The 133,994-nt window shown below is 36.6% G+C and overlaps 2 protein-coding genes and 1 long non-coding RNA gene across 6 annotated transcripts; all 3 read right to left on the reverse strand.

The window, feature by feature from the left end:
- Nucleotides 1-2,919: 2,919 nt before the first annotated feature.
- LOC148168974 (sodium-coupled monocarboxylate transporter 1) lies at nucleotides 2,920-21,430 on the reverse strand. 3 transcript variants are annotated; one of them, XM_088044973.1, is made up of 9 exons: nucleotides 21,363-21,430; nucleotides 12,458-12,708; nucleotides 11,190-11,512; nucleotides 8,450-8,604; nucleotides 7,698-7,838; nucleotides 7,424-7,642; nucleotides 4,531-4,804; nucleotides 3,670-3,902; nucleotides 2,920-3,618 (listed from the first exon to the last, which is right to left on the reverse strand). In XM_088044973.1, the coding sequence occupies exons 1-9, from the start codon at nucleotides 21,371-21,373 to the stop codon at nucleotides 3,279-3,281; spliced, it is 1,947 nt and encodes a 648-aa protein (XP_087901099.1). In that variant the 5' UTR covers nucleotides 21,374-21,430; the 3' UTR covers nucleotides 2,920-3,278. The 3 variants fall into 3 exon arrangements, with proteins under 3 accessions (XP_087901099.1, XP_087901100.1, XP_087901101.1); XM_088044974.1 differs by lacking the exon at nucleotides 21,363-21,430 and adding an exon at nucleotides 16,389-16,800; XM_088044975.1 differs by lacking the exon at nucleotides 21,363-21,430 and adding an exon at nucleotides 16,017-16,106.
- An 11,520-nt stretch (nucleotides 21,431-32,950) lies between these two features.
- Nucleotides 32,951-107,052, reverse strand: Octalpha2R (alpha2-adrenergic-like octopamine receptor). Of its 2 annotated transcripts, none has more exons than XM_088045371.1 (3): nucleotides 106,281-107,052; nucleotides 37,722-38,126; nucleotides 32,951-33,572 (listed from the first exon to the last, which is right to left on the reverse strand). In XM_088045371.1, the coding sequence occupies exons 1-3, from the start codon at nucleotides 106,881-106,883 to the stop codon at nucleotides 32,964-32,966; spliced, it is 1,617 nt and encodes a 538-aa protein (XP_087901497.1). In that variant the 5' UTR covers nucleotides 106,884-107,052; the 3' UTR covers nucleotides 32,951-32,963. The 2 variants fall into 2 exon arrangements, with proteins under 2 accessions (XP_087901497.1, XP_087901496.1); XM_088045370.1 differs by having other exon boundaries at nucleotides 37,659-38,126.
- Nucleotides 84,402-85,200, reverse strand: LOC148168976 (uncharacterized). The gene is made up of 3 exons (XR_015770729.1): nucleotides 85,135-85,200; nucleotides 84,536-84,837; nucleotides 84,402-84,489 (listed from the first exon to the last, which is right to left on the reverse strand). It is a non-coding gene; the product is annotated as an uncharacterized LOC148168976 (long non-coding RNA).
- Nucleotides 107,053-133,994: the final 26,942 nt, after the last annotated feature.

Raw genomic sequence — 133,994 nt, forward strand, 5'->3', positions numbered from 1 at the left:
TACCGCATTTCCCGCACTAGTGTGGCAAAACGGTGTATTAAAACACAAGTTTCATAAGACATGCAAAAGTTTGCCAAACTGTCTTATAAAACACCTGTTTTGTACCACATTAAGGGCCATTTTTCTAGAACGGTTAAGTTGGTATGAACTGTTAGCTCAGAAAACAGAAAAGCTCGGAAAGCACCAAAGAGAAAATAGTATCTTTCCAAACGAGTGTGGTAAGAAGTTCCTTACCGCACGCTTCTTCCCACACCACAAACGCAATTAACAAAAAAATGTCGAGCGCACATTAGAATTTGTAAAAAAATAGGTTAGGTTAGGCGTTTAGGACAAACTTTATCCCATTAATAAAGAAAATACCATCAAACAATGGAATAAACATAGAAAAATTACCTTAAAACCTCCTTCAATTATGTTTACAAGTTTACCTTGAATTTTCCTAGACTTCAGGCTCAACTCCAATTTTCCATCCTCGCTGAATACCATACAGGGTGTTCAAACAATTACCACTTCACTAGTCGTCACTGGATGAGTGTAAATCACTAAAAAACTCCAATTAAGATCATCACCATCACTACTTTTTCCGACGCACATCCATCTGTCATTACGTCAAGATTAACCAATGAGAGACCAGCGCTGTGGGGTGAAGTTGGCAATTTTTTTTAATACTAATAAAAAAATTGTGGGGTGTTAAAACTGACATGGCTTTTCACCAGAAGCTCTCAAGACGCTTGGTTGTGTTTCCCCGAAGCAAATTTTTTTTATTGATTGATTTTATCGATGACCAATTTAGTGCCTTTACTACAGTTACTAGAAAGTGTGGGTTGGCCACACTGTAGAGTGAGGTGTTGTGTTTATGTGACTAAAAAGTGATTATTTTGTGATTTTTTGTGAAAATGAGTGATTTGTGAATTTATGAATGTAAATCCGCTGCTCAAGGACGTCAGAAATGGGTAAGTCGGTATTATTTTTAATTCTGCGCCCCCCTTTATTTCGACCTTGACGATTTAAATTTTTTAAGGTTATGATCGATTTTTTGTGTCCACGCACATTGCGTTTTTTTCTGTTTCCGAGGCTCCAGTGCGCATTTTAAGTTTTTTTATCAGTTTTTTGTCTCCATACAATGAATTTTAAATAGTCACGACCCCTGAGAGCCCCCTTAAAAAATGCGGAATCGTCCGCTGCACCGCACCTGCTACTGCTTGCAACTTCCATCAATCAAAAGTAGGGACCGGAGATACGATTATCTGCTGAAAGAGAAACCATCAAAACCATAACAGTACAAAAAGCGATAGAAAGTAAATTGTGTAGATCTAGAGATAGCGTGTCGGAGACCCACCCCAAAAATCGTCCATATATAAATTAAATAAACTTCCCACAGGTTCCCTTCCGTGATGTAAAAAGATTTTGATTTTTTTTACCTCTCTGTCATTAATTTCGAACCGGAAATCGGGAATTATTGTTTTTTGAAGGCTATTGACTTGGGTGATAAGGGTCCAGTTGGGAAACGGTACAGTGATAACGGGCCAATTTCGAATGAACAGTTAAAGAGGATGATATAGTAAAGGTCTCTCACCCAGGAAAAGAGTATAATTATGGGTGATAACAATAATCACCTAAAAATGTTTTGTAAGGGTTATCTTATCATAACAAATAGTGTCCACGCAGCTTAATCTGCAGCTACTATTATAATTATTATTATTGTGGAAAATAATCTAAAAGTGGGTTCACACAGGTTGATGGAAATAATAATTTCTTGATACTATACGGGTGGTCATTGTATAATATCTCAATTAAGTTTCAGCCTGTAATGGAATTCCGAATATGCGTAGTTCCATATAGCTGGTATCTTATCAATCCGTATCTGTTGCCGTGTAATGAAATATTTCAGCCCTTTGTTCATACAGTAACAAGCAGTTCAGAATAGACCAACACGACTGGTGATAATTATTCAAGTACCTAACAAGTAAATGCTCTAATTGTATTTATAATATTAATATGTAATAGACATTGATAACGTGCTTAAGAGTAAATTCTTCAAATGCTCGTTAAAAGAAAAATTTATCATGTTAATTAGATAGATGTGGGATCTAAAGAATTTCTGCAATTGTTGTTTTTATAAAATTCCGGCTCTTGTTCTGTTGTTGCTTCACTTCTAAAACTACAATATTAATATTTTGTAACTAAGCACAAGTTTAAGACAACGCTTGTAATACAGAAAACTGGAGGTAGAACTGTGTCCTAGACACTACCTTATTTGACACTATTTATGGCCCATTCAGCTCAAGATAGCATTCCAGTATTTATAATTTTCACGATGTTTATTTACTACATCATCCAAAGGTCATTTTTCTGGATCATTTTCCTAGAAACAAAAACGTTTCCCATTTTCTTTCGTCAAGGAAAAACTTTACTATTGTTCAATAGCAAACAACAATATTCAAATGAGCAGCACAAAAAAGTTCTTCATTGTTTTGAGAAACGGAAAAAATATCCATAAAAAATTCAATAACAAAACTCTTAACCTCATAATTTTAAATTAGACTTGAATAAAATGACATTAGACGTCTAACCACCAATGGAATGCGTGTTTTGTAGGTCACGTGATAAAAATATTGATACTTATTGGCGATTTAATTGGCTGGGTGATACATGTCCGCGACCCTCGCAATGAAACGTCCGTGGCTAAAGTTGCGTAACGGGTAAAAAATCAGTTGTGCAATCGATACCGTGTGTTTGTTCTTATAAAAACACAAATAACAACGGAATTGGTTTGGGTATTCATTTTGCTCGACAGCTTTCTAATATGCAAGGTTTAGAATGTATGTGAAAAATGGTGGATGCGCCAGGCAAACCGCACAACTTTTTGCATTTCTCTAGAATTTTTTGTGTGTTGAGGTAAAAATTCAAAGACCAATGAACTCAATAAAAAATGTATTTCAAGTACGCATCTCATTCGTCCATTTTACTAAGTACATGGTTACCTAAACTAAACGAATCATCATCAGAGTAAATACTATTAGGATAATAATGATTGTACTATCTGTATCTAAAATAATAAATACTTGAAATTGGCGAATAACCGCAAAATACGAATCAAGAAAAAATAAATATACAACACTAATCAATGTATAAGAGTATATCGATTTCAACAAGTAGTAAAAAAAATATTTAAGTAGTCTTTACAGCGATGTTTCTTTAAGAAACAAGAACACACGCATCATAGGAGCTTATCATCTAGAAATCACAGATGCAAAAAGTGTCTTGTTCGAGAAAAATCATAACTTGGTTCTATACACTTCCATTTGTTCCATGGCTACATCTTGAGAAAACGCCGGATTTGTGCTTCCGCTTCTTCGCTCCAAACTCGCGACGCTCGCGGAAGGTATAATCGATCCGTTTCTAGGAATCTTATCTTCGTTTTTCTCATATCGTCGCTTCTTTCCCGGGAAAAAGTCGGCCATCTTGCGAGCAATAGGGTGAATCAACTCTTCGTCGTACAGATCCTTCTCGCTGCCGGTGAAATAGGAAACTGTCCAACCGACGAGTATCGATATGAAGCACCCTATCAGAGAGTAGTACATGTATGTAACGGAATACAGCTGCGTCAAAGGATCCCTGTAAAACAAAAACTGTAAAAGCGAGCTCAGCGAGTTCCATTGTACGTACGAGGGGGCGGCTCTAGTCGTGTTGAGGATATTAAAGGGGGCGGGCGTGGTGGTGGTCACCGTCCAGAACGGTGTTTGATGTTCTGGTTTTAAAATGTGATCGTTGAAGGACGTGTTTGTGCAACCTTCAGTTGATAAGGGTAGAACCGGGGTTGGGGGGCGGTCTATTGTTAATTTCCCAAAGGTTATCCATAAAGTGACTATATGTCCTATAATAACACCCGCTGATGCTCCCTAGAACAAAAGTTTTGTTTATTTTGATACCAAGTTTAATGTCGCTTTTAAAATGTTTATATCACTACAACCCGGGTGTGTTATAAAACCGATTTATGATTCCTGATTATGAAATACTGACCCATCGTAAAAGTTTTAGAGAGTTGCGTTAGAACTTGGAACTTACTTATGTACTCGGAATTTATGATGTAGATACTTTCATTTGCTGGTAGGGAATTCCCAAGTAATTTTATAATACATCATTTTGACGTTTTATTTTAATCTGAAAGTTTGGTGACTGAAAAAGTTTTATTAGATTGGGGGTTGTGGACAGCTAGCATTTGGTAAAAGAAAACTCGCGGATATAGGCATGAAGTGCGTCAGTTTCGTTGATTGATTGTTGCAGAATTGCCCTTTAGGCTCCTATGATGCTCCCACATCCTCGCAGTTATGACGTCACTACCCATTTCTATTATTTACAATTTTATAAATTATTCCGTGCTCGTAGCGACCGGAGGCGGCGACATAGACCGAATACACATTAGTGAATTTTCCCATTCCGACTATAACGAACTCTCTAATTGCAGCATAAGGAACGGTCGAAATTTATCATTCCAATTAGCGCTTCTGCTTTAAAAAAGCTTCTTACCTTCCAATTGGCGCACGGTATCAACAGGGCCATTATGAAAACTCCTAAAAGGGGTCCCGAAGTGGCGGAGGTGACCAGCATAGATGATTCGATAACGCCGTCTAAAAGTCCTACTCCGAAACTGATTCCCATGATAACGAATCCGAGGATAACACCGACTGCTTTGATGGTGTACAACTGCTGCTTGTCTGTGATTCCCTTTAAGAAAGGAAGAGGTTTGAGGAAATCTTCGAAAGTGACGGTGGCCAGAGAATTCAGATTAGACACGTTCAAACTGAAAAGAAAGTCGTTTTAAGGCGACATTCACGTAAATGGAATAGGGGCAAATGCACATTTCGGTGCACGAAATGGCCGATAACGTAATGCAGCCCCCACAAAGAAAACCATTCGCGGAGCGAAAGATAATTATGCAACACAACATAGTTGTGAGTGCTGTAATGGGTATTCGACTCGACATACAATATTCAAAGTCGTAAACGCCACAATTCAATGCAACCAGCAATACATGTTTAACCTTTTAACTGTTATAAACGTATACAGGTTGTCTCAGAACTCGTGACCCAGAGAAAAAAGGCTTATGGAGGCAACAATTCTGAACCAAAAACTAGAAAAAGCGTTCGGGATTGGATGTTAAATTTTTATTCTTTCTCAAATACTATTTAGCTTAACCTACATCTGCCTACTGTCCTATTAAAAGGACACACAGCAAAGCTTTCTTACTTAGCTTTTCTGAATAGAGCGCGTCAATCTTTTTCTGTCAAAGAGAGTATTTCAGCTCTTTTGGGCAGTTTATTTGATGCTGATTGCGGTAAATAAGATAAATTATTACATTAACTTAACGAATGGTTAATCAAGTAGACCTCAAACTTGTCAGGTAAGTTTTTTCGGATTTGTTGAGTAAAAATTTGGATGTGATAGACACATTTGCAACAAAATTTTTCAAATGTATCATGTCTAGAGTTAATTTGTTATATTTTCAACAAAATTTTACTTTAATTTGTTACTGCTTTTGCCTACTGTCAGTTTAAAAATACGCTCTAATTAACGCTCTAACTTAGTTCTCTAATCTTTGGTACAAGCGCAAATAACCAGTTAGAAAATATTAATTGTACTTTCATTTAACATCATTATGAGAAAATAAAGTCACAAAATAAATAAGGAATTTAACAATTTTTTTAGGCATGTCTGGGTTAATCAATTTTTGTTTTAAAATTTTTCATCTGTATTGCTCTCGGCACTCTCCCTTGCTCTATGGATCATGAGGTCTGGGACACCTGTTTTGACATTTTTCTCATAAACTAAAAAAGATGAGAATTTGAAATTTTGGAAAAAAAGCGAATAAGACAAATCGAATGACAATATTCACGTATTTGTGACACTTTCGGTTATGCCGGAAGTAGTAGTCAACTTTCTTATTTAAAATTGAACACCCCATATATTATTGCATTTTCAGATTCTACATCCAAATTAAGGGTGACTTTATGTATAATGTGCTATACTTAAATTGAACCATTTCAGAGATATCTTGATTTTTGTAAAGAAAACTGCACAACACAATTGAAATTTTCTTTCCGAAATAAGTACCCTATAATCTATTTCAAAATCGCCACGTTAATGGAAAATAAGCCCAATACAAACGTACAATAAAATTTTGCGTTAACTTTATGTATTATACACTTATTTTCTACTAAAAATACGGAAAAAGAAGTGTTTTTACTCTTTTGTTTTCAATTTTTTAAACATGCTTTAGAATGGTGACAAATCAATTTTATGTGGATTTTTTATAAACAAATTTGATGGTCTAATAGAAATAAAAAATTCTCAAAAATGTTTGTGGAAATATACACGGTGGTCCACGAGTGGTAATGAGCCTGACCAAATTCAAACTGCAACCCAACATACATTTTCATAGCTGTCGTAGATATTTAAAATGAACGTCAAAGTTGACAAATTTTTCAGAACAATCTACTCACGCTATTATGCTTTTAATTTATGAAGACTGCTAACTTTTAGCATTGTTTTTACCTGCTTAAGGCTTCAGAGATTCCACATGCGATTAGAAACTGTTTTGAGTGAATGAATTTGTCGAAACTCTCTAACAGCTGTCTTGTTGTAAATATAAATTTGGCAACGAATGCTATGAAAATGTATGTTGGGTTGCAGTTTGAGTTTGGTCAGGCTCATTACCACTCGTGGACCACGGTGTATTTTTTTGTGACACAAATTTAATTTTTTTTTTTGAAAAATTGAGATATTTCAGAAATGATGCAATTTAGGTATAGCACCGTATATATCATCTTCAATTTGCTTATAGAATTCAAATACATATAGGTGTTTCTTTTATGTTTTTTTTTATTTTTATAAATAAGCAAGTTGCATGCCACTTCCGCCATAACCGGAAGTGTCACGTAAGTGTGAATCTATTTATTCGATTCAACTTACCCGCTTACTTTTGTCCCCAAAATTTCAAATTCTTATGATTTGCATTTTCTGAGAAAAATGGCAAAACGTACATACAGTGTCCCAGAACGCTCGCACTTCCTGTAATGGAAAATTCTCCATCAACAATGTTTAGGCATTTATAGTACTCAAGTTGCAAGCATTTAAAGTTGACCATTCACCATTCATTGCAGGTAACCTAGCAACAAAATGCTATCTAGCGATTTATAAGCTGTGATTGGCCAACTTAAAGTGCTTGTAAATCAAAAACTGTAAGGACCTGAACGTGCGATACGACAATCAACTCAGATTTTGATAGAGAATTTCCCGTTAACAGGAAGTGCGAGCTTTCTGGAAGAGTCTGTATACGTTTACAACAGTTAAAGAGTTAATACGCAACCCAACATAGACTTATTATTCAATCTCCGTTCGCGTGTTAAAAAATCAGCCTTACCTCAGTGCTCCGTTAAAAAGCGAAGCCATAAATAAACCAAGTATGCCCGGTAAGTAGTTGAAACGATCTTCCACAAAGAATGGAAGAACCTCGTCGAATTTTTCTATATAACCAGAGCTATAAGGATCGCACGTGGCGTACGTGGCATAAACGACCATGCCCACGACCCAGGATAAGCTGAACAAGACCGTGATTACCGGAATATTGTACATGAGAGTCCTGAAAAGAAAAACTCGTTCGTTTCTTTCGAAGCTGTCATAAAAATGAGGCATACTTGGTCACTTTCTTCTGGGAATCCATGCTGCAGTAGCGTTGCACAAAGTTCTGTTGACAGCCGAAAATTGAGAGCGACATGAAGAGCTGGCCGATCAAGGCGGAGACGGTGGTCACCCGGATTGTGGGGTCCATATTAAAACTATAAAAAATTTGATAATGAAGCAATGTTGCAATAAAATGTTGTGCCGTTAATGAATTTCAGAACCTTCGTTATTAATAATCCGTCTTTTCCCCGTTCTCTCTCCCATTTTCTTTTTGCTCTTAATGATGAATAAATTATGGCAATGCCTCGTACTAAGGAATTTTCGATTCGAAGCAAATTGCTCTGTGAAACAAATGGCGCACTGCACATTTTAAACAGAAAATTATCGTCGAAACTTCGCGAGAGAACAACGTCGAATGTAAAACCCTCCAAGAACATAATAATTTTCCTTAATTTATCGTCGCAAACATCACCAACTGGGCGGTACAATATTATTTTAATCCGTTATTGAAATGCGTCTTCATTAAACTCGGCGTCAACTTTTCGCCAAACTTTATAATAAAGGCACGGACTTGTAACTCGGTCGTTCTTTAAAAACTCCACCAAGAGATAAATTAAAATAATTAAATTGGAGATGCTCGGATTTACTAGAAGAGGGTTCTTCGCTTCATTTGTCTAAGTTTTTTAAAACTAAAGCAGCGGAAGTAGTTTAATCGCCGAGAAAATAACGAAGCGGAGTTTGAAATTTTTCGACACTTTTTACTCACTTGAAGAATCCCAGTCTTCCGTCGTCCTTGTTTATTTGATACACGGTGCCGAAACCGCCCACCTCGATACACCCCTGGATGATTATTGCTAGGCTCACTGCGATCATTGTTAATCCTTGCATTACGTCGGCAAGAATTGCTGCTTTCAGACCTCCCTGAAAATGAAAACAGAATGAGAGACGAAAATGAGTTCCTGAAGGAGGGGGCCTTATCGTGACGTCAACGAGGAAGTTTTAGCGTTACCTTATTGTTACACATTTTTATTTAATGTGGCTCTATTCAAAAAGGGGCACGGATTCGAGCTAATTGCCTGGGACATCGTTAAAGTCGACGAAATTAACAGGATTTGCCGTTTTTGAGAAGAAATGGGAAGTTAGGGAAGTGCTAAGTTTGAGTGACGTCTAAGCAAGCTTTGAAATTTACAAGTCTGTTGGCAGCTCTGCCTTTTTGACGGTTCGGTTTCGTGATGATTGATAACAGTCCACGCCGAGTTGAATGGAAATAAAAAAAATATTTAGAATCTCGTCAAAGTGTTGAAGTGTGAAATTCACACACTTAACAGTATGCCGAAGTTATTTTAATCAAAAGTGCCACTTTCAGCCTCTTTGCTGCCAATAGGTTTGGATTTTATGAAAAGCCATAAGTACGAAAAGCAATTTGAACAAAAAATTAATTAAAACCGTACCTGAAAACATCGAAATCATATACGCACCACCCTGCGAATACTTGCGAGCTTGTTAAATGAATTATTTAGGTCGGGAGTGGTGCAAGCCGGCATATTTCATCCAATATGCAAATAGAGGTCTAAGTTGTGTAAGTGGTGATGAAACTTGGAATATTATGAGCATTCGAGTATTATATGGGGGAGAACTGACCACTTTGGAGTTTCAGCAAGGTCGTGGCTCTTTAGCCCCGAAGAAAGTTTCGTTAAAGCAGCTCCAACCACCGAAATGTGCATTATTCATGAAGGGGGCGTAATGAGTTTATGCATATTTTAATTATATCTATGCAGCTGAGAGATAGTTGAGGCGAGTGGAGGAACTCGTTAACTTTCTTAAGCGAAACCGCAAGTTTCCGCTTTTTGTGCGAAAAATGCACCTCTTTACACGCGGCTTCTTTACATTTTCATTATTAATGAGCGGGGAGGAAAGGAAAGTTTGCGCCGATGTTCAGGCAACCCACATTACGTCCCGACGCATAATACTCATTAGACTGCGTGGCTTCTAATTAAAAAATTCGAAAAGGGGATTCTGCAACGAGCGAATTCACCTTTTTGCTATGCTTTGTGGCTCGTGCGGGGTTTATTGTTATTCGCGACGCGCACATTTTTTAATATTGTGGAGCTTTGAAGAAAAAATCGAAAAGAAGATGACGTGCAGGAGGCTAATACGATGAGAACGCTCATCAGGAGCTCCGGTGAAATATTTTCCTTTTTCTCCCAGATGGCCGATTTTCTGCTTGATCAGGAAACGAAATTACTTGGATATCAAAGTCATGAGTAAATTTTAAGAGTTGATGGCATTTCACAAAGGATGCTGCCAAATCAGAATAGACAGAAAGAAATTGCTGCGCTTTTATATGTATTACCAACGGAAAATCAGGTGCATGCGAAAGGACACTTCAATTTACGTTAACAATCTAATTTTTCACCTTAATTAATAATAATTAATTATTTTCCGCCCAAATTGCCTCGGTACTTGAAGCTTTTGATAAAATCCGCAGCCATTGACTGGGGAGGACTGAAAGTGGCACTTTTTGATTAAAACAAGTAGAGGATTCCGTTGATTGTGTTAATTTCACACTTGAACACGTAAGTTTCGTCCTGTGGCGCCGGAAAAACAATCAAAATGGGATTAATTATAATTGAATGAGGTGCCTGCAACCAACAATACACGTTCGGTGAAATTAAGTTGCGAAGCTCAAAAATTAATGCAATCATTTTTTAAAGTCATTTTCCCCAATTTTCGTGCATTAGCTCCAAGATAAGACCTTCGCTAAAATTTTGTAATGAACTTCACCTTGGTTTTTGCTTTCTGGTAATCACCGGCCGCTGTCAAGGTAAGGAAGGACGTGCGGCGTCGCGATTTATGTTAAACTTCACTAATAACTAACAAATTTTATAATCATGCGGAAATTAGCAGGGGATTTATAAATAAACTGAAATTGCTTCCGGTAGTGGCATTTGTTCGTCGGATTAACAGAATCAGTTCTAACGAAACGTGAATAATTCAAATGTCTATGAATAGTATATTGTTTTTCGAGGACTGTTTCAATCTGTAACCCTTAATAAACGGATTATGGCACGGACGGGCATCAAAACGAGATAATGGAGATAATGAGATGGAATTAGATGCGGATTATGATGCATAGCCTGGTGGCGTGTGCGGGATTTTATCGGATCGCCGATAATAATGCGATTTGCTGTTTGACGTGACTCTACAGTTGCTCACTATTCTTTTTCCGGCGCGGAGCGAATTAAAATTCTCTTTTTTCCCGTTTCTTCCTTCAATGCACAATCAATTTAAGTGTTTCACACAGTTTGCGACTCTTTTATGTAAATTTGTATTACGAACAAACTTCGGACTTATAAATATGTCTGTATTTACATATCGTATTAAAAGTTTCCTTTTTTTGCATAAAACCGAACTTTGTTATTGTTTCGCTGGATTCGCGACTAAGTTTCCGATGAAGCGAAGGACGGTATTTCATTATGTTTTGCTGTATGTAAATTGGTACTTACCAGAATCGTGAAAATAATACTGACGAGGGTGATTCCAAAAATTGACGCCCAGTAAGGGATGCCAATCACAGTATTAAGGGCGACGCAGGGCGTGAAAACTGTGACACCCTGATTTAGGAGTTGTCTCACGATATACGTTCCTGACGCCAAACATCTGACTAGACGAGATTTGAAACGGAGGTCCAAATATTGGTAAACCGATGTTATCCCAAGACTGAAATATACAGGGACGAAAATATAACACACGATGGGATAAGCCAGGACCATCCCGTAAAGGGTTTCCCACATCACACTTCCCCGGTAGAAAAGCTCTGATGGCGAACCTGCAAAAAACGATCCGATAGAGTGTGATTTTTAATTAGTTTCATTCCGGTTAAAGTTTTTTAAATGGGTTATGCTCGAACGACAGTTTTGTTCATTCTGCAAAGTTTCATGAGTAGTTAAAGTTTTCTGAATTTGTCATAAGACTGCTGGGTCTGAACGGAACTGTCGTAAACCGGAGTTAAGTTAATGAAAAAAAAAAAAAGAGGAAAGGATTGCATTCGGGAGTGTTCACTCTTCCAGAGACTTGGATTAGGATGAATTTGGGTGTTGTAAAAGCAGCGAAATGAACAAGCTAATCGCTTGAAATTGATTAAAAAACGGACTCATGTCAATCATTTTCTCAACGAAAACCAAATTATTCAAATCAGAATATTATTACAGATATCTATCAATATTTGTGTAAACGTCATGATTAATACGTGATTACTTTCTGTGTGATATGGAATTGACATAAATCATTACACGGATGCATCATCAATATTTATTTAAATGAATATTGTCAGGTCCAAATTGTATGCAAATCATACTCTATCTCGAATTTCGATCAGGAGGCCTTAAATTTTTGTGATTGAGTTTGACACATGTCAACCATCAAAAATTCGCAGGCAAAGTAGCAATCGAAAGTTTGTTTATGAATGACCAAATCAAGATCAAGGATAACAGTTATGACAGTATTTGGACCACCTTATTAACATTTTATAATATGAATATGTAATTCACGAGTTTTTTTATAAGATGAAACTGAAACTTTTCGTCAACTTCTGGCAGCTCGCCGAGTAAACTCGTCGAAACCGGTCAGCGCCTCCTTTAAATTTGGCCTTTCTCGCACGTCTCGAACACGTGTAAACCCAAACATTTCGTATTCACGAATAAACTGTTTCATATCTAATTTTGTCCCAAAAGAGAAAGAAACGCGCTTTGATTTAGTTCATATAAATACTCACCAAGAAACGTTCGAACTCCGAGCGTTCCTCTAGCAATGCTCAACATCATCGCTGCCATGGAAACTTTGCCAGCAGCAAAAACGAAATCGGCCTTTGTCTTTTCTTTAGGACCAAAGCAACGGGAATAGACGGCGACAAAGGTGCTTGCGATTACAAAAATCACAAAGACTAGATAGTCCCATACCATACTTTTTGCGTCCTTCGACATTGTTGGACCGTCGCTCCAACTTGGATCTGTTGATTTATAAGTTCTGGAAAGAAAGAGGAGATTTTTATATCTTGGTGTAATTAAACTTCCGATGTCGTCCTCGATAGTTATAATACTTTGATCCGGTTCAAATTCAACCTGACGGTGGAAAACGTAAAATTTTAATCAACGATGGAAGAGATTTTCGTGGCGGTTTTATTGTTATAACTGCAATAAAACAAATTCGAAACGTGCAATTTTAGGTTTATTATTTTTAATAAAGTAAAGTACAAGGTTTTTGGCATTTAACGCGACTAGAAGTAATACCGTCCAGTTTTTTTTATAGAAACACGTCGGACTTGACGGAAAATAGATTCTCAAATAGGACTTGCAAACTACAGGAATCTCTCTTTGTTTTACTAACAACCAACACCTGAGATTCACTCAAATTGCATATTAGGACAGGAAACGAGCCCTTTGACGCAAATTGTTCTTGTGGTTTTATGCTGTTGTTAACAATAGCAGCTTTGCAGGAAGTAAGACAAGAGGAGTGAAATATCAGTAGCAGTTTGAAAGTTGCCTTTACATTTTCTTCGCTCTTACTGCTATTTTTCACAAAAATTCTCTATTCGGATGAGCGGTTTTGTTGAATTTGGTCTAACTTTTATAAACATACGAAAAATTATTTTGAAAAATTTTAAACAAATTTTCTATTTTTTTTTACAAAATTTTGGGGTTTTCGAAAATTCTTGGTTCGTCGTTAAAATGAAGATTTCTAAAATTTGTCTCTTTTGTTGTAAAAATTTGAAATTTCGCCTAACTAATAAGCAGATCCAGACCATTTACTTCCCCAATTTTCATTAATGTAGAGTCAAAATTACAAAAGTTACAAATTTTTTCAAGAAATTTTACAAATGCGTTCTAATAACAAAATTTTTTAATTTTTTTTTGTAAAATGTCTTTATTTAACACTATAAATAGACAAATCAAGACCACTAACCTCTTCAAATTTCATTTCTGTAAGGTCAAAATTACAAAAGTTACGATTTTTAGAAACATTTTAAAAATTTTTGGTTCGTCCTAATAATGAAAATTTCTTAAATTGTTTTTTTTTGTTGTAGAATTGTAAACATATTGGTCATTACCTTTCCCAAATTTTATTTCTGTAGAGTCAAAATTACAAAAGTTACCATTTTTTCAAGAAATTTCACAGTTCCAGATGCGTTCTCGCTTATTTATAGATCAATCCTAAATTATTGATGCTCATTTTACGCAGAATTTGACGCAGAATTCAAAACTGACCGATATATTCACGTGCGTCATCAAATAACCGAATCTGCGGATAATGAATTTTTTGCGGCAATTTTGGACCACCCGTATTTTGGAAAATTATAAAATTTAACGATAATTTCGGAACAATAATGTTAATACCTTTTGTATCTCTTTTTTATCATATAATTAAAAACGTTATTTGTATAAAAAATGCTGGCGGCTAACGCACAAAGTAAGAAAACATTTACCAACTAATAGTCTCATGTTTTATTTAACTTCGTAAATGTGGCTTGGACATAAATTCTCAGCAACTTCGTATGCAACCTACGTCACAAACTAGAAGATGTAAATTAAAGTTGAATGAGATTTTGTATTCAAATTCTCGGTTATATAACGAATTAAATTGGTAACGCTTCATCATAAAATCAAAATGGCAAAAAAGTCAATAAATGGAGCAAAAAACTTAATTTTTGATAATAGAAATTGAGGGCAAGTTCAAGTCCGCTAGACTCACTTCATTGCGTATTTCTAATTCTAATGCAGATTTTAATAAGAAAATTTAATGACAATCTACTGCATTTACGATAAGTCAACAATTACGCGGTTGTCCTTGCAAACTAGTGAATTAGAACTGAAATTGCAGAGTATTAAAATATTTAATTTAAAATGTGCTCCGACGTTCCAGTGATCCGACAGCTCTGGCAACAAACCTGTATTAATTCATGAATATCCAAATGAGATTAAAAAGGCCAAAAATAAACATGACAACAGAAAAAAGTCACGTGAGGCAACCAAAATCGTATTCTTGTCTGAATAAAAGATACCATTTGAATCCCAAACAAAGAGGAGATAATGCAAATGCCTGAAATGCACACCACCGATGTTTTCATGTCTAGATAATTAAACACCGAAAACACAACATTGATAGATATATCAGCACGTTGATATACAATCCATGAATTATTCAGAGCGTTCACTCCCCTTCTGTATTTTTTAACACAACAAAAGTGATATGCAAAGTGTAGATAAAGAGTACGAGATTACTCAAGACGCTTCCGTTATGCTGCAAATTCGTTAAAACTTTGCAGTTTAAGGGAAAAAAGCCCACTTTGATGAGAAATTTCCGAATCAAAGGACAAAGATTTGCCAAGTAACTAAATGGAAGCTCAAATTCCAAATTTTGTTTGTGCATAGAACATGCAAAGTAGAAATATGTGCGCTTAAAGAAAACGTATCTCAGGCGAAATTAATAATAAAACGAGCGCAGGAGAATGCATTATTCATTTTACGAGGGTTGGGACATTGTAATTAAGAGCAAAAAATTACACAATTGCATGGAGAAATTCGATTCAGACTAATAATAATAATGATCGGAACACGCAGTGCCGTGGGGCGTTTGTGATTAGTCCGATTTAAATTATAACAGGCGATAATTTTGACATAATCAGACGGGAAATATTCAGTACCCACGTAAATTCGATCCTTGGAAAGTCAAACTCAACATCCACGTGCCTTTTTTTTTGTCATTGACGGCCGTAAACACAAAATTTGGCTGCGATTCAAGAACGCGACCTCATCCAACAAAGACGAAAGAGCGCTAAATTGAACGAAATTTTGGAATAGCAGCGGTCACGGAAGACAATAAACGCTTGATTGTTTTTCCCGGGCTCATTTAAGTCACGTTTTTCGTTTTATACTCCCAGGCAGTTGATATCGTGGAAGTAGATAATGAATTTACGATGCAACATGTTAGTAAATACGACAGGGGGGTCCTCTATTTATAATACTGTTATTATTTTTTACGACTGTACGAACAATTGCCTGAAACTAATTATTATTGATCACTATAGTGGCTAATATCTGTGTTTAGTGTCGCTAATTTTATTATGCATATTTTTATGGCTACCAAGGAAGATAAGGGGCAAGCTAACCAAGGCGGTGTTCAGTTGAATTTGTTCCTCTATGACCCCAAACTTTGACAAATGTACGCCATCTTCTTCAATCTTTAAAATTTAACCACCGGTGTGTTACTTTTTTCTTTGTTTTGACAATAAAAAGGTTTACAATTGGCAAGACAGTCATTCAAAAAGCTAATAATACCTTGGAAGTGAACCTCATCATTTCCTGGTACAGTTCAGAATCCGACCAACAAGACAATGGTTTGCTTTGACGTGTCGCCTTTTAGCCTCTTTTCCGCGGACCGATCTTGACACTGATGGCTATCGAAGCCGCCACTTTTTTGGCTCCGAAATTGAGAACTCGGTTTTTATTTCAGCTTTCGCTTTCTGGGCAAAACCTTGGCCCCTGTCGGAAGCTGATGATATTTTTTTGTCTTCCGAAGTGAAAATTACGCAACGTTTCTTCGTCGACGAGTGTGATGTCACGTTCAACTCTTTGTAGAAAAATGTGTAGATATAGAAGGGGGTCATCACACTCGTCGCCTTTGAAATAGTGTAAAAAAATCGTACGCACTTCTAGAAAACGAAAATCCTGTTATATCAGTTGTGTCTTCAGGTCAAGCATCCAACAGTTGCACTCTTGCAGAATCGTCCCAGCCCGGTTATATACCGGCAGGCGCAAAACTATTGATTATCAAATGTCACTAAGAATCCGCGCTAATTAATCTCGACACTTCGAAGCGTACCAACCGATATTTAGAAAATAACCGCTCGAACCACGTCTTGGTCAAGTCGCGGCCAAACTATCTCCCACCAGAAACGTTGAAGAGCTTTAAAGCCAGTCGTCGAGTCTAAATAAAAAAAATACTTTTTCACCGCGCGACTGTTTGCGAAGAGATTTTTCGAAAAATAAGCGTCAGAGAGAGGTGGGATTCGTCGTACTGTATTGAGAAGAGGATCTAAACAACGAGATGGAACTTGTTTGGCTTAAACAGGAACAAAAAGTTGAACATGTGCCCGAGGCATGAAGGAAAACAGTGTAGAGTACTTTGGTGCATTTATAGCTGGACACGACTATAATTAGACGCATTTGTGATTGCTGAAAGGTTGCGAAGAGAAAAAGGGAAAAATTCTCCATGGATCTTCCGGTGACGAGATATGACCATTTTCAGACGCCGACATGGGTATTTTTAGATGCGATTGCGAGAAGATGGTACTCATCATGGTACGGTTGCTTCAAACTGGTCCTGCGTGCGAAATATGGAAAAGCAAATACTTGTGCAAATCCTTGTTTAAACTTTCAAATTTTGAATCTGTTCCAAGACGTGTTTTTCAATTTCTTTATCTTTTCGCACAATTATTATTTTTTCGGGGACGGTATAATTTCATTAGCCTTCCTAGAGGCAGTTTTTGTATGAAAAATACGCACACAATTTTTTATAATAAATATAATAATAACAGCGTAAATAAATATTTGGAGGTTTTACCGTCTCTAACACTCTCATTGGCTGTGTCAAATTACAGAATTTTAGAATAAGAAAGAAAAGTTTTAGAAATTTTTGTTTTAAGAACGAACCAAAAATTTCCAAATTTTTTATTAAAATTTGTAACTCGGGCTACAACATTAAAATTTGGGGGTTTTCTTGTTTATAACACTACAACAAAGTGTGCTAAATTACAGAATTTTAGAACACGAAAGGAAAGTTGTACAAATTTTTATTTTAAGGACGAACAAAAAATGTCCAAAATTTTGATTAAAACTCGTAACGCGGGTAGTTTTAATGCTACAACTTTCAAATTTGGAAGTTTTATTGTTTCTAACACTCTAACTTAGTGTGCTAAATTACAGAATTTTAGAACAAGAAACAGAGATTTTAGAAATTTTTATTTCATAGCGAAATGAAAAATACCCAAAATTTTCTATTAAAATTCGTAACTCGGGTAGTTTTAATGCTGAACATTAAATTTTGGAGATTTTACCGTCTATAACATTCTCATTGGCTGTCTCAAATTACAAAATTTTAGAACAAGAAAGAAATTTTAGAATTTTTTATTTTTTTTTTTGCATTTTTTGCATTTTTTTTTGCATGAACAAAATTTCCAATTTTGTTATTACAATTTGTAACTCGGTTAGTTTTAATGCTACAACTTTTCAATTTAGAGGTTTTACTGTTTCTAACGCTCTAATTAGGTGTGTTAAATTACAGAATTTTAGAACACGAAACAGAGATTTTAAAAATTTTTATTTCATAGCGAATCGAAAAATGCTCAAATTTTCTATAAAAATTCGCAACCCGGGTAGTTTTAATGCTGGAAAATTCAAATTTTGGGTCGGATTCAAGACGTGTTTTTAAATTTCTTTATCTTTTCGCACAAATTTCTCCGGGGCAGTTTAATTTCATTATCCTTCCTAGAGGCAGTTTTTGTATTAAAAAACGCACACAATTTTTTATAATATAATAATAACAGCGTAAATAAATATTTGTTGCGTAATAATGTTTTGCATATTATAACAAATATTGATTTCTGATCGCGTTTATTCTGTTTTTACAAATGATGTGTAGATAACACAGACTACAAACACGCATTCTCGATTAAATCAACATTTTTGTGATGTAATTTATATAAATGGAATTTGTTTTCGATTACAGTCCGTTCGGTCCAATTTCACTTTTTTACGGTAAAATTTTGCTTGGAAATGTAAATATTAGATCTAACTTGATTAAACATTTGATTAGTACTTATGAAACTGGTGTTTTCTAGTTGCAAATTTCTCGTTTAATCTCTAAATTTTTATCTGTCTTATCTAAGATTTCCTAGTGTACGAATCACCTCGATTTATCAGACTCGTCTGAAGTTAATCTTTTTCAAAAACGTGTTTATCACGTGCGGTTCCGAGTAACTTCTTGTTGTTGTTCTTCGTTGACGTCATAGACAATATTTCAAAACTGGTACCAACAGTTGGTATTTATTTAAAACCAATATCTGAGTGGCAAAAGTCGGTCTTTGTGGCTAAAATTGTATTGGAAAATTTCCTGCTGGCGAGGCCTGGCCGGTGGCCAGAAAGTCAATGACAAAAACAAAGAGGACGCAGATATAGCCGCATTGTCTCTTCCTTATCCGGTCGAAATTTTGATCAACTCAAGTCCCTCGTTATGATTACACTAATGTAGGCCAAGTTGAATTGACCCAAGAAAGAAAAATACGAAGCGCTTATAAATTAAGAATTTTATTCGAGTGTTTCGAAATTTCTTCTTGGCACGCACTCTCAGGTACAAAGTGTAAAGTTCTCTCTTACTCAGATTTAATTATATTCCGGTGTCATTTTGAAAAGTCGGCTCTCTTTTTCCTGTCCGAAAATCATCCGCGACTATCAACCGGTTTTAACCTTGAAAAGAATTTACACAAGGTCGCTCAACAACCTCTTGAGAAACAACGAATCTGTGTTTATTTCCCCAGAAAATTAACAATCTCTGTTTTTAACGGTGAATTCGCGGATTTAATCAAGTCGCGCTTATTATGCTCCTTATCATTAATCATCATATTTTTGCAGTTTCATGTACACTTTTGTTATGAAATTAATGATGGCGTAATATTTTCCCGGAAAAATTGTTGGTTAATGCAGTCTTCTTGTCTGAATATTGAAATTCATGTTGGCACGAAAAGTTTCAGCGTTAAAACATGTCTCTTTGCGAGTTTCCTCGGAACGATGATTTTATACACAATTAAGTGGCTGCAATGTGATCATTATTTATTTACGAGAAGTGGCCTACATTATGACGGAGAGAAATTCAAAGAAATTTGTTGTTTTTTTATTGTCTATCCCGGAGGTTTTCGGGCTACGTCGACTAATTACTAATCGCTGACTCTCATTCAAAATTATTTTTTTATTGCGTTTTTACGCTACTACATCTACAACTGCTAATTTGCAAAACGAGTTCTTATTCGATGAATCATTGTTTCAATTCTAGCGTTAGCTTCGAGCTATTACGTGACTGGTACTTTGTTAATGACTATTATTTGTCAATGGTTTGAGGGAAAAATGAAGAAATGGTGATGGTTTTTTCATTTTCTGGCGCAAAATCAACCGAATAAATGTAAAAAACTTCTTAAACAATTTTAAATTCTGATGGACCTGTCCGTCATCCATCACGTAGCTAATTTATTCAGTATTTTCAACATTGATAATCGGCGGTTTTATTTTCAATGGGAGAATGTGAATAATTAATGCGAAAAATGAAAGTCGGACGGAGAAAAAATGTCATTGTAACGATGTTTAACTGATGGGACTTCTAAAATTGGCTATTTTAACTGGATCTGTTCAAATAAATACGAAAAAATAATTGTAGCCAAAGGTTGGCAAATTTGTAATTTGTGTAGAAGACGAGACGCTAAATTTGGATTTTTTTGTTATTTCAATTTTTCCAAAATTTTTCCAAATTCTATTAGTTAATACATTTCAAAAAGTTGAAAAATTAGAGATTTTTTTGTTATTTTAATTTTTCTAAAATTTTTCGAAATTCTATTAGTTAATAGGAGTACATTATAAAAAGTTGAAGAATTACCTAGTTTTAGGCATGATTGTGAAGAAAATAATGTCAATTTGTAAGTTTTACTGTCTCCAACACTTCTATTAATTGTGTCAAATTACAGAATTGTAGAAAAGGACTTTTTTATTAATTTTAAAAATTTTTATTTTAAAGACGAAATTTTCAAAATTTTTGTTAAAATTTGTAACTCGGTTAGTTTACTGTTACTGTTTCTAACACTCTAACTAACTGTGTTTAATTACAAAATTTCAGAACAAGTAACAGAGATTTTAGAAATTTTTGTTTCATAGCGAAACGAAAAATGTACAAATTTTTTATGTATTAAAATTCTTAACTTGGTCAGTTTTAATGCTACAACTTGCAAATTTGATTTACTAACACTCTAAGAAAGTGTGCTACATTACAGAATTTTAGAACAAGAAGAAAAAGTTTCAGAAATTTTTATTTTAAGGACGAACCAAAAATGTACAAAATTTTAATTAAAATTGGTAACTCGCGTAGATTTAATGCTACAGCATTCAAAGTTGAAGGTTTTACTGTCTCTAGCACTTCCATTAAACGTACCAAGTTACAAAATTTTTATAAAGGAAGAAAAACTTTAGAAATAGTTATTTTAAGAACGAACCAAAAATGTTCAAAATTTTGTAACTCAGGTTACGCTTTGGTTTGTAGTAATTTTTTTTTCAAAATTCTTAAAAATGAGTCGTTATAAATTTAGGTCATGACCGAATAAAATAGAATTGGAAGTGGCAGCAAAAATTGCTCAATCCAATTTGGGTTAGGAAAATAAAAACTGCAGGTGCCATTGCTAAATTGTAATTAAATTCATGTACCTATCGCATTTTTTATTTCCTTTCGCTACATGAATATTTAGCAATTTGTATCAAAATTTAGTTCTTATGTAAGATTTAGATGTCCCAACTCCAAATTTAGTTCTGATTACAAGATTGAAACCTGCTTTTAACAACCGTTGTAGAAAAAAATAAATAAACTCTTACAAGTTTTCCATTTTGATCCCACAAGTTCGGTTGATAATAATCCAATCACAGTGACACTCGCGAGTAATCAGCGCATTTTACTCAACCGCGCCAACCATAACTGAATTTGCTGGTAGTGGGTTATATACGTATATAGAAAATTGGTTTGTTACCTTTCCGCCAAAGCGCTTTTTACCATCAAGTTGCGGGAGCATTATTATAAATTATCATTTTGCTAACTCAGTTTGGAAATAATGCTTACCGGAAATCCGCATTATTTTCTTTTAATAGAATTCATTAGTTACACTTTACAGGCAAACTAAATACCGCTCAAAATTTATAATTAATTAAAATATTTCGAGGAAGAGCATTGAGAAAACTTAAGATTTTGTCACGGCCTTTGTGGAATCGAATTTTATTATCATTCTATTTCTAGGTTATTAAATGTTATACAATCGCAAAGAAATAAACAAACCTATTAAGTTTTTGCAAGCTTTGCATTAACTAATTGCACAATAAACTCCTGTGGGTGGTTATAATAATTTCTTTGTTGTGCTTTTGTCCCATCACGTGTCAACGGTGGAAGTGACGTTATTTAATGGTACCTTTTATAAAATACATCCTCACCTCATGATCCTAATTGACATCCTTTTTTCACAATAATTTGCCTCATTGATGTTAAGTTGACTTTGAACTTAACACTTCAAAGCAAATTTGATGGTAATTAAATTACAACGTCAACTCAAAATTGGACAGAATAAAGTCCATTGATGATATCAACTTCCAAGAACTGCAAAGATGAAACAGGTTTGGAAAATCCATCAATTTTAGTTGGCAACGCTGCTTTTATTATTCTGGGTCCTGCCATTTGCATGTTTTTGAGATGGGAAGACGCCGGCAGGGGAAGAAAGTATTGTCTTATGGTTCCAGTGGTTCTTTATGGTGCTAATAGAGTCGAATTTCAACAATTTTCTCTTGTTTGATTATCATTTCGAACATTTTTGTTCAGTGTTAACTGTTTGTTAACGTCTTTTATTATTTTATTTGTTTCTGGTTAATTGACCCAAGTTTATACGAGTTCTTCCATATAATGATGTTTTTCTTTGCAATTACGTTCTTTAATGTCAGGAACTGTTTGTTTGCTTATGTTATTTATGTTCCAGTCTCTAAACGACTCGTGAGGTGGTTGTTATTAAAAATGACGAGGAACTAACAGTACCAGTGAAAAATAGTAAAAAAATCGTCATACATCTTTTTATTCCAATTTTTCGTCATATGAATTGTTTCGTCTATTTTTAAAATTAAGATTTAAAAATCAATAAATTAATAAAAATACGAATTTATATTCATTTTTGCGACTCACTGTGGGAAGATATTTTTCTAATTTTAACACTTCCGTGTAATATATAACGCTTTTCCTTTTTAGGAATAAGAGGACTATCATATTTACAAGGACGTACGCATGTATTTATTAAGAAATAACTAGTTCTATAATTTATTGATTTTATTTTTTAAACGAGTGCCTTGCAGTTAGAACCTTGTCTTCGTAACATAAAGATAATCCTATAGCAGATGGACATCAAGCTCCGTTCTTTCTAATTAAGAAAACAAAAAGGCAATGTTAAAAAGAGTACAATTTTTTGAAGATCTTAATTTTCGAAAAAATGCAGTTAGAATGTTTTTTCCTTTTTTTTTGGGAACTATACCTGCAGACCGGTTCGTTTTCAGCAAACGCGTGTTATTATTGCCTTTTAATAAGATAAGAATAATTTTAAATGATTTAGGTTTAAATTAAGACGCACGAAATTCACCTTTTGAAGGAAAGGGTAGAGCAACTGGATAGACGCATCCTGTTTCGGAGCACCAAAAATGTGTTTTTTTTTATTCCAAAAATATTTAATAGGCAATTTGTTTGCAATTTGTTTTTGTTAAATTTAGTAAAATATTTTTAATTTACAATTAGGCTCTACAAAGTCGGAATATGAGCGATAATTTTGTGAATAAAATAATTCAGATTAAAACAAAATCGAAATACTCGTATGATCTGATTCATTTTAAAAAGTAAAATGATCCATTATAAATTAAAAAAATATTATCGTGAATACAATATGAATATAAACCGAGGCGTAGCCGAGGTTTATATTTTAATTTTATTTATAAATTTGCATTTTTGCACTGATTGTGAATATTTTTTAGATGCTACATTCTGTACATTTTTCAATTTTTGAATACCCTGTAAAATTAAAATCAAAATAATTTTGATTCTTTTATTTAAGATGGAAAATAGCCAGTTAATATCGTATTCCTTCGAATATAAAAACGTATAAAAAAATACCTCGAATATAAAACGTGTAATTTCAAAACCAAGAAAGAATATAAGATTTAATTTGCATTTGAAAGTTATGCACGGTGTTAACTACTGAAGTTAGAGAAATTAAATTCTAATTAAGTTAAAAGTAAATGATCTCTGAAACACGGCAGTCTGGAAGTTAGGCATTGATAGCCGTTGTAAATTTCTGAGGATAGTAGCTACTTCGTGCATGCTTTTTTGCTATTAAATTTTTCACGTAAATACACAGCCGAGGAGGTCACGAAAAATCTAAAAGCAAACACGGACAACTGATAAGAAAAATCCAAGTTCTTCGCGAGTATTATGATCCGCAAATTAGGCCTGATTTTTTACTAATTTATTAGCTTTTTATTCTCCATCCACAAGTTTTTTGCATTTCTGTTTAAATTCTTGTTTTCGTGCAGTTAACAAGGGATATTAATCACTTCACTTGCTCTTGATAAATATCAGTTTATTTCAAAATATTTAGTGCCTATAGTGGTTGTGGTGTTATCAGAAAATTCTTTTTAGGTGAAGTTGATAATAAAATCGGTATTACATACGACAATTATAATAATTAATATAATAGGACTTAGGATTGATCCTTTTGAACCCAGGAGTAATTTACATTTACGATTCCTTAGAAAATCTGTTCATTTGACACAAATCAGGCCGTGATTCACTGTATCAAATGTTCTAGAATAGGATATTCTGTAACGAGCTTGGAATAGCCCATATTGTGCACGAATTCTACGAAATAGTTAGACTTATTATGGTACGAAATTTTTGGAACAAAGATAAAATTACCAACTTTAAAAACAGCTGCCTGCGTATCAGTGTTTACAAGCTCGCATGCAAGTGATAATGAAAACAATCGAGAATTATCTGGACGTGTTTTACCGAACGTAAACTGGCATCCTGTAAAAGAGCTAATTTTCTAAATAAATTTAGTACCAAGTACAAAAGTACACTATTAATAACAAGGCGTCATTCAAACAATAACACAATTTTTAAATTCGAGGTAATTTCTAGATTAAACTATTTGCGTCAGTGTAAGTACTTTGCATTAAATTGCTTGGAACAGAGCTAATAATTTTTATTTGCAACATGAAGCTCACGTTTTGTGTAATTTTTCAATAATTAAATTTGCTCATAAGTAATATAACGAGTGGGCTCGAAATTGTCGGAAATTTTTTCGACAGACGAGTAGTTTTTTCGACGATCAATTGCACGAGTGAGCGAAGCGAACGAGTGCCAATTGTCCGGAGAAACAAACTACGAGTACTGGAGGAAAAATTTCCCACAATTTCGAGCCCCCGAGTTATATTCGTCATGAGAATTCAACGAACTGACAAGCAACTGACAGCTCGCGTGGTATTTTCGCGTGGAATTGTCACTCTCGCGTGGTATTTCCGCTGAAAATTTCACTAGTGAAAATTTCCAAAAAAAGTTTGCTCTGATTCGTTTATTTGAAAAATTAAATGTCTCTTATTGGTCGAATCTATGGTGAGTTGAATTCTCGTTATTATCTAGTCGTATTTAAAAGAATTAAATTTACTTGCCTTTGACGTATCGTTATTACATAAATTACGTATATGAAAATCATCCCGGCCAACAGGAAAATCTGTTTTTTCATGGAGGAAACTTGGGTCCATACCGCTGTCATGACTGGAGGTTAAGCGGCGGTTAAACACTATAAAGTAATATCAGATTTGATTGAACTGATTTAGATTGCAATTAAACAACTTATGTTCGGAAGATCAAACACCTACGTCTGATGAGCTGGAGTGGGAATGATAATAATGATTTTAATTAGTATCCAAACAATAAATATTGTTCAAAATAAATTGTTCGTCAAGGCTCCATTCTGTGTTGGTCTTTTTGCCCAGTCAAGTATAGTTTCGTTTCTAGTTCTTTTGTTTTTGTAAACAAAGTTGACTCCATAAATCCGACCTTAAGACATTTCAAAACGAACGCAAGAAACTCAAAGTTTGTGGCGTAATAATCACAAGTAAGACAGTTTTAAGTACTTTTCCTCTGTACATATCCAATCTCGACAGACTGCGGTAATGAGTAGACAGAAATCCATCCAAGCATGAAAAATGTGTTGAAATGACTCAGTGTACCACCGGTATTTCACATGATGTTAACTTAAACTGATAAAATTTCGTCTGGAACTTTGTCAATTATCGGTGCATTAATCCTCCGGGGAATGTCCGTCGTTCCATCTTTTTCCAAGAAAATGAAACACATTCCAGTGTAGAACGATCGACGTAATGGAACATCAAACAATGAATTCGTGAAAAATTTAATAAACAAAGGGCGGCACGAAAGCGAAATGCAAAACATCATGTGTATAGAAACGAAAGGAATTTTTTCTTTGAGAATGCTCTCCTTTGATAAAGAACTCAACTAAAACGAATCGTTCCACAGCGTTAGACGAGAAAACCTAATGACCCATTATGATCTCCAAGATTTTAAAGGGGACTGAGAGACTCCCGACTATGAACACAATCATGCACTTAAAACCGTATTGTCGAAACAACCGCCATTCATGCTCCGAGCTGAAACTTTTAACGCAAGAATTGTGTATGTGTCAGAGATGTCATTAATTTTCAAAAATTTTTAATCAAGCTCACGTCGCGCGACGTGCCTAAAGAGAGCCGGATTTTATTAAGAATGCACGCGCTAATTCTTGTATGAAGAGTTGCAAATTGCATTTCTGCATATCCGTTGCACTTTCATACAAGTTTCAGAACGGTTGAATCTAAAAGATTCAGATTTGATGAATTTTTATTAAATCAGGTGCACATTATTTAATGTTCTTTCTGTGGTTTTGTGTTTTTCAAAATATTGCCTCGACTCGAACTGGAAAGTTACTAGTAAAGCTGAGTTTTTGTGTGGACGTTTATTTTATTGTTCCAAACAAAGTCAAAAGTCCCTATCTACAGGTGTCCCAGAACTCGCGCCCCAGAGAGAAAGGGCTTATGGAGGCAACAATTCTGAACCAAAATTTTGAAACCATAATTGTTTAACTCAAAAAATAACCGAGATAAGACAAAAAAACTGTAGCCAATCCCAAAGTTGAACAGAATTTGAAAATTGGTAACTATGGACACACACTATCATCCATTGGTCAGTTAAACATTAGACTTTCGTTGCCTAGGAAATTGGGATGGCCTTTTACTCCACTTCTCGAATAAGCTTTTGGGATTGGTTGTTAACTTTTTATCAGTTCTTGAATACTATTAAACTTAGACAATTTTTGTTTTAAAATTTACCATCTGTATTGCTGTCGGCACCCTCCCTTGCTTTCTGGGGCGCGAGTTCTGGGACACCCTGTATAGGTGTGCTGCTAAAAAAGTTACGCGGTGGTAAATGTCAAAGAAAATTGCAAATATTTTGTCACTGGTGATTCTAATGGCAAAAATACTTATTGTGAGTTACCATTTTTGAGATATGAAAGTATTTTTCATAATTTCAAGAATTTTATTCTTTTGTCCATCAAAACATGTCGAAACATAGAACTTGGTGCCTTTTTTTAGATTGAGGAAGCATAGAGTGAACTTAACCCACAAAATTTTTCAGCAACTTATGAAATTAACCTTCTGCAAAGTCTTTTTCATGGTACTTCTTTTTTTTTAAACTTCTAGTTTTTTAAAGTCCTCAAAAGAACAGGATGGATTTTATGTATATCTTTGTTGAAATCCTACAATTTAGATTAATTTATCTAAGATTCAGGTAAGACGAATTGCGGGAGTTAAAGTTTTGAAACTTTATCAAAGCGAGTCTGAAATTATGTCTAGAGAAATATAGAATCGGAACGATAATAGGGGAATCGGAAAGAATCCATAGTACCAAAATTCTAGAAATAATTTGGAAAGTTTGCTCTTTGATCGTTGCTCATGATGTCATGAATGTCTGGTGGCTGTACACGTGCACGAACAGTTGCCTCAGGGGTAGTTGCGTTTGTTCGAAAATTGTTATTTTGATAGGCAGTACTAACCTTGTAAGCCAACTTTTTAATAAATTGTAAAGTAGGCCAAAAATATAATCAAAGTCCCAGTTTTTTCAACTTTTGACCGAAGTTGGGAAGTACCATAATTTTAATTTTTTATTGTCTCCACAGTTGAAATGACTTGGGACTCGTAATAGAGCACATATCGTTCTCATTTAATTCCAGTTGATCAGTTTGTTTATTCCCTGACCTAGATCTAATCAATCACGTGTCTAATTCTCTCTCTTGGATTGTTTTAAAATCATGTCTTTCATACGTTGGTGTCAGGCCGTCGTATCCGCCAACATTGTCATTATTAATGTAAAATGTTTATGGTATCCACTTCAACAAAGTTGTGTATCTTCGCAAGAATGATCCCAGATGAAGCCACATCAGTAGTAAATCTCAACTCAACTGCACTAAAACCAAATCCTGGGATTTATCGGCGAAAATGTCAGCTCTGTTATTGTTCTCCGACGTAAGATAAACATAAATCCGAACCTTGCCCGAGGCTTCTACGTACATTTTCGTGTTGATTTTCGCACTTGATTTCCTTATAAAATAAAATGTACACACTCGAACGCATCGCTGTCACAATAATCAATCAAATTAAAATTCACAGACGAAGAGGAAAGAATTTCACACAATATTAGCAGTTCATTGACTTAAAAACCCAATCGAGTGTAGAAAATGAAAGGTCATCAATCAGTGATTGAGTAATAGAGAATTGTGCGGAATAACGCAAGGGTCAGATCTTGGTCCCTAGCTCAGTTGAAATTATATTCCAATGGTAATTTCACTCACAAATGACATGGTAAAAAATTTATGTATTCGAATTGACACTCCCTTCGCCACGATCCAACGCAGTGTGTTGTTTGGCTTGTTTTCATAGCCCGCTGTATTTTCTAATAGGGCTACCTTCAAGGCCACTCGATCTTCAATAACACGAAATTTCTGCACACTCCTTTTGTTCCACCTTCCACCTCTAAAATCGTGATTAAAAACTCTCCCTCGAGTGTTTTTTTTCTGTTTATAAAAACTCGAGAGAGTAATTAAAACTTCTTTAAAGCGGAGTAATTAGTCAGTTCCAAAATTAGTAAACTATTTAATAACGACCCAGTTTTCACCAAAATCTTGGAGGATCAGTGTCGCAAGAAAATCAAGTGTCCGGATTCTTTTACCTTCCAAAGAATTTTTTTCAACACTTCTGGTATCTCTCAGGGTCATCGACTGTTTGTTTATGTTTACTTGTTGGGATGAGGCGATTTTTAATGAAATTTTACGCTGGTGCTGCGACAGTTAATCAACTTGAAGTTTATGGAATGCGAGATAATAATGTAAACATTGGTCAACCTGGACTGACCGCGTGAGTAATTGCGGTCGGGCGGATTTTTTTTTTGTCAGGGAAATGTGGAGATTTAGGCAAATTGCCGAAAAGAACGGGGATGCTAGAGCGGAGTTTTATTACTTTGGCCGAGGATGTAATAAATGCGGAAATAAGAAGTAATTGCGTGGAGGTTCAAGGTTAGACAACCAATGTTACAGTCGGGTTTCTATGCTGCCAACGCTGAAGACCAATAAGTTCGTTGTATGTACATACAGTTTGGGGAATTGATACCCGATGAATGGGAACAATTTTAATAAGAAGTGGGAGAGGAGTAGTGTCAGTGGGTGGCATTACTCCCCTCAATGCATCCTAGCGACAAAGTTCTCGAAAATTGTAACTCAAATTCATTGAGAAATACAATGCCTATCATTACTCATAAAAAAATAAAATTGTTGCATTTTGCATTCGAAGGACCAAATCCCTCTAATAGCGAAGAATTACTAAAGGAGCAATCATGTTAACACCTCGTCTTGCCAAAAATGATAAAACAATGCCACGACGCATGCATTCGCGCTGATGGGGGTAAATTATTTTTATCTTCCTCGCTCCAATGGCAATTATGGTTTTCTTTGTTGCGCTCATATATTTGTCCATTAATCGGTCTTGGACTCACCGAAAATTCATGTTTCTTGATGTGTGTGAGAATGAAAGAATGCAAGAATCTCTTTCTCGCTCGGTGTCCCCCACTTTCTATTAAATTTAATTCCATGCATCGGGTGTCAATTCCCCAAACTGTATTATTCTAAATTTTAAATTATCGAATAACCGTTTACAGGGTGATTCTTATGTTTTTGATGATAATCACGAATGTTAAATGCACCCCAATATTCAGGGTGACATTTCCGATATTCTTTGGTAAAATTCGTAATTCTGGTGCTACAGCTATGAAATTTTGGGAAGTTACTATTTTTGAGTCGTGTATTAACTCCAGTAACTTCAATAAAGTGCAGAATTTTTGAGCGAAAGACACAAATTTTAGAAATTTATATTTTAAAGATGAGGCAAAAATTTTCGACATTTTTCACTAAAATTCGTACTTTTGGTAATTTTAGTGCTACAGCTATGAAATTTGGGAAAGTTACTATTTTCAAGACGTGCAATAATTCCAGTAAATTGCAGAATTTTTGAGAGAAAGACACAAATTTTAGAAATTTATATTTTAAAGATGAGGCAAAAATGTTCGACATTTTCTACTAAAATTCGTACTTTTGGTAATTTTAGTGCTACAGCCATGAAATTTGGGGAAGTTACTATTTTGGAGACGTGTAGTAACTCCAGTTAATCACAGAATTTTTGAGCGAAAGACACAAATTTTAGAAATTTATATTTTAAAGATGAGGCAAAAATTTTCGACATTTTTCACTAAAATTCGTACTTTTGGTAATTTTAGTGCTACAGCTATGAAATTTGGGAAAGTTACTATTTTCAAGACGTGCAATAATTCCAGTAAATTGCAGAATTTTTGAGCGAAAGACACAAATTTTTGAAATTTATATTTTAAAGATGAGGCAAAAATTTTCGACATTTTCTACTAAAATTCGTACTTTTGGTAATTTTAGTGCTACAGCCATGAAATTTGGGGAAGTTACTATTTTTGAGACGTGTAGTATCTCTATTAAATTGCAGAATTTTTGAGCGAAAGACACAAATGTTAGAAACTTGTTTTTTGAAGACGAGGTAAAAATTTTCGGCATTCTCCACTAAAATTCATGCTTTTGTTAATTTTAGTGCTACAGCTATGAAATTTGGGGACGTAACTATTTTTGAGACGTGCATTAACTCCACGAAATTGCAGAATTTTTGAGCAAAAGACACAATTTTTTTATAAAATCAACTTAAATTAAAAAATTATATTTTTTCTAAATACATAATCCATTATTCAGATCGGCAAACATCACAAGTAATTGGCCCACTGTGTAAAATTCGCCTAATTAAAAACAAACTTGACCTTGTAAATTTTGCTTATGCAAACTCAGTTTGTGGTAAATATGAGCACGTTTCTCAGTTTTTCGTAAAATGAGCTCCATAGATTTGATCCCGGATTTTAGCTTTAACGAAAAAACATGGTGACGTTTATCCAATTATTATTAAAATTCGGGCGTTAATTGGCTGCCATGTGTATGAAGGCAACATGATCTCGTGGTGTCGATGACGTATGCAAATGTACAAAGAGTATCATTTGAGTTAGCAAACCATCTGCCTCTCGAATTTCCATAAACAAGAAGTGTCACATTGCCAAACACACTCGCAACGTCCATATTCATCATGAAATAATCTCCACGTCATGCGAATGAAATCCCCATTCTGTACCATATTGATTTATTTATATCTTATAATAATCACGAAAAACGTACACACACAAATATAGGACAGTATTATAGTTTATAATTGGTTTTTTCTTTATATAACAATTACTCTAGAGATGTAACAAGATAAAGAGCTCGCGAAATCGAAAATCGCGGGCTCAGGGCGATTTTCGATATCGCCACGCGGGGCTGCTGTAGATCGTCCAAAGAGCCTGAGGAACTCTTCGTCCGACCATCGAGCAGTCAATAGCACCATAGTTTCGTTGCAAGAATTTTTCAGGAGTCGGAGAGCAGACCCCGCGGGCTCGTGGAAGACTTCCACTGGAGACCTCGCCAAGGCATCGTCTGGAGGAAATGGAGGAACGGGAATGGAAAAGGAGGTGACGGCCGACGGCCTCCAGAGGTTTGATACAATTGGTGTCTAAACTATAGCCGAACTTCTCATTCGCTCCGTTCGTTCCTATTAACATTTAAATACGGAAAGTTACGCGACTTTGCCAACTCAAAGATGGCGCGCTCAAATCTGCGATCCATTATTGCTCTCTCATTCTCTGATGTGGAACGCGAATAATTAAAAACAGTTTTCATTGGTCCCTTGTCAATTTTGATGCGCTACGACAACGAAACGGGGAAGAAAATGTCGCTTACGACATCGTAAGTGGTGAGGGGGAGTTGGTCCGAGTGATTTGCTGATGTCGTAAGCGACAAGCAAACTAATCGGTTTCATGACGTCCCGGAAGCTTTATTGCTGAGGAAGAAGAATTAAGACTCTTTTCGGCAGACGGAGCGGCATCTTTTCTAGTCGTTAAGTCGCGCCACTTTGCATGCATGTCGCTTAAGTATTTACAAGAAATGAAGTACCTAAACATCGAAGATTCATTAAAAACACATAATAGTTTGTTCTTTAGACTATTTACGATAAATTCCAGAATGAAAGCGTTATATTATCACAGTGGTAGTCATTGCTCCATATTTTATTATTACAATAGAGTCAAATAAAATCTAACAATCGTGGTCAACTCGCAATTGATATTTAAAACTGACTAGTCATTTAAAATCTTACTATCTATAGACACAAACTCTTTGGAATAAACTAGCATGGAAGTGGATAACGTTTTGATATAAGAAGTACATTAAAACAACCGATTTTAAGGCAAGTAATGTGTTTTGATGTCATTCAGAGTTCTTTAGAATGGATTAACAGGTAAATGTGATTTTGTACTTGTGGCAATGATTACACCGACCGACATGATTCTTGCCATCAAACCAGTAGACTTGACTTTTTTCGGCCAGTGTTTTAAAACAACGTAAAGGTCCGTGTGCACGACACGTTACATTATAATATAGCGACCGGCGTTCAGCAACATTCGGGCGTGACGCGACGCCATCTGTCTTTTGATTAAAGTTTTCGTGAGTTGACGACGATTGCGTCATCCGAACTAACAAGAAATAACAATGTACACGTATATCGAAGAGTATAATAATGTACACGTGAAGGATTGTCGAGAGTTCAGCGTCGATAGAGGGCACTAGGTGCGCTGCGGTACTGCGCAGTACGTATTCGTCGACTGACGCATTCGTAGCAGCACACGTAAGCCAAACATCACTTAAACAGGATCCTCCTGAAGGCCCTCCGGAAGTCCTTGTTGAAGATGGTGTAGATGACGGGGTTGAGCGCCGAGTTCATGTACCCCAACCAAAAAGCGGTCGAGAATGCAATCCCCGGGATGTCGTAGCTCAACCTGAGGATGTACATGAAGAAGAACGGCAACCAACAGGCGATGAACGAGCCCATGATCAGCCCCAAGATGAGGGTGGCTCTCTTCTCCTTCTTCCTGGCGATGCGGCGCTTTTCCCTCTCGGGATCTCGAGGTTTCTGGACGCGCGGCACTTCCTGCTCGATGATCTGTTCTTTACTCGAACAGGCTTTGTCTTTAGGTGTCCTTCGGTTTTTGCCCGTTTTTCGACCGAAAATTGGTTTACACAGACGGAGTTTTAAAGGTTTCACAACGGCACAACGAGACACTACACCTGAATCCGAACTACTCGGATCGAATTCGCTCACCATGTCCGTGTCGATGCCCATCGATGGTTGTCGCATACGGGACATCGCCGCCGCTTGCTGTTGCAGCTCGCCGTTTACGGATAACGTAGAACCGCGGAATTGGCTCTGCGCCAGAGGGTTACGGGCCACCTGGGCACTTGTGAACACCTGAAACAAAACGATTTGTCATTGCCGTTTGGGGACACAAAGGAAACATTCATGTCACAACTGCTTGGGGCCAACAAATAACCATTCTAAGTAGATAAAAAAAAAGCAAAAAAAGAAGCCACAATGAGTTCAAGATAATGGTTTCGTGCAATTTTAGATGTGTTTTTGTTTTAATCAGTGGTGATGTGTCCGAAGTTCTAAATGATGGGCGAAAATAGAAGAGAAATAGTGGAATATCAGTTAAATAAGTATCTACAGTCAGTCTCAGATAACTCTTATGGCCATTTTGACAATTAATTTAATACATTTTGGGTTTCTGGGCTTTATGAAGGACGATTCATTTCTTCTTTCAGCCCTGAAAATTGAGATTTTTGCACCTAGTTATACAAACGACTATTTTGCTTTAGTCGCAAATGACAGTCGGAGGAGCTCGTTTTTCTGCGCTCACAAATGAGAAAAACTTAAATTAGAAGAATGAGGAGGGAAAACACGAGAAATCCGATTTTAGATGTAGGAAACAGAAAAACAAAACAAGGAATGAAGGATGAAGGCTAAAACAAAGTCTGGAAGTAAAAATATGTAAAAAGAAACGAAATTAAAAAACAGATCTATAATTTAAAAAAATCAGGAAGCTGAAAAATATTCAAAAGAACCTGAGGATTCAAATAAAATGAAGAAAATAGAATCATAAAAAATGTAGGTACTCTAAAGACGGAATTGCGATTTACATAGAATGAGAAGAAAGAAGCATGTAAAAAATTAATAAAAGGAAGTGAAGAACACGCAAAAATACAGTCAAATGAAAATAAAATTAGGAAAATGGAGGAATCATAACGAAAAGAGCTCAATTTTGAAAGAAAGCAAGAAATGTGGATGAAAAACTAGAATTCTGGTCGATGCACGAGATTTATCTGAGGTTAACTGCAATGAAAACTAACGAAGAAAGAATAAAACGAGCTTTATATTCAGCGTACCCATTAGATTTCGCAGTGTTCCAGTCTTATTACCTAATTTGAAAACTATCTTAAGAGCTGAGAGCGTTTTGTGTTAACAGTCAAGTGCTATAATTTCACTTCCTGCTCCCTGCACAATGCGAGCAAGTTGACGCAGAAAAATCGCGAAAGCAGCTTCAGTTTCTAATTAAATTTCAACCTGGTAATCAAATATTAATCAATTTTTTCATCGGAAATCCGATAACCAGATTCATTTCCTGTCTGAACGCTGGCTGTATCAGAATAATTGTAACTTACAAATCAAATTATCGCTCAATTCCTCGAAATTAAAACTCTTCTTGGATTAAATTAACGCTGAAGACCACAAAAAAATCACAATTTACGGTTTCAATCCCGTTTCCATTAACTCAATTAATTCGCATATATTCAACGTAAACATCCAATTAAATTAATATAATGAAGCACGCAAGGTCCTAAAGACGCAAAAAAACGACCAACCTGTGGGTTGGGTCGCAGGACAAATGTTCGAGATTAAGATTTCGGTCACGCGAAGTGTGAAAAAATCCCCAAAATTTGATTACGAGCCTTGCAGGGATTGTAAAAGCATCTGTTTAATGTCAGGACGAGGATTGCCGTTAACGACGTCGTTTTCTTTTCGTGTTGTAATCGTCTTAATTGATTCAACTTGTAAGATTTTCCTGTTAATGCCAATTTAATTGTGTCAGCTATATTTACTTATGCAAGCGAGTGGTTTCGGCGGTTTCGATAGCGACTCCCTCAGAGTTCGGCATATTCGAACACAGACAATATAATCCCTGATTGTTAGTTTTGCGATTGCGGTGCTCAGAATTACAAACGTTGTTCTGAATCAGCGTGCTTGAGGTTTATCAAGACCGAGACGGTAGTTCAGTGGAGTTCGATGGTCTTGCAAGTACACCTTTGGGGATGTTTGGTGTTCATTGTACAGTTTATTGATTGATTTCGGCTTTTTCAAGACCGCGACTTTGCAAGAGTAGACTTGATGATTATTATATCGATTCTGCAGTGCTTATCGCCTCAGACTCCCCCATTAGTCCGACTTTGGTTGATCATCGATATTTGAAAATTCTCCAAACAGCAATCTTGCATTTCCGACTTTGCAACTTTCTTTTAATCACTCACGATTTAATCTGGATTTGAACTCGTTCCAAACAAATGGGAGCGTCGTAAGAAGGAGATTTCCCTAAATTGAACAATGTGATCGACTTGAGCACAGATATGTCGAGAATGATTTGAATTTTGTCCCAAATATGTGCAATTCCAGACATCTGCTCTATAGTTTTGGTCTCAGAACTACAAAGCTTCTTCAAACGGCTTAAAAATTTTCTAGAGTTTCCGTGTTACTTTGTAATCTGCTTTGGGACGTCTTAAACCCAACTCCCTAATTTCCTAGTTTATTTAAGGAATTTCAGGGAATATTACGAGAGCAGGTAATGTCTACCAGTTTAATAATTATAATGCAGCGAGAATATTGTTTCATACGTCAATGCATGGCAATGAGCTTTCCGTATTATTACTACGTGCATAAATTACGATTTTCCGCACAGCTTAACATTAATAGCACGTCTTTGTCAGGTGGCGCCAATGGCGATCCGGCGCAAAAAATCACGTTAAAGCTCAGCGGGTTCTGACGGCAATGCAAGTTTGTCCATTTTTTCAGATTAACGTTTCCGGGATAAGGTGCCAACTTTGTTTAGTTTTCTACAAATAAAATGCCTGCTTTACCGGGAAAATAAGCTTTGTTCCCGTTGCGGTAACGGAGCGACCGATTTGGCTCGGACCGAACGTATAAACAATCGTTTTCCACCTAAATTATTGAGTTATAATAGTTGACAGAACTTGTGGAGTCTCTTTCAGGTTCAGCAAAACAACTACTTTCGAGGCGTGGGCGCCACAGGTTGTTGAATTAGTAATGACGGAAGTGAGTGAAGTGCAAGTCTGCACTTTGCGGTAATGATGGCTGAAAAGAAGAGCTTGGATTTTTAAGAAAAGAATGGTGTAGCTTTTAGCTGGGGAGTAGCTGCGTGTAATTTACAATAATACCGAGTGATTTAAATTCGTTTCCTGGGAGGGAGGAAAAACTGTTTATTTAGATTTTTTGTGTGTTGTTTTGCCTTCGAGACGACAATTTGGCGTAAAATCATCGTAAACTCGTAGTTTTTCCATCCGGATCTTTTTTTCGCCATTGAGTTGAGCGTAATACGGTCTCCACGACGCTATTTGCTCGTTCCAACTTCCGATATTAGCGTCCTAACGAACAAAATTGCCATGTTCTCACAATGGAACTTAAAATCAACGTACGGAAACTCCCGAAACTTGTTAAAACTTTAATAAAACACTAACAAATGGAGATCGGCTCGAAAAATTGCAAATGAACTCGTTAATTCCGTTACTGCCTCCTCATAATTTTTATTGCGCCATAAAAGAAACCGTTTAATTAAACTTTATGGAAATAATGCTTAAATAATGGAGTGGATCATTTGCTAACCCTTGCAATTTATACGAAAATAAAGGAACCTGATGGCCGTCCGGTCACTTATTTTCTCCCCTTTTTTACTGTCTTGTGTAGCTCGTAATTTCTTTATTCCGAGCACTCCTGAAACCGCCATCAAATTTTTGTATGTTGTTGTAACAAAAGACAAACTTCAACGTACACAGCGATGGAGTCTTGAACAAACTTAATAACCGACGAAATAAGAGTCAAGTTTTTAAAGTGGAAAGTTACAAGACTGCTAATGTTGTTATAAAAAGATACGAGCCGTAAACGCGAAAATCTTTTTTCACTACTAGCTTGACAACATGTGAGCTGTGAAATTTAATTTCTCTCCTACACGGCGCATTTTGGGTTGCCTACATCGCGGTGAAGTGTGGTAAAGTGTGCCCTGCAGTGTCGGGTGTCTCGATCAACGTATTCTGGATGTTTTATTGTAACCTAAAAATTTCGCCGTGACTTTTAATCTCGTGAAAAATATGGATCATCCTCGCCCCCCATAAATCCGTCGAGTTAGCCGAACGTCCATATTTTCACGAGATTTGAAATCCGGCGAACTAGCCCTGCTACGAACTCTACGTAATTGTCAAAGCCATAACCTACTTGGACGTCGTCACCGTCGCAGCTCGTTTCACAATTCTTCCCCTCACTGTCATTCGTACAAACCTTGAGCGTATCCTTCACTTCCAGCGCCTCGGCGGTGATTTCTCCCGCGTCACTGGTTGAAATATCGGACGCTAAATCACATGTGACGGTGGGAATGGGCATGGGGCGGGGAATCGCCTCGATGGTGGCGATTTGTCTGTCGCCGTCCCGCGGCGACGTGTTGCTGTTCCGATCGACGGAACCGCCCGCAGTGCCGCCGTCGCCGTCTCCGTTCGCTTTCTTGGGAGTGTTCGTGAAACTGGTAACGGCGTCTTGAGGTTGGCGGCGGGGCGGCTTTCGAATGCCACGACGAGCGCGGGCTTTGGCGGCGTAGTAAATCCGTATGTACACGAACACCATTATGCACGAGGGGATGTAGAAGGAGCCCAATGCGGAGTAGAGGACGTAACCGACTTCCTCGCTCAACTGGAAAAAAAGATCAGTCAGTACAGCGCCTGCTTACACTGTCATGGGGTTGGAAAAGTGTGTCGTATGGCGGAGATTTCCCAAAGTGCCACTAAAAATGATGAAATTTTCTTCTCGTTCGTTTTAAATATAGTCTCGAGTTCCGCAGTTTGATTTATTCCATGTACTGCTTTATCGCCACCCTCTATATAATTTATGGTCACTTCTTATAGTTGCGAAGTAACAACATAGTTTGGGGAAAGTTTGGTTGTCTTTACGTATTGAACTTGAACTTTTGGTAAACACTCCGCGTCGCACACAAGTCCGAAAACATAAATCAATTTAAACTTTGGAGGATTTTAAGTCGAAAACACCTTTTGGAAAAAAGTGATTTCATTCCGAAATTGAGACAAACACATCGTAGGAGAGATCGGTGGAAATTGTTCAGTTCTCAATGATCCGAACTTAATTAGCCCGCGTGCATTTTACGATTTCGACCCCCGATTAGCGCCATAAAGCCATTTTACGGCCCATTCCGAGAGATTACCGGCCTAAATATTAATATCTATTTCGGGTTCGAAAAACAGGCTAATAATTTTTGCAAAATAGCCCCGCCAGGAATCACACAATTCCGTGTTCCTTCATATCAAAGGATATACGAGACACAAAATAGCGCTTAGCAAGCACAGCGGAAATCAATATCTGCCTCACAAAAACTTGGCCGACACATTTCTCTCGTGCCCGAATAGGACTTGAGGGACTTTTTTTGAGTAATAACAGACGGAACGTCATATGCACTCAGGTTTCAGTAAAAAATTCGTCGGAATGTCACCGGATTAATCCGGGTCCGAACGTCTGTCCGGAGAAATTAGCCGCAGGTTTTTCTCCGGTGGTAAAAAGGTCTTTTAATCTGGCTGTAGGTCGCTAGGGAAGTGTAAATGCTGAATTTTAAAAGTGGGAACGTCTAGACGGGCCACAAAAACGTTAAGAACGAAGGGGATGGATTAGGGGCATTATTTTTCAGCTGAAATTTCAAGAAATGCGGCTGTTGCTCAAAGGAATTAACACTTTTAGATTAGCCGCTGAAAATCTAAGTTTCGTAGTTGCGCGGCGTCCTTTGGTTTATTTCTGTTTTCATGAAGCGGATGGCACTTTACTGCGAAAACTACACGCCTTAGCTCTCTCGCATTGCAACAAAAATTTACAAGAAACGTGTGTTTATGCCGCGGAGGAAACAGCGAAGACATTCTGTGTGTTTTCGTAATTCAGCGTGAATTTCAAGCGGAGCATCAAATTTCGTGTTCATCTTTTAGAATGTTTATTCGTGATTGGTAAATACTAATGTGATTGCGTTAAAAAATGTTGAAAAGCATTCACTCAGCGCTGGAATCCACTCTGGAAATTACCTAAAATGCAGTGGTGTTTCGTAGGGGATGAAAATGACGTCCAACAATGTTAAACAAAGTTATTTGGCAACTAAGTTTATTCAAACAATACGTGTTTTCGACGTCAAAGTGATCTATCCGCTTCGCTTCTAGCATATCTGTAACATAAGATTTACGTCGGTTTTTCGTCTAGTCCGGAGTAAGTTTCCAATTTAAAACGAGTTTAAACTTCCGTTCCTAATTCCGTCAGTCACGGTCTAAACTTACAAACAGCATTACGAAAGGTGCACAATTTTCCTGGATCATTTCACTTGAATTTAAGGAATGACAAATAGAGCTCTCGCACGAAAAAAGGTAAAAATTCCTATTGAGAATTTACAGCGTGTCGCCAAATCTCCTAAAACCTCATTAAAATTTATAGAATGTATCTAAAATCTGTTTTTTTATTTTATCTGTCATTGAGGAGATTTTTCAGACGCGAGTTTATGGCTGTTCTTCCCCGGAAATCCCACACATAAACCCTTTTATATATTAATCTCCGCAGAGAAAAACAGGGGAAAAGGTGGCGCTGGATTCAAATCATTTGAATAATGGCGCCGGAAATTGTTGGGTTAGGACTCTCGATAATAAAAATGTTTTATGTAGACGACGCCTTCAGTCTTTTGAAAACGCCGCTGTTATATGCTGACATAAAATAAAATATTCGCGCCGCGTTCCGAACTCACCTGTATCGAACCGCCGTCGATTAAAATTATTGCCGCTCGTTTCAAGCGGTGATTCTTATTTTCCCCGCAAACAATAAAACTTATATAGCTTCTTGCGGAAGACAAAGTAGTCTTTGGTAATAAACTTAGCGTTGTCCTGTCATTTTAACTTGCTCCAACTTTTCTTACGAGGATAATTAAGGCGAGTTTTTGCGAGTGCCAAAAAGAAGTGATCATCTCAAGATTCAGTTAAAAAAATCTTCTCACCCTCAAACTGTAACCTCGTTAAAATCACCTAAAACCACAAAGTCTCCATTTCAAAGCAGATCTTCTAAGCCCTTTATCCCCAACACGACATTAAAATTACAACTTTTACCTTTGTCACCCGCCTAGGGTTTTTTGTGGCCTCGCATTAATACGATTGCGTCCGGAATAGCCCCAAGAAATTCTCCCTTTACATTTTTTTTTCTCAGCTACATCCTGTTCTTGAAGTTCCCGTTAAGTTATGGTCTCAAGTCCGAGATTGTCTGAATTTTTTTCTCCTTGCCAGTAGCAGGAAGGAAATAATGGCGAAAATACCGAGGCGAAAAAAATTAAAGGAAATTGAAATATCTCCATCGGTGATACATTTATATCTCAAAATGCGGCCGTGTTTCTTTACATCGACCAAGATTGAACGGTCGTCAATTTTGTCGATGTCGAAAAGATTGACTGGCGTCTGTTTCAATTTGGGGGAAATTTTACGCCCAAACAACGAGGAGGGCGCAATTGTGATGCCCGTAATCAATTTTCTTATTCAAGGGGAGAATTATGGGGATGCGCGAGTTCTCCACAAAGAAAGAACCCAAAATATGCAAAAGTATTCGAAACTCTTGAATTTTTCGGATTGTTTTCAACCTCAAATTTTTCTTCACATCAAAAATAATTATTAATTCTCAAATTATTTGCTCCAGAGACTTAAAAAAAATTCTTGAGGCGCTTCACACGTTTTGGATGTCTCTAGAAGTCTTTTGGTTTTTTGTTATAGGATTCTACGTTCACTTAATTAATAGTAATAAAAATTTTCACTTTTCCAGTACAATTTTTTCCAAAATTATTATTTTGTTAATCTGGCCCGGCGCCTCCACCATTTTCAGGTTTATCTGTTTTCACCCCCAAGCAACTTCCGGCAGCGAGCAAAAGTCCGCGGCAATCAAATTAATGTTTTATCTTCCAAACCAGCCATGATAATATTAATAAATGTAAGAATCCTCAAGTGCGAGTTTCTGAACTTGATGACATTCTTTCCACCCCCATAATTTTTATCACGTACATTTGGGATATTAGATATTAGTCGGCGTGAAACGAGTCAAGTGATATATTAGTCTCTGGAAAACATTTTTATTACGCGATGGACGGTTCAGAGCGACCTCTGTTGTAATGGAAGTGGCGTTGGTTGAATTTTTTATCTGGCAATCTTAAAAGTCGTGCTAGTGGAAAATTCGGTGCTTCATGGCAATTTCGGTGAAAAAAACGGCCTGTGAAATTTAGAAAGTTTTTATAAATTCGTTCTGTTTTAGTTCTAATCTGTTGTAATTTCAAGCGGCAAATTTAAATATCACCGCTATGAAGTTTCTTTCGCCGCTTCGCAGAGCTGGAAATTACCAAAATTATTCAACGAAAGGCCGTTAAATCTCTTGTAGCCGGCGACAGGGGAATTTTGAGAGGTGACGTAAAGTAGCAAAGTTGCGCTTAACCTAAATCTGTTATTCTGATTTCATGTTCTGCGACAACGACGGATAAAACAGACTTACAACTCTCATTTCTCTCTCAATGTACATATTAACAAACTGCGACAGCGCCGCACGTTCCGACTGATAAACGTCCACTTTTAGAAACAATTAATAAATCAAACGTCACAAATATGGCCGCTTTTTGCACTGCAACGTTGTTCTTTGATATATACGCTCCAGCAAGTTTTTGTGATCAAGGGGATGAATTATAGTCGTGACGTCAGTGACAGCTTGGAGGGAACAAATCCGATTTACTAGTAATCCAAAAAAACGACGCGTTAATGACACATGTTTTTCTTTAATCGTGTCGATAGAACTTCGGCGTAATGTACAATTTGAGATAACGTATCGGAATTGGGTTGTTGATTGTAGTTCATTTTTCCGAGGGAAATTTCACGAGGTTTAGTACGCCTGATTTAACATTACTAGACTTGACAAATGGATACGAGTGTGTTTTTGTCATCGGCTTTTTATATTAAGGTTGTTCGGTAAATTAGCTACGAATTTTCCAGGAAACCACTCAGGGGGAAATAACAACAAATGGAACATTTTTATTAGTCGATATAAAGATTCGGAAGAGCAACAGATTACCGTTGACGAACGAAAAAAAAATCGCCTGGCGCATCCACCATTTTCTAACCTGGCTAAAAACACGTAACGTTTTTCCTCCGTCTGATTTTTCTCAGCGCTCTAATTAGTGGAGTTTTCGACATAGTTTTTGCAAGACCCAATCGTCGCCCGTTGATCTTTTTGTAGAGAAAAACTTGTTTTCTTGTCTAATAAAATTCCAAACTTCTCCGGCAAATATTTCATCGTGAAATTCCAGCTGCTTTTTGCTCCGAACACGATGCATTTTTGTGTCAGCTTATGTAGTGGAGAAAAGCCGTCGTTGCACATTTGCATATAGCTTCAAGGGGAGTTATTACGAAGATTGGTGCGTTCTAATGAGTCGCATCGATTTTTACCCGACGCGAATTAAGTAGTTTTCCTGATATTGTCTGGGAATTTTGCACGCGTGAAATGTTGTAAACGACAATTTATAACTTCTCAGATAAATCGGGTTTCAAATCGAAAACGTAAATCTCAGAATGGTGATTAGAATAGCAATGGGATGATGGAAACGTTTCCTTTATATTTCTCTCCATTGTAAAGCGTGCAATAAATCTCCGAGCTGTGTACTTACACTGTTTTCTATACCTACATCTCAATTTAAAGCCCCTCAAAACAATATTTTCCAAAGCATCGACTTTTTGATGAAATTTGGAACGTGCTGAAATGGCATAAATTAAAATTTTCACTGCCTCAAAGTTTTTACATTTGTTTTATCTCTTTTATTATATTTTATGTCCACAATAAATTTCAAAGCTCGTGAGCTTTTAAACTTCAGAACTGAGATTTTCAGGAGACAGCTATTTCCGCAGACCCTGAAATTGCTGAAATCATGAAATCCCGTGAATTTGGAATGCTGAGGTCCTGAAATATGCGATTCGGCATTTGTTTGAAACAAGTTAATTTTACATCGACAGAATAAAATTTACAGTCTGAACAGTCCAACGCGGGAGTTCAAATGTTTCCCAAACAATGATATCAGTTCAAATTATTAATTTTTATTTTTGTTGTCATAAATGTAGATTTAAATTTTAGAGCTCGTAAAAGTAGCGGACGCAGCTTCATTTCCCTAAACTGTGAATAACTGAAAATCGTTGTGCAATCTATTGTTGATAGTTTCATTACCGTTTTAGAGCAGTGCATAAACTTGCATTCTATAATTTCGTCATAAATTCGTAAATATGGTACCGATATAAACCGAAAACAACAATAAATTCTTCTCGCAAATGTGCATCATTTCGATCACATGAAATTTATAGCTTGTTCCAAAATGGAAAAGGAGCACTCTGTTTTATTGCCTAAAGATTCATACAATTCTATATTCTTTTCAGTTCGATTTTCCGCGATAAAATCATAGTGAATATCGGTTATTTATGGCCCGTTCGCTAAAACATTTTAATTGATGGTGGTAATAAATTTTAATTAAACCGGAGACTAGAATAATTGTATTTCGAAAATCACGCCACTTTTTATGGCCTTATGTAATTACAACATGACCTCGTTACAGTACTGCTCGTCCCAAGCGCGTTTTGCTCCCATAAATTTAATTTTTCATTGATGTCAAAGAAGTAAAATCTTCATTACGCGTGGAAATTTATGCAAATAAATGTAGTCGTAATCCCGAACTCTTTCCACTCGCATGGTCCCTCGGAATTTTTCCCCAAAAAGAGATAAATAAAAGATAAGCAGTAAGTGTATGTTTTTAACGACATGCTCCCGGGGCGGCGTACGCGAATAAATTCCACTTTAAAAATAAAAACTCATAAATAAAACATCGGTTTCTTGGTCATTTCAGGCGATTTATATCCGAGGGAGTATTGCTAGATTATCCGGAAAATGTGTCATAAAGAAACAATACTTTTCATATCAAAGGTGTCGGAAAAAAACTGGAATGTGTTTAATCCTGACAACAAAGCAACTTCAATTTCTTCGCGTCATATTGAGGGCGCAAGCGGTGGTAATTTCCGCTCGCAATAAATTTCGGCGTGTGGGGGGTAAGTGCACCCGCGGCATTTGCGGGAATTTTGTCCTCGGACAAAAATGGGGATTTTTTACAAATTTCGTGGAATAAAAGAGTTTGACGTGGGCCCGACAACTTCAATGAAAGCTTTCATTTCTTTCCGCGAAGTTGTCTGAAATTTCGATTTTTCTGTCTGGAGGAGACAAAGCGTAATTTCTTGAACGCCACCTTACCCAAATTTCCAAATTGCGTGTTCGTCGTTTTTCACGTCAGCCGGCGCCGAAATTCAATTCAATTCATCAAAGCTAGCGAAACTTCGGCCCTGGCGTGCGGGAAATATTTAAAAGTGCAGAAAGCGAAGCTATGGATAGTAATAATTGAAAAAGCTATTTCGTGAAAGCGCGATTTGAATATTCGAATTCTGTTAATAAAATTCCTCATGAAAACAAAACTCGCAAACAGAAAAAGCCCAAGCCGTGCATAGAATATTGAGCAAAAGCGGCGTCTAGTCTCGACAAGCGAACGTCTAGTAAATTGCTTAAGATAGGAGTGCAGAAATGGGGAAAATTGCCAGAAATCAGAAAAAATATCGCATTTCAGGGGAGAATGATTGTGATGAATGCCCTGGGGGAAGTACTACTTATAAAAGCTCGGCAACGGGGGAAAGTAATAGAGATAAACGAGGAACTGCGCACGTGAGAACGAAAGTTTTTTACTGGTACAATAGTCACACGTGTGACTCCATACTAAAACGTATTTATGACTTTGATGGCCACGTGGGAGCTAGAAATGAGAATATATGACGGGAGTCGATACCCTACCCGTTGTTCAACGCAAATTAAAAATGTTTGTCGAGGGAGGAAATTTATTTGAAGGATTTGTCTTAAGCGTTTTCGACCCTTGAAACTCTTGGAATCGGAGAAAGTGTCAGATCAGCAACTTTTAAATTGCTAAAATTGGTGTGTCTCCAGAAACAAAGATTTGTTCTTGGGTTAAAGGCGATTATGTTTCGCTCGGAAAGTTTTTGCGACTCCATTATTTTAACTGTTTTTCTAATTACTTCCACGAAATATGTGTCAATCCCCGCATTTAAATACAGCGTGATTCATATAATTTTATTTGTACACAGTTGTGCGGATCACACTGTATCAATTACAACACAGTGACGCCCAAAAGAAATTAGTTTTTTGTCACTGCAGAACGGCTTCAAATCGAATCGAATGAACTAGTAATAGGACGTCATTTGAACTACCAACACTAACAATAAGTGGGCAATTAATTTCGTTGTTACTTTAGAAGTAGTTAATCTGAGTCTTGTACGCTTGTAGTAAATGTAGTTAGGCTGAGCTTAAGCGTAGATGTAATTGGGTCGAATCCTTTACACGCAAGTTTAGCTGATTTGTAGTAGATGAAGTTAGAATTTTAACGAACTCAGCCGAAGAGTCAACTTTCCTTGCTACTTTAGATGCAGTTAGACTGACTTTTTTCGTTGTTACTTCAGATATAGTTAGGCTGAGTCTCTTAAACGCAAGTTCTGTCAGAGGTTGAGCTTTCGTTACTATTTGTAGTAGACGTAGTTAGAATTACTTTAAAATTTGAACTCAGCCAGCGGGTCAGCTTTTCTTGTTACTTTATATGTAGTCAGCTGACTTTATTCGTTTTTACTTTAGATGTAGGCAGGCTAAGCTTTTGTTGTTATTTGTAGTAGATAAAGTTAGAATTACTTTAACAAACTTAGCCGACGAGTAAACATTCCCTGTTACTTTAGATGTAGTCAGTCTAACTTTTTTTGTTGTTACTTGATATACAGGATGTCCCAGAACTCGCGCCCCATAGAACAAGGGAGGGTGCCGACAGCAATACAGATGGTAAATTTCAAAACAAAAATTGACTAAGTTTAATAGTATTCAAGAACTGATAAAAAGTTAATAACCAATCCCGAAAGCTTACTCGAGAAGTGGAGTAAAATTTCCTAGGCAACGAGAGTCTAATATTCATCTGACCAATGGATGATAGTATGTGTCCATAGTTACCAATTTTCAAATTCTGTTCAGCTTCAGGATTGGCTACAGTTTTTTTGTCTTATCTCTGTTATTTTTTGAGTTGAAAAATTATAGTTTCGAAATTTTGGTTGAAAATTGTTGCCTCCATAAGCCCTTTTTCTCTGAGGCGCGAGTTCTGGGACACCCTGTATGTATAGTTAGAATGAGTCGTTGCTATTTGTCGTAGGTATAGTTAGAATTACTTTAAAACGCGAACTCAGCCAAAGGGTTAGTTTTCCGTGTTACTTTTTATGTAGTCAGGCTGCCTAGTCGTTGTTACTTTAGATGTAGTTAGGCTGAACTTTCGTTGTTATTTATACTAGATGTAGTTAGAATTACTTCAAAATGCGTTCTCAGCCGAAGACTCAGCTTTTTTGTTACTTTTTAAAGTAATTTTGGAAATCAGTCAACTTGTAAATTTAATTATGTCTAAAAAAATCTTGTATGTATCATGGCTCAAAAGTACCATTTTGCCCTCACCTTCCTTCTGGCTTCAGCTATCGCCTCGGCCATTAAAAAAAGGCTGAGCCAAAAAAGAAACACTTTTTGGTTTGGTACACAAATAACTATTTTTTTTCACGGATAGTTTTGGTGTCGCGCCGCCTTAAAAATGCGACTATACTCGAATAGCATACAATATTTTATCCAAACTGTGTTAGTAGCGATCATTTGAGCGTTTTTATTAGCGAATTTTGGATAAAAACTTGTTATTGTTTTGGTCTCCGCGTGGTAAACCCGTTTGAAAAAAGCGCGTGAATGCGGAATTTCGAAATCCACACGAAAATAAGAGCTAATAAAAGTGGGATAATTTGCAAACGGAGGGTCTGGCGCGTCGGAAATGTTGAAGTTTTGGATAATAACGCAGTCCTTATACCTTAAAGCAGTGCATTAGGGCTTAAAGGATTTTTATGTTTTATGCGTAATAAAAGTGTGATATTTCATATTTATAACGTTCCATTTTAGGAGAGCAGACACTTGATACGCTCACACAACATCATTAAATTTTTGTCTTGGTGTGAAATTAAATTCTGGTTTGGAACGTTATGCAAATTCTCGCTCCGTTTTGGGGGAAGAATGTGATAGGAGGATTCGCATAATCGCGATCGGAGACAATTTTTTCGTAATGTCGTTAGGTAATAACAATCGTTTTCGGCTCAAGTCTGAAATATGGATCCAATTCCAGTAGGTGTGTGTATAAAAGAGTCAGTGGCGTAACAATTCAATAAAATGGAAAAATCGTCGTGTGCGTATATTAGTTTTCTTATCTTTTATGCGCTGTCAAACTTTCTATTCCCGAGTCATCTCCATTTCGAGATAATCCTGGGAAAAATGTTCCTCCATCACGATGTTTGACAGTTTCTCGAATTATAGTCCCGAGATAATGGTAGAGGTACTCACCTATTTAGCACCCGAAAATGTGTTATGATGTAATCTTATTAAGTCGAAAGATTGGCCCTAGAGGCTGTCGTTTTAAATGCAAAACAGATTAAAATGAATGCAAATATTTTTACCTTACTCAGTTATGCAAATTTAATCCGAAGCAATAAGCGAGGGTCTTTAAATTAAAATCAATTCAAGTCGGAGTCATTGAACAACAACAAGGGTGAAATTTAATAAAGGCTGATGAGGATGCTTGTGGCATATTTACTTAAAACAGATTCGCGACTTTTTCCTCCTAGTTTTTCTAGGGGTGGTCCCGAAGGAGTCAATCTGCCACTATTCAATTCGAGTTAGGAGAGACGAGAGATCAAGACGGTGTCATTTATTGAAGAAAGCACCTGTCACGAAGAAAACGAAGAAAGAGTCGCCAGTCAATGCCACAATTAAATTTCTACTTTCGACGGCTGGAGTTCGGATAACGAAGTGACGAATGCAGCCTTCATCCACTCGCAGATTATATAAACTTGAATTATCGAACACAAAAGACGGATGCGACAACTCCCGCCAGCGATATTACCTCATAAAGAGGGGAACTTTTTTTAAACCTCAAACGATAAACGCCCGACGCGTCGGCACTTGTTTAACGACTTTTCACAGGTTATGTCGACGACATCTATTGCCGATTTTCGTATTTACTGCAAGAACCAGATCGTCATCTGATCAGAGAAGTTTCTCCTATGTAATAATTGCAGGGGTGTCGTTTATCCCTCTTATTTTTCATTTCCATTGATCGCGTTTTAGAGGCGCTATTCGCATTCGAATTTACGACAGAATGGTTAATGTGTATTGGAATGGAAATTTGAGACAACATATTCGCCCAGAATGTTAATATCCCAGTAAAAGAATCTTTTATCTCGAATTGTAAAAATGGGAATTCTCAACAGTCCCCAATTTACGATTCTGCATCCGTTCAAGTGATCTCATCGGAAAAAGGCGATAACCTGTCAGAACAAGCGTGCCACGTGTTGGAAAATAAAACCCAATGATTTATTATGTACGAGCATGCAGTGGATAAAAAGAGACAAGTATCAGTTCCGGCTCCTTCACAACAGGTGTATTATCCAAGAACCTAAAGAAAACCAAACCGAACAGCGATTACGTGAATTTATGAGGAGTATAAGGTAAAACGGCAATTGTTGGTTTCCGTTTCGGACACCTGAATGGATCGCGTGTCGATTCAACTCCCTCCTAATCAACGAACGGAAGAGATTTGTCGACGGAAAAATCGGCGCAGGATAAGAATTTTGTTTTTCGATTCGGTCGACGTTCGCGTGCTTATTATCGTTTCATTTCGGTTTGTTGTTGTTTGAAAGAGACATTGAGAGTCGTTCTATCAGAAGATATGAACGTTATGTTGTCGAGTTGTTTTAGTCGAGAGAACGAGAACGCTAATTTCGGATTAATCCAGGAGCTTTCGGATAATTGCTACCGATACTCAGCAGCGATCGCAATTTTCGAGAAGCTTGGATTGGGAACTGTCAAAACAATTAATCGGATTCGGCGCCATTTTGAAATGCCAATATTCCAAGTGAAACTTTAAAAACAATGTCTGAAAACTTTGAGAGTTAATGCGTTGGATTCGATCTTTTCTTTCCTCATTTATTATTGACCGCTTCGAAAGTATTGATAAATCATTTGGGATAATTGCGACATGGACGACGCCTGGAAACTCTTTCCCAAGTTTCAAGCTACTAGACGCCAAGACTAGTGTTATAATTACACGAAATGACCACTGACATTGCCGATATGCAAAATTTCCGCTCTGGCTGCTTTTCTTCCTTCGCGCAATAAATTTCAAGGGAATTTCGTTTTGTCGCCTCAACTGACCCAAATAACGTAGCAGGAATCTCCTCGGTTTTACCTGAAATATATGTCTATAGTGTTATATTTATTAAAGTGTATTTACCTTTCCAAATAAACATTGGTCAGCGGTTTTGGCTGGTAAGGCAGCCATTTATTTCACTTGTACTTAACTGTAACATATTGTTTTCGAAACTGTCATTGTAAGAATCGGAGATTGGAGGCAAGATTTATCGAGGATCGGTTCCCTTCTCACGATTTACTACTCCACTTCCGCATCGACTATAAAGTTTTTTTTTCGTCGGTTTTTTCGAATTTGATTTTTTCGACCGACGAAGAACCAATCTCGTTCACGTTTGCTTAGATTTTATTTCAAGTAAAGCATTAAAGTGAAAAGCAGACAGCGTGAAATACAAAATCTTTCCTGATTCTCGCCTTTATGTTTACAAGTTTATAGCAAATAGCTCTTTTGTTGGCAGGAACTCAGAAATCGGCCTTTATCCTTTATTGAATAGTTGAATATGAGACAATATTGACTGCTTCCGAACTCGGCCCCGTTCTTCTGATGATTACATGCATTCGGCTCTTGGGTCGTTTTCCTCGGAATGGAATTTCAAATTGCGTTTCTTTCCTCGCACTTTTTTCATATTTCGTCGCGAATTCATTGCGACAAAGACGACTTTGTCTTACAATTATGTTGGTATATTTATAGTGGAAAGCCGTAAAAGCCAACTTATTAGAACAGTTTTATCTATGATTGCTGCCATATAAAGTATATTCCAGCTGACTTTTATACGATTTTATACGTCGTAAAATATTTATTATTAACACGGGAAACTAGACTTGAAAGTAACACAATTTCAGTCTTTTTATGTGTTTTTGACTCTATAGCATGTGTAAAAATGGTGGAGGCGCCGGGAAACTAAAATTCTCCCCGAACTTGTTAAAGTGAAGAGTCCCAATTCTGCGAGTTTAATATTTAAACTATCGCCTCTTGGAGAATTTACACCCGTAATACCCAATTTCACCATTGATGACTCCCTCAAATCTCGTCAATCCATTTTTATTCGCCCTTAGCCCGTCAAAACCTTTCAATTTTCGACCTATTCCACAGTAAACTAGAATAAACTCGTCTCTAAGCACGTCATCCGTTGCACGTAGTTAGTGTGTGCAGATGAAGATTTCCCTGGAGGATTCGTTGAGGTCAGCTGGATCCTCCGGGATTTCGAAGATAGCGTGAAATCGGAAACCCGAAGAATATGTCATTACCGGGAGACTACGGCCCCGGTTTACATTGTCTCCCTTGACTTTTATGCGTGCGGTGTTAAATGGTGCGTGTCGGTCGACGTTTAATTGTATGATGGTCCTCCATTTTAGCTTCAGCGAGCTTTTAACGTTTTGTCCACATGTCATAATTCGATTGTGTTTCAACGTTTTTACATATTAATGCTTCGTGAACACGTGAAACTGCCAATGAAATTAATGGCGTTTTTAACAATGCGCCATTAAATTCGGGAAAAGTGGTGGGTAATGTGATTGCCAATGAACGAAATGGATGAACTTGGGAATATTTATTAAGTTCTTTGTTAAGACGAGTTAAACATGTTACGGCGGCGTTTCAAAGACCATCCTGGTCACGCTAGGAAGTTTTCCCCCGCCATCCTTCATTTCTTTTATTTCCTGCAGGTAGCAGCGAAGAAGACTGCGGTGAGATCTTTCAGACTTAATTACGCCCACGAAATTAGTTACTCTCCTTAATTAAACCCGTCTACACTTATAGGGGTTGGCATTCGCCACAATGAAGAAGAAATTCCCAATTCAAATGAACGACGTTCGTTAGACTTTTTCACCATTCAACTTCATTTACGTTTCTTAAATTCCAAGGATGTTCAACACTTTTCCGGAACTCTCGTACGCGTTTTCGTAATTTATCTCCGCATCAAATCCTCTCCTGGCAGGGAGTTTCATGCTGAGCACTAAAGAGCAAACTCGAGCCTAAATTGATTGATCAGTCCTCCCATTGTGGAAAAAATGAAATAAAATCACCGCAGATTGAATTCCTTGTGGAAGTAATTTCCTTCGAGGTAATAATTTGTTTAGTCGCATATGAGCAAATTCGCGCCTACTGTTGTTTATGCAAATGCACCGGTTGTGAAAATCTCAATAACTTAATGCGAAAACTTCGTGGTTGGGAGAAAATTTAGTTTTCCCTAATTAACTCGACTCGACTCGTACAATAAAAATTATATTTTATGGGGCTTTTGCGCGCCGCTCCTCGTCGGAATTGTGTTTGGATTTCATACAATCTACGGTATTCAGTCAACTTAAATAAATTTATTGGAAACTGCGGAGTGATTAAATTGTTTGGATAATTTGCAACAATTTGAGCGAATTGAGGCGGGAGTTTGACGCTGATTGTTCGAAAGCTGACTGTAATTACTCCCGCTTTTCAAACAAAAATAGAAAAATGTTGGTTAGTTTGCATTTTATCGTGAAGAGAATTCAACTAATGCGATTTTCAATTCGGGTCTTGGATGTTATCGGTGAACACAATATTGGCAATTATAATCTAACCCACTATATTTTTGCGGAGCCGCACAACCTCCAATTATGGCCGGAATTCCAAGTACCTCCAACGCTAGTGGTTATCTTCACGGTTTCATCCCTCGGTAAATAATTAACCCCCGCTCAAAGTTTTTTCGCAAAACGCACGATAATTTAGAAATTTCACTTCATTACTTTAAGTAGTCGTTTTGCTAAATTGCCACGATTTGTCAACGCCATTTCTTTGTTTGTTTGTTTTAATTAATTCGTGTTTGGGCGTCGCATCTTCTCCGCATCATTTTATTAGACACATATTTACTCTTTATCGCATTCTTCGTTGCCGGTTTAAATTGAAACACATAAATACAGTTCGTGTTCCTTCGTTCTCCGTTTTCGTATCTTGTTTGTTTACATTCGGGTATGTGCGAAAGAAAATTTCGTACAAGGCTGTCAATCCCCGAAAACGACGTCGATAAGGATTTCTCCGGAAACAGTTAAGAGAGAAAGTTTCAATTAAGTTGACGTTATATGAAATATCCACGACGTGTGTTGTAGCAACTCTGAAAAACGTCTTTTCTTTTTCCCTCTGTCTAATTAAAGTTGCAAGTTCTTAACCTAGTTAGTTGAATCTTGCCTCGTAACATTCATATCAGTGTTCCCTTGTGTTGTACGCATCGGTCCAACTTACTTTCTTGTTTCAGGGATGTCGTTAACATACACTCAAGTAGTTGGCAAACTTTACCGCAATCAACGCGAACTTCTCCAAAAAAAATTCTTAAAAGTCCACGGCGGAATTCTCTTAAAATTCGATCAATATTCAATTCGGTTGAAAGCTCACCGCTGATTCTCTTAATTTATGTTTATTTCTTTTAGCTTCTTTCCGACGAAGCTCTTGTTTTGTTTCGGAATTTAATTTCGTTGCTTTGTTAGATAAGTTGACACTTTATTGCCTTGTTTCATACTCTATGAACACAATTGCGCTTAAAAACTCTCATAAATTTACCCGCGAGACATAAATGTCGACGGCGTAAATCACAGCTTACCTCTTGGTGGCAAGGAGACAAATTTTCAGATTCAAAATGATCCACAATAGTAGTTATCAAAGAGAATTTTGTATCTTAAGACAGAAATTCAAATGCTTCGATTCGTCACAGGTTTAGACCCGAGACGCTCCCGGAATATTTCGTTGATAAATGTCTACGAGGTTGATGGCAATGTTTGCTTCAGTCTCAGAAACGTGGTTCCGACATAATAATTTTGCAGATGCAATTTTCCCGAAACATATTCGGGTTGATTTGCCGCTTGCATATCGAACTATGCTGCGGGAACAACGGAAATGCGGATGGCGATTTTTAGTTTGAAAGTTTCGAGATTGCTCTATTTTCTTCTATTCTGTTATTGCGAAAACAAAAGCGGTGGATGTGAAGTAGCAGACACTACCGAAAACGTTATTACACCTAATGGCGTAAAAAATATAAAAGAATAAAAGTACCAGCATGAGTAAAGCGTGCTCGAAGTTTCAAACTTTCTTGGAATCAAATAAAGACTTGGATGGTATTGAAACTTACACGAGTACATGACCGTGGTTTATCGGGGCAATTTAATGACGCTCTATTATTCTACGAGTTTCGGTTTAATCTAATGTCAAAGTTTTTTCAATTGGGTTAAATTATGAGCGTGTGGTAATTTTCGTTGCTTATTTAGTGTCAAACTAATGCCTTACAAAAGTAGTTTCTCTTCTAGAAAAAGCATTGTGGGCAAGTTTTTTTGTTAAGTCGGTACAATGCTTTTTCCAGGCTACTTTTTTAAATAATTTGACATCTTGAATAGGTCATATCTAATAAACCACGTATTTCATACGACCGTTTATCCAGTATGTCTAATAACACTGATCCAAACAGCACTTCGAGTAACAGTTTTGACAATTATTTCAGTATTGACACTTTTCTGAGTTTTGAATTTGAGAAATCGGCGCCAATTATGTGTGAAATCTGAAAAATATTTTTGTGCCATTTCGGGTCGAAAGTTGTAGCACGAAAAGAACTTTTAGGGTCGCCCACTTCACTCGGAATTCCTCTTCTAGCTACATTAGTTAATTTGAAATTGTGACATTCACCAGAAAATAAACTGTGTATAATTAAATTGCTACAGGCACAGACAAACATTAGTTTAAGCAAAGAAATGTTGGCAACATCGAGTCTGTTTCAAAAGTTTATAAATTACTACCTATTTAAAATGAAAAACATTTCTGTAACATAACACAGACGGCTGAAACTTTCCTCAAACAACGTAGTTCATTTTTATTATACTCCTTATTTATTTATCATTAGCAGCATAGTTTTTTTCCACTCATTACAATGCTGAAATGTTTAGTAACACGTGCCGCTACTTCATCGTACAAACATAATTCGGTGTATAAATAAACGAATACTAGCACTTCGCTTTGATTATTATTTTTACATTTTCTGCATATTATGTTATATCATTTTATTATGTTCTTAATCTATAAAATTTATAATACTGCCATCTAAAATTACGCAATAAAAAAAATTAGTTTGAGAGCCGAATTGCCTTCCTAAGGAACAAAGTAAACACAGGTTGCATCTATCCGCGGTTAGGACTTAATTTAAAATTGAATTTAATTAAATAAAAATACCCTCAAATGGACTTAACTGATGTGTTTACTTTATTCGTCAGCGAAGGGATTTGCTCTGTTTCTCAAGCTCTAACCTCCAAAGTACCGACATTAAATGAAAACTGGCTAATTTTGCTGTCGCAACAGTGCAGCGCATTCATTTTATGTTTAACATGGGGGAATTAAAAAAGGGGTACATTTAACAGCGTCTTTGCAGTCTTCTTAAACACACGGTAATTAAAAAAGTAGTTTTGTGAATACAAATGGGTTAATTAAAGGATGTTTTAATTGCGATCGCTAGATTTCTTCGTTTCCGTGGTGTTTTACATCAGGTGCACTTTTTTAACATCTTTGATTGAGGTTTTACTGTATTTTGTAATAATCGTAATTTTGTGTTAAAGCAGTTTCTAGAGTAGAAATGTCTCCTGATTTTGAATCCAAAACCCGTTTTGTTTCATCATGAAAGAATCAATAAACGTAAAAAATGGTGGAGGCGCCGGGTCCAAATTAAGAATAACTCGTAGTAAATATTTCTGATTTTATTTTATTTTTATCTTAGCGCTATTTTATGTTGCATTTGACTGATGCAAAACAATGAAAGTGTCAAACGACTCAGAAATTTGTCTTAATTTGTCTGTTTCAAAAATTTTGTAAAATTGTATTTAAACGTAACATAGTTTTTAAAATAAATGGAAGAAATGAAAATTATAGATACAAATTGTGCAACAACTGCTACAAAGTTGTTAAACCAGTTTTTTCGAATTTGCCGCTTTAATAGGTCCATTAGAGTACTCAATTTGGAGTCGTTTATTGGTATCTATAAAAGAACTCAAAGTAGGAAATTTTGTTTTTTAAGAATTGGCAGAACTAATTAGTCTGCCTGTCATCTGTTTCCTGTCAAGTTCTTGGTCAATTTGGATTTTACGATTCGTGTTTAATAAATTGCTGCGTGAATAAAAATGTATCAATATAAATGAATTGTCCTTTGCGGCCAACAATAATTGTACCTAAATATAATAGATTTGAATACTGGCTGTGAGGTTAGGTTACGTTATGTCAAAATTCAGTGACAGTAAAACTCAATAAACGTCAAATTTTAAATTAAATTTGAAAACCAAGTGGCAAGTCGTGGTTACAAAACCATTACCAATCGTGTAACACAAAAACTCTTTGATTTGGAAAATTTAAATATTTTATTAAAAAAAGGGTGCAAATATAATAGCATGGGAACTCGTGCACCAAAATGGCCATTATAAAACACGTTCTTTAATGTAGTATTTTATAATCTAAATAAATTTAAAGGCGTTTTCGTATCAATATAAATATTTTTTTGCACTAGATTAAAATTTTGGAAAATTGATGATATCTTCATTGGTTACTGCCACTAGATTATCCGAAACAAAAGTTAAAAATTGAAGAATTTTCAGTGGCATCCACTTTTCTATTTAGAGCTAACTTTCTAACAGATTGGAGAGTTATTGTGTTTATTGTATAATAATTTGTATAATAATTTAATTTCTTGAAAAAGTGTCCAATGTTTTTTGTTTTTTAACTTTTAAACGACAAGAGTTAGCAACGCGTTTCTCAGCACGTCGAAATGGCAAGTTCTCGGTCTTTTCAATGATGCATTGCAACAAAAAATCGAGGTCATAATTCTTGAGTTGTACGAATAATTACATTTAAAATTGTTGTTTCGTTGTGGCCATTGTCCCTTCATTTGCTGTTGCCTCGGTCAGTTTTTCTCCTACTTGAGTCCCATCGGTGATTATTAATCACAAGGCACTGTTTCGGCATACAATGGCCCCAGCTTTATTGAACGATGTTTAATGTATTGAAACGTTGGTAAATATCAACAATTGCGATATTGAATGGAGGACATCGTCGGTCAAATCTGGCCATAACAGTTACACAATCTAATCATATCGGTGGTATGATAAATGATAATTACATGCATGGAACTGCAGTGGAAATTTGTCAGGCGGAACGGAACAGCCCTAACTTTTCCCGAAAGCAAATTACTACAATTCTACACACAATATCAGCGGAATTCCGTCATAAGACATGTTGCCGCATCTCGTGGAGCGTAATTTGTCACGGTGGGTCTAGATTTTTGTAGGGTAACTATTAATCGTGTTTAAAAACAATCGTAAATCAAACAACTCCTTCAACGGTGAAAATTCAGCAAATGTTGGTGAAACTTAACCAGTTAACCACGTTGCAACTGGTAATGTCTACGTGGTTATTAATTCCGGTGTGGTAAATTCAGTTCGTGCACTGTGACACTTGTAATTGCACGAAATACATAATGGGACCCGCATTTAACAAACACGAGGCAATTACATGATAGAATTAAGTTAGTGCATTAACAGGTATCTAATATAATAACCTTCCACATATGTGGAGATGTCGCTCTGCAGAACAGAGGAGCACTAACAAGTTTATCCAAAATGTCACACAACTAGAAATGGGGTTGGAAAAGGCAAAAACTTTCGTTTCCATACGGGCGCTGACATAAATTCGGGGAAGCTAGAGTAGTGTTATCAAAACGAAGAAACTTTACAATGAGAAAAATGGCGAATGCGCTAGATAATGTAATACGATATTTCCAACTTTACATGCCCTTCAGTTCCACTCACATCATTCATTTCCTCCACTCTAGTTTAATTAAGCAATTCGAGCTTATATCTCGAATGCAGAATTTAAATAACGCAATAATGGTATTCATTAAAGTGACAAATGCTTTTCTCTGAATCTGCCTCGTAAAGACACAACAACATTATGTGAAGAGACGCGAACAAACTCCCAACACATAAAACGAGTTTGCTATTTAGATAGAGTTTTGCCTTCAACTCGATGCAACTTTGAGCCAACTTCAGCAACAAACATGTGCAACAACTGTAATGGTATCAATCATGGTTCTATTGATATCGGAAGATACCGCCAACTTCCCGCCTCCGCGTCAACTTATATAGAATCACGGGTGTATTTGTCAACTCTCCGAGATGACTCTCAGTTTTGTTAAAGTTTATAATCTGATTCTCTGCCAGTTCTGAGATTATATTACGCTGTTCTCTGACGAAATTCTTACTGAAAGCTCAAACTGTAATCTCGCCGAGGTATATATTATGCATTAAACTAACTTCTGAGGATGTACCTATGAGACTTAAAACTTGGCTTTTGAACAAAAATCATCAACTTACACGGAACCGGATGCAGGGAAATGCGCCCCAAAGAACAATGCGAATTTCGTTCATAATGTGCATATTATGGGTGAGACATTACGTCTGTCATAAACAAAACTCGTTAAAGAAATCTTTCTCTTGCTGCGGAGCGTTTTTATTCGTCTAATTTAAAATTCTATTATTTTTAATGGTCTATTGGAAAAGATTATATCCACGAAAGATGCCGTACATGTCTAATCTTGCCCATTTTTTCCCGTCCTAGAACATCCTTTGTGTCCATTTTCCTGAGACGAAGCTCGATCATGAAATCCGTCTGAACCCTTTCATCCCATCCCTTTTAATTATTCGACGTCCGATGAGCGATGGCCTGCCGTGTTTACGATCTGCAAGTGAATGTAAAAATCCCAACCCCCGAATGATTTATGGCAAAACTAATCTTTTACGTGATGTCCGACATGTTGTGTAATATCGCATGTTGCGGAACCATCCACCATTTGCAAGATGCAACATTTGCGAGATGGTATCTCTGGAAATTTCGTACCATCCCCAACACCTGTTTAAAATATATCACTGCGATCGGTCTTGGGGATGCTCAACGCACCACATAAATTTCAACCATCGTAAATCAATACAGCTACCTAAGGAAACTATCGGGATAAGAAGTCCAGAGGGTCCGTTTTCTTGTTGTTTCGGACCTATGCAAACAACTTGTACTTCTCTCGAAGTAACGGGAATGTTGGGACAGCCGGGAAAAATTGAGGGCAACGTTTCGTAATTACCCCGACTATTTTCGTCAAGAGTGTAATTGAATTCGGTCCCTTGATGGCACTTTAATGTCGCCGATATACGTTTATCTCCGGGGTTTGGAGGGATTCGATACCTTTTCGGGCAATTATTGACGGTCGAGAATAAAATGGGTGCTTCGTATGATCCTAAGTCCCATTTAAATAGGAGCTTTATTTGATAAAAATTTGACTAGAACCGAGGAGATAGTTCGTTTCCGTTCAAACCGAACGAGATGTGCTTTTTATGATTATCGTCATGTTATAGTCGCGGATTTTAGAATGTATCTGCAAGGACGTAAAAATGGTGGATGCGCCAACGTCATTGCAGTTTATCCGTAATCCCCGCAAACTGATTAGACAAAATAAACGCAAAAATGATGCCAACTACATGAAATAACAAATTTCAATTACACGGGGCTCGGACTGAAAAAAAAAAATATTGCGAGTCCCAGCTGCGCTCAGCTTTCAAATCTAAATATCGATTGTTATATTATATCAATTAAATGATTCAGTGCCGCGAAATAATACGTTTGCGGAAAATTATATACATGCATTCAAAAGCAGCTTCTGGTTAGAATTAAAAATACACTGTTGTGGGAAAAATTAAACTGGAGAAATAGACCGAATTTGAATCTGTTTTCCATCAGGTCCGGATTCAGAGATTTTTTATAGTTTGATGTTGTATTGAACTAATATGCTTTATTAGTTGTTATGACAGCTTTTTGGGATTGAGTCTGAAAAAGGCTCATTTTAGATACAAGCTTTAATAAATATTTTTGAAAAATTTTGGTTTATCTCAGAATAAAAAAAATCCAAAATTTTTCTCGTTGGAGCTACAATTTTGCAATTTGACACACTTAATAAGCAATTCTTAATAACTAACGCCTCTAAATTTGAGTTGTGGCCTTCAAGTTACTAGAGTTACAGCCCTTAACGTATCTTTTTTTAAGTATTTGGTTCATCTCTAAATTAAAAATTTCAAAATTTGTCTCTTCCGGACAACAATTTTGGAATTTGACAGTTTAATAAGCAACTCCAATTTAGTAACCTTTTAAAATTTGGTTGCTGTGGCGTTAAAATTGCCAGATACAAGCTTTAGTAAACATTTTTGGAAAATTTCGATTTATCTTCAGAATAAAAAATTCCAAAATTTGTCTCGTTTGACTTGCACTTTTTAAATTTGACACACCTAGTAAGCAAATTTAAATTACTACTTTCCCAGAATTTGATTGCTGTGGGCTTGAAATTACCAGAGTGACAACCCTTAACATATTTTTTTTAATTTTTGGTTTATCTCCAAAATAAAAATTTCAAAATGTGGTTTTTTCGAAGGACAATTTTAAAATTTAGCAAGTCCAAATTAGTAACCTCTGCAAATTTGGTTGCGGTTTCGTTAAATTACTAGAGATACAAACTTTAATGAAAAATTTTGAAAAATTTTGATTCAACTTCAGAAAAAAAACTCCAAAATTTATTTTGAATGACTTACACTTTTGAAATTGGACACACTTAATAAGCAAATCCAAATATTTATTTTTCCAGAAATTGATTGCTGTGGCCTTGAAATTATCAGAGTTACAACTCATAACGTACTTTTTTTAAACTTTTTGGTTCATCTCTAAAATAAAAATTTCAAAATGTGACTAAAATTCTCTAATTTCTCACGGTTAATGAGTTGGTCCAAATTAGTAACCTCTCCAAATTTGGTTGCTGTGGCGTTAAAATTACCAAAAATACAAGTTTTAATAAACATTTGACTTACAAAATGCCTCCATTTGCGTACTTAAATGAGTCCGTAAAATAGCAGTTTTTGGAAGCGTACTAAAAAACTAATTTTACAAATTTCTCCTGACCTTGTGGAGCAAAACAAGCTTCGGATTCAGAACTACGAGGAAATTCTACTTTCGAAATGACTTTCCAGTTGAAATTTCGTCCAAAATTGGTTGACTAATGATATTGTGAGTTTTCGGACTGAATATAAACTAAATGAAACGCGCAATTTTCCGCCTCTGACTGTCTAACATTTCAATCAAAACAAATGGAACAAGACCAGTTTCATTCTTACGCATTTCGTGTTTGCTCATTTTTTTATAGACGTTCGCATTTCTCATTACGACAGAAATATCCACAATAAAACGGCGGTTTTGTCGAGCTCGCGGTCGTAACTCTCGCTGGATTATTTAGACACGTGTGTATTACACGTGAAAAACGGTCACTAAATAAATTACTGAAACGGCGTAATTATAAGAATTAGACTTGGCGTTGCATTGAGTGCGCGAGGTGTAAATTAAAGTCATTTCGGCGGAAAATCTCCAGAGTGGAATTTCGGTTATGTTGTGTGCTAGTACTTATCTGGTGGATCCCCGGTGTCGTATTAGTCTAGGGTTGTAAGCAACCCTCTGGGGCACCGGAACGTCATTTCAATTATTTAAGAAAAACAAGCGACGAACAGTACGGAATTAGTATGGAAATTAGCTGCTTTTCGTCTCTAATTATGAAGGAATATTAAAGAATTGCTGCTCATTTTACGCAGAATTTCACGTAGAATCCGGAAAAGTAAAATTCGTTAAGATCGGTCCACAAATAGATCAAAGATTCGAATATTGAATTTTTAGTTGGAAAATTTTCGAAGCTCAATTTCTCCGAAACTACGAAAGATTTTGCGAAACGGTTTTCACCATAGTTTTTCTCTGATCAAGCGAGGGTCGAAACGACTGCAACTTAATAATAATCTTTCTTTAGCGCTCATTCATTTTCCGGTGTATGAATGTCACGTGGTTTATCGTTATTGCTTTGTGATGTCGACATGTTTTCCTGACGGACCGCGAAATGGATGAAGATGGAGTGTTAACGTTACTTTATTTTCAATCGAGCTAGGAAAAATTTTAAATAGAGAAATTCACAACGCCCCAAGGCGCAACTTTTAAGAATTTATGACGCTTTTCAAACAAAACTGCTGTTTGTTTTAGTGTAGCGTGCGTTGTTGGAAGTTTATGAAAATGTGATGGTATTTCGCTTGGTAGTGAATTTTTAACGGAACGTGAGTAATTAGTTGGAAATGGTTTTTTTAACAGAATTAGTTTTACTTGGACGGTCCGTTTGTTCAAAACTACTGTTGTTTTATAAAGCTCTAATTAATTTACTCAGTGTTTTAACCGTTGTGTCATTTTTGAGTTAATTATAATGAGACAAGAGGGAAATTAAGATTTTCACCTTATCTCCTCCCAAAGTTCCGTGAAACTCTTTCCACTGACCTACTTTCTTCAATGGAGTTTACGTCATAAAGTATAGTTTTTCACGTCCGGTCACATTTACACTATAAAATTGTCGCTAGCGGATTAGCTCGGATCACTTGTTCTTTTCCCAGAGCGAAAAATGTCCTCCTCGATCAGATAATTTTCCAATGGAAATGTTTTCTCGCACTTAATCTAATCTGACAGCACCGAAAACATTCAGCTTCCCGATGGATGTGATTAATCGTAAGATAAACAGAGGAATGAAGGAAATCTGACGTTTCTTTTTATCTCTGTCGATATTTTTGCGCATAAATTAAGTCGAAACTTGAAATCGCGGTTTCCGTTGTCGTTAATAACTCACCGCGGAAGATAAACACGACAATCGATAAATGCGAAAAAGAGAACTCCGCGATCCTCTCACATGTGCATCCAGGCAGTTGGTTTTATTCAGTCTGGGACTCCACACAAAGAACTCTTTTCAGGAACCAAAAGAAGACGTTCACAGGGAATGTAGCTGCAGAAACACGCTACAAGACGATATATACACTTCCTAGATGCAAAAATAACAGCACAACAAGGGGCTTCAGTTTATTATTCTCATGTAAAAGCGGCGAGATATTTCCAAGAAAACTGCAAGGATTTAATGAACAATCTTGTTAAAATGGTGGATGCGCCGGTTCCAACGTCACGTAAAAATACAGTTTTAAGTTTTTCTATTAACCGTAACCCGAATAAATGTCCCACATTCAACCCTTGCATTACTCACATCCCCTCGCGTACAAAACCATTCTTATTCATTACTCGTGCCGACATCTTCGCCCCATATTCATTTTCTACATATAAAGTACACCATTAAAGCAACCTCGCTAACTTGAAATCGTTCATGTGTTGCTCGCCATTCTTTCTTTTATCACGTAATTGTTTGCTGGGCGAATCGGATTGTTGCTCCTTTTGATAAATGAGTTGTCGGATTGCATGCAGAGCAGTGTGAAAGTATAATTAGTTGCATACTCTGCAGGAGTTAATGGACGGGAGAATAGTTAGTTGCATACATCACAAGCACTTACTTTAAATGAACGAGAGGATTTTGGCACTGACGTCCGTAGTTGTATCGATTGTTGTGTTTATCTACCGAGTGAATTATTGTTGGGATTGTGGAAGGGAGCAGGGAAAATATTAGCTAATCTCTTATGGTGGATGCGCCGGGTTAAACTCATTTTTGACGCATTCTTTGCGGTCCGAAGTTCTGTGACAAGCCTCCACCACCCACGCTTAACTTTTAATCATGATTAATCCTTAACCTATTTCGAACCCTCATTAACTGCGATTTATTTAGCACCGACTACACCAGTTTAGGGATTTATTCGCTCGCTCCGTGCGAATTTATCGCGTCTAATTCGCATAATTATTTATGGCGTCTTGTCGATGTTCACGTTGAAACGGGTTGTGATGGCGGTACGAGTTTAGACGGCTTATGATATATTATTAAACTTGAATTAGGTTTCGTGCACGCTTTATCTTGATAATTCCGTAATTTAATTGTAACATTTTTTCCGCACCCTTATCCCCTACCTTCATCTGATGTTTGCTTTATTTAGATTACGGGCGAAATTGTCGCTAGCTGTGTCTATTAAGACGCGAAAAACGCCCTCTTGGAATAAATAACCGCTTTGTTTGAATTTAATTAATTCATAACTAATCAGAGAATTTAAATGGCTTCGGTTATGAATGCCTCCAACGAAATAATTGGCCAGTTTCCAATTTTCCCTGATGACTAAACAATTTCCCTAAAAAACGATATAATTACAATCGATGTTGCAAAAACGGCTCCGCATTTTACGCTTTAAAAATTTCATTCTGTCGCGGGCGAAATTCCATTATCACCCGACAAAGTTTTTGATGTAACAACTTGTTATTCGATCCTAGAGAAATAGAATGTAACGCGCTTCGAACAAAACACAGAAGCTGTTGTCTCCGCCCTCCCTTAAACCCCGAGGGAAATATAAAACTTCGGAAGATCGCCGGCCACTAGATTAAAACCGTTCAGAGTCCCGAGAGGAACTGTTAAACCGTTAACATGTTCTGCTATTTTCGGCGTTTATAGAGCGAGCGAACGCGCGAATAATGAGGTTTTACACTAAAGAAATATCGAAAATTCCCTCAAGTTCGGACTTTCGCTGTGAACTTTTCGCGAGACTACTGTACATAATTTTTGTACTGCTTTATTATGTTTATGTGTGCTTCAAAATCAATATTTGGCTGAAAATTTGAGCGCTCTTCCGCCAAATTAATTTCCCTCATTGAGCGATAACAAATTGTCTTCCTTATTATCGCGACTCAATAAAGAAAATCGCGTCGAGCGAATCGTAAAATGTCAATACAATTTTCGTTCGTTGCAAATGAGAGAAGCGTTTCACCCTGTCATCACACAACAGAATACGTCTCCTCTTATTTTATTAACGCCTCGTCAAAACGAACACTTGAGAGATGGCATATTTTTAAAGGAGAACACTTGAAATTTTTTGCTGCGACTTTTCGGCGGTGCCTCGACAATCTCAAATATTCGCAGTAATCCTGGAGTCCGTTTCACATTCGACGAACGCAAGCAAACATTTTTAATTAAACCTTTTGTGAGGGAAAAATTGCGGGGATTCTCTCTTCATTTGTTTTCTATTAATTACATCCGTGTTCCGTGGTATTAATAGACGACTATTTGTATGGTACAACGATACCAATTCAAGTTTTCTTGGGAATTTACCTGCTGATAGGAAGTAAGAAATTTATTTAACACTTCAACTACACAACCGGAAAACTTGGATGCGCGCTTAAATTGCTTGCGGTATCTTTCTTCAACTCGCGCGATTAAACCAAAATTGAATGGAAGTTTGGATGGTTCGCGTGATTTATTCGCTAGACACGGATAAGTAGGAAACAAAAGTTTTCAGATAAAGCGGGAAAATGACAAAAAATACTTACTGTCGCCAGAAGAAAGCGAACAACGGAGAGTCCACATACCTGAAACAAAAATACTGTTAGGGGCGGTTGGGGCTAAATAATTGAAACGTTTTAGTTTTTTCGCTTTTCTATTTGCAGGAATTGATAGCGACAAATATTCACGCAATTTTAAAACAAATTATTGGCAATTATTTCGCTTTACGGTCATTAAATCATTCATTATTGCATGATTTTGTTTAGTTGAATGGAAATTTTTTACGGCAAAAAAATGAGGCCGTTAAATTTTATTATTTTCCCAATTTATATTCATGAGTCTTCATTTTTTAAATTAAATAGGTAAATAGGTAGAGAAAATGTTACTAATTGTGATTGGTCCATATCTGTAAATTTTTGATAGATACGATTCAGTTTCCTTTACGTTTTGGTCCAACCATGGAATTAACCAATGAAATAAATAAAAGATAAGTTGGAAAACGGTTGGGAATTTAGTTGCCGGGCATTTTCCACACTTTTATTAAATTTTTTTTAAAGTTTTTTAATGAATTTTGATGGAACTTCGATATGAGTATAGATCAAAATGAAGAAACTGTCTATTTTAGAAATAGTTTTTCTTAATTTTATCTATGAGATTGTCTGGAAAGCGTTTATATACAAATTTTTATATACAGAATGTTAAGCAAATATTATCTAATTAAATTAAATGTCAGCAATCCTCAAATTAGTTGCGTGATTAACTTCAATTAAATTATTGTGTAAACCGGCCCTTAATGTATGCATACATAAAATACATTCATAAATTATTAAAGTTACTAAGGTTGGTGAAAACAAAACATCCTAAACGGACAGTTCGCCTGATTGGTAACTAACTGGACAGTTGACATTTTTAATGTCAAAAGTTCAATTGCAAAGTTACAAATTCGACTTGAATTGTACTTTCTGCGAGAAAAAAAAATTGAAATTGATCATTTATACATTGAAAAGTATAAAAAATCTGATATTAACAACAAACTTCAAAGTACACTCCCTTAGAGAATTCGATTTATGCAGATCAAGTGGGCTACACTTTACATATACTGTGATTTATCAAAAATCCAAAGTAATTTGATTTATGTTGTCAGAATGGATATTATTAGGATGGGATTCGAAGAAAACTTCCAGGAGTCATAAAAAATTAATAAAAAACTATACTTCATTTTTCCTGCAAGAGAAAGGGAGACTAAAAAAAAGGATTTTTGGCAGGTTTTCAAGAGACATCTTCTTGAGTGTTTTTCTTGTTCTAAAATACTGTAATGTGACACAGAAACTGAAAATCTGGCAAATTACAAACCCTACAAAAATCCGCTGCAGGAAAAATTAAGTTTAGCTCACTTTGAATTGTCGGACCTACCTACCATTTGGTTTGTTTACAATAGCCATTCATAAGTTTCTGAGTCATTCATAAATTTCTGGAGATAAGCAAATTTGTACGTCGTTTTCACTTAAAATTACATTTATTTGCTGATATATCATTCTTTTATTTAGGTACAATCGCACCGCTCATGCTCATCAGAACTAAACGTGGCCCACCTGATCGAATTCTAAACTCGGATGAACAAAATATTGGGCAGAAGGTAAGTTTTGGCACTTAATTAGTACGGCATGTCCTTTTACGACCAAACTACAACTATAACTAATAGACATTAGACCTATATTATTTACGTCAAGTTAGACACCTTGTTAAAGTTTAACAGCGAAAATCTTGATCATCCTGTAGATCATTAATTCCCATCATTAATGCACTTATTCTTTAACAACTATTAAAACACATTATTGTTCATTAAACCGGAGCCGCAAATTAAATTAACGGTTTGTTTCTGTAAAACTAGCAAGAAAAAAAATCCCAACTAACTTCGATTTAATCCAGTGCAGCGCATCTACCAACTTTCATATTTTTTACCAAAAAGGTCTTAAAACGTACGACTTCTTTTACAAGATACTCTCGTCGCTGCAGCTTCAAAGTTATATTTAAAGCGATTAGTATTTCAGTACTTTTTATCTTAACAAGTCCACCGCACGTTGGCGTTTTATTTCGTGCATTTAGTAGGTACGTTGCTTCTTGCTGCCTTCAACTAGCTCGCAGCGTTGAAAATTCTTCTATCTTTTGTCATATTTTAGATCCCGTGTCGATCCTGCCGCTTTAAAAGCGTCCTTACACTCCACTAAATCCATGTTTTAGGCATTTTTCCCAGGAGCAGGCTTAATATGCAAATTGGACTTGCTTGTATGTAGATTGACGTCGGTTAGAATTATTGCGGTGTTATTATTCAAAAAGAGGATTTCACGGTTGCTCCGTTCGAGATTTTGATCTCTTGTATAATTCCTTTAGGTTTTGTTATGTAAATGCTTTTCGTAATCCGGTAGAGGTTTCGTGTTTTTTTTTTAATTTAATTAAATCGACGATAGTGTTTTCGATTTACATAATAAACGAAAGCTCCGTTTTTGGCGAGTTGTTTAAGTTGTGAAGTTTGGGGCGAGTGTCTTAAGTAAACCATATTATCGTGTATTAAATAATGGTAAAGGCAAGCACGAGTGCATAATGTATGGACTTTCCAGTTTCTAATTACGATAAAAGCTTCTAGAGGTCATAAAGAAAAGACTTTGTTGTTGTTAAGTACGACGTATTCGGGATTCGTACTCTGCGCACCGACCGAGAATACAGATAAATCAAATTACGAAATTATCCTTTTATTCTATTACGATACTCTAGACTTTCGCCTAATAAAGTCACAGCAGCAAATTGATTTATAACGTCGATTTTTTTTAATCGCTAACTCGATCAGTCCGACTCTGTCACAGAAACAAGGACCCTTCCGAATGCAAATTCGACGCCAATTCTAATTCAGAACGTACTCGATTAAATAATGGTATAACTTCGAGATGAACTTAATCGTAAAATGCAAAACTTCTCAAGTAACAAATTTGACTTAATAAAAAAGCGAACCGAACCAAAAGGATCACTTTCAAATTACACTCGACGATTGCATCAAGCGTAAAGAAAGTTTGTCGCTACTTTCAAACTCGAACAATTTGTTTTGTGGGAGTTTAAAGCCATCTTTCGAAACGATTACAGCGAATAATCGCGCCAATCAATCATAATTAGGCTGGTTGTTGTCGGAGGCGCGAGATGGCGCCAGTGTCTACGCCTCCCGACTGTCGTAATTAAGTGTAGGCTACTTCTGACGTGTACGTGTGGTAAACAACGTCGAGCAGAGCGAACTGTCAAAGAGTTTTCCGCTGAAAAAAAGATTTATTGACGGCGCTCAGTAATGGCTGTAAGAGATCAAGTTTTGTAGCTGTTTATTAAGAGATAAAACCGCCATTTTTCACGTTTTTGACAGTCGCGGCGATAACAACGCCAACTTGACACTACCACCGCGAGTGCACGGTTCTCGTCGATAGCAGCCGAGTGAGTTATGGATTATTTAAACAGATGCATTATCATATTTTAAAATTACAAAACTTTAATCTCGTTTGGTTAAATTTATGCCCCAACAACGTGAAAAAAACGCGTTCGGAAATATAATATCGCGCGGACTTAGACATTCTTCTGTAAGGTTTCAGTTTCATGAGCGTTGATTGCAAACTTCGTCACTTTTCGCCAACAAATACACGTGAAAATCTCATCAACATTTCAGAGCTGAAGTAGAATATGAAATAGCTTTCCGTATAATGCAAACTTTTCCCAACTCTACTCGTTCGTAATGAGATTCGTCTCCTGTTATTACCGTTCCGTAAAAGGTTTATTTCAATTTATAATACACACACAGTGAAATAAATTTAACGACATGGAAAGTTCACTTGAGTTTTTACAAGTTACAATTAATCTGGATCCTCAAGGGTGTAAAGTACAACAAAAATCCAATTTAAATCACACACGAATGTTTTGTTGCGTGTGTAAACTGTGAGAGATATTTGTAGAGGGAACTTTGCCTATATGCAGAAGCATCTATTAAAATTTTACTCGACTTTAAGTTACCTGGAGGTATGAAAGGCTTTTTTATTCATGAAAGTACGGATTGTTTGCTCGCAATAGAAGTCGTTGCCTCAAATTGGAACGGGCTTGAGTAAACATGGAAACATGCGCGACGACAGACGGACGCTTTGTTTCTAACGACACAAAACCAAAAAAAAAAACGAAATCCGATCACGCGGTGTCGCGAAGAGCAAACCCTGGCGCCACCTAGGGAGCTACAATCATAAACTCTGATGAGACTTGAAGAGGAATAGTGCGAGTTCTCCAATTTCGTTTAATTTGTATATTTTATGTTAAATTCTGCCAAGTAGTTCAAATTGCGTTCCGCCCATAAATTCCATCGCTCTATCGGTAAAGCGTAAAAGCAAACAAATCGTTAGTTACAACCCTTACACGAACACAAGAATTAAATTACCATAAACAGCAATGAATTGTGGTAAATTGGATATAACTATCCGGAGCCTGAAACTGAAAACAACAGCCATAGCACGTCTATAAATCATGCGCTTGCGGAGGTCAAGCAAAAGCTCGCTTCCAAGGGGTAAAAATGTAGGGAATTCTTGTTAGTCGGAATTATATTTCAGTTTTCGCAATAAAAGTGAGTGTGTAGTGTTTCGGATTAAATTGAGGAAAATGTATTAATCTGAAAATTAAAAAGTTCCAGTGGATGGTTTTTGAATTTTTAATTAAAACGTCAACTCTACCTGCAAGTTGACGCCCGGATCGTTATTGCAGTTAATGTAAATTTCATTAGCAGTGTTGTTGCAACGGGAGCATTAGGGCGGAAATTTCTAATATAACGTCTGTAAAGGACATTTTCTCCAAATTAAACACATAAACTTGCTAGAGGAATTTCTTGCTACTTTTTACAAGAATTCAATTGTTGCTCCAGAATTCCAGATCGCGAAACTTGTTTGTCTTTCACCTAACAATTTCGTGTTTACAAGGCGCACACCGGCTTGAAATGAAGACAAAGCGCTATTTGGGGTTATTAATAAATAATGTCAGGTATTTAAAAGGCCGTTCATCTCAAAATGATTAATGCCTTCTTGTAATTACCGCTTTAATTCCTCCATAAAAGTGAAGCGCCCGTAAAACAAACTCAACCGAGAAAGCTTTAAGACTTCGAGATTGTGGATTGCGGTTTAGCATTCACAACTATGTTGCTTTGTGGGTGATTATTCCGGTGGGAGTACTCGCCTAATTAAATTTTGGCTGAAATCTGGCGCCACTACCTCGTGACACCACTGCGACACCACCAATTCGTCCCCCAGTCAATTCGTCCCCCGGCCAATTTGTCCCCAATGCAATTTGCCCCAGTTCAATTCGTCCCTGTGTGATCTTAGATAATGGTGAAAATGTGTGAATTAGATAATTTTACTTGGAATTGATATTTGCAATACAAGGTAGCTATACAGAAGAAAATTTATTATTTACACATTATTGTTGTATGTGCCCGCAAATACGTTCAGTTGATGCTCTTGTTAGTACAGCGCCATGCAAGCAAAGCTTTCAGGGACAAATTTGAAGGGACGAATTTTCGAGGGGGCGAAATAACTGGATACGCACATCCGAAAGACCAACTGCCGGGGACGAACTGTCGGGGGCAAATCCCTGTCTTTAGACGAATTAATAAAGACGCAAATCGAAATTCCACACTCTGAAATGCCATTGCAAACACTTGTGAAATTCAGTCGACTTGATTTAATTATTCCTGGAACTTGTTCAAACTTGAAAAAACCTCGCAATTACTTTCGTTCGTACGTGTCGTCGGTCCGAGTTTCAGTTTTTCCAATTAAAATTACTCGGAATTGCGTTCCTTGACTAAAATTAATTACATTAAGATCACTATCAATCATGACAAAGTAATTTAAAGCGGCATTAACACCGCCGGAATATGCCCAACATGCAACAACTTGAAAGAACACCGCGCTGATAATAATTTAATGTCATAACAAACAAAAGAGACACAAGACCGAAATGAGATTTTTTCGCGTGACTGTTGTCTTTTTTCTAACACCTGTTCAGACATTGATTTTCTTTGTTTATTAAAATTTGATATTAAAGTCGGAGAGAGGAAGTCAGACATTAGCATCTGACGGAAACGTGGAAATGAAAATTTTTTGTTCGTCTTTGGATGGTGAGATGAAAACGCGTTGAGAAGGCGCACACAGGTCAGTTGGTGATAATAGGAGTGTTCGCGGAAACGTATTAATTTGAACCAAGTGATGGGGCATTAGCTGCGGTATTTATACTCCAACGGATACATGGCAGGAACGACGTGTAGCAACAGCGCCATCTATCATCCGGTAGGTGTTTTACCGTCGCAGGTGTCTGTAATATTAGGATGTGCAGCGGTTTTTCCCTTAATTTCTTCTTTACTTCAATTTCGGTTTGAGATTTCCTCGGACATATTATATCGGTTTCCGTTCTCTTAAACCCTTAGGTAATCCGTCAATGTCACAGCAGCTGGTCCAATCAGGCCGTGTCGGAAAAAAGAACAAATGATTCTATCCATAGTATGTTTTTTAATTATTTACCACAAGAAAGAAGAGGTGTGAGCGCAGTCCATTCGCTTTGTTCCCCAATGAAAAACTGCCGACATAAATAATTTTTAAAGAGGAAATGAATCCGAGATATTGTCATTAGCCGTAGGCATTTTACATGGATTTTTTCGACGAAATTAATCCGATCGGAACAGTTCAGGTAATTTATTTTATTTGCCAGGTTATTAGCAGCGAGTTTTGTCATCGGAGATTGTCTCGTCGCAATTTATTGCAGTTAGCATTTCCTGTTGCTTTAATCCGGTTCTGCACATATAGAGTAACTCGAGCGAATTTTCACGCTACAAGACTCCAAGTTTAAAATCAATTAATCGCGAATTAAACGTGCAAAACTACTGTTGATATTTCGTGGTCGACGAAAAAGTTTGTGTGTTTACCCTCGAACGCAAACAATAACAGTTTAGAAGTCGCGGATTAATCGAACTTCTGGAGAGAATTGCCGCATTTGTTCGACCGCAGGAGTTGTGTAAATGGCTGGACCGCTATTGGGAAGTTTCATACGTTTTTAATCAACAGAGTTTATTTTGCGCACTTTTTGTTTTCTCTTTGTACCATATGTACAAACGGAGTTCCGGAAGTTTTACAGTCATAGCGAACAAACGTGCGCTCCATCCGTAACGTCAGAAATTTGCTTTTTCGCCAAAATTTGACGATGATGAGAAAATGTCATCTGTTATCGAGTTCCTTAATTACAGTAAATAATGTCACCCCGGCGCCACCTTTCGTGTCGGATTTTTGTAACATTTTGTTCCCTAAATTTAACATAATCATTAGATGTGTCTTCCTCAGCTCGCGTGTCAATTATACCAACTTGGCCATAATTCCAACAAAACACGCTCGCCCTAATTAGATCTAATGACACTTTGAAATTGAAAGGCAAAAGTGGGAACCGCGATGGCTCCACAATTGCCAACCCCCCATGGCCAAAGTTTCAGCAACAGTATTATACGGCTCTCACGAATTATTAAAGTAATAAATGCACGTTCCGCCCTTAATAAAGCCAGTTTACCGTTAACTACCGCACTAATTATGTTTATTCGAAATGGCCACAATGTCGACGCTCGTTAGGACGGAAATACGAAACACGACTTGTCAATTTGTTAAAATATGACCACGATGTAGGAATGAAGGAGCACCCATGAGAACAAAGACGTGAAAACCGAAACTAATGATACCCCCAGTGACCGAAAAGGCCATAAAAATTTTGAAATTTGGTGGAATTAATCCACGACTCATAGATCTTAGGTTAACCAAATTTCATAGCCGCAGAACGAAAATTACCAAAATTACGATTTTTTGTCGAAAATTTTACCATGCAATGGAAATGAAAATTTTTAAAATTAGTATCTTTCGCAGGAAAATTTTAAAATTTGGTGGAATTAATCCACGACTTAAAAACAGTAACTTTACCTAATTTCATTACTGCAGAACTAAAATTACCAAAATTACGAATTTTAGTGGAACATGTCGAAAATGTTTCTGTTTTGGAAATGAAAATTCTTATAATTTGTGTCCTTTGCTGAAAATGTTTTAAATTTGGTGAAATTAATACACGACTCAAAAATATTGTGTGATTCATTAAATTTCCATTCGCAGTTGGCTTTGAGAAAAAAATTCATGTCGTAACTAACACCATTACAGTAGTTTCGACTTAATATTTGCGAGATTTGCTAGTTATCGAACAAGAAGTCAACGCACGTCCAAAATACACGGCCTACCTAGAATGCAAATTTAATGAATCACCCGATAGTAACTTTACTAAATTTGATAAGTGTAGAACAAAAGTTACCAAAATCACGATTTTTAGTAAAGCATGTCAAACATTTTAGGTATGTCTTGGAAGTTAAAATTTTTAAAAATGTGTATCTTTTGCAGGATAATTTTGGAATTTGGTGGAATTAATTTACGACTTAAAGATAGTAAGTTCACCAAATTTTATAGCTGCAGAACGAAAATTACCAAAATTACGAATTTCAGTAGAGCATGTCGAAAATTCACGGTATGTCTTGATAATGAAAATTTCTAAAATCTGTGTCCTTTGCTTAAAATTTTTAGAATTTGGCGAACTTAATACACCACTTAAAAATAGTAACTTCACCAAATTTCATAATTGTAGAACGAAAATTACTAGAATTACGAATTTTAGTGGAGCATGTCAAAAATTTTACTTTGTATTGGAAATGAAAATTTTTAAATTTTGTATCTTTCGCAGAAAATTTTTGGAATTTGGTGGAATTAATCCACGAGTTAAAAACAGTAGGTTTACGTAATTTCATTACTGCAGAACGAAAATTACCAAAATTACGAATTTTAGTAAAACATGTCGAAAATTTTTCTGTCTTGGAAATAAAAATTTCTGAAATTTGTGTCCATTGCTGAAAATGTTTCAAATTTGGTGAAATTAATACACGACTTAAAAATAGTAACTTGACTAAATTTCATAACTGTTGAACAAAAGTTACCAAAATTACGATTTTTAGTGAAGCATGTCGAACATTTTAGGTAGGTATGTTTTGGAAGTTAAAATTTTTAAAATTTGTATCTTTTGCAGAAGAATTTTGCAATTTGGTGGAATTAATTTACGACTTAAATATGGTAAGTTCACCAAATTTCATAGCTGCAGAACAAAAATTATCAAAATTACAAAATTTTTAGTAGAGCATGTCGAAAATTTTACAATGTCTTCAAAGTGAAAATTTCTAAAATCTGTGCCCTTTGCTTAAAATTTTTCAAATTTAGTGAAACTAATACACGACTTCAAGATAGTAGCTTCACCAAATTTCATAATTATAAAACGAAAATTACCAAAAGAAAAATTTTGAAATTTGGTGGAATTAATCCACGACTCAAAGACATTAAGTTTAAAAATTTCGAAATGGCCACAATGTCAACGCTCGTTAGGACGGAAATACGAAACACGACTTGTCAATTTGTTAAAATATGACCACGATGTAGGAATGAAGGAGCACCCATGAGAACAAAGACGTGAAAACCGAAACTAATGATATCCCCAGTGACCGAAACGGCCATAAAAATTTAACAGTGAAGAGGGCCACGCCAACGTATGCCTTCCAGATCACGTGACGTCTTGTTCGCAAAAAAAAAACGCGCAAGCATTTCGATATCGCTGATGCGTGTGATTTTTACCCGCCAATATTCAAAAGTAATAAAGATCGATGCAGATTCCCTAAAACCGACGTATCTTTTCGCTCCACCAACTTCATACATACATTACTCGCTCCATTTCAGTTTAGAGCCGCCCCATGCCGTCATTTGTCATCTTTACGTGCTAAGAAGACTTGTATAAACAGATTAGAAGCCGCGACAAAATCCAAAGGATAAAATCGGAGTACGCAGAATAAAAATTAAAAAACCGGTCGGGAGTCTCTTTGCCAATTACGCGGATGTAAACCGACGATCCCGATTAAATTTCAACGGTTTAATAGTCCCATTTACGCCGAATTTTCGGTTTAGATAAAAAGAAACGAAGCTCCATTAAAATTTTATGCCTCGCAAACACGATTTACATAAAAAACACAAACAAGCCGATATGGAAAGTGTGTGGGAGCTGCTTTTAGGTGGTTTGTCCGTAAACCAGTTGGGGTTTTTTGTCTCCAAGTAAATTAGACGGGAGATTATAAAGGTTGACCGAGCAGCATTGCCGGAAATTAAGAAACGCGAAAAATGGTGGATGCGCCGGGTAGCAACAATCAACAATAAACATTATTATTTTAACGCGCATGGCGTTATTCCAATTACCGCATAATTATAATAATAAGTAAACATGAAGTACGTAAATCCCAACATCAATACATTATTTATGATAATTGAAATATCTAATAAACGCGTAAACACGATTTGCGTACTGCGCCACCGAGCGCCTATTTTTTGTTTGTCGTGAAATTGGAGCGGGATTACAAGGGTTGACGGGGAAAATATTGTCCAGAACAAATTAAGAAAGAGTGATTTTTTCGTGGAAAAATTTAAGCCACGACACGAAAAAGATTGGGAAAGAAACGCGACATCTGCAATGTTTACAAACTTTGCGCTCTGTGATACGACCACACAAAGAGCGCGAACAAGAGCGATTCTGTCACCGATCCTTTGAGGATTTTTTTGCGTCAACGTCAATAATGAACGAGGAATTAAAACGTGTTAGCGTGGAGAAATTGTGATGAAGTAAAAGCCAGAGGAGAAATAAGTTTTGGCCGCGTATAAATAAAAAGTACGAAAACACAATGATTTAACCTGTTGGAGAGAAACTCGATTTAAGGTTATCAGTTCACGATGGGAGGTAGTTATACTCTCGTGGCAACGTCGTGTCTATTACGTGTCCTGAATAAAAAACCTATAAGAAAGGAGAGTAAATTTCAAGAACGGAGTAAGCTCCGATTTGATCAAAATTTTATTAGTGGGAAATCGGATCTCGTGATGGGTATTTTCAGCTTCTTACATGCGAGTTTGTACGGTTTATTTAACAGTAGGATCAAGAGAAAAGTCGTGTAAAAGAAAAAGAAAGTAAAATTGAATGTCTGTCACAACACTTCATGTTCTGTGACAGCTTGAAGAAACATTTGTCACTGAAAAAACACTTTTCCGCACACACCACAACGCAAATTTTACCGAAAATGATAAATTCGCATCTCTCACAAAAACCCTGTATCTGCTTATTCTCCTGAAATATGAATCGACGTTATGAACGAAATAAGAAAATCGAATGATTAATGACACATACGTGAGGAAGCACGCGTCTGTTTTTTGATTTTCCCATTTTTCTCCCGTGAAAAATGGCGGTTTTAACGAATTAATTTGAAGACAGGTGGTCGACGAGATCAGAATTTTATTATTATGCATATAAGCGCCGTTTTACCACGTCCGGTCCATTTAATTTTAATTTCATTCTTGCCGAGGCTTTTGTTACTACATAAAAGTGTGCGCTTCACTGCACTGAAAGTCCTTTGTTTCGAAAGGAAACGACCAATTTTCCAATTAAACTCTGATATTAGCTCCGGATTTTTCCGGATTTCACTGCCGCTTAATAAACAGGATTTTCGAAGAGCAAAAGGCGAGAGCGCTCCCAGTCTCATAATGTTAAATTTACTGGTTTACGAAACAATTTAAAACTAGTGGGCTGTAATATACATATGCTGGACAAATAGACACTATCTTCTTGAAAGTTTGATTCACTTTGCATCATTTTTCTATTCCATTGATTAGAAGACGAAACAGCATTAAGAGACTATGATATGTTGAGTAAACGGGATCTGTTATTCTTTGATTTGACTAATTCAAATCGTCTTGGGTTTATGTGAGCGAAGTTAAACCAAAATGTCAAAATTCCGACAATAGAAACAATTGTAACTTAATCCTCGTTTTTAATCCCCTTATTAGACCTACAATAGCTATTTGTGTACCAAGACCAAAAAGTGGTTCTTTTTTGGCCGAGTCTTTTTTTAATAGCCGAGGCGCTAGCCGAGGGCAAAATGTCACTTTTTGGCCGTGTTACACACAAGATTTTTTAGGTAACATCATTAAATTTACAAGTTAATTAATTTTTATTTATGATTTATTGATTTAATCAATTATAACAACTGAATAATTGTAAATATTTATGAATCCTTCAAAAAAGTTCATATTTTCCTTATTTACATTTGCAGTTTCAGCACGTGTAGCTTCACAATTTGTATGAATTAGGTTTAATGTATTTTTAAATGTTGTTGCAGGAGCACTGCTAGACATGTTCATTTTCAATAATTCAACACGTCTTTGTTGCACTTTACAGCTGTTTGTCGATTTGATTTTACCCAAATAATTATAAAATTGAGGGTAATATCGGTATCTTGACGTAATATGCAAAACTATGGATAGATGGCGCCACCATAGATCGGCCGAAAATGTTTGCGGCCAGAAAAGACTCACTTTTAGGCCGCTTTTAAGACCTAAAAATTTCATTTTCAGTTTAAGTTGCCTAAAAATGTATTTTTAGATGTTTGAATTTCCAAAAACTCGAGCAGGCTGTGGCGCCTATCTGTCAGTAGTTTTACTTGTGGCGTAATTCAACGTGTCGGTGTTTTAATTCGCGATAGAAACGCGAATTTTCAGTGCTTCCATCTGAAACTGAGTGTTCAAAATGTTCTTGGAAGTGTTCCGAGTGTTTTGTCTGTTTCCCAGCCAAAGCAAACGAAATTAAGGTAATTTTTACAATTTTTTTAATTTAAAGTGAACGGTTCAAATAACAGTTTTATTAATTTATATCCAAATCGCACGTTGGCAACATTGTTTTACCCTCTATTTAATGCCCTAAAATCCACCGCATCCGTTTTGGTGGCGACAATTCGTCGCGTTGTTCTCCAAACCTCATTTTAGTTTAATTCGAATTTTTGAAACTTTGAGCAGGCTGTGCCGCTGATCTGTCAGTAGTTTTGCTGGTGGCGTAATTCGACGTGTCGGTGTTTAAATTCGCGATAAAAACGCAATTATTGGTGTTCTAGTTGAACAATAAGTGTTCAAAACGTTTGCTAGAGTGTTCCGAGTGTTTTGTGACTTTTTTCCAGTCGATGTAAGCGAATTTAAGGTGATTTTTACGATTTTTCGATTTCAAAGCGGACGGGTCGATTTTACAGATCCGAGGGGCGTCCGGTTGTAGCAACAAATTACAATTTTATTTTTATTTTTTTCAAATCGCATGTTGGCAACACTACCAGTGTTCTTGTTAAACATGTTGTGTTCAAAACGGTCTTGTGTATTTTCTGTGTGTTTTGTGGCTTTTTCCTAGCGAGAAGATGTAAAATTACGGTAATTTTTGCCATTTTTGTCATGTTAACTTCCGTACGGATGAAGATTGAAACTTGCAATTTTTGCACAAAATAAATTTAGAACTTCTTTTTTTACTATGTCGAAAACTGTCTTTACGATTAAAACTTGTGCTTCAAAAAATTACTTTTTTACTGTTTTAACACTGTGAAAAGCAGCTTTAGTTTTTAGAGTCTTTTGCAGAAAAATTTTGCAAATTGGTGGAATTAATCCACGACTTAAAGATAGTAGGTTCACCAAATTTGATTGCTGTAGAACAAAAATTACCAAAATTACGAATTTTAGTCGAGCATGTCGAAAATTTTACCATGTCTTGAAAATGAAAATTTTAAAAATTTGTATCTTTCGCAGAAAAATTTTTCAATTTGGTGGAATTAATCCACGACTCGAAAAAAGTAACTTCACCAAATTTCATAACTGTAGGACAAAAATTACCAAAATTACGAATTTTAGTGGAATTTGTCGAACATTTTCTGTTTTGGAAATGAAAATTTCTAAAATCTGTGTCTTTTGCTGAAAATGTTTCAAATTTAGTAAAATTAATACACGACTCAAAAAAAAATAACTTTACCAATTTTCATTACTGTAGATCGAAAATTACCAACATTTTAGTGAAGCATCTCGAAAATTTTTCTATATCTTGGAAATGAAAATTCCTAAAATCTGTGTCCTTCGTAGAAATTTTTTATAATGTAGTGAAGTTAATACACGACTCATAAATAGTAACTTCACCAAATTACACATCTGAAGAACGAAAGTTACAAAAATTACGGATTTTAGTTGAGCATGTCATTTAAACTACAGACTGTCGGAACTACTATAGGGGAGAGGGGGGCATAGTGGGAAACTTAAGAAATTAACATTTTTTTTTTACTAAATATCATAGAGTAATGTATTGCGGATGATTTTTGTTGTAGGTACTTTTTTTTATTACAATAAAAAACTTACGACCTAGGGGTAAAGTGGGGTACCCTATGGAGAAATCAAATTTTTGAATAACTGTGTACTTAGAAAAAGTAACATTTTAAAATTACTTAGTCATCAGTGCATATTGCACATAAATGAGCAGGTTCATCATATTTAGCCACTACATTTGTATGACTAGATTTGAAAAAACTTGCTCCCCAACTTCGCGAATTTTTTAACGAAAACACTGAATTTTACATTTTGTTTCATAAAACATATAGATTTTCACATTTTGTTTTATAAAACACACATGGTTAACTGTCAACTGACAACCAATCAAAACACGCTATTCGAATTTTTTCACGGCGTTTGATTTGAGCAGCAGGAGTGTTACCCCGCTATGCCCCCCTCTCCCCTACCTATGTAAAAAATATGTTTTTTTGTCATCTTTGTGGCACTTTTGAAGCTGTCCTAGTGGACAACCGAATTGCATATTCGGTCCCAAATTAGTTATCGATGGTCGATTGAGCGTGATCGTTGGCCCGCGGCGCCATCTATCGAGTGAATAGTTTGCCGGTCGTTTATCGTGACGTAGCCGCAAGTAACTACTTAATCTGAGTCTATGTCGCATAGTTAATCCAAGGCCACTCCCCCAGGCCTAATTGAATTTCTGTGGTGTTACTGGAACATGTTTGCGGCGGTTTATTCAAGACAACATAACTCGGAAGTCGCTAAGTTTTCGCCAGAATCCAACACCTCTTAAGCCCCGTCGTGCCTGTAAGGAGTAGATGGTTGATATAACCTGTGCATCCTATCTTGCGGTTTCAGTGGCTTTCCCAAGCCTGTCTTCTAATATGTGCGTGGAAATTGTGTTACAGTTTTATTAGGCCCGATATTATGCCACCCTCATTTGCATAATTACCTCCATCAACGTAATAACGAGGGGTGGGTATAGTATTTGACGTTTTGTTTTTGCGGTTTTAACCGACGGAAAAATGTAATTTACTAAACGTAGCGTGTTGACCAATTCCGTAATGTTTAGACTTATCAGAACAAGCTATAATTTACACGACGTCGTCGACGTTAAAGAGGTTCGATTCCAAAGAATAATCGCAACGGGACGTCAGACACGTACGGGCAAAAGAAGGGAGTCACGTTCTAATCAATTTTTTCGCGCTAAACTGATTAGGGAAATTGCAGAGCAAAAAGTTGGCAAACATGGAAGCTGTAAGTGACGAACTTTTTCCATTATCTATAAAATAGTGGCGTCATAAAATATTTTTGAGGAGCGAATTTGACTATAATGGCTCGTTTTGCACCTGAAGTATCGAGGACATGAGTCACGTTTATTGCAACGAACAAAAAACTCAATTTTAATAAAAAAATGAGGCAGTGCTATTTGCCGTTGTAAACTTGATTAAAGGCGTGCAGGAAAATTACGTAAAAAGTCAATATAGTGGTGGTAAAAATGATGGATGCGCCGGGACAAAATTAATTAAAAATCAACAAACAAATATGTCGCAATCATGTTATTAGCTGAACTAATGAGTTCGCGGTTATTTAAATCAAAGCCACGGCAGAGGAAATTTGAGTAAAATAAAGAGAGCAATATTGGTGGATGCGCCGGGTCAATATTTATATATTTATTTACGTAACGCATGTGTGAACAATGTCATTAGTGATCAAGCAAGATTAATGAAATAAAAATCTGAACGCTCTCAAAATAGAGGTGGCAAGTATCGACTGCTTGCAAAGGACACTTCTGCAGGATGTGAGATACGTCAAGAGTCATCTCCTTGCTCGTTAATACGTTTTCATCGGCTCTCCCAAAGCCAATAAAATATCCTTATCGATGCAGTGAACAGTAAATTCGAGATGACTGACGTTTAATAGCCTGTCGATAGCGTAAAACAGTAGAAAAACCCTTGACGTAAACACAAAAATGCGACTAATAAACAGTTTGTTTGGGGCGGAATTACAACGAGCAAAGTTTACCTTAAACGCAAACCCTCTAATTTGAATCCTCTGATAGCTCAGTTGGGAGAGAGCAAATAATTATTGTGCGTTATCTGAATCCTTTTATTTTTATTTCACCTCTTCGTTGCGGTTTGTTCTAATTCTCACGGGCGTTTTGAGCGAAAAACACGCGGTAATTGGGGTGAAAATGCAAAAATCAGCTTATTGGAAAAAGGGGTTTAAATCATGCTTCAATTCAAACTAGATTATTGCATTAATATTTATATTGTCCATAAAATTCATCGGCGATAAAACATGATTTACATGAGCAAAAATAAAATCTAAATGCCCCATCATTCGCCCCTCGGATACAAACAAAGAAAAATTTATTTTCGCAAACTTTTCCCTTTTATTATGTCAAACTATCAAAGAAACCCGAAGTTCTGTTCCCCAATAAAATCGAATTCTTTCCAAGGCTCACATTTCATCCGCAACAGATCAGACAAGGATTTAGCACGAGGGACATATATTTGCCGCTTTAATGAAAAAGAGTCTGAAATTTTACGACGGTTCACTTTCTTCTGGCAGTATAATTAATAACTGATCGTAAAACTATGCCACTTTTGTTCAAACAGAAGAGCTCCAAAGCGAAATAAATAACTTTAGAGGCCCATTCATTATAAATGAGGGTTTCTGTGATTCGGCCTGTGGGTATTCCTGTACTTATTGAGGAGAAAAACCCACATTACAGTGCTAACAGCTTTTAGGACGAGCAAAGGTGAGGACTGCCGCGTTGTGGTGTCGCAGACGTAGAAACCTTTTTCGAGTTCGGTTCGGTGTGCTTTTGCATTAAGGGTGAAATTGAACTGGGTGCATTCTATGCACATCGGCGGAAAAAAGAAGTGCCACAATACTGTTGCGATAAAATCTTCATGGAGCGTGTGAGGAAAACACTTTTAACGAAAAATCCGTCGATTGTATCAATTATTTTATATCGTGGCTTTTTTATCGCAGCTTTTTGTCTGTCCAAATTTCCATCATTTTCAATTTCACCGAACCGAATTTTTCGACCGACATCAATAAATGTTACTTTGTTTCCGTTGCTGTTGACAAATGTTAAGCAATATTCCGAATTGAATTTGTGAAAAAAATGAGATTTTTCTTCTCTCGGAGCGTGAACGACGATTTTGAACAATTCAGCGTTAAATCTGATTGTGGATTAATAATTCTGTCGTTTAGGTTATTCTAAAGATCCGGTCCTTTTTTTACCTGATCGATTATTAATCATTGCTTCATATTTTGTGAATTTTTATTTAACGATCGCGCTGTGAAATAAATTGCGTTTAAATATCTTGCGTCTAGCAGAGGAAACTTAACGCTGACAAATCGGTTTCGTTTAGAAGAATAATTTTGGCAATTTATTTGACACTTTTCAATTTGAGGGAAAAATGTCGCGTTATAAATTAGAGGGAAATGCACATACGTTAGTTTTACCAGGCAGGAGCGTTTGAAAAGAATAAGGTAATATCCATTCATAAAACATAAAAATTACTAAGGTTGGCGAAAACAAAGCATCCTGAACGCGACTGTAGGCGAAAGGGGTAATTAAATCGGCCGATTCCTCGCTTATTTTTGGGGCAAACTTGCATTATTTGGGTTTATTTTATACAGAGATTTTAATTTTCGTCAACAAATAACTGAGTATCTGTGCTTAATATTTTGTAAACTACGGCAGTTATTAAGAAATGCTTTGTGGCATCGTTTTTCCCGCGCTATTTTAGATAAAAAATCGTTTTTAGATATTTCAAAAGTCGAAAGTTTTAGTTTTTTTGCAAAAATTCATGACTAAAATATTGATACCGATATCTTGCTTATTTTTGGAGTAAACTAAAATTATTATACATCAGTGTACGCAGAATTTTTCGCAGATTTCAAATCTGGAATTAAAATTCAGATCCGACAACAAATAACTGAGTTATGGCCGATTAAAGTTTCGGAAAGTTGATTTTCATTTTTCCTCATTTTTCCTAATTTATCAAGTTAAATATCTCGGAAACTATTTAAGATATCGAGCTGCGGTTTGCGCTATCGTTTTCTCAGCTTATTTTACGTTAGAAAATGTTCTCAAAAGCTCAAAATTCGATAGTCGATTTTTCGCGAAAAAAAATTCTGGCTGAATCGATGAAAATTTTTATTTTTTTTTATTTTTGGCCATAGCTTGTAAACTATTTATCCGATCGATCTGAAAATTGGCCACTAGATATATTTTGAGCTCCTCTTTCGACTGATGATAATTCAAAGCTATTAAACTTCGTTTTCATTTTAAAAACTTTGATTGAAAATCACCTCAAAATGACCTCTTCAAAACAGTTTTTTGCCAATGCCTCGTTGATTTATTAATCCAACTCAACAAATCTAAGCTCATTTTACGCCGAATGTCACGCTGAATCCAAAGCCGCAAGATTTTTTAATTTTTGTCAACAAATAACTAAGTTATGGCCGTTTAAATTTTTGGGTTGTCGCCAGAGGGCCAAATTTTTGAAGGTTCGAAAAAATTCGTGCTCAATATCATGGAAACTAATACAGATATTGAGATGCGGTTTGCGCCATCGTTTTTCTCGCAATTTTTTACATAACAAATAGTTCTTAGATTTTTGAAAAGTTGAAAGTTGCAGTTTCTCGCGAAAATCTATGACTAAAACTATGCCAAACGTCTGACATTGATATCTCGCTTATTTTTTGGAGTAAACTTGAGTTATTATACATTAGTGTACGCAGAATTTTTCGCAGATTCATAATCTGGGATTTAAATTCATATCCGACAAAAAATAACTGAGTTATTAAGAATTCGTTCCTAAATTTGAAAATTTGATTTAAAAAAAAATGTATGACTATATGTTCAATAGTTTTTCTCGCGTTTTTCAAAATGCTGTAACGTTTCTAAAATGAGAACAAGGTCATTTATTAAGATTTTTATGAATTAGGGGATGAACGCGAGACACCGCTGGTATGGGAGGCGATTTAGGAGTCCCATAAATGCCTGGGTACTTTTCCACCGTTGACACGACAACATCAGTGTTCAACCTAAAATGAATAATAGTCTAGTAAGTCTCCACAGTTCAAAACTTACTATTATCGCGTTTATCTTCTCTATCTTTTCCTCGGCTCCAATCCTAGGGGAAGTTGGATCAAGCCTTTGCCCCAAAAATTTCGTATGTTCGCCAGGAAGGGGTTGGTGAGGCGCAGACCACCCCTGAGCGTTTTCGACTGTCCCTCCGGAAGGTGTTGGCACCCTTCCGGTGAATTTCAGAGCCCACGTTCCTTCTTGTATCGTCGCACCGAACCCAGGGCGACTCGGTGTGGTTTAAAGCCCCTTTATGTGGTCCAGTCCAGGAATTCGTCATGACTGGTTCCCTACCTTTCTCTAAATCCCTACAACAACCGTTTTAGTTTTCAAGATCAACCCCCTCGCGACTACTATGTTAAATAACAGTACCACTTACCAACTTACGTTTATTGCGGATGTCCGCCAACAATAACAAACAAACATAACCTGTCAATCACCACCCTTTGACAAGTGCGACATTGAGAACGCCCGCGGTACTCGCGCAGAGGTCGGAATCTTCTTATCATCCCCGAAAACGCAGGTAGTGCCACCTACGATTCCTCGTGGCCTTTCAACTCTCTTTTCCGTTTTGGGCTTCGAAGGAAGCAGACGTATTATCTTACCTTTTACCGTCTAAGCACTTCCTAGTACTATTTGAAGTCCCGTATTTGCGGTTAAGAACCCCAGAACCGCATTAAGTATCGTCCACCCTCAGAGAGGTAATATTTCACGTTTTTCTTGACGATACTAATTTAGAAAATTAGGGTCGCACGGACGCCTACAACTCTCGCACGGACGCCTACAACTCTCGCACGGACGCCTACAACTCTCGCCGGTACGCCCGTAACACCCTTGCCCGTCGCCTTGAGTCCCCGATCGACCTCGTGGAGTAGCCGAGACTATCTCGCCTGCTAACAACCACCCCGAGCGGCCACATCCAACCCGGACCAGACGACAGGAGGCACCTGGAGCGTTCCCGACGGCGATAAGTACCTTTTTTGCGATATTATTGTTTAATTGCGTCACCGCCTGAGTCGTACTATCGACGTCACCGACAGCATGTTATCTAGACTCCATCGAGAGTCTCGCTGGCCTGTAACCTGATTTTATTAACTTCCTCTTGAGTTCAATTCAATTAATCATCATTATTTTTAATATTTAACCTTTTTTTATAGTCTTTCTGTAAACCAATCACAGCTGTGACACGGTAACGAACCTGTCATTTAAACTTAAGTAACCAACATCACCTAAAATTTCACCAATTGTTAAGTTCATATTTTTTATTAAAACCAAATTTTTTTAAAAACCATTTATTTTACTTCTGAGTAGCATTGAGCGACTTGGCTACTTTAAAATCAACTAAGTTCTTGGCGCCCATTCTCTCTAGCCCACGACACCAGCTCACCAAAGGCTATAAGAGCACCGGTGCGGTGTCACCTACCGGCCTATTTTTGAAAGGTGTGACAATGCGATGGTCGATTTTTTCGCGAAACAAATTTTCACTCAATTTTCAAATTTTTATCCTTAAACTAAGGACGATTTGAGAGGTGACCACAAATGTTCCCTTTGTTTATTTTAGAAGCAAGAAAGTGTGAAAATAATTCTTTTAACTAATTTCACCGATTTACAAAAGAGGAATTTTAAAAATTAGCAGTCTAGTTTTCCCTGGGAGCATGTGCACAATGATATGAATTAAAAATCCGGAAGCTCGTGTGAATTGTTGTGCTCATTAGCGCCGTTTTTGCGTCCCAGGTGGAGCTGATGTTTCCTTGAAAATATTCCGCTAATGTGCGCAACCACAAACAAGATCTGTTTTTAATTATCTAACTCTATTCAGTAATCAGAAACAAGAAAAAGCTGGCACAGCTCTGCAGATAATTTCGTCTTCGCCTCCAATAAAAGCAAACTCGGGAAAATCATATAATTACGTTTGAATGTTCATTATTCTTCGTGGGAATTCTCCATCCCAATAATATTATCTCGAAAACCGGTTAAGATAGAGTTATCCCAGTTACGGTTCATAATAATTAATATTTAATACCATCTTCGTCTAACATGATCTATATAATGGTAGTAAGACATCCGTTGAAAATCACCCAATTTGCCATTCCACAGAGTGGAAATGACTAGATGAACAATGCGGGCCCCTCGCCAATTGTATGAAAAGCTCCGGTCTAAATTCCACCAATTTCGAGGAACAAAAGAGGGGCTAAAACGACAAACAGTATGTTATACATTTTGATAACGACCATATCAATTAAATAATTTAGACAGAACGGCGGTGAGCGAAAAGAGACGGAAAACTAGGGCAAAACTGTTAATTAAAGCTGGGACAACATAATAACGTGCATTAGCAGAACAAGCCGCGGCGTCGTCAGTTTGTAATTCTTAGAAAAGTCGAGTTTTTAGTATTATTTCTAGTTATTAGTTTAGTTTAGTTCATGAAACACCCATACAAACCACCCCTTTCGTTCCACCAAAGTGATTATTCGCCCAGATTTTAAAAGAGCATTTTCTCGCCAATGTAAGCGTTTACCCTTCGCCGACGCACATATTTTTATTTATTTTTCTTGTTTTGTTTGTCCGCCTTTAAACGACCACCGTCGCACGAATCCCGGACCTAGGAGGAATAAAAATGAAAACATTTCAAGAATTAATTTCCTGAGGGGAAGAGCTAAGTTTCCAGCAACCCCTTTAAACTCATTTAACACCGGATTTTTCCTCGAATCTATTGGAGATTCGACAAAAGTCCTCATTAAATAGAAAATCTGTTGTCCGAACCTGGCTATAAATAGAGTGGCACTCACACCATTCCCGGAACCGACCCGGAATGTGGATATTAAAATTCCTCGGCACTCTAGAGCTGTCTGTATAGGCTTCGAGGACTAAATGATTCTTGGCTGCTTCCTATTTTATTAATTTTCGGGAAATTTTCCGAAAAACGACGCAGATGTCGTTCGTTACATGTAATTAGTTGATGTCTCAGACGCTCCAGGAGGAATTCTACCGTGCACGTCTCGTCTCTAGTTAATAGTGCGTGACTGTCTTTATCATTCACCCGGACCACAAACCGGAATTGTACATTTCATATTCTATCCGGTTGCTCAGTTTATCGCGCGTGCAATTATCTTTATTAAATTATTCAGTTGCACGGCCGATAATATTCAGGCGGTTCTTGCTGTTATCGGCACCACTAGTTGTACAAGAGCACGTGAAACATTATGGAAATGCGGGCAGAAATGGCGGATGCTCAAGGGTAATGCAATAGTTGCTCAAACCACTTATGGCAATGAGGGAAAGGCGCACTTGGGAAAATTCATAATCTCTGCAGATTCTTCTTAGTCTCTAAATTTTCTTTCTACAGCTAATATATGCATCTGAAAATTTCAACTTTTTTTCACTATTTATGCAAAAATGTGGCCTCCAAATTTGAAAACATTTCATGCAGTTGAAAAAAATTCCAAAAATCACCTTTTTTATGGGGTCACAGTGGTTGTGGTTGTGTTGAAAATATCTCAATTGTCATTTTAGATTTAATGCAAATTGTATTAAAAATTTGAGAAAAAAGTGCTGTTTTATCAAGTTAGCTAAAAATTATACCTCTTCTTCTTAGGCGTTGCGACGCCAAAACTGACTATCAGAGCGTATGCAAATTTTAGAATTTTTTTTTTTAAATTAAAGACGATTTTAAGTGAACCCTGTATAGATTCCAAATTGTTGCTTGTTGTTTTGATGTAAAATGGTGGATGCGCCTAGGTAAGTTTCCTTATAAATTTGGCCTCGATTGATTGGCGGTCTTGTCTCGCCCAGCTACGCAATTTCCAAATGATGTTATTGTATTCTATCCAGCACGCCTCGTGTAAACACAAACATCCCAAACAAGAGAGAATAAATAAAAATATTTGCAGCGGCAAAATATAAACCCCAGCGTTTTATCTATAAATGTTCGGTGGTCGTGTGGACAGAACAAGTGGATTCTCGGGCGCCGGTTTCGTTTAATATATGCGGGGACACGGTCACTGCATCCACTTTGGACGCCGAGAAAGAACAAAGGGATTCGCTCTGGTTAGCATAATCACATTACAGCAGACCATCTCTGAAAAAGTCAGTCGACATCTGCAAGCGCAGCCACAGCTCGTACAGAACGATTGGAGGCTAAACGAAATTGCGGCCAACACAATTAAAACCTATCTCAACATGTGTGGGGATATGATCGGAATAACGATTTTCCCATTGAAATAATTGTTTTGGTGAGATTCATTTTTTTGATTGAATTTTTTTTATTTTATTATAATAGCGAGGTGGGGGTATCTCCCCTTTTCGAACGCAAATTACGGCTTTTCGGAGTATTTAAGTTGGACGCGAATGGCGCGCGAAAATGGCAGTTTTATGGATTGGCCGATGTTTAAATGATCCACCCGAGCTCCGACTAATTACTTTCCTATTGAAAAAGTTAGTATGAAACCCGCCATGAAAAACGACGGCACCTCCGAAACTGCCTGTCACTCTTTTAAGGTCATTTACATCCCTTCTCTCCCTTAAACTTTTGTCTCTAGCGAGGCACTCCTTTCAGCCGGAGCTGTCTTGGGAACGCTTCTTTTTTTCATGCGTTCTCTTAGTAGCCAGGAGGGAATTGCGGGGATCGTCTAATTTACACCAATTCTACTTCTTCATCTTCGGACGGAAAATAAATAAAGGGAAAAGATTAACCACCACCGAAATGCATCGAACTTTCAAAATAGATTACTGAATTATGTTATGACAGTTATCAGTATGCTTTATGAGATGTAAATCCCATGATAAATCCTTGCACTCCATAAAAGCAGCAAACTAACAATTGCTTTGTCCTGGCTGCACAGAGTCACTCATGCAGTGATGAGCCTCAAGCAACTGGTCTCTATTTGCATATAACAATTGTCTTGCTTTTGTGACTACATTATCTGTTTTTTGCATCTGCTCGAACTCCAACTGTCGAACCAGGAAACCCCAAATGCTGTTAATACAATTTCCCTATTCTATACTGCATTTTTCCTGCACCGAATTATGTTGATTAATAGCACAAGCTACAAGCACAATTTGGTGACGATTTGACAAACTCGCTCTGTTGAACGACCAATCACAGAGCCGCGCGTTTTAAATTTGGCGCCTGCAAAAATTCTCTGCAGGAAAAATGGGGTTTAGAAAGAAAATCCGGCATCATGTATAATTTCTCGTTCGTGTTTTTGCGTCCCCGAGGAACAACAAGAATATTAGTGCTTAAACATGAATTTCTAAAATCTCCTTTGTTTCCTCGCTACTTAATTTTTTCGGTTGTTTTATCGCTACAAAGGAAAAAATCTCATAACGTCGTGAAACAGCAAATCCCACAATGCAACTGTCGAAGCTGTTTACGGTCCGTTAGCTTTCATTTAATATTAAATAGCGCAAGATAAATCGTATTTTTTCAACGATACACGAATCTGGAAAAGAGCCAAAGATGCCACTTTCTTCTCTCTCTATATTTTTCTTCTGGCGATAAAAAAAAGAAAAATAGACCAAGTCCATTTTGTTTATTGATTTTTGCATTCCTTCGTTGTAATATCCCGACGGGATATTAACTCTCACACATTTTTTCACGTAATGAAGTTATGTAATATTGATGTGGCTGCTTCTTGACGTTCGCCCTATTTACATAAAGTTGAGTTTACTTCCAGTTATAGCGAATAAGTTCATAACAAGTAGAGAGCGTTACCACAAGAGAATCCTATTTGCTGAAATTTTCCTTGCAGTTGTGTCGTTTAACTCCACCCAGAAAAATTATCTCGTTTTACTACCACCACAATCCTATTTATGTCGACTTTCCTTCGTAATATCCTTTTTTCAACACGTCAACATGTGACCTGTCACTACAGAATTCCATATCCTTTTTTTTTGCTCATTTCAACCCTGATTTGGCACTTTCGATGCAGCTGGCGAAGCGATGAAAATCTATACGCCAAAGAAAAAGAGAGCTCCTGAAAAGTGGAGGCGTTAATTGGGTTTCAAGGTTCGATTATATTAGCGTTAGAAAAAGGGACTGCACCGGAAAATGCGAAAAATAATTCCGAACCGCTTGCGAGGCGGTTATTGATTTCTTCCACGAGATTCGGGAACGAACCACAAATGGTTTCTGTAAATAAACATTTTTCGCGACATCGCCGTGGAGCTGGAAACTGTTTTCAACGACGCCAATCATTGTAGTTATTACAGCCATTATTGAATCGAATGTTCGAAGACTCGTAAACTCGGGAAATGATCAAAAAATTATAAGTTTTGCTAACGGGCTCTATTTCACTATCAATATGGGGGATGCGCTCAAGTTGCTATTAAAGTTATGTGGCCATTTAAGCACCAGTGAGGAAAGAAGGTTCAAATTGATATTATAAAGTCGGGCAGTTGACAGTGCTTTAATGAGACTCTTAAAGCATTGGATACGATTAAAAAGTAATGCTTTAATCAAATTTAGAGAACAACGCGCTAAGCTCTTCGATTTTCCTACAAAATCAAATTTAGTTGAACATATTGGTTGTACCGCGAAATAATAAAACAGCCGCCACCACCGACCGCAGCGTACTGCAGTAAAATTAAAATCTATATCATTTTCGTCCATTTTGAACTAATATATTGTCATTCACATAAGTACTCGACAGGAGTCGTCGTTATGCCTCAAATTAATACACAAAAATCCGCATTCCGACAAAAACGTCGAGTACTCCATCACACAGTTACTAATTGCCATTTCATATCCATCCCTCTTTTACATAAAAGAGGCGGATTTTGATTAATCCTCAACTAATGCAACGTTTAAATTCCAGGGTTTAAAAATAAAATGACGTAAGTCTCTTTTGCATAAACTGCATTAATACGCTTTCGTTTTTACACGATTCTCATAACCGTAACTCAGAGAAATGGACACTTTAATTGTCGATGGAAATCCGTAGAATTGTGAGTAAAAACTGAGTAATGTAGCCTCTTATAACAATTAAGTTGACGTGGAAGTTGGTAAAGAAGGGCACCTGCCGCTATTATACCGTTCTTTGTGCTACGACGGTATTTCCCCATTTTCATACAAGATTGAAAAATACCGGTTTTATTCAACTTGTGTGTTACTTTATCACCCCCTATATTTAATATTGTCAAGAAAAGTGTTGGATGAAGTTCCCGGCAAACATAATAATAATAATATTCAAGTTTCCGAGTAAACACGCCCGGTTTTCAACTTTAATAAGTTTTCCACGAGCGATGGTTGCTTTGAAAAATCAATTTTATGCTACACTCTCGAAAAAAGTTGACGAAGATGAATTTTTTACCGAAACAAAGTCGTTCATTCGTAATGGTCGAACGCCCAACATTGAAACAAAGCAGTTGGCATTATATGGGCACTGACATGTATGCGCTCGAGTTTAGAATTTTGCTGTTGTTGTGCGGCGAGCATACAATGTAAAATGTCGATTACATGTTTGCATATTTCGCCCGAATTAATTTGGTATTTTGATTCAATTATGACTGCTTATCTTGTTTGCGGTGTCAGTGAGTTTCCAACATGAAAAAGACTAATACTGTGGCGAGATATGTGACATTTGGATTAGATAATGTAAATCAGAAACATTTGGTTAATAGGGAAGTGACAGTGATATGAGAGACAGGACGCTTCTGGAAAAACGAGGGTAGATTACACCAAGTAAAAATGTCACACGTGTCTCTCCAGCAAATGCCGCAAATTTCCAGTTACGCCAATGTAAACAGCTATTTTCCATTAATTAGAAAAATCAAATTAGTCAAGAACAACATGCAATAGTTCAATCATAACGGAATTCTATTTGATCAGCAGAGAGAACGCAATTAGCCATATTTAGAGCAATTGAAAATAAAACGCAACCTAAAGTGCCCAATCAATTCCGATGGCACTCTTTTAATTGAACATTTAGCAAAATATTCCGTTTTCCCTGCAACAACTAAAACCCCTTCATTATACAATAATGTTTATCAATGGAATTTTCTCTCGTGCATGCTAATACACCCTGTCAGTGTCACGAGCACGTGATGGCGTGACAACTGGAGCTCTCATCAGTCGTCTAACAAAGACACACATTAGGACGAGAACGTGTGCATCATACATCTTCGGTCTTCAAGCATCACCGTAATCAAGAACTAATTAAACTGGGACTAAATGTCAAGAGTCTCATGATTGCGTACTTGGAGAAAGCGGTAAACATTTTAAGGCCTATTTGGGGGATTAAAATTAAAAATGTTTTCGCTGAATTAGCACGACGACGTCAAAAAACGAGCAATGAAAAAATATGACGAAACTTTATGAAAAGTGGCAGCGCAAATTAGGTGGAAACACGATAAATTATTTATAAACGAGATGCTATGAAGATTAATAAGCGCCAAACAAGGTCTATAGATTTCCACGACAAATCATATTAAGAATTATCATAAATTTTGATCAACGGCTCTTTAAATTCTTAATAAATCTCGCCGGTACAAGATGTGGAGTTCACTGTTTTAAATTTGAAATAACTGGCGATAAATCACGAAAGCAAAATAAACTACAAAATTCGCTGTTACAATGTATAATTTATTCGATGATTAATTGTCGCATTTTTCCCTTCAATTGTGTATTTCCCTGTATAAAGACACTCACGAATGAAATCCTAAACTCATCCCCACTCGCACATTATTCTAAGTAACCCTTCATCGTTATGTAGCTCGTTCGCCGCCTCCGGATTTAATCGTCTGTCGGCGGCGCAATTTGTGTATTTAATTTTTCGAAAAGAAATTTTCACTTAATCAGGCGAAAAGTTGTGAAGTTTGCCGAAAAGCCCGCCACTCTTAACCAAGCGATAAAACCTCTTGAAATACTTCAAAGGATTTAAGGAGACTTAGAAACGTTCACCACTCTCTAACGTTATTTCTATGCACATTCGTCGTCGAGCCTTTAGGCTTGCCGACTTTAACGTGCATTGTTTACCTACGAAACTAATTAATAAATTACGAACGTCCCTGGAAAATCCATCGAGGTCCGTGTTTTAATTACGAGCGAAGAGTCGGAAAAGTTTTGAGGGAAACACTTTTGACTAAATAATATCGTGCAACAACACAGAGTCGAGATTAAATTAAATTCATTTAGGAAATATGTCGCTGTTGTGAAGCAAAAATTTAAATACTACACTGCCAGCGTTGTTAAGAAGTTTACACGTTAAGTTTTATTTGCGCTGGGAGTTCCTGGTGTTGTTTGGTACACAATGGACGACTGGTTTATGTGTGTTAACAAGTGCAATATTTGGGTCAGTTTATGCAATATTTTATTGAAGTGAAATACGACTTGTAATTTACGATGTTTCGATTCATTTTAATAGATTACTACGTTTTGAAATACTACGATCAAAAATGAATTAGATCGCAGTAGGCTAGTTTAAATGCAAAACAAATCTTTAGCCAAGTTTTTATGCATGTAAATTCACTTATTTTGCCCTTGATTACCTTCAAAGCAATTATTTTATGGAAATAAATATTAGGTTGGCTTGCCAACTATGACAGTGCCCATGTATCAATTTAGCAAAGACATATCATGGCTTGCTGCGAGCTAGTTAATGTTTGATCGCACGTTAGTACAAGCACTATAGCCTGAGAGATGCATCTGAGCGCGTCATGCTGTGAGATTTTGGTGAGAATACTGTACATTGCATTTTCTGTTATTATGTTTCGGATGAAGACAGCTTCCACTGGCAGTATAAAAAATATTTTTAATGGTTCTATAATAATTCCGGTAGGTATGCCGGTATCTCGGCACTAAGTAATTTTCCGCCATGTTCCACCCTGTCGTGTTTCGAGATAATTTTTTCGCCGCAACCTGCTTCGCCGCCTCCGAAAGTAAACAACTCGGCTGTTTATTATGACTTCTGGTTTATAAGAGGGAAGATGGCAATTAAGCGAAGATAAATATTCAGTAGCGTCCAGAGTTCCTCTAAAACATTGGCAATATTTTAAATCCCCAATATTATGAACTGAAAATTCATCACGAGCCAGCTTGAAAAATGCCCCGCACAAACAGCGCAGAATTTAGAAGACCTCATTTATTGTTTGTAGGTTTTTATTGCCTCGCTCAATATTTAACAGGGAATTTTCCAATTATTGGATATAATTTCATTCTTCGGGAGAAAGTTATGTTGTGAATCCTCTCCAATTACGCGACGATTAACTGATAATTTTTTGATCGAACCAGTACGCCGGCAATTTGCAAAACAAATTCCTCATTTCGGATGAATTTTAAACGCTGCTAACCTGCGTCGGCGAGCAATTAATTCGGTAATTTATTCATAAACAGCCAGAAGTATAGAAATCGGGTATTAGAGGCGACCTTTACCGGAACAATCCGGGGCTTTAATGTGCGCCAGCTTTGACCGATCTTTCGGCTTTGAGCCGGGCAGCTTGTGAGATTATATGCAATTTTTTATGGAGGAATTTTAGGAGAAATTCGCATACTTCAACATACATTACACTTTAAATAGGGCTTACATATTTTTCAAGCGAGGCCCTGAAACATACCGACGTAATCCTTACTACTTTGTAGTTTTTTACTCAAAATAATTGTAAATTTTATATTATGAGGATGTTGGCAAAGTCATTGTGAGTTTTTACGAGTTAATTCGTTTACAAAGGTTTCATATTTCAATCGATTCGAGGTCATTTTTTCTAATGAAAACATAAACGAATGAGTTGAACAAATTGATTGTTTGTACTCTTGATGCAATAATCGAACAAACATATTAAATTATCACCTTTCCGCATTTCCAAACATAATTGTGTAATTTTATGAAAATCGGAACAAGCTGAGAATCATAGAAACGGAAATTTTAGAATGAGGAAACTCAAAAATTAGGATAGTCCTGAGAGCGTCAATATCTTTTTTGTCGACGAAATAAGAAGAAGTTTTCATAATAAATAAGCAGATTGAAATATATAAAGTCTGATAATCTCAGAAATGGAAAAATTGAAAACGTGAGGAATATGAAATTTGAGACTTTGAAGGCTTAGTAGTGGAATTCCAACGGGAAGCGTCTCAGTCGAAGAAACCAACGTTTATATTTAGATAAAAATCTGGGAGCAATGTGCACTTATTTCTGTACAGAAGTCTTGAAAATTCTCACCAAGTCAATTCAATTTTATTGCCTTGTAATTAGCCCAAATACTTTTCTATTTTTAGTTTTTAAAGTGAAAAAATCCAAACTTTCTCCAGACCTGACGAAATTTTAACGAGGCCCAATCATCGCCCCTTCGATTTGATTTTCTTCCACCTTTAAATATTTACATGGAAATGATTCAACTGGCAAATATTTAGGATTGTAGAAAAACGGCCACAAGTTTGGACCTGCGGCAACACTAATATAATGGAATAATTTAGCGTGTGGGTACAAATTAATCGCGAGGACATTTCCAGGAAGGGCGCCTTTGATTCTAATTCCGACACAGATGAACGCATTTGAATAAATATGCTAATTCGATTTCTCGTTGTCGCCGCCATAACCCACACGGAATCGGATTCTTTGCGGACATCTGCAAACTTTGGATCGCTCCTATGCCTGACCCGAGTGCAAATTATACACCTTCATTATAGAGGCAGGAATTGGCGGTGGAACAGCCCTTTAATCGGCGGCGGTAGAAGCGATAGACGGGGGCAGTTCCACTAACTAAAGTCCCGAAGAAAAAGTTTTGGCGTGGTCGAAAATGTAGATGAAGAGTAATTTTCTGTGGTGGCTGTAAATTGGTTCGTTTTATTTAAAAAATAGGTCGAAAGTACACAACTTGACACCGGCATCGCCTGACGTAACAGAGAAAAATTGCACTTCCAGTCACCTGCCCGAAACGCTAGGCAAATACGTCTCCGTGACAAAATATTGTTTCCCCTTCGGTTATCCTTGACGATGTCCTTTCATCCCCTTATATTTATTACGTCTGTCCAATTTAATAACTTTGTCTCGAATACACATTTGTCAGCGCTAAACCCTTTACCTACGCACCATTTTCACAAAGCTGGGCCGTGCGCGATTTAGATAATACAGTTATCGTACCTCGAATAACAATATATATTATATAGATACATCCCTGTAATATATGGAAATGCGTCCTTAATATTTCATATCCTGCAGGCCCCTTTAAATTCGTCGGCTTACATACGTTTCGGCTTTATTTCCTTTATGTCTAGACCTTTGCCCATAAACGCCATCAACGGAACTGTTACGACGTGCTGCCAACTTTGCGGAGGACCGCTTACAGGGAACGAGCTTGCACTGCTAATTTGGCTACATTGTTACGTAGCAAAAATTTATTACGACCAGGGACAGCCCTTACATACTCAAAATTTGCTGCGAGTAATTATTTTCGCATGAAGATTAGATGTGGAATGCAAATGTCGAAAACGAGGAACCCAGCAAACAGCCTGTCTATAATTTTTTTTTTGTTTTACACACATGCTAACGATACGGTCTAAAAAATGTAAAAATCAGACGCTCCAGTTGCTGTATTTTAAAATCTAAAAATTCATCGTCATTATATTTGGCTTTTTTTTAAATTTTTTTAATTTAAATTTAATTTTTTTACTTATAATCGAAAATAATCGCATGAATAGTATGAAAGGGCTAAGCGTTCTCAAGATCGCACATTGAAAGAATTTTAACATTTTCAAATTCCAGCCATTGCAAATGAGCGGTTAATTTTCCCGTCGCAAAAACTGCAAATCCGTTGACATGTTGATCCTTTTCCCTCTAATCGCACGCAACGTTTTTTTGTGCGTGAAGGATTATCGAGGTACATCCTCCAATCATCGTCGAATAGAAAGGATCCGAATGAAGGTCCAGAAAGGGCGTTGGTCGGTTTAACAGGACGTGACAAGTATATATGAGGTGGAGCTTCATTATGGACAGTGCGTTAGTTATGTGCAGCTTTCAAGCGTCATTGACAAGATCCAGCTGACATTAATAAAGTGAGACGTGTGCCTTTGACTACACTCAAATGAACAATCGGACCGGCTATGAGGGATTCATTGTGGGCGGTTTACGAGGGAAAGTGGATGTGTGGTACATGAATGCTTTATTAATATAACACCTTAATTAATCGGATTACTGCGTATAATACGATTAGTTATCAGTTTTTGTTGCAGCTGAACACCTTGTTGAAGGCTTCGCTTTCCTTTAAGACTTTTTAGCACAACCTTAATCATTTTACGGCTCCTAACCCTCAAAACCATGACTTGCTAAGAACTTTACAACGCCACATTTAAATGTTTAAAGTGTGCTTTCGGCTTTACGACTCGAACTTTATCGTTGGTAATTTATGATATAACGCGAAACAACTTTCGTTTCGCTTGCCATTTTTCGTATTGCGTCAGTATTAATAATTCTTGAAGTACTCGTTTTTATGTGACTTTAAAACAAACAGACTTGATTAACCCGTGTGGGAAAAGTTGCAAGCGAAGCTTTGTGAGCTTTCCAGTGACAGCAGTTGGGATTACTTGCTACACCTGAATAGAACGTGAGGATTATTAATTGATCGTGGTAAAAATTTCGCACAAAAGCTCATTGGATCGATGTTATTTTTTGCTAGGTCACAGCTATTGTCATCGATCTCGTTCAAAGAAACTTTCGAAAAACATTCGTTAGGTTTGGATAAAGCAAACATTGACCCTTTTCAAATTGACGATGACAAGATTAAAATGATTTTAAACGTCCACACAGAGTGCACATCGGAACAAACAAAAAAGAGGGAAAAAATGGTTAATATCACGCCAAATTGGTGGTTTTCTTTTATGAAATGGTGGAAATGACTGCCGCCATCTGTTGTCCTAATATCTAGGTTGGATGGAAGATCGAACAACACCTGTTGGCTGAAAACGCATGACTTTTTATTTACTCTTGGAAATTAGGTCGAAGGAGCTGGAACGGACTGTCTCCTACTTAATGGGCGCGAGAACATTTGTCAAAGTCAATCAGAAATGCTAAACGATTCACTTCATCCGGGAAAAGCTAATTGAATCGGACTATTTAAGAATTTAATGAATGTCCTGCTGATTTCAGGAACTAGAAAGTCGTCACTGTTATTTATTACCTGCTGGAAATCACAGTGTCAAAGCAAATAAATTATCAGGATTACAACACCGACCAAAATCTCTTTTTTCTGTTTACTCCAGAAATGTCACATAAGTAATCATTTCCAGTTTCCATAAAAGGGATTTCTATATTTTCGACCCAGGATGGAGATAAGGATTTATAGCGAGCTCCGATATTGGACTTTTAGAATCTAAAATTACACCTGGACGACACACCATTTTTCAAACTAAATTATAAGGGTAAATTAAACAAATCCGGGCGAAAAGCTCATAAATAAACATGATGTGATGGCAGATGTGAAACTGTGATAGTGTTGATACGAATTTAAATACATAAATTTCGGGCAAAAATATATGTTATGTGTGTAATTTGATGTTGAATAAACTGGTAAAATGATTGAAATATATTATGTATTTTTGTAGCGTGAGTAATTGCCGGGGGCGGCCAGATTATTAATTTTATTTTGTATACCACACTAGTCAACAAATCCGGTTATATTGAAAAATATGGTTACACTTTTATCGCCCTTTACAGTAAATGCGGCTTTTGTGATTAAAATAGCGGGGATGTTATAAAGATATAAAGTAACGGGTAATAAAATTGGATGTACAGTGACGGCCAAAAGTAACTGTGCAAGTCTCGAACGTTAGTTCAACTTGGGATTAGATAAGTGACGTTGTGTGCACTAAATTACATCATTATAGAGGTGTCCCAGAAAGTTCGCACTTTTTTTTAATGGACATTTCTCAATTTTTCACTTAGTATTGGTAGTTCGGGTGACGTCCTACTAGTAGTTCAATTGCTTAGTTTTGAACCCGTTCTACAATACCAAAAAAATGCACCCGTTACTTTTGAGCGTCACTGTATTAGCACAAGCTGTGGCGGTGTCAGGTGGAATGGGGTTTATTTACAGTCCTTCGATTTTCCGAGATTTCTCACATTTTTATGGGGGAAAAACCTTCAGGACTAACGTGAAATTGCCTCCTGATTCTAAAACCGAAGTGCGTTTTACTCTTTCGGTCAGGATTCAGAGACATTTCTTAAAAAAGTTTGCAGTGAACTAGAACATAATGTTAATGTTTAGAGCCGTTTCTAATGATTTTTCATGCCGACCCGAGTTGCCATTATATGCGGTGACCGTCTGAAAATAAAACTAGAAATGAATAGAGCGCACAGTACGCCCGCTGAGTCTGCACTTTTATTTCAATTATTGTTATGTTGGCAGCAATAACGGATCCTGAATTTCCCCAGACTCTACAAAAATCCAACGTCTCTTTTACAATAGAAAAATTGTTACTATTTTAAATAAAGTCGCCATCTTGAACGCTGACTATATCGACTTGAAAACACTCGTTTTTTATCCTTGACGTGGAGTTAATGGATGGCGTAAAACTAATTGGTATTCTAAAGTGATTTTTTAAGAAGTTGGCTGCAATTACGGCGAAACTAGGAGGTGATGCAGTGTAAGATAATGTCCTTCGACAAGTCGAGCGGTTTTACTGACATTTCGATGAATAATAATGTGAAGAGTGGGTCGCCATCGACCTAAAAAAGCCATTTTTGTCACATCTGCTCCACTAAATTCGCATTAAAACGCAAAAGTTTTAGGAGACACAACGGATAAATCAATCACCAGCGGAGTTGTAGTGGGTATGTTCGTTCCATCAGCGGAACTGCATTTTTCGGATTTCCATTACCGATTTGAAACTTATTTGTTTCCACTGATAAATGATATCATTCAATTACGAGCGACATTAAATTCGAAGAAAATCCGTACATTTGACAGTCTCACCGGATTTAAATCAAAATAGTTCATCACAATGTGATTTTTTGTTAGCAAACTTGCCATCTCGGACGCATACTGAGAGGTAGAAAGTTAACTCAAGTTTCCCGGCGCCACCCTTGGGATCCGAGAAGACCCAACAATATCCGCTTAATAATGTACATATAGGAAAATTAAAAACCGTTTAGGACTTGCCAACAAGCCCGTAGAGCGCCGTTTTCCCCGGAAACATGACCACTCTAACCGGCCGAGATGAAACAAGTTTTCCGGAAAATACCAACACGCTCATTATTACCAAAGAATCGTTTTCTAACATCTTTTCCGTCATCAATCATGCCCCCATGACCTACCCCCGTAAATCTTGGAAATGCTTCACACCTGATGCTCCAGCTTCGATTTCCATGGTTAATTCATCAAGAAACTCCAAGAAACAGGTTCCGCTCCAAGTCATCGTTTACTACCAAAAGGGAAACGTGAAGTAGCCGTTGGTATGTTGCATGACCGGAAATAATAAATTTGAAGGGTGAAAGCGGCGATATCGCCGTCGTTTTCGCTGGCGTCTTCATTTTTCAAGTTTTTCGCAAAAGGTTCCCGAACAAATTGATGCGATTCGATGGATTTTATTTTAATTAAAATTTAATCTTGCTTTTATAGATTCGGCGGTGGAGAAGAATGTCGGGGTATTAATTATGGAAAGGTGGAGGATGATAGATGTGCAAAATTGTGGAGAATACTTTTGTTTTGGAGCTTTTGCTTCAGCGATTCCAAGCAAAAGAATTGATGTCTTTTTATTAAGTATTTGACTGAGTGCGAAGTTTTAAAGGAATGAATTTGTAGGAGATGTTGAAAGAGATTTAAATGGAAATGAATTAAATCTGAAAGTCACTGAATTTTAGAATATAGAAATTTGAATCTCAAAGGGGTTCGGAAGCGGAAGATGTGTGTCGCAGCTTCACATAAAGTTTTAGCACCGACATTCAAAGTTACAACTAAACTACTTTTCTTACAAGTTTTTTGGATTTTATAAATTGTATAATAATAATTTGAACTAGCAAATCGCGCACTGAATGGATTTTACGACTCTCCAGCAAATGCCGCCTGATCCACAGGGAAACATAGTCGAGCCGCAAAATTCTACTTACAATAGCTCGTATGTAAATAATTACTAACAACGTGATTACATGTTTTACATTTCGTGTTCGGCGAGCGTAATTTTAGGTGAGCACTATAGAAATTGTTTTTTTTTTGGTTTAGCCAATTAAAACTTTGAGACACCTTTGTAACAGACATTTTTGGCTTCAATGGAACATTGTTCTAATTTAATTACACTTTTTCCTTCCTATTTAATGCCTTGCAGTTCGTTCACTAAAATTTTAATCAAATTTTCTCCCAATTTTAATTGTGCTCCTACTTTAATTGAGATTCCAGATCGCATTATTAAAACACGGAATCCCAATAAAATTAGTCATGAGTATCAAAATTCGGTTTAATCAACCCGTAATTTGGTTAGTTATGAAAATGGAATTATGGTGATTTGTAAAGTATTTCCATTCGACAGGTCACTAATAGGAATGAATAGCTTGATTAGTTATGAATAGAGCATGAAAATTTCAGACTTCCTGGCCATTGTGTCTTTGTCGGTTGAATACAACGTTCAAAAAGCAAAATTAATTAGCTAAACGAGCAGTTAACAAATATTTGATTTATTAGGTTCAGAAAGCTAATTTGTGTAGTGTTTAATAAAAGCTAGTGGCTTCTGGTGTTTGGGTCAACATTCATTCGGGAGGGTCAAATTGACTGTTTAATTACTATTAAACGGTAATTTAGTCGCTAATATGATCACTAATCAATTAGTAATCAAATATCAAAGTCAAGTTCTTCTCGCACGTGTTGGTGCCATTCCAACCCGATTTCACGTTTTTTTTCATCTCATTTTTTAATTAAACTATCCCGGAAACCTTGAAACCTATCCTTAGCTCAACGCGACGTATAAATCAACTTGAGGAGTAGATTCAATCGGTACGTTGAAAAATCCTCTTTAATTTGCAGCAGCCTAACCTCAGGCGAGAGCCGAGCTATCCAAAGCTCAGCCCATAAATTACCCGCCAAGCGAGACACACACGCGGGGAAAAAATCCACCCCCGATCGAAGCAACATTCAGCAAAAACGCTCAACTATATCGGCGCAGATGAGACCGCCGATTCCGGCATCGATGCACGTCATTTCCTTTCCAAAAAAGCTACTAATGGCGAAATTAATCCGGACGTCAACAAGCTCTGCGCTGAACTAAACTAAAACTAATTCGGGGACTTTGGATTCGAGGTTGATTAAAGCTGGGAGAAAGTTTCGAGGCGAAGACATTTTTGCGGGTTGGGGGAGACATTCCGAATAACGATTTAGGCAATATTTGATTTTTTTTTGTTTAACAATCTTGAGGGGTAAATGACAATTCTACGCGATGAGCAGCTTTTTATCAGCTTTTGTTCGTTAGGAAAGATCAAAGTGAAAAAATAAGACTCGGCTCTGAAATCCGTGTAACCGATGCTCTTTGGGTCGGAAATCAAACGGTATCGGAGACCTTTTTAGCATTGATTACAACGAGCTTGTTTAAAATTTTTGAGGCCAAAGCCAAAGAGATCCTCGTTCAAATACAATAATTTGAGGTTTGTCCTTTTTTTTGTGGGGTGATTAGGATCTTTTTATCATCGCCAAGCGATGAATTAAGACAAAGAAAAATCAATAAAAGAAAATAATTACAAAAGCTCAATGCGGTCAAAAGCTCAAAGCTCCACACCAGATAAGCATTGATTGGATTACACCGATTGCGCTTTTCGGGACCCTAATTGAAAACAATATCTCGAATCTTGACAAAACGAAATCCTTATCTCTCGCTTTCCTCCGATCATTTTCTTTTTGTTTTCCAGTAATATAGGTCAAAGTTTGCATCTAAAATTGCATAAATCTCTCCTCATTTCCATAACAACTGGTGTTTCGTTCTTATTTCCCCGAAAATAATAGTTAAAAAGACCATCTTAATGCTTCGGCCACTCCACCAAATATTTTTAAAAGAATTTATTGTCTACTTGGCTCCATTTCGCTGCGAACTTTTTTCCAGCGTCCGTTTTATTTTGTTTGTTGTTTTTGAGTGCTCTCAAATTCGCGCTACGATGAAAATTTTACACGGAAACGTTTTAGGGCAACAGGGACGCAATATCCTTGCAATGACTAATGGAAAAGTGACAAATTTTATTGCTTCATTTATCAAAAGATTGGTATTTCTATTAGCGAAAGAGTATTCACGTCAGAATAAATAGTCATATTTGTTTTGAGATAATGAAAGTCAATACAATATTTGGCCTATAATTGTCTACGCAACGGAAACTTCTCGATGTCGTTAGCACGAAAGTTATTGGAACTGTACGAGTCGAAAAGTTCAATTTATTTAATGGACTCAAAACGCTTTGCATATTTAACAAACTTATGCCCGTTGTGATATTTATTTGGAAAATGCTCATTTTAATATTCATTAAACGATTAAACCTGGAATAAAATGAAGCACGTAATTGAATTCCTAAAAATATGAGCATTTTAATTACCGAAACAAATAACAATCAAAAAAGGTAAAATTCAAAAGCGATTTACTAAACAAGCAAATTAATAAAAAATCATCCAAAAAATATCAGGACACAGAGCGAGTAATTAGTTTTTATAAGAACTCTCCTTAAAAACCGAGCATTTACCTTTATTAAAAATAATAGCAAATTTCCATAACAGTTTCAAAAACGCGTGTTGTATCTAAGTGGCGCTATTAATTTAGCTGTAGGTGCACAAAAACCCACGTAATATTACTTAGGTAGAACAATACAATTTAATCGGATAAATATGCAAATAATTTCTACATATTAATAGGTTATTTAGATACTACACGATGTTTCATGCAGAATTTAGCCGCTTTTGACTGAGATGCATACACTTAACACACTCTCATCATTATATTGATTCACTTTTCAGACTCCGACCACGTAGATTCTTAAGCATGCAGCTTCAGGTGTATACCTAGATGTCGTTTAATATCTGCATAGCGTGGAATTCGTAGTTTTGGGTCTCATGTGTATTTTATTAAATATTCATAAGAAAAATTAATAATAAACTTATATGTTTACGCTCGAACATTTTTGCATAGGCAACATATTATACATATTATAGACAACTTCACACAAAACATTTTTGTTCGGAATTCGAAAAATTGATTTGTGGAACGTAAAATGTGTCTACGCAAAAACAGTCATGCATAAACAGATAAAATGAACGCCCTGTACATGACTAAACATTTGCTATTTGAAATCCTGTTGTCGGAATAAATGAATAATTTGGAGTACATGCTGTACGCTCGTCTGAAATTGAACCAGAATTACAGATGTGCATATTTTATTGATTTTTGAATTTACAAATTTACAAAAAAATGGAAATAAAATTCCCCACACCACAATGTTACCAATATTTAAAATTTATCACCCGCCATCATCTCGATGTGGGATCTCATGAAATATTGATCACAACAATACCCGTATGAGGTCCACATACCCAAAATGTCCGATTATGTCAACCTTATTACTTATACACAGTGAAACTACAACCAGCAAATGCACTGCCAAGAATCGTTGCATCTGGCATTGACAATGCAACTTTTTATCTCGGATACTTATAATAAACAAGTCGATTTAATGACGACACTTTTTCGTTTGAACTCGGGCCAGAATTATTTGGATTTTCGTATCAAATGTTTTGGAAAAATATTTCGGTGGGCGACGAGTATTTGTATCGATTTTGGTACAGTTTGAGGCAAGACGTGTTCGCATTAATTAATTGTTGAACTACTAGCGAAATCCCCGTGTTGTTGTTGGATTTAAGCGTTTGTTATTGTAGGATCTTGAAATAAAGCAAGACGATGGAGCTAAAATTAAAGATCATTTTTCGAACCAAAATAACTGTAATGAGTTACGCGCGGAATTATTAATGTAATCCTCTTGCGTAAATTAAAAAAAATAATTACAGCATGACTCAAAAGTTTAGATTAGAAATTTTTCGCAATCTTGTTTACGTTCCCATGAACATCATGATAATCTTAAGTTTTAATTTTTATAAAAAAAGTGGGATAAAATAGTGTGCGTGAACTCGGAAACGTGCTGTGGTTTCGCCTTTACCGGGCGCGGCCGCTAATGTCTACTCGTTATTGTATTAGTGCCGTAATAACCCATTACGGGACCAAAATTAGTCGTGTAAAATAGCAAACAAGACAAAGTCGAGCTAAAACTTTTGTTGTTAAACCGAATGATGTTCGAATACTCTGTGTAACTAGTTCGCTTAAAAACGAGCTAAATTCAAACCAATTTTCACCAAGTTGTGAAAATCGGTAGAATTGGAGAGCAGAACACAATGTAACAACTGTTTCAGTTATTGTCACTTTTTGATTTTTCATTAATTCCATTTCTTTTGCGGGGAAAATTAAAGAGCGTTCGACGTAGACGCTGAGTGGTTTTTATTTTGCTTTTATGAGTTGTTCCCACGGACTGTCGCATTTTATGTTTTGAACAAATGTTAAGGACGGATTTTATGCACTGAAATTACACGAGGATTTGACTTTCTATTTATAATCGTCGGTTTCGTGGCTAAAGTGACGAATATTAAGTGTAGTTCGACGACGAAAATATATGTGTTTAGCAATGGTCTGAACGGTTAGCCTTGAGGCGCTCTGAGTCACATCGTAACTAAAGTTGACACTGTTTGGAGTTTTCAAGATGAGTTCAGTTAAAAGTTATAAAACGTTAATGTAGTTGAGGTCCTTCGGGTGTAGTCTTACCTGACACTTGGGATATTGTTCGTCCGGCGTGCGCTCGACCTTCCACCCCAGAAGTGGAGGGATGCAAATGAGGGCGGAGAGTATCCAGACGGCGGTGATCATCAGCACAGCGCGTACTGGTGTTCGTTTCTTGAGATATTCAACCGCTTGCGTGATGCTCCAGTAGCGATCCAACGAAATGAGACACAAGTTCATGATCGAGGCCGTACTCAAGAGCACGTCCATGGCCGAATGCACGTCGCACCACCAGATTCCGAAGATCCAGTAGCCCATGAGCTCGTTAGCCAAAGAAAAGGGCATAATCACCAACCCCAAGAAGAAGTCGGCCACCGCTAACGACGCGATGAACCAATTCTGTATATTTTTCAACGCCTTCTCCGTGGTGATGGCGATGATGACCAACATATTGCCGACGACGACGACCACCATCAACATGGTGACGACGACGGAAGCGACGACGATTTGCGGCAGGGTGTAACCGCTGGGATAATGCGGCACGGCGACGGTAGCGTTACCGGAAAGGTTAGCGGTGGCGTTGTCCACCAAGAGGAGGATGTCTTCGACGGCGACAGCCGCCCGCGCCGTCAAGTTGCTGAGCGCCATTGGTCCCTTAACACTATGTACAATACCCGTGTACCCGAAGCAGCCCGAGTGTACGTCGGCGATAATGGGAAACGCAATACAATTGTTGAATTTGAGAAAGATAACACTAGCTAGTTTAGAATATGGGGGTCCGAGGCGCCGGCGTCGGCGCCCTCTTCTTCGTCGTCGTCTTCCGAGGCGGAGCTTTCGACTCGGAGCTCGGTTGGCATGTTACCGCCTCGCTCCACGACCGCACACTAAGTGACGGCGAGCCGCTCCCGGATTCGGGCATGCGTCCGCGGAACGCGACAAGACGCCGGCGACGCGATGCGCTTTGAACGGGACCTAATTTTTACACATCTTCACAACAGATGCACACTTTTAAAACATCACAACACAACGCACACTTTAAAACCGAAAGTTGGAATGAAAGGAAATTTTTGGCTCCTTTGTAAATATCAAGCCTGAATGATTTAGGCCTTCGAAAAGTTCCATTTCGACCCATTGTTTCAATGCAAATTAACCGACTGGATTCACCGGATTTTTATGTCGGCGAATAAAACACTGCGATATTCGGGCCGTAACTCATCTATATTTCGTATATTTTCATCTCGTAAATATCTGCCCGAAAATCAGCACTCAAAATGGAAACAGTCTCAAATTCAATGAGCTTTTTCAAATGCATGCATTCGATTACAACACATTTGTCCCCAAATGTTTATTTTTCACATTAAAACTAATAAAATATGCATTAATGGCACCATATTTGTTTTTAATTAACAAAATAAACCCCGCTCATTAATAAATAATTCATTTGCTAACGTAAAATCTCTGCGCACTGAATATTTTCGATAATCGTAATAAAATATGGCCGCGTGTTATCAACAGTGGAATTATCAAAAGTTCGGAAAGCTTCGGGAAGGCATTAGTTTGGGTTTCTAAATAATAAATAGTCATAGTTTGTAAACCGAGGAGCGAAAATCTATATTTTCAGGGCCAGTTTTAAAGCCCGGAAAACGATTTTCGCACCGTTGTTAACACTAGCTATTTTTGCAACAAGTTTACGCACGAGTGAGAAACAAGATTTTTCAACAATCGCATATTTCCATAAATATTGTTATTATGAAGAAACAGTTGAGATTTTTGGCGATTTTTACGCTTAAACCTAATTTACACATTTTAGAGGCCATTTTTTTCCTTGTTTCTATTGATGCAGGATTGTCGTGTCGTCGTTGTTTTTCCGGATTTTTTTCCCGCCTTGGAAAGTGGCGATCATCGGATATTGAAATATTCTGCAAAGTCATAAAATTTGATGTATCCTCGTAAACTGCATCATCATAAATATATTTCATTTTGTCACCCGGAACGTGCTTTATCCACCAAAATACTCCGGTGGTAATCGCCAACAACAAGTAAAAACATTAATATGAAGTTGGCAGCAGTGATTATTCAATACGTAATAGGATTAGGAACTAACCCGGTCGCTCTTTTGTCATCCTGGAATCGATAATTTATGAACAAAGCTCTTATTATTTGTGATCGTGGACGTAGAGAATCAGCAACTGTCAGAGAAGCTCCGTTTGCTCTTTTCATTTCGATGTCTCAAATAAAAAAATAAATAGTAGCCGATTCCAAACCGACGATTTTGTTGAAAAAGAAAACATGAAAAGACGAGTGGATGTGCCTACGGCGACGGCAACGTGACCGTGCGCACTGTCCCATGCCCACTAAGCCAATACAGAAACTGAAAGTCCAACAATGACATCCGATCTGAAAACATCAAGTTACAAAAGCTTGCTTTATGGAGAGCTCCTTTCTTTATTGATTACGAGCTTGTAATGAACTCCAACTTTAATCACGAGTTACCATTCCGCCGATCGCTGTCCCACAGGACCCAATTTTCATCACATGGAACATACACAGGCGCTAAGAGTCAAGAGCTCTCCGACGATTTTAGATGGACGAGCTTATGTGCCATAATTAAGAGCTTAACAGGTCACAGCTTTAATCAAATGACGGGTTAATTAACAATTTTGCCTTACGCAGCTTTTCTGCTGCGATTTAAATGGCGATTAGGGACGCGTAATTTTCTTAAAAAATTCTTTCACCGTGACATTTCAGCTCGTAATTACTGATAGTGTATAAAACACAGTTGTTATACGCTATAAAAGTTTAAATATAACTTTCATCAATCATAGATCAAGACACGATCCAAACTTTACAAGAATTTTCTTTATTAAAATACACAGAATGAGTTATGTAAATATTTTCGAGCCTTTAAATATTTTGTGTCTGTTCTCCATGAAATATTGTTATCGACGCAAAATGCCTTGACTGCGTGGTTAAATCATAATATATATCTACATCGTTGCTAGCAAGACACATTTTTTTGACATTTTTATTTTGCCGGTATATGGTAACATTTTAGGGATTTTGCGACGACTTCAAACAGCAGCGTTCACTTATGAATTGGGGTAAAAAATAAAAAACTACTCTGCTGATCCGAACCACACTGCTCGTAGATTTCCCTGCTGACTTTATTGTCTTCGTCAATCTAAATTGACACTACTCTTAAAAAAGCCAATTCTGGCTTTATTGAGATGAGATTTTTGTTGAGAGACTCATTCTTCAAGGCTTTACTGCGGTCTATTGTGTCAACTGCAATTTACTCGTTCAGAGTCGATGAACGTTCACTCTTAAAAATTAAATACTGTCGTTTCGGATCTATGATTGCTTCCTTTAAAACGGCGTAAAATTCGTGGAGATTTATGCTCCTCGAAAAATTGTTTGCCGGGATTAGTTTAGCGACGTTTGTGTTTTTTCTATTTTTTAACTGCTAATTTGAAAACGTCATTATGTCGCCAGGTTCGGAACTGTGAAATTAAATTTCGTTCCTACAAGTAGATAAAAAGAGGTGTGTTTTGGGTTGCCTATATTTACACACAGGTAAAACTTTAATACTGAACCAAATAAACCTCTAAATTCCTCTCTTTATTATTTTTTCATTTTCTGAGCCTTCTCAATCTCAGCATATCAGTCCCCGCAGGTTTGAATTGAATTTTTGATCCACCACTCTTCAAATTTGTGAAGTTTCTTCTAGTCTAATGCTGGTGGAACTCTTCACGTGCTTTAAACACCTTTTTCTTATATTTCTTGCGAAAAACTCTCCAGCTCAGCACACGAAAACGTTTTAAAAATCTCTCTCGGTACATTAATAACTATAAAAACAAGATTTTAGTTTGTACTTTTATATTCACGTATTTCCTCTTTTTTTTGATAAAAGTGCATCGATATTTCACACTGTGTCACTTCTGCATTTCCGAGAAAATTTCCTTCATTTCTTCAGCAAACTATGAAAGTCAACAATTCGTAAAAGTGGTTTGTCAATATTTCCCACATAGAAACTAAATAATGTTCAAAATTCTAGTGTTTTTTTAACGACCGTTTGTGTACAATTATAATGAAAGTAAAACAGTTGTGGCCTATTTAACGTAATATAAACATAAAATGTAACAACAAAAACGAGCGTAACGCAATTTTGTAAATATGACTAGCATATTTGGAGTAACGCCAACACTTCTTCGTAGAAAAGTTTGCACCAAAAAATGTCCAGTTCGGTTTACACAATACAATAAATTCCAGGTGGCATAAATTTTCGTTTGTTTGTTTAAACATTTTCAGTTTGTAATTAATTCCGACGTGTTGGGCAATTATCCTAACAGAGTTCTTTAGATAAAAGCCCAGCGAATTTCCCATTTTCGTGGTGATATTTTATCTCGTGATGAGCGAACGGTTCTGAAATGGCATGTCGGCAACATATTTGGGGATTGTGTGGTTCGTTTGTGTTTAATATTGGTGCATTTTATGCACTGCTTAACTATTCTGAATATTCTGAAAGCTTACTGGAATTTCGCCGAGCGGGTTTCCTCGAAACTGTTTGTTTTTTCAGGTACGTTAACGTACGACGTAACCTAGTCCTGTTTTTGAATGAATTTTGGGAGTGCCGTGGTCGTAAATCATTCGCATTGCGAATGCATCGTTGCAGTTGCATATGGGCCACTGCATGTAACCGAACTATGAAGAGACCATCAAAGACCGACGGTTTTATTTGCATTGTTTGAAATGTTTGGTGGAGATGAGATAGCTCCTCTCACAAAGTTATTTAAACTAGAGTCATTCAGGCGCCGGATAGAACATTATTATAAGTATCTCGAGACTAAAAGCTCCAAAATGTACGACATTGTAATTCCCCCACAGCTTAAAAATTGAGCGCGAGTTGCGTTAATTATAACAAAAATTTGTTGCCGGAATTCCGTTCGACAATTTCATTCCAGACAAGATAAAGAGAGGCATTAAAATTAAGTGTTTAGTGTTTGTTTTATTTCGTTTTTATTATGATAAAGTCGTAGGTAGCATTTATACTACTTTTTTATTGCCGGTTTGGCGACGAATAAAGTCAACGTTTACGATTGTGTTTTTTAACCGAATAATTAGTCACTTCAGGCTTTCAGATCGTACGGGCCGCCGATGACCGACCATAAAATCTTTGATGTTCGAATAGCATGTGCATTAACATAAAAGCGATGCAAGTGCATAAAATATTAACTGCTGAAACATAATTCCGTGCACTTTATGTTTGGACGGAGATGAAAACCGACATTTACATTTCAATCTGCATTTTGTTGCTGGGTCACTTGTTATTTTCGTCCGCTCACTTCGGGCCGCCAACGACAAGAATTCGGCCCGCAGGTGTCCAACAAAAACGACGATGACATGTTGCGGCTAAGATAAAATAGCATAAACAACTTGTTTTTTCATATATTATTTCAGCTGCATCGATTTGGTCGTGCATGTCCTTCAATGGTCATTTGGTTATTAGCGTTATTATTGCCCATAAAGCCAATGAATGGAAATGGTGAGCTGTCTCAGTGCTCATTTCTGCGCCGTTCCTTGATTTAACTTAGTTTTAATGAAGTGCAAAATTGAACTGAAGCATCGAAAACTTTTCCGATTGATTTATTCGTCGAATTAGTGAGGCGCCTCCACCATTTTTGTAAAGTATTTTATGATGCTCCCCTCGTGCCGACCTGCATAAGTGTAACTTTTTTCGACGCTCAAGTACAAAATGGTTCTAGCTTCGTTTGTTGACATCGCTGGGACCCCTACAAATTGCAACGTAGTCTGAAAACACAAAGAAAATTCAAGCTGCCCTCCGAGTCTCTCAAACCAATCTAGTTAAACATTTCCCCACTGTTGACGATATGTCCGGAATTTTAATTCTCTCAGTTCTCGTTCTCTATACAATTTTCCAGAATCGGTCCTTTAAACAACTTGTTTATTTTTACACGCAATTTAAAGAAAGATTACCAAGTTTTCTCTTGGAATATTAAAGGAGACTAGGAAACATTTCAGGTCTTAATTGAAGCGGACGTCGGTTTGCTTACTGTAATCTAGTCGAGGGAAAAAAGGAAATTCGAGCACTGGTTTGATATTGATAAAAAGTGAAGTCGCTTCGGATTTTCAACAAGGGAATATGCACTGGCAGATCGAGCATTTATTGCTGTTTGATTGCCTTAAATTAGTTCCAAAGTCGATTAATAATCCAAAGTAATTAGAGTTTGCCGTAACGAACGTCGGATTTGTGCGCCTTTAGTGATCTTATTCCAAGGCGATGGTTAAGAATTTAGTTTTTGTGAGAGAATTACACGGATTTTAGGTGCTCAGAGTGAAATAAATGTTTTATTTGAGGAATGAATTTTACACGACCAATGTTGGTTTATTAAGGACAACGGGAATAAATTTTTTCTTCGTTTTTCCGTTTTGTAGTTGTTTTCCTTAACATTGTGACATCGAATCCCACAATCCATTTTCATTTGCGCCGTCAAAATACCTTTCCCTATTAATTCAACTCCATTATTGACACTTTGTTAATGGTATAACATTATCATTAAGGTGGTATTTACAGTGTGCCTCATTTCCTCGACTTTACGACGTTATACAGAGTGATTGACAGCATTCCGCTAATAAAATTATTACGTGCTCTCCAGCATAATAATGAAGCTTCTATATACAAACACCACGATAAGTTTGACGAATCAATAGAAACAGGAACGCCACAGAATAAACCGATTTCGTTAATTTATGTAAAACAATGTGACATCGCGATAAACGTCGCAATAAGACAATACGAAAATGGGATTCGCGTTCCATCAAGAGAAAAGCTAATTTTCCGAGCGGATCTTTTGTCCGAAAAACATGAAACGAAACTCTCGATAATGAAACGACGAAGGCAAAGCAAACACGACCGCAAAAAATCATCAACAATAACAACCAAACAGTCAATCTTAATGAAACTTTCTTCCGAGATGGGATCAAGTTTTATTTTCCTTCATAAACAGACTGAATGAAAGGGACGAAAATTAGAATGCTCCCGTGCATTACCGTCTCGTCCAAACGGAGCTTTAGCCAAAAGAGAGAATTTTCCGTTTCTCCCTCGAATTTTCCCCTTTTTTTTCCCTTTATTTTCGTTCTTTGCCGGCTTGGGTAAACATCTGCAACTTTGTGCTTCGTAGATCGACGCAGCAGCGTCCTGCGACCTATCCCAATGACGTAGTTCCCGATGACGTCAGCGCTCCCTGAAATGGGCCACTAAGCTACATTCGGAGGGCAACCAGTGGCGGCGCTCGCCCCATAAAACATGTAAAACTACACAAAATACAGTTCCGCGGGTGGAAAGTTGCTGCTGGCATTTCGCGACCTCTGCATAATTCAAAAGTTGCGAAAAACGCGCACACGTGCACGTTTTGTCTCTATACAAGCGGTATCGATTGTCGAAATTCTGACCGCCTCTGGCTTCGGCTATCGCTAATCCGGGACCTCCGGATTCATCCGGCCCGGATCGCAATTTCTAATTGGGATTGGAATTCGTACGTAACTAATTATGCGCATGCAACATGTCTGTGATGTTATAATTGCCCACTAAGAATGGGATGTGCGTTTGATGTGGATGATATTCCGGGAGATGCGCACCGGAATTATGCTGGATTTAACCCCAATTAATTTCTTTGATAAATCTGCATCCTGCAGCCAAGTAATTTTAAATTGTCGCTTTGAGTGGTTTGCAGGAGATGCGGATCGATGATTTTTTACCTAGGGCCTAATTAAGCCGATTTTTAATGCCAAAAAAGACGAAATTCAAACCTCTGGCAACACTGGAGATAATGGAGCAATTTTTTTTTAAATGCAAATTGTTTAAATCGCATAAATAAATGCAGATAACGCGTGCAGCATTATTTTAAAGCTCTGATTCCACAAAATTTCCGCAAAATACGCAAAAATTCAGGCTCCAGGATCAACGTCCTTTCACAGTTCCCTCGATTTGAAAATAGACACTTCATAATCAACATTATCAAGTTTTATAAATAGATCAAAACCGTACGATAGAAAGTTCCATTGAAAATACACAACCCGTCGATGATGGAAATAATAAACCCTGAAAGTCTGCGATAATATTCATAATGGTATTATGTAAGTTGATGGAAATGTGGACCCCGCATATGCAAACTCTCATATAATGAGTTTCGAGCTAAAATAACTAAACTCCTCGGTTTTCACTTTCGAATCTGTCACATAAACAATCAAGAGTTATGAGTTTACATAATTTTTTCGTTTATTTAGTGTGATCTATTTTTGCGTTTTCCTTCGCAAACATGCTGGCGAAGAATCTGATCTAAATTTAAACCAAAAAAAGAGAAAGCTTTTAAATAATAAGTGGCTTGTTCATGTTTAATAATATCGGCCGAGCTTGGGTTTGTAAATTAATAAATAGGAGGAAATGAGAGGAGACGTCTTTTCTGGAGTCGTCTACTAGATTAGCGTAATCTGACATTTACAAGAATTTTGTTACTAAAAGAGGGAGACGAGGAGGAAAAAATACGCAAGGGAAGCTTGTTAAGACTTTACGAGGGTGAAAGCGACGGCATTATTAGGACGAAAACCCATCGATGCTATGAGCGCATTTCGGAAAATGAACGAGATTAAAACGAGCAATTTCATGTTGTTTTAACAAGGAAAGAGGAAAATTTGCATAACGTGGGGACATGTTTTTATTGGCGAATTTTTTAAAATGCGCTTTTGCATAAGGTCTGTTATTACAACTCAAGACAGCTAAATTTATTGTTTTGCATATTCCTACTTTGCAGATATTGCTTCGTATCTAATAAACAAACAGTATTTTCTGCACATCTGCTGCATTTTAGAATCTAAAAACAATTATTGATAATGGAATAAGCATCTGTAAAGTCTATGAGAGGTGGAGAACTACAGGAAAAGGAAATTCCGACATTAGACGATCTAAAGAGATTTGATACAGAGAGATACTTGTGGAATATAGAAGGTGTAACTTCTCAATTTTGAAAATTTATAAAATTTATGCACTCCAAATTAAAAACAGAGCTAAGAAATTGTCTAGAAAGGGACGAATCTAGAAAATCCAGAGGATCTAAAGAAAGAATCGATGGAAAAATCTAAAAAGAATTTCCAAACAGAGTCCAAGCAATTTGATAAACTTGAAACATGATACAAAGATGCGCTTTTGATGCAAATGAAAGTTTTGAGTATAAAATTGTTTAAAATGCAATGCAAATCCTGGTCGTAAATTTGATTAGTTTTATTATTTTGCTCTCGTTTTGTACAACATCAAATTTACTCTTCCTCTGTGCTCAGCGTTTGTTACGAATTAAATTTTCGCGTCGGCCGGTCGCCCCCATGCGAATAAAATTGATAAATAACGAAGCAAACGAAAGCTCGTCTAAAGAATGAAATTTAGATAGTAAATGGAGTGTGGAGTTTTTTCTTTTTGTCGGTTTCTCTATTATTAGTACATCCGACAAGCCATCTAGCCATGATGAAACGTTTCTCCGTTATTGAAATTCTTCGTGCGACAGAGTTTGACAGTGCAGGATCACTCTGTCCCGAAATGATTTTTCTTAAGAATTGTGTACAAAAGCTTGAATGGTCCATCCCGAGGCACGACAACGAAACACGATTAGAGTTAGAAGCTCTGTTTCATGACGTATCGTTGGTGAGAGACACCACGAAACGGAGTGAAAAATCTTCACCCAGATAATCCACGTAATTAAAATTGATCGCGGACAAATAATGTCACGTCTATCATTGCATTTTTTAATAAACGATGGCGGGAGCAAACCAGAATGTCAAAGTTTCAAGTTTAAAAATTAGATTGCTTTTATTATCCAATTTATTCCCTGAGTTCTCGCTATATTAAATGTCAAGTGTTGGAAGAAGTGATAATGAAGTTTCGAAGAATGTTAATTAACTATTATTAGTCTTTTGATATTAAAAGAATTTAGAATGAATCTGATTGACACCGGAGGTCTCTTTGGTTCATGAAAGTGTTGCCAATTATTTAAGGCTTATGGGAGCACCTACAGTTTATATTAGCCATGGAAATTGTGATTAAATTTACATGAGGACTAAATTGCGATGGCGCTTATACCTAAAATCAATATTATTTCGACATACATATTGTCGTGTGTATACAATTTATGCATGGGTTTCGGTCAAACCTCACCGAAGCTACACTACCTAAATGAACTTGGAACTAGAAACGTTCCTTTCTCTAATCCTAAAATTAATTTCGCGATTTTCCACTTGGAGAGAGCGCTTTTTCAATCGAACAAAGGAACAAAGAGATGTTAGAGCTAAGAAAACCGAAACCAGTTATTTACTAAAAGTCGGAGTCTATAAAGTTGTGAACTTATGAATATTGAAATTTTTATCTCGCCACAAAATTGGATGGACTAAAAACATAAAAAAGTAAAGTACCGACACGTGTAATCTCATTCTCTTTATTATGATTATTGTATCGAAGGCGGTTGCATTTTGGGCAATTCGCGTGAATACGCCGCCCAAAACGGCAATATCCCGTTTTATCCCATCCATCACCCGTCCATTCTCCCGAGATTTGGTCAGTCCATTTCCGCGGCCATGTTAGTTGCGATTTTCAATTGTTCTCGAATTAAAGTAGACCGTCACATTCATCCCGGAACACAAACAACAATTTAATTATTATAAATCCTCGTCGTTTATCTCCGGAATTCGGTTTCGCACTGGGTAAATAAATATTGCAAAAATTAATCTGGAACTTGAGGGTGTCCGCTGGCACATCCCATTTCGGATTTCCGTTTTGCTCGCAATTTAACGCGGTTTGGCGGTTCCGAATAGTAAATTTGAATTGCACCTGTGCAACGTGATGGCTTTTGGATAAGTCTGACGTAAAGCTGAGAGTAATGTGAATGTGAGTAGGTACGTCGAGTGTGTATCTTGTGCCTAATTTCGCTAATCGGTAGCATTTTTCGCGTTATTTATGTGGCCATTAAGTTCTTTCGCTTGGTGTGAGTTTAATGAATAAAACAGGTGCGCCTTTAATTCTTTCTCGTGATGGTTTTCGACGGTGAGAGCTAACGAGCTCGCGAATTTATTACAGACATCTGTGTTATTGTTTATTTGAAGTTTTATAAGAGAATTAGTGGCAAGGTGCCGGAGAATAGAGGAATTCGAAGAGCGCCAGGTGCAACTGACACCATGAAACTCTGAAATGGCACAAGAATTAAAAATTATCGGCATTCTTACTTTAAATATTTGAAAGATAGAAAAACCATTTGCACCATCGTTTTTCTCGCCATTTTTTACATAAGAAATAGTTCTTTGATTTTTCTACAGTCGAAATATGCAAATTTTCGCAAAAATTCATGACTAAAACTATGCCAAAATTCTGATATCGATATCTTGCTTATTTTTTAGAGTAAACTTAAGTTATTATACATCAGTGTACGCGGAATTTTACGCAGATTCCAAATCTAAGATTTAAATTCAGATCCGACAACAAATAACCGAGTTATGGTCGATCAAAGTTTTGGAAAGTAGATTTTCATTTTTTCTCATTTTTCGTAATCTTTAAAGTTATATATCTCGGAAACTATTTGAGATATTGAGATGCGGTTTGCAGCATCGTTTTTCTTAGCTCATTTTACGATAGAAAATGTTTTCAAATGCCCAAAATTCGATAGTCGATTTTTTGCGAAAAAAAATTCCGACTCAATCGATGAAAATTTTTCATTTTTTTTTATTTTTGGCCATAACTCGTAAGCTATTTGTCCGATAGATCTCAAATTTGGCCAGTAAATAGATTTTGAGCTCCTCTTTCGACTGCTGTATAATTCAAAGCTATTAAACGTCGTTTTCATTTTGAAAACATTTCTTGAAAATCACCCTAAAATGATGTTTTCAAAACAGTTTTTGGCTAATACCTCGTTTATTTATTAAGCAAACTCAACAAATTTGGGTCTCATTTTACGCAGAATTTCACGCTGAATCCAAAAACATTAGAATTTTTGAATGTTTGTCAACAAATAACCGAGTTATGGCCGTTTGAAATTTTGGGTTGTCGCCAGAGGGCCAAATTTTTGAAGGTTCAAAACAATCCGTGCTTGGTATCTCCTAAACTATTTCAGATACTGAGATGCGGTTTGCGCCATCGTTTTTTTCGCGATTTTTTACATAAGAAATAGTTCTTTTATTTTTTTACAGTCGAGATTTACAAATTTTCGAAAAAATTCATGACTAAAACTATGCCAAATTTTTGATATCGATATTTCGCTTATTTTTTAGAGTAAACTTAAGTTATTATACATCAGTGTACGCAGAATTTTCCACAGATTCCAAATCTGGGATTTAAATTCAGATCCGACAACAAATAACCGAGTTATGGTCGATCAAAGTTTTGGAAAGTAGATTTTGATTTTTTTCTCATTTTTCGTAATTTTTAAAGTTATATATCTCGGAAACTATTTGAGATATTGAGATGCGGTTTGCAGCATCGTTTTTCTTAGCTCATTTTACGATAGAAAATGTTTTCAAATGCCCAAAATTCGATAGTCGATTTTTTGCGAAAAAAAATTCCGACTCAATCGATGAAAATTTTTCATTTTTTTTATTTTTGGCCATAACTCGTAAGCTATTTGTTCGATAGATCTCAAATTTGGCCAGTAGATAGATTTTGAGCTCCTCTTTTGACCGATGTATAATTTAATGATACTAAACGTCGTTTTCATTTTGAAAACATTGATTGAAAATCGCCCTAAAATGATGTTTCCTAAACAGTTTTTGGCCGATACCTCGTTTATTTATTAAACAAACTCAACAAATTTGGATCTCATTTTACGCAGAATTTCACGCTGAATCCAAAAACATGATAATTTTTAAATTTTTGTCAACAAATAACCGAGTTATGGCCGTTTGAAATTTTTGGTTGTCGCCAGAGGGCCAAATTTCTGAAGGTTTCAAACAATTCGTGCTCGATATCTCGGAAACTATTTCAGATATTGAGATGCAGTTTGCGCCATCGTTTTTCTCGCGAATTTTTACATAAGCAATAGTTCTTAGATTTTTCAAAAGTCAAAAGTTGCAGTTTTTTGCAAAAATTCATGACTAAAACTATGCCAAACTTCTTATATCGATATCTCGCGACAGTTCTTCTCGCGGTATGTTAATTAAGAAGTCGTTCTTAAACTTGGGCCTATATATTACTTTTTGACACATAGATTAATTTATTTTTAAGAGAAAGTTGAAGAAAGGTAAATAAGCAAATCGCATTTTGGAATAAAAAATTTTACATGACGTTTGTTTCCATTCTCATCCACCCTAAATTAGCGTGATATGTACAACCCAAAACAACTTGTTAGACAGAAATTGAGAGAAAAGTTCGCAAGCTTGTAGTGAAAAAAATCTTTTGAATTGTTCCTATTATTTATTTATCTTTTATTCATGATTTCCACACCTGTATCCTCTTAACAATCAGCTTTCACGTCAAAACTTGCGAACAATATCGTACTTCTCGTGTACTGCCAAAGTAAAGTTTCCCAGACATTGATAACCAATCGCAACTCGGCGACAGTTTCTTTTCCCTCAGGTTGACATGTGCGCGGACTTCAATCTAACTTTGTCCGCTCGTAAAATATATATTTATACGACGTATTAAAAATTCGGCTTTGGGAAATGATAGTTTATGAGATTTGTTTCTCGACTTTTCGGACAAGTTTCAGAACGATGAAATCGTCGATACTCTTGACTGCTTTGCAATGTGGTGGTTCTTAATTAATTCACTTGACCTTTATGGGGATAATATGTACTCAAATGGCTAAGTTCGACAAACTAGGATAACTAGTAAACTCCATCAGGACGGTAATTTCCGAAGATAAGGTACTTGAATATCGGTTTCGAGAGAGGAAGTCTCTTGATAGGTGCAGAGATGTACACGAGAGGGATTAAAAATAAGGGGATTAACGATGGAAAGCTTGAATTTGAGAGCGGAGCGAAATTTAGTTTCAGGAAGGCTCGAGTTTCCCGAAGAGGGGGACGACAAAGCACCTAGATTTAAAAAAATTCACTTTGTAGATCTTTTAGATTTTTTTTGTTTTTCTCAAATCTGTGATATTTTTTTATCTATTTGGAAAATTGTAAAATTGTCCATTTTTTTTGGATCTGTGACGTCCTTTAAAGGATTCTTTCTTCCCCAGTCAGATTCTAATGTTGTTTTCAAAGAACTAAAATCGGTATTATGTTAGAATTCAATCCGAATTGTTTTTAATTAAAGTTTTTTCTTTATGTATTCTTTGTCTAAAAAAATCTTTTGAAAGAATCAAACGAATGCCGATATATTGCTTGCTTTAGTGTTTCGTCGTCTCTTGACCAAATAATCAAAACCCAAACAAAAAAAGCGCCGATTTGTGCAGTTTATTCTCCTTATTGGATTCGGAATTGTGAAAGTAATAACAGACCGTCTAGTGGAGAATTGGAAAAATGTTGTGAAACAAAGCGCGTTCGTCTATATGATTTTTTTATTTCATTGTCTCGTTCAATCTGGCTCTCTGATCCGAACAAATGTACAATTTTAAAACAATTCCAACCCTCGCCCATCGCAATACTAAGTAGCAAAGTGCATCGTTAAACCTTATTGGTCGTATCTTTTAATGGCATCACGAAATTAGAAGTTTAGATACACAACTGCAACAAATTCTAGAAATATAAATCTCGCGCTGAAAGATTGACAGAACTACAAACATTCGCTCATTATCGTGAATCCTGCTGGTACCGAAAATAGCCAGTGAAAGAGAATAGTAAAATTGTAATCTTGATGGAAAAAAATCGACGCTATTACATTTGAAAGAAATGACAAACATTTCGCTTGTTGTGCGGATTTGCGCCCCAAATCACGAATTTAAAATTCCCTCAACTCCTGATGCGAGGACACATTATCCTTTAAACAACCTTGATCCCATCCTGTTTCCCTAAACAAGACATAAGTTGGACACGAATACAAATCGGATGACAAGGATCACGCATACGATCCGAATTATTCGCTTAAGTGACTTGGGCCCTTATGACCCATCGGCAAAATATTATTAAACTACGTTAAGGATATGGTTAGGTGGCGATTAACTCTAATAGCACATCAGGCTAATGTCAGCTTCAGGGCAACTTTTGCCGGATGAAAATATGTAATTAACTATAGAGCTTGGTTTGTTTCCAAACGCCGAAATTCTGCATTTCATGTAACCCCGTAAAATGATATGATATCGCTTAAAACGCAAACATAATTCTCAAAATTATACCAACGCAACGCATTCAATTAGCGAAATGTGCTATAAATAATTAATTACAAAGTATACAACCGGTTTAGTTCCACGAAATTGGTAATTATTGGTTCATTGATTTATTCCATTTGGCTGCAATTTTACATTCAATTTTATCAACTTTATTAATCTCGCCCAAAACTACAAATCCACATCGCATTTGTCCCAAAATTCGCCTTTTTCAAAAATGACAAAACTGAACAGCTTTCTCAGAATATTAATCACAATCAAGTGTGCCGAGAATGTCAGACGTCCGTCAGTCAGCGTCTGGATGGAGATGAATACTCGCGCGTGCGTGAATGATGAAAAATGAGCCGTCTTGTTGGCCAGAGGCGGTGTTAATGAGAGCGAGGCCGCCAGAGAAGATGAATACCCTGCATACATCATCATCAAACAACCGACCGCTTACCCCAAATGCGACCGACCGTTTCCGGAATCCGTTTCGCAATCCGGAATCAACCGGAAGCGACGCCTTCTTTTAATTGCAAGAACGAGCGTCTTAAATGCTAACTCTTCGGACCAACCGGGGGAAAAAAGCGCGGAGAGTGGTAAAACCACACCTGAGCTGCTATACAGAGTGTCGTTTTGTTCTTGTATTATTTGTGTTCATTTTACGCAGAATTTCATGCAGAATCTAAATCATATGCGTTCAGTAACGTAGGTCTACAAATAACTGAGTTAGAAGTGGAGGAGGAGAATAGTTTTATTCGAAGAAAATTGCTCATGAAAACAAAACCAACAATGTGTTCTAGAACACCCCCATTTTCAAAAGAAGTCAAATTTTAAATCATCGAAGGTTGAATTACTTACATTTTAAAAAAATACGTTCCAATAATTGCATTTTTTTTATTTTTTTTTATTTTTGATGCTTTATCTAGTTAAAATTCTATAATCGACAACAGAATATTTTCTGAGAAAAGCATTTATGTCTTACACCTGTAAAACCAAAACAAGAAATTCCAATAACGTATTGGCAAAATATTATAACTATACTAAGCCGTAAAATTAAAGCAAATTTATTTTTTTAAAGATATACATTTTTTTTTTCAAACTGAACTGGGCCCTTATATTTTAAAGCAATTTTCATTGCTGTAACCCAAAAATTTCTAAAATTAGGAATTTTAGTGGTGAATATCAGAACATTTTGCTTCCTCTTGAAAATTAAAATTTACAAATTTGTTTTTTGCTCTACAATTTTGCAAATTGGTAGAATTAATACACGGCTCAAAAATAATAGTTTTCCCAAAGTTCATACTGAAGCAATAAAATTACCAAAATTTTAAAGGTGGATGTCGGAATATTTTGCTTCGTTTGTAAAACAAAATTTTTAATGGTGTCTTCCGTTCTAGACTTTTGTGATTTATTAAAATTAGTATACAGGGTGTCTCAAAATTCGCAAATTCCGAGTTCAGAGCGTTATAGAGAATCACTTCAGTAGTTCAAATATGAAAAAAAAACAAGATTTGGGACTTCTCTACAAAGATACATTGATCTGAATGTGCACTCTTTGAACTGCATTTTCTTCAAATGCAGGGTAAAAATTCCAGTATTTATTGTTATTTATGGTGTAGATGATTGTGAATAATAGTAATGTAAAACAATTTCTTGAAGAATTTGCTTTATTTAAGAGTAAACAAAGCTTAAATTTTTGTAATTTTTCTTAAAAATGGATCGGCAACGTGGCTAGAAATTAGTCTGTTACTATGGATGCAGGCAACTATAAATTTTGTCAAAATCTAAATCCGCTAAAAATTTGTATTCAAATAATGAATACGCAAGCTTGTATTTGGTTTTGGAGGCATCAGACAACAGACCTTTGGCAGCTGCTCGCCTATACCATGAGCGATAGCCTAATCGACTGCGTCAGCCAACTCCAGGAGTCTTTTGTCGCTGGACGCGCGAGTATTGTAATGATTCCACACATGGAAAAGCAGGTTCTTGCCGCTTACCGCAACGATCCAAAAATTAGCACATGAAACGTCAGTTAGATGTGCGTCTTTCTTTAATGAGCAAGCTGCTTAAAAGTGGCAAAACGGACATTACTTGACAATGTCAGTTATGAGGTTTCAAACGTATCTTTGCAATACAAATAGAAATCGTAAGATAGATCAGGATGTGAGTTTTGCAATGTTGTCGCATTGAACAAAGTTAAAGTGTTTACATCTTCTTCAGAAATTTTACGGGCACCACTGGGTTCCCCCTACCGCGCTCTGAATTCGGAATTCGCTAATTTGGAGACACCCTGTATAATAGGTAGTAACTTTTATCAAAAAGATTTTTGTAAAAAAGATAGTAAATTTATAAAAAAAAACAACTTGGAATCGTAGCAACTGAAATTATACATTATGAACTGAAGAATTATGAAGAAATAAATAAAGACGGTATAGAACAATTACGAATTATGCAGAACTGCTAAATTGCTGCTTTTAATATCGTCACCGCCCGAACCAATTTCCACGTTTTTGACGTGCCGTCTCAGATAACCTTTGTGGTATACGAACTTGTCATTTTTTCTCATCTGCGGAGGCTTTTGTGCGACGAGATTTTGAAAAATACAAATACGCGCGTTTGAAATACGAGCGTACACAATGAGTTTGCTTGAAAGTAAAGAAAATGTTGTATTGTGATATACATTTCAGATATCTTCATAAATATTCTCCTGTGAAAGAAAGCCGGAACCGAAACTGGAAACTTTCCTGAAATTGTCCGCCCCCGCAATCGCTAATTTCGAATAAATGGTAAGTCAACTAAAATATGATCGCAGCACATCCACCATCAATATTGAACGTGCTTGTTAAACATTCGCACTAATTAACGCCACTTCATTATTCAAATGCACTGATTTTGTGTGTTATTTAAACGAGTGTCAAATTTCGGTCGGTGTCCATTTTATCCCTCGATCCGCAAATATTTACCTACGTTAATTCCGGTTTCGACTGTCTAGATGACGTTGGGGGTGCACGAATGGGGGTGAAGACACTTGGCACCGTTCCTATTGTACTTGGACCTGCGAGCGACACTTCTTGTTAGGTTCAAGAAGTGTTGTTTCCACGACTGTGCGCGTATCTTGTTCAGTCGAGGGTGTCTCGAGGATTTGAAACAGGAGCGGACTCCAAAATCTATAATTTTTTAAGAAAATTTTACAATATTTTAATCATAACACTGTGATTGGTCGTTCCGCAGAGCGAATTACACCTGCGAAATGTCACCAAATTGACAAAATTGCTCCTTTGTAAATCGGTTAATTCCCTGCAGGAAAAATGACGTATAGTGTAATTTAATAATTCTTGTTGGTCAATGGATATATTGTTGGAACTAATTTACTTCCCCTAGTGGGGCACCTAACTGATTCACGAGCTGGCGCTTTAGTTGCAATTGGAAAGATAAAAATTTGGAAAATTCAGGCAGGATCTCGCTTTTGTGGGTTTTCCCTGGATCGTAAACACCCAGCTTAAGACAAAGCAATGCAGGGAAGTGGATAATAAAAAGGGCTCTTGAATTTATTGATATAAGAAATCCTCGTTTACATGACAAGCCGAGCCACGGAAAGCTTTTCCTTCCGTTTGATTTGAAAAAATTGAAAACGACATTCGCATTTACAAGACACACAAGTATTAAGAAGACATGCAGAATCGAATACGTGTTTCCAAGTCGTTCCTTTCATGATTGTCTATCAATCACTCCGAAACATAAACGATGAGTGTAGAGAACACGAAATAAAAGAGAAGAGAAAAGAATAACCTGTCTTGTATTTGATTTGAATAAAACAAGTATCTTTCATATCATCTCTAACAGCTGTTATTGACTTTCGTGTTTTTGACGCATAATTCGCGAATTCTCGAGGTAATGTGGAAAATGGATGCACCATCGGCCGGTCGCTACATGAATAATGCAACGAAGGGACGCACAATTAGGTTATGGTCCAAATAAAGTCATTTGGGATTGATTTCGAGCGGCTGTTGTGTCTAGCATCACAAATAAACGCGAAAAAACACTGAATAAAATGCCGTACATAAACTTCTCTTATCTGGACTGTACAGGGACGTGTTTAGTTTTTTCTTTTAGTGTTTGTAGTAACATGCGCCCACGCGAAATTCATCCATCCGACACTTTTCACTTGAATAATCCATATTCATGCGGCAAAGCCGACAATTTATTTTTTGCAATTGGCTACCAACTGGCTAAAATAAACTTCGATTAAAGTAAACAATTCAATTTCAATTTCAAATATTACACATCTATTCAGACGGGCCGAAATTGAAAACGGAATCCGATTAGAAGTGAACGTAGCCAACAAATATCAAACGCAAACTTTCCGGAGAAAATTACTTAGTTTTTTACAAAGTACGCCCGTTTCGAGGTTTGCAACACTGCCACTGCGAAATGTAACACTGGTTGCTTGGCGTTGGCAAAATTGGACGAAACTGGTTCAAATTTAAATAAGCAAGCATTGCGAATTTCAAAAACGCGTTTTAAGGGGTGTTTTGGGGGTTATTTTTAAAGAACTTTTAAGGCCAAACTTAAAATTAGTAGGACAAGGTGTTTACTAAAGGTGTACAAAAAAAAGAAAATTTTGGTTCGCTAGCGACAACCCGAAATCGACACATTTTCGGATTATGCGTAAATTCTGCGTTCAATGAATATCAATAACTTAAGTTCGGTTTATTCATAAGCTAGATATTGATCGTTTTTCTTTTGAAAACAACTTCCTCGGTTATCCTTAACTTCTAGACAATGAAGCCGAGAAGAGACGTAATTGTTTCTTTTTTCGTTTTTTAAAGCACTTAAAAGTCTAATTTATCACCTCATACAATCCTTAAATTAAAATCCAATTTTTCTCCGTTATAAAAAACCCATGAAAATCCCATTCAACTTCTTTAAGTAGTTGAGTTTTTCTCTTTTTGACAAGTTGACGGGCCAACAAAACTGAAAAACTCGTATATTAAGAGAAGGGCGTTTCCAGCGGCTTATGACCAGACAAAATCCATTTATCTACAATGTAAGATTAATGTTCCGTGTAGATAATACCAGTGTTAGCTTCAGAGAATACAAGTAAAAATACAAGTTTTAATAAATGCAGTCGTAAGAACTGTAATCTTCATTCCTTAATATCGTTCAGCAGTTAGACATTGCTTATTGCAGTACTCTGGAGAACAGTCAGCGAGTTTACCGATTCGTTATAACGACAGAAGAATACTCGCTCAGAATTGCCAAGAACTCCCATTACGTGGATTGTGACTTTAGACCGAGCCGTATTTCATTCTGACTGAATTTCGTTACGAAATTATGGTGGCAGTGGTGGTGTGTGAGGGCTGAGAGATGCGGTCGATGATGAATTCGAATGGCTAGTTTTCGGGGGTCTATTATGGGCCACTTTTACGGGTTTGTGACTTCCAAAATCCTAAATATTTAAAGTTCTCCCTGGAAATTTTAGAATTTCTCTGGATGCTCTAAAATTTATTTAAAATTCTTTGATATTCTCCAGGATTCTATGAGTTTAGCCAGGAGTTCGGTACTTTTTTATTCACTTTTGTTCTTTAATTTGAAAATTTAGGTTTTTTTTATTTTTGGCCATGAAGGATCTAACTTTGTTTTCATTCAGGTCTTTGGTGGAAACTTTTGCAAATTAAATAGTGAACTGTAATGGATACCTGTTGTGCGTATGTGATAATTTGGGAAGTTCCTGATAGTTTATTCTTTAATGAACCGAGATATCTCCAATTTAAACCGTGCATAGGCTGAGGTAGGACGTTATTAAATCAATGATGAAAATGGTGTATGCGCCGGGTAACCGAAATCTTATTTATATTCCCTTCGACTCCCATCCTTTCCATGAGGTATCAAATTTTGCAAAACTATTTGTGGAGTAATTAAACTGTTTGAATTGGCCAAGTTGGAGGAAAATAATCGCACATTTACGCAGAGCCGAAGTAAAAAATAACTGGAGAAAGAAATGCGCCTTGAATTATGTACGTTATTACATTCGTGCCTCGCATTTCGCCATGAGAGAACATTTGACAAATGTGGTAAGTTGGTGACCCTTCAGTGATTAAGAACTTGCAGGTAGTGGCCGGTCTGAAAGCTTTAGAAGGTCACTAGAGCTTTACGTAAAGCTTCCACTCAGCAGGAGACAGAAGCCGACATTACAACTGGATTGAGCGACGGAAATGTATATTGTTATCGGAAAGTGCTTTGCCGCACGCTGCAAAATCGATGGGAACACATAAAGGGAGACATATACATGGAGATAAATAAAATTACGGACAATTTCGAGCGGGAGCTTATATTTGGTGAGAGATTACGGACGCGTTATCAAAAAGAAGTCCCCTGTAGAATTTCTCACCCCGTGAGTCTACTCGGTATTCGCATCATTAAAGCGGTAGAATCACCCTGGCGTATTAGCCCAAGCAAATAGACATCAAATGTATTATTTTCGTAGATTTTAATGGATGTTTGCGCTCCCTAACGTTTCCACGGCCATTTTCTCAACTATAAAAGATATTAAAACCCTCACAATTAATCACAGGAAGTGGGTCAGAATTATTCCAGAGATTGCAGCGGATTCTCTTACGTTTATTGTCGATTCTTACATTTAAATCTAGATGTAATCGCACACATCATTGCGAAGTTTTATTGCGACGATTTGCCTCATTTTAATATGTTGAAAGTTCGCCGTGATTCGCCAGTAGAGTTTTATTGCACCAAAGTGAGCCAGTTATAAGGGAAATAGTGGGAATAATGATCTGTGTGATGTAGGTAGATTTGGAAGAACGAAATGAGTTTCGAGTGAAGTGAGGTGAACGTCGTTTGGGTTATGTCATGCACTCTGCACTCGTGAAAAACTTTCCACATAAATCCCAGAATCAAAAACAACACAAGTCGAGTTAAGAATTCTGATCATGGTTTAACAATATCACGAATCCTACAATATTCCCTAAATCTCTAATTTTCATGCACGTATTCGCCTTTATCCTTCGTTCGTTACTAATGAAATCCGATATAACTAGCGCGGATTTATAGGATAGTTGTCTGTTCGTTGGAACTTGGATTTATGGTCAACGTTTTTTCTGTCAGATAACAATAATTGTTTTTATTTATGTTCGCGGGCTAATTCGGATCGTAAAGAACGCCTCGTTTCACTCGATTTTGGACACGTTACGATAAAATCTACCATTCTACCGTACTAAACTTCGTTTTTCCTGATGCGGATTTTTGTCGCCACCTAAGCTAAGATGCAGCTCTTTGCATATACGACATTTTTCCTGTCGACTTTGCCCATTTACAAGACGCAATTTTAAACATCAGACCTGAATGGGATAAGTCAGAAACCTGTATTGTCAATTTTAACGACAAATTCTATACTATGCTTTATATACGACCATTTACCGAAATAATTAATGATATTTTTGTGTAGATTCTACAAAATTAACTAAACTCAAAATAAAAGTCACTCAATTTTTTCACAGACTAATTTAATTTTAGAGCGGGGAACACGTGCAAACATTTTCAACTTGTTTGCTTACCAGACTTTAATATCTGAATTGTTCAGAATGTATGTTGAAGGAAATTACACAAAAATTAACTGATTTTAACCAATCAGAGCCGTCGAATTTTATTTTAAGGGATCTAATTCTGGCCATCATTATTTGTCTAAAAGATAACGAATAATTATCGATTACTTTATCATCAACCAATGAGTGAGTAATAGACCACTTTATTAGTGAATTTGGGGTAAAATATTTTGACATATTATATCCGCAACCCTTTTGTGATCCTGCTGGTTTCTGAGAGTCCTTTGAAAAAGTCGTGATTTGCGGAACTAAATTAAAAAAACATTTAATTCAAAAATAAATGAGCCCAAATATCGTTTAGCCGTCGTCGAAATTCCGATGAGGATTTATGGAAAAATAATTAATTTTCGTCATTCTCTCCCGATTGCGAAACCTATCGGCGCCCAATCAATTTTTCAGGGGCTGTTCCAATCAATTACCAAAAGAAATTCGCGGTCGACGAATTTACTTTAATTAATCAATTTCGCTTTTAGCACATAATTTTCGCCGCCGCAACTAAACAATCGTCATTGTATTCGTGAAATATCGAAATTTTAATAGATTCTCGCTGTGCTCACGCTTAAAAATCATATCACCCCTATAAACCTGTATTAAAATTCTAATAATGTAAATTGTTTCGGGTCGGAAATTCCGAATTGAATTGTTGAAATGTTTCGAGAACGAAATTGTAACTTGGCACGAGATGAAATGTTATGATATTGAGTTTTGAAAGTTTACTAAAAATTTTAATATGGGACGGAGGTCGTTTAGATGAGGAAAACTTGATCAGCGCTATATTTTTCAACGGAACTATAGTTTGATGTTTATTTCCGGTAGTAAAACACAAATAGACGCTGCATTTTTATTACTCGCGATGCATTCAACGTTTACATCTATTTTATTACAGCGGGAAGCGAAAAATGAAGTCCAAAAATGTTAATGGCGTTGCGAGGATTTATTCCTGCTTTACCTGAACGGAAAAGCCGCAGCAGTGCGGCAAAATTGTTAGATTATATATTGTATTTCTTTATAGTGTTTTGATTTGACGATTTTTCAGGTCCAATTTGAATTTTTTTTTTAAAAGATACAAAGATGCTTTGTGTTTGTTGTAGCGCCCGATTTCCCAGTGAGTAGTACTTGATTTTAAAGCGTCTGTAGTCGACAGCAGCATCGCTTTCATCTTTATCTGTCACTGCTTTAAATTAAGACTTCGGAGTAACATTTCTTTAATAATTCCGTAAAAATGCGAATTCAAATCCATTAAACTTTCCGTGAGTAGTGCAAATATTTAAGTGGCACTCAAACAAAGCGACACTATTCTTTCAAACTTCGGCGTTAATAAAACGTCCAAAGTTGGTAAGATTTCGTTGTCTTCCATGTCGCCGTCCGTAAATTTCTTCGCACTCTTTCGTCTTCTTTTTCGTGCACAAAGTGAGAATTGTGGTCTGAGAGCTAACTATAATAAATCGTTTAATTTTAATGCAACAGCACTGAAATGGAATCTGCAGAAACGCAGACCTTGTTATCATAAATAAATCATGGCGTCGGTGCTTACAAACAATATCCAGAAGGAAAGGCGAACGCCGAACGAAGTAAAGTAATTAGATTTGGAACGTAGTGAAACGCGCCTTGAGCGACCAAATATTGTGTGCAACTGGAGCAACAACATTGTCGAATTTCAAACTAGTTCACGCTTCTGTCGCGTATACGCGCTTGCATAATATTTCAAACTCAATTACGCATTCCTCCGACGTCATTGGATATTTATTTAATGCCGTTCTGATGGAAGATCCTTCGGGAACTTGGCGCACATGCTAAATTCATTCCCCTGTTAATTGGATCGGTTACGAATAGTTTCAGCGAAGGACGCAAAAATGATAAACTAACCGAGCAAAACAAATAACAAGCACAAGAGATCTTCTGAACTATTCTGGTACTTGAAAGGGCCAATGTCAAATTAGAACGTCTTCAAAGCTTTCATGAGACAATAAAGACATACTTCTCGGCCCGACCTGATGACTAATAAATTTAGAACTTTGCAGAATCTGGAAAACATTTCCACCATGTGTTGCATTAGTCTTGTTGACAAATAAGGTAATTGTCATTAATAGCACGTATCCGTTACTCCTTCAGCACCTTTCCTCCGATGCACACGTTCATATTCGAACATCGTCCTGATCTTATCTCCTCCATTACCATCTCCACAAACCCGAATTAAGCTAAACCGTTCGTACCACAGATTCCGCCGAGTTGCTTCTTGTATATTCGCGTGGATTCTCCAAGAAAAGCGCGCCAAAGATGGAGGATGTGTAATTTAACGTAAACTTAATTAGCGAGTGGATTCAAAGATAGTTGGGAGTTCATTAAGAAACTCAATGTTCAATTTAGACGATTATGCGAGATTTTATTAAAACGTTTTATATGAGCGGGAAGAGAATGAGAACTGAAATAATTACTAATGAGTTTTAATGGTATTAAGTTCACGGTTTATCGGATGCAGACAGTTTTGTGCAAGATGGGGACATAAACTGTACGGGAATCGATAACGGGACGGATCGGGAACGGCACGACATCTACAGGTAGCTTCGGTAAACTAAGCACTGTAAAATTAACGGGGAAATTCACCAGAGGACGGTATTTTCGGTACTTTGCGTTTCGCAGAAATCAGATGATAATTGCGTTGTGCGGTTTTATTCGTTTTTTAATGTCTTCCGATTAAAATGTCAAGGTTAAGAGCAGTGGATTATCTGCACTAATTTTATAATTTATGGGATTGTGGAATTGTGCAAGTTTATTTGAATTCCTATCTGATTTGTTTACTTGTTGTTCTGTTAGGTTGTTAAATATTTATAAACAAAAACGGCAACTGATGTACTGTTACAAATGGCCGGATTTGCATGTTTTTTAAATATATTTATTATATTGTACAATAATATATTGTTTTCATATTTTATAGATAAATTACAAATTTTCCCAATTTTCGGGATGCAAAAACGGACAGGAAAATGAGAATATTTTATTTCATAATAAACAAATTTCAACAAATAATATCGGAAATATCTCGGTTAAATATAAGAACCAAATAAATATTCTTTTTAGAAAAAAATTCCTATTGATGAAAAAAACTCGTATAACGAATATTTGTTGTATTTTTTGCAACAATATTGTACTTCTACTACTGAAACAGTTTTAACAACTAATTTTTTCTTTCCGAAATTTTTCTAAAAATGAATAAAAAAGCAATCCTTCCAAATGACCAAGAATTTTTATTAGTAGTTCCGAATTATTAGGAACTAATTAAGACGCAAATCGGTGTGGAATTTGATCAGTGAAAACAAGGCAAAGAATTCTGATACCACAGAACTGAAATTACAGAAATTACAGGAAACAATCTACACATTTACATAAAAACGAAGAATTTAAACAGCCTCCAATGCTAAAAACTCGAATGAATGAAAATTCCCCCATTATTCCTACCACTTTTAATCAAACCGATAAATTAAGAACCCAAAACCTTGGATATTTCCATCTTATCTTTATTATTCTCTCCAGTAGTACCATTATCTTATCAATTAATTACAAAAAACTCAAACATGTGTTGACCATGATATTTCGTGTTTTATCAAAAATCGCTGAATAAATTTGAAACGCGACGAAATTCTTTGTTCTCTCAAACGAAATTCCAACACGTGCTCACCAAACTTTTGCAAGTAGTTGAGAAATGTGTATCGAGAATATCGAAAAGTGTGGTTGCTGTGTAAAGAGCGCAACAAACGAATCAAGGATGCGTTAAAAATCATTCGAAATTCCCGCGCAAGGTCGATGATTCAATGTAATGTCATGTTCTTCTTTTTGTTACTCTGATTATTATCAACTGGAGCGAATTAATTATTGATAAACAATAGCATAACTTGCAGACACGCCCGAACTGTAGGAGATGCCAAGGTTGGAAATATGAAAGGAATGCGAGAGTAATTTCAAATTTTTGTTTCAAATTATAATATTTCGGCGTAATAACAGTTTAATAGGTACTGGTTAAAACACTTTATCAATCATCCAGTGTTGAATGCCGTGAATTTATTAATAATATGGCGCAAAGCCATAAATTATAGCTATTAGCTTAGACATAAAAAACTTCAAACTCGATAATTTGTAGTAATAATAAACGCTACTAATTCTTTAATTAGACACCCATGCCTAGCATGCTACACCTCTCTTCGTTAATTAATTTTAGTATGAAACTTGATTCCGATAAAAACTCGCTCGAGGAGTGCCAGAAAAATCGGGCAATTTTCAAAATCAGAAAAATCGGCCACACCTGTTTTGCGCTGGTCCGATTTTTATAAATTATTCATCAGCGGCAGACAGAAATCGTAAATCCAACCGGTGGCTTAATGATCGAAATCATATCAAGGCTGTGTAAAGCGACCTTAAAGAGTTCAATGAGGGCAATCGCCATCGTAGCAAGGTGCAAGAAACGTTGGACAAAAGGTCAGATTTGATCGGGGTTTAATTGGGAATATGATTGGATCAGTTATGAGTTTTAGTCTTTTATTGTTAAATGTCGAGGAACAAAGAAATTCGTGTTGCTGCAAGGGAAAAATGGGCGTTGTAGCATGACTGTAGATTTCAAAAACTAAAATTGTTGTTTCCTCATTCTTGCGGAAAAAATACGGTCTGAAACTGGCAGTAAATTTTCAGAAAGTCCGCCCAATCCTGGTATTATAACTCATACATATGTAAATACAAATTTGTGACAAAATTAAATTAAATAATTAGCCCCAAACTAGTTTAAATTCAATTAGATAAATTTGATGTAAATTAAGCGGTAATTGATGTAAATAAAACATAACAGAATAATGTCCAAC

This window comes from Gnatocerus cornutus, chromosome 9, assembly GCF_029298725.1.
Source record: "Gnatocerus cornutus isolate USDA-ARS CGAHR chromosome 9, icGnaCorn1.1, whole genome shotgun sequence".
Taxonomy (NCBI): Eukaryota; Metazoa; Arthropoda; class Insecta; order Coleoptera; family Tenebrionidae; genus Gnatocerus; species Gnatocerus cornutus.

Excerpts from the sequence above, each read along its gene's own strand:
- Octalpha2R (XM_088045370.1), bottom strand. The coding sequence starts at position 106,883 with ATGGCGCTCAGCAACTTGACGGCGCGGGCGGCTGTCGCCGTCGAAGAC. Across the intron at positions 38,127-106,280 it reads AACAATATCCCAAGTGTCAG|TTGAGCGAGGAAGTCGGTTA; the intron begins GTAAGACTACAC and ends CTTTTTTTCCAG. Across the intron at positions 33,573-37,658 it reads GCGACGGTGACGACGTCCAA|GTGTTCACAAGTGCCCAGGT; the intron begins GTAGGTTATGGC and ends GTTTTGTTTCAG.
- LOC148168974 (XM_088044973.1), bottom strand. Across the intron at positions 7,839-8,449 it reads GGAAGACTGGGATTCTTCAA|TTTTAATATGGACCCCACAA; the intron begins GTGAGTAAAAAG and ends AATTTTTTATAG. Across the intron at positions 3,619-3,669 it reads ACGACTAGAGCCGCCCCCTC|GGATCCTTTGACGCAGCTGT; the intron begins GTACGTACAATG and ends TTTGTTTTACAG.